General features: G+C 34.9%; 1 protein-coding gene, 1 long non-coding RNA gene and 1 pseudogene across 2 annotated transcripts; 1 reads left to right on the top strand and 2 right to left on the bottom strand.

Annotated features, from left to right (window-relative positions):
- Nucleotides 1-49,024: 49,024 nt before the first annotated feature.
- Nucleotides 49,025-52,550, top strand: LOC108481944 (actin-like; annotated as a pseudogene).
- Nucleotides 52,551-55,099: 2,549 nt separating this feature from the next.
- LOC108482302 (delta(12)-fatty-acid desaturase FAD2-like) lies at nucleotides 55,100-56,494 on the bottom strand. The gene has a single exon (XM_017785425.2). The coding sequence runs from the start codon at nucleotides 56,417-56,419 to the stop codon at nucleotides 55,268-55,270; it is 1,152 nt and encodes a 383-aa protein (XP_017640914.1). The 5' UTR covers nucleotides 56,420-56,494; the 3' UTR covers nucleotides 55,100-55,267.
- A 17,035-nt stretch (nucleotides 56,495-73,529) lies between these two features.
- On the bottom strand, nucleotides 73,530-137,728 carry LOC128280630 (uncharacterized). Its single transcript, XR_008270735.1, has 3 exons — nucleotides 137,644-137,728; nucleotides 135,916-136,432; nucleotides 73,530-73,544 (listed from the first exon to the last, which is right to left on the bottom strand). It is a non-coding gene; the product is annotated as an uncharacterized LOC128280630 (long non-coding RNA).
- Between the last annotated feature and the right edge of the window lie 6,451 nt (nucleotides 137,729-144,179).

Below are 144,179 nucleotides of genomic sequence, written 5' to 3'. Positions count from 1 at the left end.
TTTGAGCTTCAAAACCCCCACGTTTGCTGCCATTTTCGGAGGTTGAAGAAGAAGAAATGAAAAAGTTGACAACCTTTTTCCATATTTTATTTTATTACCAAAAAATTCACCTAATGCCACCAACCTTTGACTTTTCAAATTTTTTATCCCTATGGCCGGCCATCACTCTCTAAAAGGGCCAATTTGCAGTTTAAAGACCTCCAATTTTGTTCCCTAGCTATTTAACATATTTGGGTAGTAAAACAAAACTTTTTTCCTCTATGCGATTTAGTCCTTTTTCGCAATTAAGCTCACAAATGCTAAAATTAATTCACCAAAATTTTTATGCACTCATATAATCATGCTATAACACATAAAATAATATTAAAATAATTTATTAACCTGAGATTGTGGTTTCGAAACCACTATTTTGACTAGGCCCCAAATCTGGCTGTTACAACTCTCCCCCTCTTTAGGGATTTTCGTCCCCAAAAATCTTACTAGAAGAGTGGTTTGGTTTTCACATAAACTCTGCTATCTCATAATCATTGCTAAAGAACTTTTACTCAGGCTATGCTTAACTCTTAGCTCTTTAATTTCTCACACTAAAGTCATGAGCAATTCTTCGCCATATGACACATCAACTGAATCTTGATCTCTATCCGCTTATAGAGAACTAGCATACTAGGAATCTGACATTCTCGAAGATACATGATTCTATTGATCCGTTAAGCTAAAATTCAACACATACTGAAATGGTTTGCAGATTTCATCAAACATTTAGCAACAAACCACAAAACATTTTCTCTTTCAAGATAAGAATAATTCTGATAACAATCCATGTATTCAAATACAAAGATCAGAAATGTCGAGTTCCAAACTCGAGCACCAATACATCACTCCAGTGAGTTTTCTTGCAAACCTTCTGTATTGACTCTGGATTTTCTACCCAAGCACTTGCAACCACATTTTTCTTTACTCAAAGATCATACAATAACTAACTCAAGTCATCTACACTATCTCAAACTCAGATTCGGCTACAACATCGGATACTTTAAGCTATCACATTGCCTTTTTGTCTTATAAGACCTCGTAAACCATCCGACTACATATCACTGGAAACCCAAAAGTCTCTGCCCAATGCAGGCTGAACTAATTCAAAGGCTTCGATTAACAATGTTCTCATCCATTCAAAGCTTTACTAATATGCAATAGACCGTTTAACTTTCACAAGGCGATAACTTTATCATTCATAACAACTTTAAATCATACCAATTGAAATTCCCATTTTCACCGCTTATGTCCTTGCCGGTGTCAAATTTTTCACGAAGATTTAGAGAAATTCAGATATCAGAATCACCATGTTACTATAATCAACTAGGAGAATGATCATAATTAACATAGTCATCATAGGCGAAAGAACACATTTTAGATATGAGCCACAATCGACAATTTACAGAATAGAGGTGACATGAAAACCAAGACAAAGAAGCCCAAGACAAGGAAATCCTAGATAAAGAAATCCAAGATACGGAAATCCAAGATACAATATTATAATGAAAGACCCAGAACAACACTCATAAGAAAAATATGAAGGATCTCGATAATTCATCAGAGAAAAAAAGTCCGGAAGAATACATCTATCCAACCCACTAGAATTAAATGCAACAAAGATAATATACCTTCCCACATATGTATCGAATAGAACACCAATTAGAATAAACATAATTATAACATTATGTGTATTTTCTCATAAAGTCCCAATAGATGAAATGTAATAGAATGCCTGAGAGAAATAGAGCAATACAGGTTATATACCAATCGGACTATCAATACTTTCATCTATACATCATGATTAGAAAATATTCTCATAGAACAAGGATTTTATCAGAAGAGCAATAGCCATAGGAATAATCCCAATAACAATTAAACTTACAGAATACCTCAGAAGAAGCTGCCGAAATTTGTTCAGCCATAACTGTTACACTCAGATATCTTACCCTTCAACTATTATTCTCTCAACTATTTCTGTCATCACAAATCTCGTATTATTCCTTTCACTGAAGAAAATAAGTTCAGAAGGGATTCTGATTACTACATTCTTTCAACATCGTGTCTGAATAAGTCGATTTACCAAAGTTAAGTTCTTCTCTCATTGTGATGTTTCGTAAACTGAATAATCTTTAAATTAATCTGATACCTTTCTAGTTTTGTCTTTACTTATCAACTCATTTACAAATTCCGACCATATTTATAATCATTCTACATTTGAACTTTTTGGTTTCACACTTGCACGCTTATCCCACAGATCTCTTAAAATCCTTTATAAACACCACTCTGGTAAGGGGGTAGGGTTGTAAGGTCTCTAACTCGTCCCTTATACGCATATGCATATAACACTATTTCATCATCATAGCAACAATTTCACAAGCATACCATTCATTTCAGGAAAAATTATCATTCATATTTGTATTTCACAATTTTTCAATTGTCTTATTCACTCAAGTTCACTTATGCACACATTCTATGAATTCTGGATAACTTTTCTCATCACGTTCACTAAATTTAACATATCAAGCACATAATATCATATGAGAGTCACCAAACATGGATGAATACATTACAATCGAAACTTCAACCTCACACATCATCATATGCATGTCATTACACTCATATAAATCTATCCAAACAATTTAACACATTCACTCAAGCTATACGGGCTTGCCAATCATAATCATTCAATTAATTATACATGAACATTTGTTCTACCTGTATTTCGAGTAAGTTTTCTAAACACATGCATTCACTCGAACAAATCAATCATATACACTATGGGATTGTCAATCAATCACAGATAAGTTCATTATGCCATGTACACATTCTATTTCATGTTTCTCATATCACAAATATGTATATATACATTTCATGAATTCTTATTCATACCTTTCCGAGTTTCAACTCATCATAATTGCACTTTATTTGAATATCTTAATATCTTTATCTATGTGGTTGGGTGTAGCTCCGTTGGAGAGTACCTTGTCTACACAAGATGGTTCTCATTCACGTCGGGAGACATCACACTATCACAGATTGGTGGCATGTATAGCTAGACTCTCATGCAGGCCAGGTTAGTTCGAGAATCGACTAAACCATAGCTTTGATACCACTAAATGTAACACACTTTATCGTATCCGATGCTGAGACAGGGTTCGAGGTGTTATTAAACTTAAACGTACACAATTTCGTAAAATTGGGCCATAAAATTTCATTTAAATTAAAAACATTAAATCACATGCATAATATCCCTTACACGAGCTACCGAGGCTCTAAACATGCATTAAAGGCAATCTGGGACTAAACCAAGAACTTTGGAAAGTTTTGGGAAAACTTAGAAAAATTTTCAAGAAACAGGGTCACACGTTCGTGTGGACACAGGGAGACGCCCGTGTGTCTTCAACACGCCCGTGTCCTTAGGTCCTATAACTCTCTGTTTATGACGTCAGCAAAACGAATTGAACCACACGGCCAGGCCACACGCCCGTGTGCTAGGCCGTGTCCTCCACACGGCTAAGACACATGGTCGTGTCTCTGCCCATATGGCTAGCACTTAGGCTATTTTCCAAGCATTTTTATTACCATTAATACCTTACATACTTAAATATATTATAGACACATATAATGTAGCATCAAGTAAATGATTAAACATCCTCCATTAAGACTCAATTGTAATATTCATATGTCATCATACATGTGTTTTGCTTACTCATTTTATACCAAGTCTAAACACATCAATTCACAATCAATTGAACATGTCATTTTGATTATCACTTATACACTTATACCATGCTTGTCTAAGTCATTCCACACCAATTTCATGTTCAAGAATTATTGACTTATTGCCATATCACACTTTTATTCTCTGATTATAACCACTTTGTTTGGTCATAATACATTCATCAAACACACATACCGTAATACTAACCATTCATATCAAACAAATATAATCACATGACGACATCACAAGGCATTAATACTTAGCTCAGATAAATAGGCTTACAAGCCATGACCATCATAAGCCACATCTCATGGTTATATAAAATGTACTAATATAAGCCAACATCTTGGCCAAATCATAAGTACACATATCAATAACTAAGTCCCTATACATGCCACTCACTTGAAGACATTTAAGATACATCAATACCCCGAAAATGATGGCTTGATAGTGTGATGAGCTAACCTGAAAACACTAAAAGAAATGGAAAGGATAGGGGTAAGCTTTATAGCTTAGTAAGACCGTATGCGAATAATAAGTAATTTATTAACTTGCTTATCAAGGTAATACAACCCTATTTGTACTTTTATTTATGTTCAAGTCAAGCTGTTTTCTCAAGTCACAGTCACTAAATTATTTATATCTAGAGTTACGGAATTCCAAATTGAGATCCACTAATTTTCCTTGAAAATAGACTTACATATCTTCTTACCACAAAATTTTTAGAATTTTTGGTCTAGCCAATAAGTAAGTTTATTCTTCAAAGTTATCCCTATTCTACCGTTTGATAGCTTCGACCTTTCTTTACTAAAATTCATTTATCTCTTAGTACGGGATTCAGATGGTGTTCTCGTTTATTTTTCTTGAAATCAAGCTCAATAAGGATCTTTTCATATAAATTCTAAACCATAATTATTATTGTACAATTTTTAGTGATTTTCCAAAATCAAGATAGGGGATTTCAAAATCGTTCTAACTCTGTCACACACAAATTCAATTATTTTATATTATGAAATTCTTTTGCTTACACAGTTACCTTCATAAGAAAATAGATGCGATAAGCTGTAATTAAACATTTTATTCAATCTCTAACTCACTTTCTACTATTTTTTGTATATTTTCAAAGTCGAACTACTGCTGCTGTCCAAAACTATTTTAGTGCCACATGATGATAACTATCATAAGTTCATTTTCAACTAATCATGAACTCACCATTTCGTGGATTCCATGTTCAATTACCAAAACACATAATAACATAACCATAAAGATTATTCATCATTCAAGCCTTTTTGCATACTTATCATATGTTCATATATATACATATACATAATCTTTCTCACCATAAGTCATTCTTCATCAAGGCATTGCTCATGAGTTTAGCGTACATACCTGTACTCACTCATAGTATATCACATAACCATACCTTCTTTAACATGCCCTCCTTGGGTCTTTCATCATATTATCCATTGCATTATCCATTGAACACTCGAAATACTACTGGATACACGGGAATTTTGCACTTAAGTGCCATGTAAGAAGCCAAAGCTACCTCATACTATGTAATGCTCGCATTTTGAGCTACTCACGGGCCTATTCATCAGTTAGTACCCAGACCCCATAGCACTATCATGTAACACCCGCTCATTGAGCTACTCACGGGTCTGTACAAAAAGTCAACACCCGGACCAATATAGCGTTGACATGAAATGCTCGCTCAACGAGTTACTCATGGGTTTGGTCACGAAGTTAGTACCTGGACCCACATTACATATAACATTTTTCTCATGAACTCAGACACAACTCATGACTTTAGACCACATAGTTCCTCATGATATACCTTTTGTATCCAATACTATTCCTGAGGTTCAACGAGATTTCATATCTAACCAGATGTCGTCGTACTTGCTGATAATGTAGGTTACTTTTATATCACATTATTTATACTTTCGTGGTAACAAGTAAGATTATGATACATTATAACAATAAAACATTTAAACATATATATATCACCTATTTCCTATATCACTTGTCATATATCATCGTTTTCTTGCATTTCATGTAACATTCTTCCATGTCATATTTCCACATCATGTACACCATTCCATCAACTGTTCCAATTTATTCAATCATACAATTTATGCAATAATAGTAAAGAATTACAATTCAAACATAACATTTCATTATTATTATCATACGAACTTACTTCGAATCCGAGCACGGCTAATTATTTCATTTTAGTCCATAATCTTGTACTTTCCCGATTTAAGCCCGAATCTCGATTTTCTTGATCTAAAATAATAAAATCTACTACTTTAATCATCATATTAACCAATACATTCCATAATCTATACTTTGGCCAAATGACCATTTTGCCCCTAGATTTTCACAAAATTACGATTTTACCCCTAGGCTCGTAAATCAATTTTCATTGAATTTTCTCACTAATCAAGCCTAGCCGAATTCTTTTTACGCTAGAAGCAGCTCACAATTCCAATTATTTCACACATTTACAACCTATTTTATAAACTTCACAAAATGGTCCTTTTAGGTGTTTTCATGAAAATCCTTTCACAAAAGTTGTTTATTACACAACCAAGACTCATTTTCTTCCATAAAAATTTAGCAAACAACATAAATTCTCTCATGTAAAAACCCTAGGCTTTCAACCATTTTTCAAAATAATCCCCCCAGTAGCTAGATTAAGCTACAAGGGTTCAAAAAATACAAAAATTAACAAAAACAACCACAAATTTCACTTACAAGCAAAGGATTTAAGTTGCTAAAAATTTGAGCTTCAAAACTCCCATGTTTGCTACCATTTTCGGTGGTTGAAGAAGAAGAAATGAAAAAGATGACAACCTTTTTCCTTATTTTATTTTATTACCAAAAAAGTCACCTAATACCACCAACCTTTGACTTTTCAAATTTTTTGTCCCTATGGCCGGCCATCACTCCCCAAAATGGCCTATTTCCACTTTAAAGACCTCCAATTTTGGTTTCCTAGCTATTTAACATATTTGGGTAGTAAAACAAAACTTTTTCCCTTTATGTAATTTAGTCCTTTTTCGTAATTAAGCTCACAAACGCTAAAATTAATTCACCAAAATTTTCATGCACTCATATAATCATTCTATAACACATAAAATAATATTAAAATAATTTATTGACCTTGGATTTGTGGTTTCGAAACTACTATTCTGACTAGGCCCAAAATCGGACTGTTACGGAAGGATTTCTTCTTTTTCTTCAAAGTATTTACACATTGTAACTTAATGTGCCCATAACCTTCACACTCATGACATTGCATCACCTTTTTCTTCTCCTTTGATAAGCATAAATGAAAATGACCCTTCTCTTACCTTTGTTATCATTACTTTATGAAAACACTTTGTTAAAATTCTTTGCTAAGAAAGATAACTATTCTTGTAGCTCTTTGATAGCCCTTATTGTTTCATCTAATATGTCAACCTTTTTTGTCATAGTTAGAGCAATATTTTTATCTAAATTACCCTTGTTGCGCCTAAGTTCTTTAAGGTTCATTTCGAATGTTTGTAGAAATCTAATGAGTTCATCAATACGCATAGAATTGATTTTTTTGATTCATCAATGGTAACTACCTTAGTTGTAACAACCCGATTTTGGGCCTAGTTGAAAAACTGGTTTCAAGACCACAAATCCGACATAATAAGATTTATTTTTATTATATTTTTATGGTCTACAATTTCACAGAATGAATTTTTGAAAATTTCGTTTGAAAATTTTTACGTTTGAGCACTCACTTTAGTCAAAAGGACTAAATCGTAAAAAGTGCAAAACCTGAGTTCTAGAAGCTAAAGGTGTCTAATTACTATGAAATTTTAAATTGGAGGTCCTTAAATGGTAATTAGACCATTGGTTAATTTTTTGGACAAAAATGTTACGTTAGGGGCATTTTGGCCATTTGGTAATTAAAATGAGTTAAAAAAAATTAAAAGCCAGTTTTTGGCCATCTTCAACCCCATGGCCAAATTTCACAAGGGGAAACTATGGCTACGGTTTTTCAAGCTTTCAAGCTCAATTGTAAGTCTGTTTTAGCCCCGTTTTTAATGATTTTTACGTTTTTGAAATACTCGTAACAAGATCTACCTATCTTTACCATTTATTTGAGCTAAGGTTCATGTTCAAAAATTTACCCATGTGTGTCATGCATGTATTTTGATGTTTAATTGAGGAATATGTAAGTTTGATGTGTGATAAACATCTTTTACTAAGTGATTTTCGGTAAAAATACCGAAAAGGACTAATTTATAAAAGTTAGGAAATATGTCATAAAAGTGTGATAAAATGAAAAATGTGGGTTTCTATAGTTATTAAAAAGGTTCGGTTGGGCTTAAAGAACAAAGAAATTGAATGAAAATCATTTTACGAGCCTAGTGGAAAAAGTGTAAATATGACAAAGTTTAGGGGCAAAAACATAATTTTTCCATAATATGATTTTTGGGTCACAATGAATAATTTGACTAATAAATAAGCTAAATGTGATATTTTAGATCAAGAAAAACGAGGTTTGGACCTAGAATGGGGAAAAAACATGTATTTGACGATTAGGTCTTTTTCACCATTTTTGGTATCGAGGTAAGTTCGTATGTGAGTAATGCAATATGTACTTTATTTTAAATGCTTAATTATTTCATGTATGGTAAGTTCATATGTGATGTTATGTCATATTTCTATCGCTTTGATATCAAGTGAATTTTAATGCTTTATTACTATTATGAGTATGCATTGATCATTCCGTGAAAAAATGATGGATACTATGTACATTGAGATCGACATTAGGAACAAGTCCGACAGTGATGCGATAAGTATGGAAATCCTGTTTGAACCTTAGGAATATTTTAGGATACGAGTGACATGTCATTAGGAACTATGTGATCTGAGCTCATAAGATATGTGGTCTGAGCTCATGAGATATGTGATATATGTTTATATGGTTCCAGGTGCTAGTCTTGTACGTTCTACTAGTGGTTGGGTCATCCGGCATGTGTTGCAGATACCTGACAGCTTGTGTGAGCAGCTCGAGTAGTTACGTCCTGACTGACAGCTTGTTTGAGCAGACACGTGAGTAACTAGATCCCGTATAAGACCATATCTGGGATATGGCATTGGCATTGAAATAGGTTCTCCGAGTAAGACCATGTCTTGGACATTTGCATTGTATGAGATTTCTTATAAGGCCATATTTGAGATATGGCAATGGCAAGAGATTTTTTGTGTATCCAATAGTATTCGAAGTGTTCAACGGGTGAATTATCGAGTAACTTGACAGAAGACCTAAGGGGTAAGTCAATGAGAAGAATGAGTATAAGTTTTGTTACAAGTTGGTACAGGTATGTACGTAAAGTTTATAAGCTATGGCTTCGTGATATTATAAGTTCATGATGACTATGAAAGTAGCTTTGAGTTAACCTTGTGATTATTTGTTTATGTGTAAGATGTATAAATACATGGTTAAGTTGATTGATACTTATGAAAAATGCTTGTAGGCCAAATTGATTGGAGATATTATTATTGCTAGATTAAGTAAAGTTATGTGAAATTATGTTGGTAAATCAAAAGAATAAGCATTAGGAATTGATTTTATTACAATTTGAGATTTATAGCCACTTTATATTAACTTGTGTTTATATTGTTAGACATGGTATATGATTGGTACGAGTTGCTATTATTTTCATACGGGCTTACTAAGCTATGAAGCTTACCGCCCTTTCTTTCCCACCTCTTATAGGTTTATTCAACTAGCTCGGGTTGGAGATCGTAGGAGATTCTATCACACTATCAAGCTATCATTTGGGGTATGTATAGGGACTTAGCCATTTTGTGTATGTGTCATTATGATATGGCTAAATGTATTGACTTGTAATGAATAAGGATTTGATTTGGTATGTAGCCATATAAATTAGCTTATATTGGCTAATGGGTTGCAAGTATATTAATTTCTCAGATGCCTATGCCAATGTCATTGTGTGATGTGGTTTATAATGGTATGTTAATGAAAATTAGTACAAGGGAATCATGAAAGAGTAAAATTAGCATTAAAACAGTTTTGGACAACAGCAGTAGTATAACTTTGAAAAATCACCAACAATTGTGAAAATCAAATTAGAGGTTGAATAAAATATTAAATTAAATCCTATTGAGTCTAGTTGTACATAGAAGAAACGGTGTAAGTAAAAGAATTTCATTTTATGAGATATTTAAATTTTTTTGAGACAAAGTCTGAATGATTTCGAGTTCCCCTATTCTGACTTTGGAAAATCATTAAAAATTATATAAAAATACTTGGGGGTTTAAATTTATATTTTTATATTCTTAATGAGTCTATTTTCAATAGAACCAAATAGGAACATCATCTGAATCCCGTACTAAGAGATAATTAATTTTTAGTGAAGAAAGGTCAAAACTTTCAAACTGCAGAATAGGGATGAATTTGAAGAATTAAATGTATTATTTGCTAAACCATAAATTCTAAAAATTTTATGGTATGAAGATCTTTGAGTCTAGTTTCGGAAAAATCAAGCAGATCTTAATTTAGAGTTCTGTAGCTCAAGATATAAATAATTTAGTGACAATGACTCAAGTGGATAGTTTTGTTATGAATAGTAAATAATTGTTTTGATATGTTTAAGCCTTGATTCTGGTTGTGTTGGTAGCTTAATTGTGCCATGTTAAGTTCCATTGAAAGAGTGTATGTGAGTGCACAAATGAGGGTGGTAAATGGCTTGGTAAATAGCCATTATATTGGCCACACGGGCAGAGACACGACCGTGTGTCTCAGCCGTGTGAAGGACACAGCCCCGGACATGGGCATGTGACTTGGCCGTGTGACCCGAAATTGTGTATGACGTCATAAACAGAGAGTTACACAGGCTGAGGACATGGGTGTGTGTGACCACATGGCCTATCCACATGGGCGTGTCCCAAGCCACACGGGTATGTGATCCTTGTTTTGATGAATTTTTTTTAGTTTTCCAAAGTTCTTGGTTTAGTCCATGCTTGGCATATTTATGGATGATTTTTCCTTGGTTTTATTGAATTCGATGCTCATAATCTTTTAAATTCATATTTTATACCCAGGAGAGCTTAAAATGGCGAAAAGAGCAAGAAACGGGCCACAAACGGACAAATTGGGCCTAGTGTTTCACACGGCCTAGGCCCTTCCACACGGGTAGACCACATGCTCGTGTTTCATGATCATGTCGACATTAATCCAAGTCAGAATTCCACACGGCCTGAGCACCTTCACACGGGCATGGCACACGGTTGTGTCCCTGTCGAGCCCAAGTCTAGTTCTACTCGGAAAAGGGCACTTTTAAGGGTTTTTAAGCATTCTAAAGCCTATATAAACACTATAGAAGAGAATTAAAGGGGGACGAAGCATTAAAGATAGAAAACACTCAAGGACAGCCATCGAAATCACCTCGGAGACAGGATCTATATCAAGACTAAAGATTTCCATCCAATTTCCTAAAATTTCTTTGGGTGTCATTATGTTTTGTTGTTTTCTATACTTTGAGATGTTTTCCTTTATTATTATGAACTAAAATCCCTAAATACCTAAGGGAGATGAAACCTAAGACGAATCATATTACTCTTTGATTTATATGACAACTACTTGTTCTTATTCTTAATTGTGAGTTTTAATTCTTGCTTTAATATTCCAGGATATTAATTCAGGTTTTTGATGTGCTTATTCAGTGGAGTAAAAGTCCCTGTTTAAGAGTAGATCATTCATAATTAAGCAGAGTTGCATGCAATCCTAGAGATAGGACGACATAAATCTGTCAGGTCAGAGTCAAATCTAATAAGGGAATCCATAGATCAAGTTAATGCAACATTAGGGGTTTTAATTAGAAAGAGATTTTGATTAATCAACCTAGAGTCAGTTGTTTTTAGTCTCGAAAGGGATATTAACATAAATCAGGGATTTCTACGGAATTAGTTAAGTGAATAAATCATCTAATTCAAAGGTAATAAGTGAAGTTTAGGTGGATTATTTCTTAGGTATTGTCTTCTCAATCGGTTTTTCAAAAATATTTTTCAACTTTGATCTCTGTCGCTACTTTAGTTAATTAGATAATTTGTCTTAAATATTGCATTCCCTAAATTTTTAGGCTAGATAATAAAAAGATAGTAATTACTAGTACTTTTAGTCCTCGTGGATACAATATTTCCGGTCTCACCATAACTATACTACTGTTCGATAGGTGCGCTTACCTTAAGTCAAATTTTTAGTTAGTTTAGCAACCATCAGTCCTGAACCACCTCCAATGTATGTTTTGGGCCTCGTAAGCTCGTAATAGGGACGATATGCATCTCCATGAATGGTTTTAAATTGGAGGAAATTTTGTGGTCTGGTTTTGTATGATTGGTTATGTTTAAGTCCAGTAATGCCTCGTACCCTATCCTAGCGTCGGACACGGGTAAGGGGTGTCCTCAATCTCTTTGGTAATAAATTATATATATCTTTATTTTAACTTGTTTCTCTTAAGAATAAACTTCACCAAAAGCATAAATTTTATTAAAAATATCAAATAGATTACACTTAGAAATAGACTCAAAATTAGTCATTTTCAAGGTTTAAAACTTAGTCATAAGCATTTGAAGTTTTGACACTTTTATTCTAGTGGTTCCTTCAAGGGCAGTCTCTAAAATAGTCCATGCTTCTCGAGCTGACATGCATACAGGTATCCTCCTAAACTCCTTTTGATCAACTTCATAAAAGTTAACAATAGTGCTTTCGAGTAACTTTGTCTTCTTCTATTTTCCAAGAAGTTCCTATCCTATTAACACAACCTTTCAAGCTCAATTAACTTTATGAAAGTTCTCATCCAAGAGTAATTTAAACTATTTAGTAGTGATGGTTGTGTAATCAATCCTCATTCTTTTTTTGCCTCCATTTTGACTTACCAAACACAAGATATTCACCAATTAAATTAGGTGCTTGCTCTAATACCAAATGAAAGTACATTTAAAATTATATTATGGTAAAGGTAACAGTCTTTATAATTGGAATAACAAACGAAGAACTTGCATACCAAGATTGTTAACACAATTCGAGCTTAATGTACATGTATGAGGCCTTATAAAGAAAATCAAATCATTATGATAACCACCTTACAAAAGAACAATGGTTTATGCTCAACCCTAACACTTCCAAGTTATAACTTCACCTTTTGTAGGTCAGAGTGTAGTTCACTCAACCTACTATCCCTATCACCACTAAGTAAACATAATCATTCAAGGATGACAATAACTTTCAATGATAGTTCCAAGTTTGAACATATGTGTTTTCTACTTTCTCACTCAATAATCTAAGTAAGCAATCAATAATCAAATAAATAACTAGCTAAACAAGATATAAAACATCCTTCAAAATTATCTTTATCCTCAAAATATCCACTAAACCTTATCTTCAATCTTTATCATGATTAGCACAATCTTTTTGTAACACCCCATACCCGACCTGATTGTTAGGTCCGAGCTACAAGGTGTCACATGTCACACCTGGTTTTCACTAAAGTCCCAAAATTAAAGGAAACTAGGAGTTAAAATAGTAAGTTAGTAGGCTCTACTGGGAAACTTTGAAATTTTTTGGCTGATTGGTAATTAGTTGAGATCCAAATCTGGTTCAATTAAGCTGGAACCAACTAGTTCCTTAGTTGGAGACAAAATGATTAGTGATGGACGATTATTTTGGACTATGTAAGTCGTGCAAATAGCAGTATATTTATATGTGTGAGAAAGGATATTTCTGCAAAGGAATTCTTCTCAATTTTGTTTATGATTTTCTTCTCATTTACATTGTTTTCTTTAGTTGCTCTGAAAAAGAGAAAGTTAAGGAAAGCTCTGCATAGAGCAGTGAATGTGAGACTTGAGACTAGAAAGTAAAGAATCTAGTAAGCTGGTAAGCTCCTAAGTCTTTCTGTACTCGTGAATTAGAAGAAAAGAGAAGTAAGGACTCCTGAAAAGTTTTTTTGTATAATAATAGATTCTAGGTTTTTAAGGTTTGAATACCTTTGATTTAATTGATATATATATGGTTGTTGTGTTTAACTGCTGGGACAAATAAGGCTCTGGTGTTTAGACAAACTAAATTGATGAGGATAATGGATTAAAGGTGAGTTTTTGTACTCCACTCGAGTGTTTGTCTATGTTGTTGTGCTGGAATGTTCTGCTCATATGTTTACCATGATTCTGTTTGAATTCCATGGTTGTGTGATCACAATGAATCCATATGTTATGCATGCATAAAGTTGTGAAAATGTACGGGTGCTTGCAAGTATGTTTTCTGGGTGCAAAATGTGTTCATGTAATGATGTATTTAATATATGGCGTATTGTATGTTATAGTGATAAGTACAATGCCTTGCATGAAATGTATCTTTATAAAATACGGAGCTCGGAGGGAGTTACTTTAATGGGATAGTGAAGATAGGGAATTGGCTTAATGGAGAAATGGGCAGATTAAAAGGGAATGGAAGGGAGTTTGGCGGCATGACGAAATGGTTATCTACTGGTACTTCGAGGTGACACCAATGACGACAGTTATCTACTGGTCATTCAAAGCGACACTATGATGATGGTATATAGGTCTTTTAGGCCAACAACTTGAAAGAGGTTTATTTATTCTTCAAGATTAAAAGTCCATGGTTAGCCATGGCATGATCCAGTGATGAACATGTACATCTTATGGTGAAATGGAGTCTACCAAATTGGTAAAAAGAAATGTCATTGTAAGACTCACATAGAAAGCAGTTTGATATGATAAGCATGGCACATTTGAAAACACTGGTAAGCATATTGATAAGGGGATCCACCTAAATCTGTGAAGGTAAGAGGAATTGGAATATGTGTCTTAACGTGGGCTTATGTGTGAGGAAAGGGGTAATTCTGCCAAAGTATTAGCAATAAGTATCTGCCATTAAGAATCTGTCAGAGTTGGTGTAATTGTAAGTGTTCATGGGTAAGGAGGACGCCAGAAACGAGAAAGTTCGCCAATGATTTTCTTAGGAGGGAAGTCCACATGAAACTATTAGTTGTGGAAGTCCACCAAGGGAAATCTAAGAAAGAGATAGTTTTTCCGGAACTATTTGTTATTGGAAATGTCTTAGTAGACTATTATGAAGTAGGAAAATTCTACGGGACTATCTAGTGAGTACAAGCTTGCAAGGAATAGGCCGTTTATGCATCTGCCAAATCTCTTATTCAAGTTAGCAAATAAGAATGTTAGTAAATGAGTTTACCTTAGAAGAAGGGTTTAAACACAAACTAAGTCATAAGAAAATTTTTGGGGTAATATAGTAAGTCTATATAGAGTTCAGTAAAAATCCGTAGTTGTGACGAGACATTTGCCAGTTCGCCATTAAAAGTCACTAATCTGTATATTTCTACATATGGTTGACGCTATGGAAGTCTAAGATGATGTTAAACAGGGACAAGTCCCAGAAAAATGGTATTTGGAAGAATACCCCTACAACTAAATCGGTGGACGTGTCCATCAACGATTTGCTCAGAAAATGTAATGCATCAACTACACCAAAAAATCTGTAGAGCTCCCAACGATACACAAAAAGTTTAAACTCTGTGCTTTTAGTCTTATTGTGACACCCCATGCCTGACTTGATCCTCAAATTCGGGTATGGAGCATCAGAGGTTGACTCATTCTAAATCATGTCTATTTACTTTTCCTTTCTATAAGAGAATGTTAACCATTTCGGTGTATATCTTCTTTATCAAGGTGATATTCCCTTAGTCTAAATGGTGGTATCTAATAAAAGACCTAACACCCCCAACAATTACATGTTAACCCGGCTCATAAATAGCAGCAGATCTGATTGTGTCCCTTCAGTCACCATGCTTAACCTAAGAACTTGAAAGGAAGAATAAACTGGGTAAGTTTATAAGAACTAGTAAGTTCCTAGGAAAACAATCCCAACATCATTACTTTTAAATAAGAAGGAAAAAGAGATTTGATTAGTTCTGCATGCTTGGAGGATGCATTACTTTGATTACAAATCAACTAGTGGATGATATCTCAATTCAACTCAGTCGATTGGAGAACAACACTATGTTCTACCCTCAAATAAGACAATCACGGGCACATCTGCTTCGTAAATACCGCACTTTCATGGTTGACCCACTATAATGGATAAACTTACTGCTCATGTGCTCATGCAACATATAATATCACATGCACCCTTTTTCTACGTACTCACTTTCTTATGCTAGCTTCTAATCCCCGGTTCTCGAAGAACCAAATATTTCCTATATCTTCAAATCTACTCATCTACTCATCTAAGCTATGCAACCACATCACCTTCGTATCCTCCTAACTCCCATCCTTGTGTGAACATCTAAGCATTCTCCCGCAAGGTTGGATTTTCGTTAATCACAGTTTGTAACAAGTGTCATACTGAAGGCAAATCATATTATCCTATATCTTCTTTATCATTATATGCAATATCCTTCCGATACCTTATTACAACCATCTGGATACGGAGCTTGTGCACCAAAGAAGGAGTACTCATATTGTATATATATGTCTAGGTTTTCCTGGTTTGTTTAATTAAATTGTACATGCATGCATTGACTCTTTGAATGAGACTTCTCAAACATGAGCATCCGAAAAGGATGAAGAAGCCACTCACCTGGCTGTACAAAGTTTAGGAGTAAATGATTTAAAAAGGATAACAAACACAAGGTACAAATGAACTTATTAGAATACTTAGAGTTTTTTCTACTCTGCCAGTTCTTTTCCTTTAGCACTGGGATCGTCTCCTGTTTCTTTAGCTAAACAGTAAAACTACTTTTTTAATCATAAAAAAATCAAAAACTTAAGATACAACAAGAATCTATAAACATGCAAATGATTTTTGGTTAGGAGTTTCCTTCTTACCCAGTAGTCAAGGAAATCCTACCAATCTTCTTTTTAAGTTAGTCTCTATCTATCTGGTAAACTTAAAGGAAGATTTAAGAATTTACCAACAGATAATTAGCACCGAAGTTCTGCTAACTTTTATTGTTAATACCCTTTCTAGCAGTGAAAAACTCTTATGGTTTCTTCGATGATAACAAAGTTTGGTCGAGAAGATGAATTAGAAATATTCTTTCCATTACCAAGCTATTTTATTTATAGCTAACCAATGTCCAAATTCCAATTAGGATTATCTCTAATCATTACTTGTTCTTGCATGCTTCTACTAATTAATCACATCTTACGAGGCTCTACAAGTGTCCTAATTATTGACACATTGCCTCCACTAGGATGCCAGGTGACTTAAACGTATCCTATAAACCATTGTACTTACTTAAGTAATGGTAGTAAAACATAGGTGGTGATCTTATTAATAGGAAAGTTTGCTTAATAAGGTCTTCACCCTTCTATAGCCTTCCTATCACTAGGATTGGTACTTCACAAAATTGGAAAAGTTCTTTGTAACTCTCTACCACAAAGTTACCCTCACTTGTTCTAAGTTTCACAACTTAGATGGTCTCCATTGGCGTAGTCTCTCAAACCAATCCAATTCGCATAATCAGGGTGTGACACTTGTTCCTTTAAAATATAGTCTTTATGAGGCACTGCTGTACAAAATCTCACTAAGTTCATCTGAACTTACGATTGTACTGCTTTGTATGCAGGGTCAATGGATACTCGAGGATCGTGTAGAGGGATCAAGTCAAACATCGCCAAGTCTACGCGAATGGTGATAGTTCTTTCATGCATATAGAGGGGCACCCTTAGAGGCCACACCTTGGAGATTAATTAAGTGTAGTCGTAGTAAAATCTTAATTCTCAATAATTATTGTAATAATTATTCATGACTAATAAGGTGGAATGTTTGTAAGAACTTAGTACTTGTATGGCATAGAGTATAATTTAAATTTAAATTTTGAAATTTGTTATTATCTATAGAATTGAGTAAGGGTCGTTTAGTAGTAATGGATGTATAATTTAATATTGACTAAGTTTGTAAGTAACCAAATAGAAATGTTTTTAAGTAATTCGGGTTAATTGTGACACTTGGTACCCGAACCCAATGGTCAGGTCGAGTATAGGATGTTACACTATATTTGTTGCTAGAGAAACTACGATCAAATTAAATACAGTTCATATCGTTAGACATACAAATATGAGTAATATAAGCAAGTGATACGATAAATAATCATTCTCGAGTCTTATACGAGCTTATGAAAGCTCTAATGCTAACTCGAGATCAATTTAGGACTGAATTGTAAAGAATTCAAATTACAGGGTTGACGTTGCAACATGAGGGAGTTCCTATTCACGCTGTGACATACTGTTTTTGTAACACCCCTTATCCGTATTCAACGCCAAAATAGGATACGACGCATTACCATACTCACATCAAAAGCAAACATACAATTCTGAGTCAAATTTGAATCCAAATTAAAACCATTCGTATTCAATCATAGAGTCCTTACTACAGGCCTACGCCACCCAAAACATGCTTTGGAAGTGGTTCGAAACTAAACCGACAACTCGAGAAATTTTTACAAAACTTATAAATTTTTTTCTATGAACAGAGGTCACACGCCCATATGGTTTGGGACACACAAGTGCCCCTAACCCGTGTAACTCTCTAACTTGCAATGCATGTACAAATTGATGTCACACGGCCAAGTCACACGCCTGTGTGCTAGGCCGTGTGGGTAATTAAATTTTCATTAAATAAGTACAGACTTCACACGCTCGGGACACACGCCCTTAACGTCCATGTTTGAGGTTGTGTCCCTCACACGGCTGAGACACACGCTCGTGTCTCTGCTCGTGTGCTCAATTATGAGCATTCTGTTTCTCAAAATTTAGGTACAGGGGACACATGGCCAGAACACATGCCCATGAGGCAGACCATGTGTCACACACGGCCTAGACACACGCCCGTGTGCCTACCCGTATAGACAAAATAAAGGCTATTTACCAAGCTATTTGCCACCCTCATTTACATCTACACTTACACCAATTCAATGGCACAATTCATGGCATACTTACGCAACCAAAACATCCACAATCATGGCTAAAGCATATCATTTCATTGACAAGACTTAACATACTTACAAAATCATATTCCACCAAACCAAATCATACCAATTTCACAACCACAAGTATCAACACCAATACCTTCTTCGAGTAAAGTTTTGTTTGAGTTTTCTAACATTTCAAAATACCAACTTAACCATTCAACAACAAAACCAAATAGCCACATTCAACCATTTACCAAGCATTGAAAAACCATATCACCAACAAGACATTGGCACATACATGCATATATGTATATAACATATAAGCTTACAACCAATTCAACCAAAATGAACCAAGTTACATGGCCAAAGGCTATATCAAACCTTTAACAATTACCAGCCAGTACATTTGGCCAAATTCATAATGAAACATATAACAAAATGACCATATCCCTATACATGCCATATACTCAAAATGCTAAATTTCATCAATACCCAAAATGATGGTTTTGATAGTGTGAGGTGAACCTCTGACGATCCCCAATCCGAGCTAGCTTGGCGACACTATAAAACATGGAAAAATAAATGGAGTAAGCTATATAGTTTAGTAAGCTCATATGTAAGAAATAAGCAAAACTTACCATACATTCAACATTCAAATAATCTAATATAACACAATGTAATTTACCATAATATCATAATCATAATTCATTCCATCACTAACTTACCTCGGATTCATCATTTCACGAATTTAATAAACATAAGCTTTATGTACATACCTGTACCATCACGAAATGAACTTATACGTATTCTCATCTTTGACATACCCGTGAACCACTCAAAATAATAATGTCGGATACTCGAGAATTTTGCACACTAAGTGCCACATAGGCAGCCAATGCCACTTAAGTATCATATCTCATATTTGCTTGCTCTAGAGCTATCAACGGGTTTGCTCACACAAGCTGTCAGTCCAGACGTAACTATACGGTACTGCTCACACAAGTTATCGAGTAACCGTAACATATGCTAGTATACACAGCCACCAGTAGGACGTACAGGACCAGCACCCGGATCATATAATCACATAACACATGGTAACCCCAGTGACATGTCACTTGTATCCTACTCTATTCCTAACGTTCAAACAGGATTTCTTACTTGTCGAATCATCGTCGAACTCGTTTGTAGCATTAAACTCTTCCATATATTCAATCATATATTTCATGCAATATTAAAGCATTTAAACACAATTATATTAAAGCTTATTTAACATATGAACTTACCTCGGTTACAAAAACGACTATTAGTTCGATTTAGTCCACAACCTTGTTTTTTCCCCTGTCTAAACTTAAACTTCATTTTTCTTGATCCATAATATCAAATTTAACTTATTTAATCACCACATTATTCAATTCAGCCCAAAAACACATTATGACAAAAATTACATTTTTACCCCTAAATTTTTGACATTTTACATTTTAGTCCCTAGGCTCGTAAAATGATTTTCAACCAATTTCTTCATTATACAAGCCTAGTTGAACCTTTTTCATGCTCATGACAGCCCACGTTTTCCATTTATTCACATTTTACCACACATTTTACAACCTTTTACAATTAGGTCCTTTTTTTGACATTTTATCTAACCATGTCCATTTTTGTCCATTACAAAGTATAATGGTCTAATTACCATTTAAAGACCTCTAATTTAGAATTTCATAACAATTAGACACCTTTAACTTATAGAATTCAAGTTTTGCACCTATTGCAATTTAGTCCTTCTAGACAAATTGACCACTCAATCGATAAAATTTCTAAATGAAATTTTCACACAATTATTCTATCATGCTATAGACCATAAAGAAATAATAAAATAAATATTTCTACTTCAGATTTCTGGTTCCAAAACCACTGTTCTGATTTGACCCAAAAACGAACTGTTACAGTTTTGGCCTCGTTGAGATGACGGGGTCTCTCATCACACTGTAACATTATACGTTATTTCCCGTTGCAACAAAATACGTAACATCACATACTGTTTCTACAATTCCTAATTGAACTTCTACTTGCAAATTTCCAAATTAACTTATCTGCATAAACATACCATACTTCCAGTCAAATAATGTAATTTACCTTAAATCATAATATGTAACACCCCAAACCCGTGACCGTCACCGGATTTGAACACGTGGTGTTATCGGGCTTACTTCCCTTATTACTCTTTTTGAAACATTTGTTTTCTGTTCCAGGCAGGCTAGCTAACTGCGTCACCGTCGCCTTAAAAATCATATCTCGAGTTTCAAAACTAAGAAATTGATTCCGTAAATTTTCCCTGAATTTAGACTCATATATCCATCCATGGATTTATTTCTAGAATTTTTGGTTTGGCCAATTAGTACAGTTTATTAGTTAAAGTCACCCATGTTACAGGGGTCGACTACACTGACCTTCGTGCGTTACAACTTGAATATCTCTCTGTACAGGGCTCTAATACTGGTGCCGTTTGTTTCTAATGAAAATAGACTCAAAATGGAATCTTCACATATAAGGCATGACTTCTAATTCTTTCTGGATAATTTATAGTAAATTTTCAAAGTCGAGACAAGGGATCCAGAAAGCATTCTGGCCCTGTCTCACGAGAACTTTAATATCTCTCAGTATACTGTTCATATGGTCATTTCGTTTCATCCATATGAAAATAGATTCATCAAGGTTAAATTTCATAATTTATTAACTATTTAATTCTACTTCTACTATTTTTAGTGATTTTTCAATCTCATATCACTGCTGCTGTCCGCAACAGTTACTGCAGTAGACTATGCCAATTTCATGAATCTTTCCTTGACCTTACTAATCATCCATCATACATGACACAAATTATGGCCACCTTATCAAAATTAAAGTTTCTAAGACTCGTGGCTATAGGTTCTAGCATCCCACTCAACGACCACATAGGCCATTTTCACATGGCTTAAAGTTTACAACCCACAATTCAACAAAACATAATAGCCTATACATGCCAAATGTTCTCCTAGTTCAACTACGAAGACAATACCAAAAGATTTCCAGCCGGTGTGATGACTTCAACGACGGTTCCGAGCACGCAAACAATACGAGTCCAAGAGACCTAAAAGGGTGACAAGAAAACACCGAGTGAGTTTATAACTCAGAAGTCATAAGCATTCAACCACCATCCATTAATAAAGTTATCACAACATGAAACAATAAACGAGGCTAGGTACTCATCCATACCAAACTATACCATAATTCCTCGGACCTTTCGGTTCAATCTCATACCAAGTCATACATCCACATTTCATATTCTACACAATAAGATATTTGAGGCATTTTCACACAAGAACTCATTTTCACCACAATCACACAATTGCAATCATCACATAGATTTAAAGCTTACCAAGCTCAACCCCGAGCATGAACATATTGCCTATTCGTCATGAGCTCAAGGTACTTACCCGATCCGCTGTCCGGATTAACTCGATAATGTCGCACACTCAGTTCCAATTGTAATGCAAGAGCATATAGTGAATCCGCACACTTAGTGCTATATACATTCAGCTCGCACACTTAGTGCTATATAATCAAACTCGCACACTTAGTGCTGTACAATTTTAAACCCGCACACTTAGTGCCAATCTTGTCACCGTGTCCATTTATACCCGCACACTTAGTGCCGAGACCGATACCTTATGCATTTTGCTGCCTTTATACATTCAACAATGGCATATTCCATACACATACATTTGCATATATATTATGATCATTTAAATCAACACCAAATATATGCTTAATGACTTACCTCGTGTTGGGTAAAATAGTTCCAAGTAGGCTACTCGATGACCTTCGTCTTTCCCTTGCTTGATTCTCCTTCTTTGACTCCTTGAGCTTGATCAATAAATCAACTAGTTTAACCATCTTGCTAAACATTCATAATTCAACTACACATGCATATGTATGCTTGTATATTCGCAACCATTCTTACTAATCACCCATTTGGTCGATTATACACATAACTGAATATGCACCAAAACTTGATTCAACATCACCTACATACTCACCCTAATGGCCGAATATACTTGCAATTTTTACAAACATTCTCCAACAATTTATTCTTTAAACAAACACATTTATCATTTCCTTCATAACCAAAACATCATGTGCAACATATATACACACATAGGTGCAAGGCCAATTTCAAGGTGTCCATAACCATCCAAAACACAAATTTTAACTATCATGCAAGAAGCATAAACCATGCTCATGAGCATACCATGGCGAATACCTCACACACCATACCCTTTTAAATTTTTGGTCATGGTTAAACAAAGGACTCAATGCCCTACTCAAGAATACTAAAAAGAAATTTCAAGAGTAGTCAATCCATCATTACATGCATCATTAGCAAGCTTCACATTTAGCATGCAATGGCCTCAACACAATATCAACCTTGGCCAAAGACCATTTCCATGGCATAACAAGGATTTGAACCATGGCTAACATGAACATCAAGTTAGCAACTAAAACATGCATGAATCTCATGACACAACCTCATACATACCTTAATCTTGATGCAAGTATAGCCAAATCTCCTTCTAGATCTCTTCTAAACCAAGAAATGGAGCAAAAATCCTTCCTTTTTCCCTTAGTATTTTCGGCCAAAGAATTTAGAATGGATGAACAAAAATTTTTTTCTCCTTTCTTTTCCTCTACTCACGGCAACAAGGGGGCATCTATGCTCATTTTTTTGTTCATTTCTTTAATGCTAGTCTTTATTTTATGACTTCCTACATACACCACTAGCAAAACATGTTGGAAACATGTTCCTTGCCCATAACCTTGTCATGGCCGGCCACTCCTCCTTAGGAAGTGGATTATTTGACATGCAACTCCACCTTTTGTTAACATGCACTAATAAGCCATTTAAAATTAGCCTATCATATTTCCCCATGTTTCACATTGATCCCTATTTAATAATTTCTCATACAATTGGTAAAATTAGAGAATGAAACTTCCACATATGCATGCACACACATAGTAAGCATAGAATATAACAATTAATTGTTTTATGGCTCGGTTTAGTGGTCCCAAACCACTTTTCGACTAGGGTCAATTTAGGGCTGTCACAACTCTCCCCACTTAAGAAATTTTCGTCCAAAAATCTTACCGTAAATAGGCTCGGTATCGCTCTTTCATAGAGTCCTCAAGTTCCCAAGTGGCTTCTTCCATCCCGTGTTTATGCCACAACACCTTCACTAATGGGATTTTCTTGTTTCAGTAGCTCTTTTACTTCACGCATCGAATGCGAACCGGCTCTTCTTCATAGCTCAAGTTAGGTGAATCTCAATCTCGATGGAGTGATTACGTGCGACGGTCGACCTATATCATCGAAGCATCGAGACATGGAAAACGTTGTGAATATTTTCGAGCTCAGGGGGCAAAATTAATCGATATGCGACTGGCCCAACTCGTTCGGATACTTCATATGGCCCGATGAACCTCGGACTCAACTTGCCCTTACGACCAAATCTAAGCACCTTCTTCCAAGGTGAAACTTTGAGAAAGACCTTGTCTCCAACCTGATATTCAATGTCTTTTCTTTTCAAATCCGCATACGACTTTTGGCGATCCGGCGACTTTCAAACTTTCACGAATTACTCGAACTTTTGCTCGGCATCCTTAACCAAATCAACCCGAAGATTTTTCCTTCACTAAGTCCATCCGAATAATGGGATACGGCATTTACGATCGTGTAAAGCCTCGTAAGGCGCCATCTTAATACTTGATTGAAAGCTATTGTTGTGCGAATTCAACCAAAGGTAAATACCGTTCCCATGAACCACTAAACTCAAGGATGCAACATCTCAACATATCCTCGAGTATTTGAATTACCCGCTTCGATTGACCATCGGTTTGGGGTGAAAAGCGAGTGCTAAAATGCAGCTTGGTACCCAAAGCCTCTTGCAATTTCTTCCAAAATCGCGATGTAAATCTTGGGTCTCTATCCGACACGATAGAAATAGGTACCCCATGCAATCGAACAATTTGGGAGACGATAATTCGCCAATTTATCAAGCAAAAAATCCGTGCGGACAGAATAAAATGAGCGACTTGGTCATCTATCAACAATGACCTGCACCGAGTCTTTCTTATTCGAGTCAATGGTAACCCGCACACAAAGTCCATTGTTACTCGATCCCGTTTCCATTCGGGTATCGTGATCGGCTGAAGTAATCCTGAAGGCACTTGATGCTCCGCTTTCACTTGTTGACATATTAAACATCTCGAAACAAAGTCAGAGATGTGTCATTTCATACCATGCCACCAAAACCGACGTTTCAAATCGTTGTACATCTTCGTACTCCCCGGGTGGATTGCCATTTGGCTACAATGGGCTTCGTTCAGAATTATCGAAATAAGTTCCGAATTCTTTGGAACACACAGACGACTTCTGAACCTCAAACAATCGTCATCATCGATTTGAAATTCCAAGTCCTTGTTCGGAACACACTCAGCCCGTTTTGTAACCAACTCATCGTCGACTTTCTGAGCTTCACGAATTTGACGTATCAATAATGGTTTGGCTTTCAATTCAGCTACTAACACATTGTCGGGTAGAACAGACAAGTGTACATTATCGCTCACAAAGTAAATAGTGATTTACGACTTAAGGCGTCCGCAACCACATTAGCCTTTCCCGGGTGATAGTCAATGACCAGCTCATAATCCTTTAACAGCTCGAGCCAACGTCTTTGTCGCGGATTTAAGTCTCTTTGAGTCATCAAGTATTTGAGACTTTTGTGATCCGAATACACATGGCACTTCTCACCAAATAAGTAATGTCGCCATATCTTTAAGGCGAATACGATGGCACCAATTCGAGATCATGGGTCGGATAATTTTTCTCATGTGGCTTTAATTGTCTCGACGCGCAGGCCACAACTCGCCTTTCTTGCATCAATACGCAACCCAACCCAAGTAGGGATGCGTCACTATAAATGACAAACTCTTTGTCCGATTCGGGTTGCACTAGAATTGGGGCTTCAGTCAAATAAGTTTTCAGTTGATTGAAACTTTTCTGACATTTCTCCGTCCATTCGAACTTAACATCTTTTTGGAGTAGTTTCGTCATCGGTGCAACTATCATCGAAAAACCTTTTACAAATCGTCGGTAATAACCGGCAAGCCCCAAAAAGCTCCTAACTTCGGTAACATTCCGCTGAGGTTTCCAATCGACTATGGCCGAAATTTTGTTCGGTCCACCTCGACACCGATCACGGACACCACGTGCCTCAAAAAGCTAACCTCTTTCAACCAAAATTCACATTTACTGAACTTTGCGTGATAATCGCTTATCTCGTAAAATTTGCAACACTAGCCTCGGTGCTCAAAGATGTTCGGTTTCATCTCTCGAATAGACCAAAATGTCATCGATAAATACAACTACGAACCGATCTAAGTATGGCCTGAAAATTCTATTCATTAAATCCATAAATACCGCAAGGGCATTAGTAAGCCCAAACGGCATCACCAAGAATTCGTAGTGACCGTACCTCATTCTTAAAGCGGTTTTGGGTATGTCCGATTCTTAGACCCTCAACTGATAGTACCCGACCTCAAATCTATCTTTGAAAACACTGAGACTCCCTTTAATTGATCAAACAAATCGTCAATTCGTGGCAATGGATATTTATTCTTTATCGTCACTTTATTGAGTTGACGATAGTCGATGCACAACCTCATGGTTCCGTCCTTCTTTTTCACAAACAATACAGGTGCGCCCCATGGAGAAAAACTCAGTCGAGCGAAACCTCTATCCGTCAATTCTTGCAATTGAACCTTCAATTCCTTTAATTTCGTTAATGCCATACGATACGGGGCTATTGAAATCGGCGTAGTACCCGGTACAACTTCGATGCCGAATTCCACTTCTCGAACCGGTGGCAATCCCGGTAACTCCTCAGGAAAAACATCTGAATACTCACAAACCACTAGTACCGATTCAAGTTTCCTTTCCGTCTCTTTACTTTCAAACACATACGCAAGGTATGTTTCACACCCCTTTTTCACATACCTCCGAGCGGTCATAAAAGATATTATCGCCGCACCCTTTTAAATCAAGAGACTTGACTCGGACTACCTCATTATTTGCACTCCTCAAATCAATGGTTTTCCTTTTGCGATCCACCATTGCATCATGTACGGTCACCAATCCATACCAAGAATAACATCAATTCATCAAATGGTAGAAGCATCAGATTGGCGGAAAACAGATTCTCGAATTATTAGGGGCATCTCTTGCACACTTTATCAACGAGTACGTATTGACCCAAAGGGTTTGACACTGATTACGAACTCAAGAGACTCAACAGTAGAGTCTTCTTGGATGCTAAGGTTTCACATACATATGAATGAGTAGAGCCGGGTCAATCAATGCAATCACACTAGTATCAAAGAGAGTAAAAGTACCAAGTGATAACGTCGGGGAGGATGCCTCCTCTCGTGCGCGGATGGCATATGCTCTAGCAGGAGCACGGGTCTCGGATCGAACAGCCGTATTAGAGGCTCCTCTCTGATTACCACCCCTACCTCCAGAAATTCTCGGGGGCCTACCTCCAGCCGTCGTTCCACTAGGTCTTGCACCTTGCGTCTTATTCCTCTAATCTAGCTCCGTGCAATCTCTAATGAAGTGGTCATTCGAACCGCATCCATAACAGGCCCTATTAACAGACTTACCCCAACATTCACCTAGGTGTCGTCTTCCACATTGGGGGCATTTAGGTCTCTCTTGACGATTATTGCCTACACTAGCTACCGAAGTAGCTCGGGAGTCCGTCAATGGTCGGGCTCTAATAGAAATTCCCGCAGTCGTCCTCGACTTACTAGTGTCCTCCCTGAACCTCTTTACAGCCGAGAACGGAGCTTTACTCGTCGATCTTTTACGGTAATCTCTTGATTCAAATTCAGCCTTCTTCTTCTCCTTCCCAAGTTCTTCCGCCTTGCAGGCTCGTTCGACTAGTGTCACGAACTCCTTTATCTCCAAAATTCCCACTAGTAACTTTAACTCTTCATTCAATCCTTCTTCAAATCTTTTGCACATCGCAACCTCATCACCACACACTCCCGAGCATACCGACTAAGTCTTACGAACTCATGTTCAGATTCAGATCTGATCATCCGGCCTTGCTTGAGTTCCAAGAATTCCTTACGCTTCGATCGATGAACTGTTGACTAATGTATTTCTTTCAAATTGGATTGAAAGAAATCCCATGTAACTCATTCATTTGGGACTATGGAAATTAAAGTCCTCCACCAATAGTAAGCTGAGTCTCGCAACAAGGATATAGCACACTTAAGACATTCATCGGGTGTGCATGACAGTTCATCTGACACTCTAATGGTGTTATCGAGCCAGAACTCGGCCTCACAGGATTAGTAACTGGAGGCATTGTGGGCTCTTGGGGTGGGGTATTTGAATTCGGGAATGCTTGGACAGCCAGATTGGTTCGGGCATATTGCGCGACCCACTCATTCATCATGGTGAAGAAGGCTTGTTTCGCCCCTTCATTTTGATTATTCGCGGATGACCGAGGATCAACAGGGTGTCCCTTGCGCGGAGCAGATCGCTACACTTTCAACGTCATCCGCCAAGGGTCTCTCTACCGGGTTTCATTTGCTACCCAAGACAAAAATTTCAACCGTCAAGTCATCACATTATTAAGCACTAACAATTTGGCATGTATAGCTAGACTCACACGCGCTATGGTAGTCCTAGAACCGACTAAACCATAGCTCGATACCAATTAAATGTAACACCCCAAACCCGTGACCGTCACCGGATTTGAACACGTGGTGTTATCGGGCTTACTTCCTTTATTACTCTTTTGAAACATTTGTTTTCTGCTCCAGCAAAGCTAGCTAACTGCGTCACTCGTCTTAAAATCATATCTCGAGTTTCAAAACTCGGACATTGATTTCGTAAATTTTCCCTGAATTTAGACTCATATATCCATCCATGGATTTATTTCTAGAATTTTTGGTCAGGCCAATTAGTACAGTTTATTAGTTAAAGTCACCCATGTTACAGGGGTCGACTACACTGACCTTCGCGTGTTACAACTTGAATATCTCTCTGTACAGGGCTCTAATACTGGTGCCGTTTGTTTCTAATGAAACTAAACTCAAAATGGAATCTTCACATATAAGGCATGACTTCTAATTATTTCTGGATAATTTATAGTAAATTTTCAAAGTTGAGACAGGGGATCCAGAAAGTGTTCTGGCCCTGTCTCACGAGAACTTTAATATCTCTCAGTATACTGCTCATATGGTCGTTTCGTTTCGTCCATATGAAAATAGATTCATCAAGGTTAAATTTCATAATTTATTCACTATTTAATTCTACTTCTACTATTTTTAGTGATTTTCAATCTCATATCACTGCTGCTGTCCGCAACAGTTACTGCAGAGACTATGCCAATTTCATGAATCTTTCCTTGACCTTACTAATCATCCATCATACATGACACAAATTATGGCCACCTTATCAAAATTAAAGTTTCTAAGACTCGTGGCTATAGGTTCTAGCATCCCACTCAACGACCACATAGGCCATTTTCACATGGCTTAAAGTTTACAACCCACAATTCAACAAAACATAATAGCCTATACATGCCAAATGTTCTCCTAGTTCAACTACGAAGACAATACCAAAAGATTTCCAGCCGGTGTGGTGACTTCAACGACGGTTCAAGCACGCAAACAATACGAGTCCAAGAGACCTAAAAGGGTGACAAGAAAACACCGAGTGAGTTTATAACTCAAGAAGTCATAAGCATTCAACCACCATCCATTAATAAAGTTATCACAACATGAAACAATAAACGAGGCTAGGTACTCATCCATACCGAAACTATACCATAATTCCTCGGACCTTTCGGTTCAATCTCATACCAAGTCATACATCCACATTTCATATTCTACACAATAAGATATTTGAGGCATTTTCACACACTAACTCATTTTCACCACAATCACACAATTGCAATCATCACATAGATTTAAAGCTTACCAAGCTCAACCCCGAGCATGAACATATTGCCTATTCATCATGAGCTCAAGGTACTTACCCGATCCGCTGTCCGGGATTAACTCGATAATGTCGCACACTCAGTGCCAATTGTAATGCAAGAGCATATAGTGAATCCGCACACTTAGTGCTATATACATTCAGCTCGCACACTTAGTGCTATATAATCAAACTCGCACACTTAGTGCTGTACAATTTTAAACCCGCACACTTAGTGCCAATCTTGTCACCGTGTCCATTTATACCCGCACACTTAGTGCTGAGACCAATACCTTATGCATTTTGCTGCCTTTATACATTCAACAATGGCATCATTCCGTACACATACATTTTCATTTACACATCAACTCATTTAAACACATTTGCATATATATTATGATCATTTAAATCAACACCAAATATATGCTTAATGACTTACCTCGTGTTGGGTAAAATAGTTCCAAGTAGGCTACTCGATGACCTTCGTCTTTCCCTTGCTTGATTCTCCTTCTTTGACTCCTTGAGCTTGATCAATAAATCAACTAGTTTAACCATCTTGCTAAACATTCATAATTCAACTACACATGCATATGTATGCTTGTATATTCGGCAACCATTCTTACTAATCACCCATTTGGTCGATTATACACATAACCGAATATGCACCAAAAGTTGATTCAACATCACCTACATACTCACCCTAATGGCCGAATATACTTGCAATTTTACAAACATTCTCCAACAATTTATTCTTTAAACAAACACATTTATCATTTACTTCATAACCAAAACATCATGTGCAACATATATACACACATAGGTGCAAGGCCAATTTCAAGGTGTCCATAACCATCCAAAACACAAATTTTAACTATCATGCAAGAAGCATAAACCATGCTCATGAGCATACCATGGCCGAATACCTCACACACCATACCCTTTTTAAATTTTTGGTCATGGTTAAACAAAGGACTCAATGCCCTACTCAAGAATACTAAAAAGAAATTTCAAGAGTAGTCAATCCATCATTACAGGCATCATTAGCAAGCTTCACATTTAGCATGCAATGGCCTCAACACAATATCAACCTTGGCCAAAGACCATTTCCATGGCATAACAAGGATTTGAACCATGGCTAACATGAACATCAAGTTAGCAACTAAAACATGCATGAATCTCATGACACAACCTCATACATACCTTAATCTTGATGCAAGTATAGCCAAATCTCCTTCTAGATCTCTTCTAAACCAAGAAATGGAGCAAAATCCTTCCTTTTTCCCTTAGTATTTTCGGCCAAAGAATTTAGAATGGATGAACAAAATTTTTTTCTCCTTTCTTTTCCTCTACTCACGGCAACAAGGGGGCATCCATGCTCATTTTTTTGTTCATTTCTTTAATGCTAGTCTTTATTTTATGACTTCCTACATACACCACTAGCAAAACATGTTGGAAACATGTTCCTTGCCCATAACCTTGTCATGGCCGGCCACTCCTCCTTAGGAAGTGGATTATTTGACATGCAACTCCACCTTTTGTTAACATGCACTAATAAGCCATTTAAAATTAGCCTATCATATTTCCCCATGTTTCACATTGATCCCTATTTAATAATTTCTCATACAATTGGTAAAATTAGAGAATGAAACTTCCACATATGCATGCACACACATAGTAAGCATAGAATATAACAATTAATTGTTTTTATGGCTCGGTTTAGTGGTTCCGAAACCACTTTCTGACTAGGGTCAATTTAGGGCTGTCACATAATACCTTAATCAACTATACACTATTGCCAAATTACATATAAGTTCATCAACTAGCCTAATTCATTTGAGGTTTCAAACATACTTCATATCCACAAGTAGCATTTGCAAATATATCTTTTATACATACTAAACCACATAATAAACTTTATCCAATTTTTACTTATATGTAATTAAGTCCATTATATCAAAATTTCAAATTTAGTATCCTTAAAACATAGCAAAATATCAAAGCCAACTCAACCTAGGTACATGCCATATAACCAATAAATAGAATCTATACAAACATTGCTGAGTCCGGGACCCTAACTGAATGTTGAAGTTGGTGCTTGGGATCTCGATTGAGACTTAACTTGCACACGAAAAAACATACCAACGTTGAGAGATAAAGCTCAACAGTATTTTTATAATTCAAGTCAATGTAACATAAATGTTATTCAAATGCAAATAATCCATTCAAGTCTATTGTTCAACTAATTTGTATTACAAATTGTAATATAAATCTAATAATCAATTCATTTGGTTATTTAATATCTTACTTCCTAACCCCTATCCAACCATTTTCCACATATTGCACTTCAAACATATTTGACCATTTCATATCACTATTTATAAACATGTACCCATATATATATACACATTGATTAATTTACATATTCAATTGTATCTCATCAATTCAATCATTTTCGAGTCTATTGGCTTGTAAATACTCAATTGGCCTCTATGGCTTATTTTTAGCCAATTCGACAGTCTTTCACATGTTATCGAATATCACAATTCATATGTGAGCAATTATATCAAATCAATTTGTATTTCATTTCAATCTACTGTATAGCCTAGCCAAATCATGTTTATATAATCTTATTGACCTAACTCGAATTTTAAGATAGATACCAACACACGTAGTGCATCATCAGATATATCGAGAAATTATTTTGGCACATAAGTGCATCATTGGATGTGCTGAAGAAAATATACTTGACTCGTAAGTGTATCATCGACTAAATCGAAGTATATACCTGTACAATTAATAGGATAACCAGATTCAAATTTCATCAAATAGTTCAATTCACATCCCATCATTCTCAATTCAACATCAAATCATCATTTCATCATATCATATAACATAATTCAACTCAATTTCATACCAATTTCCTATATTAGTTATGTAACGCCCTCACGCCCAAGACCGTTGCCAGAGTCGAGCTTGAGGTGTTACTAAACTTAATTCATCAATTTAACAGCTCAAATAATTTATTTTTAAAATTTCCAGACAAGCTGGCCAACTGCATCACAGTCGTTTAAAAATTCATATCTCGAGTTACGAAACCCTAAATCCAATTCCGTAAATTTTTCCTAAAACTAGACTCATATATCTATTTAATAATTTTTTCTAGAATTTTTGGTGGAGCCAATTAGTATAGTTTATTAGTTAAAGTTTCCCCTGTTTCAGGGTTTAACTACTCTGACCCCTGTGTATTACGAATAGATATCTCCCTATACAGAATTTCAATAACTATTATGTTTGTTTCTTATAAAAATAGACTCAATAATGATTTCATAAATGTAAGATAAAACTCCTAATTATTTTTTTACAATTTATAGTGAATTTTTAAAATCAAAATAGGGGATACAGAGATCACTCTGACCCTATTCCACCAAAACTTAAATATCTCACAAAATATAACTCATATACCTGTTTTGTTCCATCCATATGAAAATAGATTCAATTTCATAACTTACTCATCATTTAATTCCATTTCTACTATTTTTAGTGATTTTTCAAATTTACATCACTGCTGCTATTAGATTCTGTTTTATGGCAAATTTTACTTTACTATAGATTTTCATGGACTAAATAGCATTTTAAACATACATAACATCAAATATGACTTAGATTGGCCATTCCAATGGCTAATCATTTACAAACCCTTTTCTTTCCAAACCATAGCCATATCATAAGATCATTTACACAAAGTGAGTATTTTGTCATACATGCCACATTCAAAACGCACAAGCCATTTTACCAATTTAGGCCTTCGGATAGTGTGAACGAGTCTTCGACCTATCTCGATTCTCAAGCCGGCTTGTCAACAACTACAATGAATGAAAAGAAGGGGGTAAGCATAAATGTTTAGTAAGTTCACATGCAAATAACGAGTAACATAATCATGAAATTCCACATAAAACATCATTTGCATAAACAACACTAAGACATTCATGTTTCATTTGCATTTAATATATTTCTACGATTTCATCATACCAAGTTCTCAACCCGAGGATTTAAGCACATACCTATCAAATTTTCTCATTCACCACACTTACCAATATTTCACCTTCGTTTTAGGCATTCTTCTCATTCACTTAAGATTCACCCGTTAAACACATCAGAATATAATTCGAATACGCGGATTTCATGAACGTAAGTGCCATACCCGCACTAGACAAACTCAATAGCTCATGGAACTTATGTAGCCAAGCTACCATGTAACCCGCCCATAAGTGAACTCGGACTCAACTCAACGAGCTCGGGCGTTCGCATCCATAAGTGAACTCGGACTCAACTCAATGAGTTCGAAACTCAAGTATCCTAGTGACATTTTTCGTCTTCCATGGAATATTGGAACCGATACTCGGTGATAGTTCATACTCATCAAGTAATTAACATAATTACATATTATTCAACAATAACCACAAAACATAACATTTCATGATAATAATAAGCATCATATCATATAAACAACATTAAATTGCTCAAAATGACAATTATGTTACTACATTTACACATGAACTTACCTCGATACAAAATTATTAGCAATCGAGCCTATTCTTCGTAAACTTTGTTTTTCCCTCGATCGCGACTTGAATCTCGTTTCTCTTGATCTATAATGCCAAATTAATCTTATTTAATACATACATTCATCAAAACAGCATTTAATACGAACTTTGGAAAAATTATATTTTTGCCCCTAAACTTTTGCATAATTACACTTTTTCCCCTAGGCTCGGGAATTAAACTTCATCCCTTATTCTTATGTTTTATGACATGTTGATCATTTTTCCCTTTTATGACAACATCAAATTCTCACTCTAACATGTACTTATGACTATTAGGTATTTTTACCGATTAAGCCCTTTTACTCGTTTTCGCTTAAAACCGAGTAGCACAAGTTGTCTAACATAATTTAAAACCTCATATTATATCATAAAACACCAAAATACACAAATTTCACCTATAGGTATTTTTCCAAATATGAACCCTAGGTTGAATTATTGTTAGCATAAGTTAATTCGAGTTACTCGGATTTCAAAAACATAAAAATCATTAAAAACGGGGCATGAAATCACTTACTATGAAGCTTGAAAGTTGAAAAAACCCTAGCTATGGGGAGAGGTAAAAATTTGGCAGCAACAATATGGAGAAGATGATGACTTCGTGTTATTTTTCCCATTTTATTTCATTTAATATACAAATGACCAAAATGCCCTTACTACTAAACTTTCCAAAAATTCCATCCATGTCCAATTTTTGTCCATAGACTTAAAAATTCGTCAAATTTCTATTTAAGACCTCCTCATTAATATTCCAAAGCAATTTCATACTAAAAACTCCTAGAATGCAAGTTTTGCAAATTATTCGATTTAGTCCCTAATTTCAATTTAAGCACTTTAGGCATAGGATTTCATCATGAAATTTTCACACAATCATGCAATCATATCATAAACATCAAAATAATTATAAAATAATTATTTCTATCTCAGATTTGTGGTCACGAAACCACTATTCCGATTAGGCCCTAATTTGGGATATTACAAGTTAAGTCATACAACTTTTTATTTTATTCAATTTAGTCTCTATCTCAATATTCAATTTCAACCATAGCATTTCAACTCAATAACCATTAATAACTAACCTCAACATTATGTAATGAAAAATGTCATGAATATACAATATTTAGATTAGTCTCGAGTCATAGAGATATAAATCGAGAGCTTGCGTCACTAGTCGTTAGCTTTCACCTTACCTCTCCCTTTCGATGGTCTTTAATCATTCTTAACTACAAGTAATAATTCAAAAATAATATAATATTAAATTCCATCAAAATCATATTCAATTACAAAGTCATACATATTTTGTAATTTATTTAATTTAGTCCCTAAAGTCGGGACTAACTTAATTTTCAATTTAAAGCTTTGAATTGAAATCTGATTTCAAAAATATCCATCAAGGACCTCGTATTCTTATTCCTACTATCAATTTTACATTTTATTCAATTTGGTCCCTAATATACAAAATTATCAATTAAGCTTTACAATTTAGTCATTTCCTTAAACTAAGCTTAATTTCTATCAATTTAACACCTAAAAATTTAAATTATCAGTAATAACAACTTTCAAACTTTAACAATTTTACAAATTGGTACATGGGCTAGCTAAATCAAGCTTCCATGACCTCAAATCTATAAAAATTACAAGAAAATGGCTTGATTGCACTAACCAATTTGTTGATTGAAAGCTTGAAAAATAATAACGTCGTCCATTCTTTAAGTTTCGGTGTTTAGGCCGTTTGGAAAAGATGGAAAACCCTCTCTCCATCCACCAATTTTGTTTTTATAGTTAGATTAAAATATAATTAGTTAAATAACTATGATTTATGTTAAATAAGTTAACATGTGTTTAATTAATTAGTTGTTAACTTAATATCCACTACTTCATAATTAAGCATGGTCTAATTGTTGTTTTCGACTTCTGGTTAATTGTAATTTAAGTTCTCAAGTTACTTTCTAATTAAAATTCTATAGTGATTAAACTTTACAATTTAGTCCCTAAACCCTAATTAACCATAACTTTGACTAAATTGACTATAAAAACTTCAATTCACCTATATTTTAACTCCATAAATATCTTTATTTAATATTTAAAGACTCGATTTATGAAAATGAGGTCCCAAAATAGCTTTTATTACACCATTGAAAACCGGGTCGTTACTATTTTTTTACTTAGAACTATTTTGTCACACCTCTTCTTTCCTTGGAAATGATAAATTTTTTAAATTTTATTTAAATATGTGATAACTACATGTTTTTGCTATATAATAATGAAAAAACTTAATATATTTTGTTGTGGATCTCTTGTGGTTGACTTTGTCAGCACAAGTCTAGCCACTTCTTTATAACTTAGTATCCTAACAAAACTATTGTTGTAAGGGGTATTTTAAGACACAAGAAAATAGAGGTTAATTGGAAAAGAAATTGTAAAGTGTCCTCTCACCATTCTTAAACACTAGCTATTTCATCATTTGGCTTGTCATTCAAGAGTTCCTACCAAAAAAAAGTAGACTTCTTTTCTATGGATATCAAGATTCACTAGATTGCATGTTATGTAAAATAGAAATTGAAATGAGGTATGTTATGATACTTACTATTACCGACCCACAACCCAAATAGGTCCGGGTCAGATTTTACATGGTTCACGCATTGAGCTTGCATATTGAGCTTGCACATTGGGCTCGCGTATCAAACTCGCATAACGCTAAGTGTTATTGCAAATGGGACCATGTGATGTAGGTTCACACGTCATTACATAGGTGAACCCCCATCGTATAAACAAATGTTAAGTCTAGAGTATGATACATATGATAATTGGTACAGATTAAGACTGGGCGACCTCTAGTGTAAATAGAAAGGCTCACTTTAGAAGTGTAATGTCAATCAGCCTGCCAAAAAGGCCGATCGGCAAGGAAAATGGAAGGTAGAATTTAATGATAAAGATGAAGAGTTGATTTGTGACGAAGAAGGAAATAATCCAATGGTTGTGTTAGCGACTATTGTAAGGTTCGAGGTGAAGAGAATATTGGTTGATAGTGGCAATGTTGTGAAGGTGTTAACTTGGAGGCTTACCAGAAAATAAGATTGAAGGAACAAGTTTTGAGAAGGGTGAGCCCATTGTATGGTTTCGTGAACCATCCTATCGATGTAAAGGGGTGCATTAATTTACCCGTGACCTTGGGAGATGGTGAGCACACCATAACGAAATATGTTTAGTTTTTTATGGTAGATCATCCAATGGCTTATAATGCCATTTTTGGGTGTCCTAACATGATAATGGCTAAGATGATGATTGCAACTTTCTCCATGAAGATTAAAATAAGGATAAGCTTTATAAAGTTTGATCAGTGAACAGCCAAACAATGTTACATGTTGTCAGTCAAGCAAACGTACAAACAAGTGCCGCAAAGACTATGCTTGCAGCATACAAGAATGGCTGGTCAAGTTTTGGATTTCAAAAATTTGGATGTCAGAGGTGAGGAAAGAATTAGGAAGCTAGAAGCAGTAGAGGTTACAGAAACTTTATAGTTGTTCTATGATAATGAGGATAAGGTGGTAAAAAATTTTTGGTGTTGGCAGAAAAGGGAAAAGAGGATTTGATTTAGTGTTTAAAGGCGAACTCCAATGTTTTTGTGTGGTCAACTGCAGACATACTCGAGATGGATCCTTAAGTAATTGTTCACAGGTTAAATGCATTTCTTGAGGTCAAATCAGTTAAATAAAAGAGAGGAAAGTTCACTCCGTAGGTCATAGAGGCAATAAGGTAAAAGGTAGGGAAATTGCTGTCAGTAAGATTTATCAGAGAAATAGCATACCTTGATTTGGTCTCAAATGTTGTGATGGTGAAGAAAGCTAATGAAAGTGACGAATGTGTATTGACTTCACCAACCTTAATAAAGCTTGCTTTAAGGATAATTTTTCTTTACCCTTGATTGATAGATTGGTGGATGTGTCCTCGGGGCATAAATTCATGAGTTTTATAGATGCATTTTCAGGTTACAACCAAGTATCCATAGCCACAGAAAATTAGGATAAGATAACCTTTGTTCCAAATGAAGGCTTATTTTGCTATTAGGTTATGCCCTTTGGTTTAAAGAAAGCGGGTGAGACTTACCAAAGGTTGGTTAACAATATTTTCAAAAAGAAAATCAGGCACAATGTCGAAGTTTATGTTGATGATATGTTGGTAAAGAGTTCTACCCTAAGGGGGCATGTTCAAGATTTGTCGAAGGCTTTCGCAGTTCTGCGAGCTCACAACATGAAGTTGAACCCAGGGAACTGTGTCTTTAGAGTAAGAACGAGTAAATTTCTAGGCTTCATGGTCTTAAAGAGAGGGATAGAAGCAAACCCGGAGAAGATTCGAGCAATTTTAAATATGTCTCCCTTGAGTACTATTAAGGATATTCAACGATTAATCGAAAGGATAGTGGCACTTAACAGGTTCGTTTCCAAAATGGCAAACAAGTGTTTATTCTTTTACTTGGTCAAAGGAGTGCCAAGTTGCTTTTGAGAAGCCCAAGCTATATCTTACCTCTCCACCACTCCTGGTGTCACCTCATGTGGGATAAACTTTTTACCTTTATTTGGTAACCTCAAATAAGTAGTAACAGAGGTTTTGATTAGGGTAGAAGGAACTTGCCAATTCTCAGTGTATTATGTTAACAAAATGTTGCAGAATGATGAACAATGGTATTCAAAAATAGAAAAAAAAAACTAATTTTTTCTATAATTGTGGCAGCTCGCAAGTTGTGTCCTTATTTTCAGGCTCATCCTGTAATTATCATGACAAACCAGCCTATCAAAGATATTCTATCTATAGTGGATATTTTAGGAAGAGTGACAATATGTGGAACTGAATTAGCTGAATTCAATATAGAGTATGCTCCAAGGACGACGATCAAGGGTTAGATCCTAGCTGATTTTATGGTAGAGTGTTGTTTTGATAAATCATCAAATCTCGCATATAACTTTTAAATTGAAATATTGTTATTCACATACTATTATTGGAATTGTACTTAATAGATACTTATTTTCTCCTACAATGTCTTATTATAAATACAGGTTAGCTCTAAAAAAAATTATTTTTTGTTCACCACACAAGATGTTGTAGTTAGTTCATCACAGGGGGAACCGAATTCAATTACGAAGCCATAGTTTGGGTAGTTTATGTTGATGGCTCCACAAAAAGGATAGGATCAGAAGCAGGTGTTCTTCTATTCAACCCCGAAAAAAATGAGTGGTTGTATGGACTATCTTTTGGCTTCCAAGCTTCCAACAACAGTGTGGAGTACGAGGCACTTATCTCAGGATTACAATAGTGGAGGAGTGAGAAAACTAGTTATACATACAGATACTCAGCTCATAGCAAACCAGATGATTGGGGAGTATGAAGTGAAAGAACCAATCTTGAAGAAATATTACTCCATAGTAGCTCAACTACTCACAAAGTTTGATAAAACACAAGTCAAGCAGCTTTCAAAGAAGGCAACCTTACCATATAAAGAGGATTGAGGAAAACACTCAACAAAGGTACCATATTTTTCCCCGCTACTATTACTTAAAGTTAATGATATAGAGATTCTCTCTTAATGACACTCAAGAATTTTGAAAATAATTATTCCCTAGGTTGTTCAGAACCTACAAGGAAAAAACTACTTGGTCAATATTATTGAGAATTTCGAAAATAATTACACCCTAAGTTGTTTCGAACCTACAAGGAAAAAACTACTTGGTCAATATTATTGAGATGGCGTTGAATGCATATGTTTATTTCCTTTGGTAAGAAAGAGATTGGAGAATCCATGAGGGTCGAGCTTGACAAATTCAAGAACTTAGCAAAGCTAATCAAAGGGATGAAACAACAATTAGCCTTTACATTTGAAAATTTTTCTCAACTTAATCCTTGAATTTTTTTTTTGGATCCATATTAGTCCCCAAACTTGATAACTATTTTTCCAATTTTAATCCTTTGTAATGATGTAATACTATAATATTGTGTCACATCATCACAAGGATCTAAATTAAGAAAAAAAAATGTCAAATTCAAAAGCTAAATGTTACCAATTCTTGGGCACACAATTTCTGCAAATCAAGACAACATTTTACTTTATAGATCATAGAGCTTATTATATGACTATAACTTGTAGGTTTTAGGTAAGGTTTTAGTGCATAGTTTGCTTCTGTTTGTAATAATAAGATTTTAATAACTTATAAAAAAAAATAAAAGATTTGAATGCAATTTAAAATTTTAAATAAACATGAATAAATAGTAAAGTAAATAGAGATAAATTCATTCAAAGTTGATTAATTTGCTATTTTAATAAAAAAATTAGTTACTTTATTTAATCTTGGAATTACAAAGTAGGATTGATCTAGATCACCTAGTCAACTTTGAGTTGAAGATCATTTTATGTTCGAATACTTCTGGATTTGAATTATTCAAATTTAAAGTTGAAGCTTTTCAAGTTGGATCGTAAATTTGGATTATTTAAAGTTATAATCATATTATTTCGATTCATGTAATTTCAATTTTAAATTATCTAATTTAAATCAATTTTATATTCATATTTATCAAAATTAAAATAAAATATTTCAAAATTTTATAATCAAATCTAATTTAATCCGGATTTATTTATTTAGGAAGGAATCGATCCGCCATTTTACCTAAAAAGGCCCTTTTCTAAATTTAATTACAGAAATGGTCTATTTTTTGGGTTATTTACCCGATTAGGCCATTTTTCAAGAAAACACGTCCACATCAGCATGTTTTCAAAGTACGTGTCAGCAAAACGCTTCCTTGGGGGAGCATTTTACTCGTGGTTTTTAGGGTTAGGGTTTTTTAAGGTTTAATTAATTTAGGGTTAAGGTTTTTTAGGATTTAGGGTTAGGGTTTTTTAGGATTTATAATTTAAAGGTTTTAAGAAAAAAATTAATTGAATTGGGGTTTAAATTAACTATTAATTTTAAATACTAAATACTAAATTAGAGTTTAGGTATTAAGGTTAATTGATTAAATTAGGGTTAATTGATTAATTTACGATTAATTGATACATAATCGTTTAAACATACTATTTTAATATTTATTTCTTATAATATTTTAGTAAAAACCCTTAAATAACTCTTAACATGTAAACAACAACTTGGTAATTCGATTACTTCAGTTTTTAGGTTTTTTTCCCTTATCAATGGCTTAGATCATTTTATTTTTGATCCACCGGCTAAGTTTCTTTTACCTTGTAACAAGCTCATTTCTGATTTTTTTTAATTATTAATTTACAATATACATACACGAAAAAGAAATTCTCAAAGATAACATGATTGTAGCATATATACATACTAGTGCTATGCTAAGTTTAGGGTTTCGAGAAAAAAAATTGAATTAAGGTTTAGGGTTTTAAGGTTAATTCATTAAATTAACTATTAATTTTAAATGCTAAATACTAAATTAGAGTTTAGGGTATTAGGGTTAATTGATTAAATTAGGTTTTAGTTTTTTTAAATAAATTTGTGTTTAGGGTATTAGAAAAAACATATAAGCAATATAATTTTTTTGTTTTAAGGTTTAGGGTTTTTGCAAGAATAATTTTGAGTAGACGTTTCTGAACAAATAATGTCGAAAACACTTCAGGCAGGATTCACTGTTAGCAAAATTTCTAAAAAAAGCTCCCACGTTAACGTTCTTTTGCTTCAGTAGTTCGTAGAAAAATAATTCTGAGTAGATGTTTCTGAACAAATAGTGTCAAAACGCTTCAAGCAAGATACACTGTCAGCAAAATTTCTGAAAAAAGCTCCCATGTGGACGCTCTTTTGCTACAGTAGTTCGTAGAAAAATGAGGCTATAAATAAGGCAAATTTTATTCTCAGGTTGACAGCAAAAAAAATTAGAGAGGCTAAGAAGAAAAGAAATTGAAGATGAGTGAATGTATTAGTGCTGTTATTTACTATGATGGTGAGGTCTGTAACACCGAGAACGGTGTTGTTTTTTTATCGGAGAACACAGCGAGACTGGTTTTTAACCAGAACATAGATTTGACAGAACTTCGTAAAAGAATTAGGCGCAAAATCTTCGGAATGATGCCAATGAAAGTTTTGTCTATTAAGTATCGATTTTGTGCTTCAGTTGATCGTGTGACATATGACTCATTCAACATCAAAGGTGCTCGTAGCTTGGAGGCAATGGTGCAGACTTATCTCGCTAGTGGATCACATTATCTTGAGTTATATGTACAATTTTCATCACCAAATGATGCATTTGCAGCTTCAACATTTACTGCTAGTCGAGAGGAATACACGACCCCTGCCTAACACTCCATTAATGGGTGGCAAAACACAGAAGCGCCCGTGTTTAGTAGCAGTATGGAATACCCAACCCCTGCACGACACTCCGTTAGTGGATGGGACATGCACCTCAGTGGATTGATGTTTGATGTTGGAAATACGTACTGGGGAATGATATCAACTTTTAGTGGTTGGCAATCCACATCTGATTGGAGACATTATGAAACATCCATAAGGACGGATGATGTACTCCCTATGATGTCTACTGGCGAGGGGACATTGTACGTTGTACATGATGATGGGTTAGATGATGACTCCGATACAGAAGTTGCATTAATTTCTAAACTAGAGCCTGTTCCAACCATACTTGAAGATGTCGAAGAAGGTTTAGATGATGAAGAAGAAGATTCGCAATTCAGGGCGTACTCGGCTCTAGCCCACATGTATAATGTCGATCTATCTCAAGATAATGCATTGGAGTTTCCAGATCTACCATACAGAAGGCGTGACCGTACAAGTTTCTCATTGGATTCGGGTGAATTGGAAATTGGTAAGGAGCTTTCCAATAAAAATAGTTTTCTTGGTGCATTAAAACAACATAGCATCATGATCACGGTTAACTAAAAAGTGGTTAAATCCAAATTCGATAAGTTTGAAGCCAAGTGTGCAGTGCAAGACGGTACATGTTCATGGAAAATCATGGCCTCGTTAAGGAAAAAGACAGGCTTGGGGAAGATAAAAAAGTACAAGGGTCCACATACATGTGTTGCCAGTACAATATCACTAACTGTTTAGAGTTTTTTAATAGTACCATTATTACGCACTGTTGTATTTTTTAACGTACTTCATTGACAGGTATTTCAGAAGATCATCCCAAGATGGATTTAGATATGTTAGCTACCTTAATCCTACCGGCGATGAAGGCGATCCCAGAACTTTAGTGTCGGTCTTAATTGCCAATATTCGTAGCCAGTTGAGGTACACGCCCTCTTATCGCAAGGTTTGGATAGCTTAGCAGAGGGCATTAGAAAAGATGCATGGTGGGTGGGACGCTTCATATAATAAAGTGTGGTAGTGGTGTCGGGTGCTGGAAAGATATGTCCCAGGTTGCGTAACAGACCTTGAAACGGAACATGCGTACTACAACGACTGATTGCTCCGTGGATGCCAAGTATTTAAGCGTTTGTTTTGGAGCTTTATGTAATGCCAAGACGCATTTCTATATTGAAAGCCATTGGTACAAATTGACGGTACCTTTATGTACGATAGATATACCCATCGGATATTGCTAGCTGTGACACAGGATGGCAGTGGGATAATCCTTCCAATTGCGTTTGCAATAACACTAGGAAAGCTAGATGATGGCTGGGATTTCTTTCTTTCTAGGTTAAGGAGGCATGTCTGCCCCCAACCTAATATCTGTGTCATATCAGATTGGGGCACCGGAATACTAGCCGTAATTGAACGACAGGGAAGCCTGTGGCATCGCACACACCACCAGTATTGCCTAAGGCACGTTGCGTTCAACTACTACAGGCAATTTCGATTTACAAGTGAAAAATGACAAGTGACCAACATGGTTATTTAATATCTATTAATATAATTTCGTTTGTAATATTGAATTTATTTTAAATGGAAAAGTGGTATGCAATTTTCGCTATCAACTTATATTGACAGGGGATGAGATAACTAAAGACCGTTTTCATGAGATGTTGGCGGTTTTGCATTCAGTTAACGAAGAAGGCGCAGATTACCTCTGTAACATACCTTTTGAATAGTGGACACAAACATACAACGACAGCCTACGATATGGTCATATGACCTCAAACCTGGCTGAATGCATAAATTCTGTTTTAAAAGGAACATGTTATTTGCAGATAACATCGGTTGTTCGAGACACATATTTTTGTTTAGCGATACTATTTTTGAAGCGAGCAGCGATTGTAAAGGCCAAATGCAATGAGGTGATGTATGGTGCGCAAAGGTATTGTAAGAAATTAACAAGACGAAGGCGCGGGCGAATACTATGCACACAGTCTGTCACAATCGAGACAACCTATGGTTTCGTGTGACGGAGTTTGAAAGACCTCATGAAGGTATTATTGGCAGGCAATATCATGTGCACTTGAGAAATAAGACTTGCTGTTGTGGGAGGTTTGATGCACTTCGTTATCCATGCGCTCATGTAATTGCAGCTTGTCAGAATCTCTGTCTAGATCCCATGAGCTACGTCGACGAAGTGTACAAACTAAAAACCATGTACAATGTGTGGAGACACGTATTCCCACCTGTCCCAGATGAACGTAAGTGGCTGCGTGTATCGCTTGCTCCATTTAAGCTGTTACCGGATAGAGAATTGCATCGCAAACCAAAGGGTTGACCTTGCTCGACTAGAATACGTACCAATATGGATATCCGAGAAACAACCAATCAATAGAAATTGTGCGGATGGTGTAGGAACCCAGGTTATACAAGTAGATCATGGTTATTGTAAAAAACCATGTTGTATTATTTATATTTTATTAAATGAATCTATGTTTTATTACAATTGTCTTATTCAAAAGAACTTTTATTTTATTAAATGAAATAATATAAAAAAGTTTGTACAAATATATTAAAAAAATCAATGTCCGTGGCGGTCGGAATCAGTGCCACATGGGGGTCGTCGATGGGTATTCCTCCTTGGATCAGCTTCTGGCGGAGGTTGTGATTCCTCCGGCAAAGGATCTAGTTGTGGGTGTTGGGAGGGTAACCCCCTTAATAGAATAATAACTGTGGCAATGTTTACATCAACTATGGCGGAGGTGTTTGAATCCCGTAAGGTGATGGGGATTGGTAAAAATAAGAGCTCCCCGATGGCGCCTCATGCGATCCCTCATGCGACGGCGGCCTATAGATCGGTAGATAACTCGGAGTAATCAGAAACGGAGATAAACCAGGCCATGAATTCCAACCTGCCATAAGACTAGGAAAAGGAAACATATAAGGGTTAGGATACATATAAGGGCTAGGATACGCACCTAGCATAATCTGAAAAGGCTATGATGTGGGTGTCACCGGTTGAACTGTTGGGCCTGTTGATTGTGTGGGCGCTGTTGATGGGCTTTCTTCGTCGTCCCTTCTTCTTGGATTTAAAGGGCCCCGCCATTCCCTTTGGACACGAATTTGTCGTCGCCTCTCCTCTTTCGATAGTAAATATGGCTTGCCGTAGATCCTAAATAATGGCATGTATTCTGTTGCGCACACTAACTCTAGAACGATGATTGGTTCCCAAGTAGGTATATAATCATACTGATTTTCCCATATTTCAATATAGTGTGACCAGAATTTCGGCCAATCTGTATGCAGTTACCGTAAGTCGACTTTGTGCTCATCATCAAACACCTCAGGTACCACGGGAATCGGTTGTCAGAATCCAAATTGCCGCAATACTCTATCTGACTGGTGCATCTCCACGATAACATCGTTCACCAATGGAACCTTCACATGCCAAACGTTTGGATTTTGAAGGAATTCATCCGGAATTACTACCCGAATTGCCGGATCCTCGTATGGTGTCCATTGAAACTATATGAACATGATAAAAATATTACTTATATACATAATACATAATACCAAATACTAAATACTAAATACGAAACGATTATTTTATTATGTATATATATTTTATTTAATACTTACTTGTGCTTCCGATCGTTGGTCTAATAGAAGTCATATATCTTCGAGAGAGGTAGGTATTTCAACATAACTCATCGAATGGTTTCACCTAATTAAATAAATTTTTAGCATACAATTATATTCTAAATCTACGTAATAATTGTAAAATCTAATATAAAATTTACTTCGTTATAAGTGAAAATGTATATGGGTGGTCCACTGGAGGACGTAAAAATAGAAAGCGAAACCATGCCCATGATTGCAGTAGTGATTGGCAAACTTTTATTTTGGCTTTGTGTGGTCGCATCACCCCGCACATTCCCTTGTACAATGTTGCCAACACGGCAGACCCCTAACTCAATTCGCCGACTGCTCTAAAATCTACGAGTTTCAGTAACCATCTCAAATGTAAGAGGTTATGTGACAAGTTCGGCATCAGATAACCTCCAATCATCTTAAGAATGTATACCCGAGCATATCATATTCTTTCGAGTTCAGTCGAATCATTATCCGGCGCCGAGAATGTGTTTCGTAATCAGCCCATCTCGATCCGACCTCTGTTAATATTATCCGGTATAGCACCCAAAAGCTCGTAACATACGGCACCCCAATCAGTAGATGATGTGGACCAGGTGACTGCGTACCCATCCATCGACAATCTCAATTGCAAATGCACATCTTCTAGAGTGATAGTACACTCTCCGCATGGAAGATGAAAAGTGTGCGTCTCAGGTCTCCATCTCTTTATCAACGCACTAATTACACTAATTAGTTTCAGGTCCAACTTGCACCCCCGCCTATCGTGGCCACGTGCCAAAATCCCGCTTCCCGCAAGTAACTCTCGATCAACGGCAATGGAGCACCAAAAAAATTACGGATGTAGCATTGCAACACCCGATCTATAGACTATTATAAAAATTTATAAAACAAAAATTAATTAAAATTGTATAAATTAATTAATGCAAACATCATAAATGAAAAAAAAATCAAGCAATATTGAAATTTTAATTATAATTGCATAAATGAATAAAATATCAAATAGTATTGCAAATTTAATTAAATTTGCATAAATTAAAAAAATATCGAATAGTATTGCAAATTTAAAATTATCACTTACCATTGTCATTTGATCAACGGAGATGTGCTTATTATCGAGACGGATTAATTCTCCGGCCATTGCTATCACGATCGGATTTTTTTACTTTAAAAAAATTAAATTCAAAAAAAAATTAAACAAAGAATTTTGATAGATTTTTGAGAAAATTTCAATAAAATTTGATAGATTTTTTAAGGGAATATTGAAAGAATGTTGAGAATTATGAGAGAATTGTGTGAAAAATAAATTAAGGGAAATGAATTTTGAGAGAATTATAGAAATTGTGAGAGATTTGTGTGAAAAAATGATTTGGGGGGCCTTTTTATATTTTTTTTGGACCGTTGAAAGTCAACGGTTAAATTTTTTACCGTTACACAGGCAAAACACTTCCTTGGAGGAGCGTTTTGCTGACGTGGACACTAAAGCATGCTGACGTCAGAACGTTTTCGGGAAAAACGACCTAATCCGATAAATAACTCAACCAACAGCTCAATTCTATTAGTAATGTTTAAAAACGTGCTTTTTGGGTAAAATGGCCAATCGATCCGTCAAACACAAATTTATAAACCCAAAGGGGCCAGCTGTTTCTACCATGAATGTGACGAAAAATAAGGTCTGTAGATTAGGGGTAGACAAGGGAAACGGACGGCCAAGATCTAACGATATCGTATTTGAGGTGAATTTACAAATAGCTTTCCTTAAAGCAAATAGCGCGGGTTCCTTTCACCGCATAATTCTACGAAACTCAACGGTCCATTAAAACTGCAAGAAAAAAAGAGAATCGACAAAAAAGAAAAGTATCCTTTTCTTTCTTCATCTTATTTTTTAATTCAACCTGTCTGTTTCATCCGATTTATCTTCTACCAATTTTTTGGTATTAATTTGATCGGATTTTGGTGCTTAGATCTTCAACTTCAGGCAGGATCTTTTTAATGTAGATCCTCATATTTTACCTAATTTTGCGTTCAATTATGAATGATCCACATTATAATAGTACAACATCTGAAATTTTATCCTCAGATTTTCTATTTCTTTAAGAAAAAGAAAACTGAAATTACAGTTGAATCACACATTTGCAAATTGAATTTCTTAGTTCAAGTTCATTTTCAATTCATGGCGGAGGGAACAATGCCAGTGTTCTACTTGTTTATGATTAATTATGATGTTATTTTCGACTTCGCGTTTTTTGCGTTTAATTACTAAATCTGCATTATCATGTTATGAAGTGTGAACTTTTATCCTTAAATTTTCTGGTTATTCAACAACAAAAAAACAAGAAAACTGAAATTACAGTTGAATCGAATATTTGCGCGTTGAATTTCTCAGTTGAAGTTCATTTTCAGTTCATGATGACAGTGTTATTCTTGTTTATGATTAATTATGCAGTCATTTAGGTTAGTCTCAGTAGATTAATTAATAACCACATGATCTTACAAATTGTTCCGGTGATGGGATGTGACAGATTCAGATATGAGATTATTTTTTGTATTGTATATGTTCACTGATGTTTGTATTGTATTTTGGTTGAATCAGGCGATAGAAAATGGCAGAATCCGAAGATATTCAGCTCTTGTTTGTGACAATGGGACTGGAATGGTGAAGGTAATCATGGGTGTGAAATCCGTGCAGCGATTCAGGTTCTGTCAACCTTTATTTTCGATAATGATTGATGTTTAAACTTTTCAGGCTGGATTTGCTGGAGACGATGCTCCAAGAGCAATGTTCCCCAGTATCGTTGGTCGCCCTCGGCACACCGGTATGATGGTCGGTATGGCCAAAAAGATGCTTATGTTGGAGACGAAGCTCAATCGAAAAGAGGTATTTTGACATTGAAGTACCCAATTGAACATGGTATTGTTAACAATTGGGATGATATGGAGAAAATCTGGCATCATACTTTTTATAACGAGCTTCGAGTTGCCCCTGAAGAACACCCAATTCTCCTTACTGAAGCTCCTCTTAACCCAAAGGCTATTCGTGAGAAAATGACCCAAATCATGTTTGAAACATTCAACGCCCCTGCAATGTACGTCGCTATCCAGGCTGTTCTTTCCTTGGATGTTAGTGGTCGTACAACAGGTTAGGCCTCTTTCACCATCTTCTTCTTTACTGTTCAACTTTATATTTATGATCATAAGTGATATATTGAAAATTGGCAAATAGGTTGAAAATGAGGGTCTGGATTTGAGTATTTGTGGATATTTGATTTTTTTTTAGTATTTGAGTATCCTATTAAATTTACTTTTAGAGATAATGAACTCGAATTTGTACATTTATTATTAAAATTCGTCATTTCTTGTAAAAATGTTATATTTTTAAAAAGTGATACCATCGTGTTAGAGGACGAGTTCACTATGTATGTGACATGTGTCACACTTTATCAAAACTTTTCATATTTCAATTTTTTGATGGTTTCATCGGAGGTTGACATGAAGTAATTCGATCTCACATATTGGATCTATTATGACATAATGGGATCACTTTGTGAGGAGAGAAAATTACTATATTTTTAAATAACTAAAACCACCATATTTTTCTAAATAATTTTAAAAATACAATATTTTTATAATTTTTATGAAAAAATTAAGATTTTAATATTCAAATTCATTATTTGTTACCTTTTAAATTTTTATTTCAATTCTTTAAATTTATGAAATTGAATATTTAATGCATGTGGGTATTTGATGGATAATTCAATTTAAATTGAAATAATAATTTGTTGGGTATCAAAATAATAAATAAATAATAAATATATTAAAATTTTAGAAATTTTTGGATTTGAAATGTAGAGGAAGGATGATATAAAATTGTGGTTTTACGCCATCTCTATTCCTATTCCTTTCTAACAGAAGAATGACAAATCAAATTTTTTCTCCTGATTTTTAGCCTTTTTCTCCTGTAAAAATTTAAATCCAACTAAAAATGGTAAAAATCAGGAGGAAAAAGTTGATTTATCATTCTCCTATTAAAAATGAATAATGACGTGAAATTACAGTTTCATACAATCCCTTTTCTTAAAATGTAGGTACCTAATCTAATATGAAATGTTGTTGCCTAGATATTGTTAAAAAAACATATGTGCTGAACTCCTCAATGATGAACAATAAATCAAGATCCTTGTAAGCCGGTTAAACATATCGCTTTACATTATGCGTAACGGTGTTTAATTGTTTGCTCTTGAATTTCCTGTTTTGATGTACCCAAATGAAAAATCTCTAGCTACTTTTTATTTCTTTTGTTAAATGTTATTTTGTTTGCCTCAAATATGCATTTGTTTAGGTATTGTTTTGGATTCTGGAGATGGTGTGAGCCACACAGTTCCTATCTATGAAGGCTATGCTCTCCCACATGCCATCTTGCGTCTCGACCTAGCTGGTCGTGATCTCACAGATGCCCTCATAAAAATCTTAACGAAACGTGGCTATTCCTTCACTACGACCGCCGAGCAGGAAATTGTAAGGGATGTGAAGGATAAGCTATCTTACATTGCTCTTGACTTTGAACAAGAGCTGGAGATAGCGAAAACCAACTCTTTTGTGGAGAAAAGCTATGAGCTACCCGATGGATAGGTTATTACCATTGGGTCTGAGCGATTTCCCTGCCCTGAAGTCCTCTTCCAACCATCAATGATTGGAATGGAAGCTGCTGCCATTCATGAAACCACATACAACTCAATCATGTAGTGCGACGTGGATATCTGTGTTGGTGTTTTGGGACACTTTATCCGGATGAAGTATGAACTTCAGTATGAACTTAAACAACAATGTAATATATCCGGATCAGGAATGAAGAAAAAACTGAGTCTTGAGCAACAAGGCTCGAAGCTTGTGGAAGAAACAAACAGAATTTGCAAGGGAAAACAAGAATAGAATTGAAAGCAAAGAAAAAATGGAGCATAAATTGAATGAAATTCTATATTTTTCATTAAAATGAACTTTGGCATGAAGCCATTACATATACCAGACATTGGCTGGTCAAAATCAACAAGTTTATCACCTAAACATTACCTAACTCCACTTAATTCATCGGAACTAGATAAATTTGACTTGCATACTAAAGCAAAGCTAGTAATTAGCTCTTTTACCATCAAGTTACATCAATTGTCATCCAAACATAGTTCAAAATGAACTAAATTACAAAAACATTGTTAAAAAATAACAAAATGAAACTGAGATGAAACAGTAGCATTAACATCTTCAGTTGCATGTGTTTCATCCGGAAGACTTATGTGCATGAATTCTTACGCGCATGAATTTCTCCTTGATTGCATGAGCTGCATGGAGGGCCATTTCTAACAATCCGAAAAGATCTCTATGGAAATATTGTCCTGAGTGGCGGCACCACTATGTTCCCTGGAATTGGCGATAGGATGAGCAAGGAAATCACAGCATTAGCTCCAGGCAACATGAAGATTAAAGTGGTTGCACCACCGGAGAGGAAGTATAGCGTTTGGATTGGAGGCTCCATTTTGGCATCCCTCAGCACCTTCCAGCAGGTATTATCTCCTTTTATCTTTGAAAAACTCATGGCATCTTTAGATTCCTTTATAGTCTTCTTTAGAATCTTGTGTTTAGCGTAAACATGCTTTGGACAGTTTTGTTTGATTCAGATACCTTTTAGGGTTAATTATATCAGATGTACTCAAACTACGATTATTAATATGGCATTAATAAGCTGAGACTCAATTAGAACATTTTAAAGCCTGTAATTTAGGTCATAATTTGAAGACATTTGATACAATTAATCCAATATTTTTACACAAATTTTGCATTCCTTGTTAAAATGAACATCTCTACCTGTATAGAAACTATGCTGCTTCGACTTTTTATTTTTCTTAAGGCAGTTGTGTTTGACACTTATGCCAATGCATACGCCAACATGAGAATAAAGATATAACCCTCCAAAACTCTTCTAAATACATGAAAAATTTGAAAAGAAAAAAAGAACACATATCTTGTACTCTCACACTCTATTTGAGTAAATTTTGATTGTTTTGTATGCAGATGTGGATCGCAAAAGGAGAGTATGATGAATCTGGGCCGACCATTGTCCACAGGAAATGCTTCTAGTTATGCAAAAAGCAAGATTTTGAGCAATGAAATACACAATGCCCATTTTTGTTATAAGGCAAGGCTGATAAACCAAGTGAGTTGCTAATTTTTTTCTTTTTCCACTGTTAATGTCCAGAAAATGAACATGGAGAGGTTCATTTTCGTTCTTTTTTTTATTACAATTTTGTTTGATTGTAGAAAAGTTCTTTCAGTTCTCATTGACTTAAAATGACTGATAGTTGCTTAGGCGTTATAACCAACCTCATATTAGAAACACTTAATTATTGTAATATTTTCTTATGAAATAAGAGGTTCTAGCTTAGAGATGAAGAAAATAGAATTGTATTTGCTAACATATGAATTTAAGATCTATATATATTACTAATTCAATGCGATTTCATGAATAAAATTTATTATTTTGATATATTAACAGTGAAATTTTGACGTGGAAATTTGATAATGTGCTCTGTTAAAATGTTTTTGAAATTTTAAACAGTGATATTTGTAGTAATAAATAGGGTTATGCTTGAGCCAACCCAAATAATGGCAAGTAGAAGCTTGAATTAGATTTTTTTTAGCTTGAATCTTGTCTCGTATTCGATTAAATTCAAGCACAACTCAATTAAACTTTGTTTATTTGGGTTTGACTTCTTACTCAAGGTCAAATTAGATATTTTCTTTAAATAAATTTTTATATTAATTTAACATAATAAATTAAATATTTTACTAATTAATCAATAAAAATTCCGACAATTTAAAAAAATTCTAATTAAACTGCACAATATATATAAATTCTTCACAATAAAATTATAAAAATAGTTAATACTTAATATTTTAAATAATTTAACTAAACGATGGAAATAATTTCAAGGAAAAATAATAATGTTTCTGGTAAATGTTATACAAATCTTATAAAGTTTTGACAATGTAGTGGAAATGAAGAGCTAGGTAAAAAAAAAAACATGAATTCCATGCATATGGCACTTGGGGGGCGAAATGGTGATGAGAGAGAGAAAAGGGTTATAAGATTTTAAAGTGTATATAAAATTAGGGTAAAAGAGTAAATTAATAATTATATCATAAATAAAAAGTTGGATTAAGTTTGTGAGCTTTTCAATATACAATCAACCTTTTTATAACAACTATCCGCTATAACAATATTTTACTATATCAATCAACTTTCTAGTAAAACTAATTTATTATGTTTTATTTTAATCTTTATAACAACTTTTCACTTATAACAACAACATTCATAGTTATAGAGTACATTCTTCATTAAATTAATTTTTATAATATCATATTGTCTAAATTTTTAAGTAAAATTATAGTTATTTCATATAAGTAAGTGTATTAATTATCATTTATTAAATGAAAACGATTTTAATTAAAATATTATTTCAATAAAATGATTAAATTTCATGTGAAAATTCTATTAATCATATTTCGTTAAATGAAAATAATATTCAATGAGTGGAATTAAAATATCAAATTATTAAACTATTAAGTTCCCTAATTATATATTCTATTATAAATTTGGAACATCATAAACTTATAAATTGATTACATGAATTTAGTAACTCATGATAAATTAATTAATTTAATTTGATAACTTATATTTATTAATTGAACTAATTAGATTTATAAACTTTATAATTAATTATATGAAAGAATGTAAAATAAAATGTACATACAAGAAATAATGCATGTACCTATCTTAGGTCTTTTAATTTTATTGATTTGATTCTCACTTTCTTTCTTTTTTAACATAATTCACATTTTCTTTATTTTATGAAAATTCACAATATAAATATTATGGTAAGTTCACAATGATTATATCTATATAACGACATGATGTCATGAGTGTATAATAGTCTCATCTTTATAATAGATAAATAAAACTGTTATAGAGAGGATTGACTATATTTAAATTTAGCTCATTATATGGTTTGAACTTAACTAAACAATAATCGAATTAAATTTAAATTTATTTTTTAATCAAATTTAAATAATTAATGAGAACATATATTTCTGGTTTAAATTTATAAATTGATAGTTAATATTCTAATTTGTTTCAGTTTGTAATAATAAGCGGTCTACAATCGTAATGTTGAACGATTTATGTTTATATTACAATTTCGAAAGTTTATATTTAAATAAATCCGAAGTTATTCATTTAAAAGTTGTTGGATATTATTTTGTATATTAAGGAAGTTATAGATTGTGATTATTAGCATAGTAATTTATGCACAAACAACATATCAAATAAAATTTAAAAATATTACATTTTAAAATAATGATTATTCAACTGTATATAATTTTATACGCCATTAGAAAATTAAATGATAACACATAATTTAAAAATAAATTTAAGTAAATTAATTTTTAAAATTTGATTAATTAATAAATCCCATTAAATAAAAATATTAAAGTAAATTACTACTTTTCAATCCAAATTGTCTTGGTATGTATTTATTTCTTCAACATTTGATAGTCAACAATACAGTTAAGAATCACAATTATACAAACATATATATTGGTAAGTGTTTAGTAAAATAGTGAAATACGAATTTAAATTTTAAAGATAATATTACTATCAAATATAGTTATAAATTCAAGCCGAACATATATCATGAAACAACCACCAATCTATCGGTCTACTATTACGTACGATGGGCTGCATAAAATATCCTCCAAACAACAAAAACGAACACATTCCTAAGGTAAAATGCAAATGTTTAAAGCTTGTTTCTAAACCATAAAACACCTTTATCATTATCACCCTCATCTGGTTCAACGTAAACACACTCCTTCAACTCCCTCCATATCGCCTCATAAACGGGTGTCCCATCGAACTGGTAGTATTCCCCCAAAACCGGCTTTATCACCTTGGTAGCCTCCATTGCATGATAGTGAGGTATTGTCGGAAACAAATGGTGAGCCACGTGTATGCGGGTTATGTCATGGAAAACCTTGTTTAAAATCCCATAATCTCTGTCCACGGTCGATAAAGCTCCCCTCAACCAGTCCCACTCCGAAGACTCATAGTGCGGCAAAGATGGGTGAGTGTGTTGCAAATACGTGATCATTACTAAGAAGGCATTAACCACCAATAATGGCACCCCGTAAACGCTAATAACCCAACCTACCCCTTTGGCCAACACGAGACGGTAAAGAGCATAGGTGACGGCGAGGACGCCGGCGTCGGAGACGTATATTTGGAGCCGTTGGCGGTCGGAAAAGATGGGGCCATAAGGGTCATAGTGGCAAGCTAACCTATCGTAAGGTGGACCAGTGATGTTGAACAGTAAGTAAAGCGGCCAGCCGAGGGTAAGTTGAATGGAGATTTCCAAAAACCGGCCTAGTGGATTATTGAAGTGTTTAGCCCACCATTTTAAAGCGGATTTTTTCTTTGGAACGAAGACTTCGTCCCTTTCGAGGGAACCAGTGTTGGAATGGTGACGGCGATAGCTATATTTCAACGAGAAATATGGAGTTAAGAGAAAAGTGTGGAGGATAAAGCTAATAGTGTCGTCAAGCCATTGATAATCACTGAAAGCTTGATGACCACATTCATGGGCAAGCGCCCAAAAGGCGGTGAAAATACAACCTTGCATGGCCCAGTAAAGAGGCCAAGCCACATACGGGAGAGGTTGAGGAAGGCTAGGGAAGTAATTGGTGGCCACATAGTAGAAAAGAGAGGCCAATACAAGGTCGTAAATAAGATAAGAGAATGAGCGTAAAACGGAGCGCTTGAAACAGTGACGTGGGATGGCTTTTTTTATTTGACTCAGAGTGAAGGGTGGCTTTGAGCATGGAACTCGCTTCAGTGGGTAGAATTCGGGTTTTTTGGGACTCGGTGGAACTGACGTTCTACCTCCAGCACCCATTGGACTAGGTTGAACCTTGTGAAAGCTATGTCACAAGCACACTTAACACTGGAGACTAGAGAAGAAGAATATATAAATATATATAGATAAAAGGAAAGGATTAAGGCCGAATCAAGGTTTTAATGTAAAACAAATAACTAACTAAATTTATTACTGTCAACTTTGGCTCCTTTGACTAACCATTAACTAACTAAACTTATTGCTGTATATTAATTACACGAGCAGCTACCTAAATGCAAATTATTGTTTTTATTTTTATATTATACTTAATCATAATTTCACCATTAAATTACATAAAGCAATCAAGTTCGGGTTGTTTTTGTTTTTAATTAACCGAAAATTTTAATAAGTTAATTATTTGAATTAAATATAACATCAGTGCATAAACTAAATCTTCAATTTAACAAACCAAAACTTAAAATAAAATTATAAATATAATAACTTAAAATAAAATTATTTTATTACATTTAATGAGACTAACACTGTCCTAAAAAGAAAGAAGACTAACTCTGAAATTTTATAATTATGGAGGCGAAGACTGCTCCTTTCACTCCCAGCGCCGCCGCTTACCATTCTTGTCACACGAATTTAATACCATTGTTATAGCCAAGGCTATCAGTAATCTGCTAAATTATTTTCTGTACTAGTCATAGAAAACTATTCTCCACATCTTATACGTTGTTATTCTCTATACTTTCACGGAATTTGAGATCTGTGATTTAAAAGTTTAAAATCCAATTTTCTTATTTTCTTCAGTTTTAAAATTAAGTTCAACTATTTAATATGCTTATTTTTCATATTTTTCTATCAAGTTATATAAGGGCAACTTAATTATTATGTCAAGTTGATCAATTTTGACAAAATAACAATCTTAATAATTGAACTAGAATTTTAAATTAGAAAAGTAGGACTTATTTTATAACTTTCCAAATATATAACTTAAATCTTAAATTTTATCAAAATATAAAGACTAATAGCATATTTTAACCTATCTTTTAATCACCTTATTTACAACTTAGGTGCAATAAGTGTATAAGTTAAAATTATTTTAATATTTTTGAATTGTGTTATTTAACTGCTTAATTATTTTATTGTTCATGACAAGGTAGATGAATTAGAGCAAAAGAAATTTCAATATTATTTTGGCAAGTTTTATGATCTGGATCCATTTAAAAATCTCAATTTGACCCTGTGATTATATCTTGAGCTACAATACTCTTATTTGGTTCCATAATTTATTGTTTCAGAGGGAATTGAAAGATTTAATCAAGCTATTTCAATGTTCAAAGCCTAAAAACATTTAGAAGATTCCAAAAATGAACTTGAAGTTTGCGCCACAAATGTGTCAAAAACCTCAAAAAAAAAATACTTTATTTCATTAAAGGCACTTTGATTTTTTTTTTTCTCTTATGCGAATTTTAACCTATAATTACATAGCTCTAGGATCAGGATTAGAGTTGGTTGCACTTAATATTATTTTGTTTTTGTGTTTTCTTCCCTACAAGATTTACTAAACTATATTTCTAGTCAAAAGAATTCCCAAGTTTTGATTATTCAAGTTTATGAGATCTAATTCGGTTTTATCTTTATCTTGTTGGTATTTATTTAATTACAAATATTCAAATTTATTAAATATAGTTATTGTATTTGATAGTTTGAAATATTTGTCTTATCGATTAGCATTTTTAGGTCCATAATTATTTAGTTATTCTAATACTTGTGACAAATAACATGATTGGGTATAAATTAGATGTACAATTCATATTGTTTGGATATGTGATCTAGTCTAAATAAACCCTGTTTATGTGTGCTTGTTGGCTAAAATTAGGACTCTTTAATTTTTCATAGTATTGATAAATTTAATCCTACACACTTCGTTATAGGGCTATCTATTAATAAGAAAAGTAATTTCAACGAGCTTCCTCTTAGTTGTCGAGAAGGTAAGGAAATATTGGTTACTAGGTGCGATGTTAGCAACTATAACTAATTTATTAAATAATATCAAAATTATTTTTGCATTGATGATCAAACACATGAATCAAAGTTGAAATTTTATCTTTGACTAGATTTCCATTCAGTTAATTCCTTAAATTTCTATTTGCGAATTTCCTTTGAAAGTTTTAAATTTTAAAAAATCCTATTTATTTTTATTTCACTTGTTTTTATTAAAGAAATAGAATTATCACTAATCTCTCTCTATTTGACCCTGCTCATTGTTCTATACAAATTTTATATTTTTCTTATTTGGAATTTTATTTTTGTTTAAAGTTGCTCGGGATTGGTGTGAATAATTTTATTCCTTTTCCTAACTCAATCTTCTCATGCAGGTGAACTCCAATACAATTCTGAGATTAAGAAAATTGCTCAAAAACTAAGAAAAGAAAATGAATTGCAATCCAACCAATCGTCTTCATCTACTAACCTAGACACCACTTAATTTAGTTGATTCATCTAACACATCTGAACCAGAAGAAAAGATGGTTAATCAAGAGAGAACCATGGGAGAATTAGCGACCCCAAGTCTGAATCAACAACTTGTTTGCATCCAATAACCTGCATTAGAGACATATTTTGAATTAAACAACTTGTTTGCATCCAGTACCCTACATTAGAGACATATTTTGAATTAAACTTAGGCTAATTTATTTGTTGCCTACTTTTCGTGGTTTAAAAACGAAGATCCATATAAGCACTTGAATGAATTACATGTGATATATTCTACTATAAAACCTTAAAGAGTATCTAAATAACAAATCAAGCTAAGAGTATTTCCTTTTTCATTTGTCGATAGAGCAAAGGGTTGACTATTTTATTTACCTTTCGAATCTATAACCACATAGACATACATGGTAAGGTTATCTTTAGATAAAATTTTCTTCCTTCAAGTGTTACTTCTATTAGGAAGAAGATTTGCAACATAAAGCAAAATGACATAGAGATTCGTCATGATATTAGGAGAGGTTCAAGCAATTATATGTTAGTTGTTCACAACATGGAATTTGAGCAATTGCTTATCCAATATTTTTACAAAGACTCTTACTCATGGAAAGAAAGATGATGGATGCTGCTAAAAGTAGTTCCATAGTGAACAAAACTCCTCTATGAAGCTAGATAATTGATTTCGATCATGGCCTCCTATTCACAATAGTCCTGATTTATACAAGACGTATCCGGAAGAGTTATCAAGGTAAATTTATCTTCTCTTGAAAATTGAATTTTTGAACTAACTTCTCTTCTTTAACAAATTGTTGTAGGACATACTTACTAGATGAAGGCTTGTGAGATTTGTGCTAGTTTTAGTCACACAAATGGATTTGTGTAGGTAGTCATGTTGACAGCATTGGTTCAAATTAAAAAAAAATGGTATTTTTTTTTTGTGTCGATGTTCTCATTGCCGGAACTGGTGTGCTTTTTGATTTTTTCTTTTTTTGTCGGCATGCTCTGGTTGCTATCAGTGGTGGAACGCCAGCCTTGAGAACATCAGACTTGTTCTTGAAGCGACAGGCATCGGCTTATTTAACATTGTAGCTTAATTCGAAAAAGCTAAAGAAAAAATGAAAAAGAAGAGAAAGAGAAGAAGAGAGCAAGATAGACTTGAGAAATATAACAATTAATAATAACAATAACACCATTAATTAATCGTAAAATAACTAAAAGACTAATAGGGTCAAACGAAATGACAAATTAGAAACAAAAAGAGATAGTAAAATAATTATTCGAAAAAATTAATTGATAAATTTAATTTTCAAATTTATGATTTCAGTGTACTTTACTTAAAATAAAAAATATTTTTATTCTCTTAAAAAATTGTATATAGGATTAAAAGTTTTAGGAATTGAAGAGTATGAAATGAATTATTTATTATAATTAAATCTTATGTTAAAAAAAGGGTTGTATATGAGGCTTTTCCATGCAATTAAAACGTTTATTTAACTAATCAAAAGAAACCATTAATTTCCATTCTGTCTTTCCAATTCTAAAACAGCAATTTCCTTTATTAGCTTCGTGCCAACTCTAAAGAGTCAAGAGGGAGACATGAAGACACATACTCATCTTTCCTCTTTAATGGTTTCTTTTGATTAATTAAATTCCATTAATGCAATTTAAACCATTGTAGCTGATTCATTGACTTTTTGTTGTTGATTGTTCACTATTCTTTTACCAATACTAAACCTAGAAACGGTGGTTCTTTTATTTGAGATTTTTTATCAATAAAAATTCCATTAATGCTATTAAAACCATTGCAGGTGATTCATTGACTTCTTTTATTGATTGTTCATTTTTCTTTTATCAATACTAAAGCTAGAAATGGTGGTTTTTTATTTCAGATTTTTTATCAATAAAAATTTCATTCCAGTCATTTCAGTTCCTTAAATTTTATATTCCAAATAATTCCTTTCAAAAACCACATAGGTGTCAGCAACGAGAATGTCAATATCAAAAAAATAAAAAAAAAATTAATTTGAATCGGTATCAACAACGTGAACACAGTGTATTGATTAAAATATTATCATTTTTTATTTTTTAAAATAAATCTCGAAATATAAGTCTTTTAAAATGTATTTGAAAAAAATACATATCGATGCTGGTGAACACAGTGCTGGCACAAAAAAAAATATTTTTTATAGATTGAGCAATCATTAGGTGATGATGAGGGTGATGCTGGCGGTGAGATGGCTGACACCTACAATATAGAAAACAGATCATTGTTATACAAAATTTTGTACTTGAATCATTTTCATAAATAATCAATTTATTTGAGTCTACTTTGAAAAAAATGTCGAAATAAATATTTAAATTTAGATATTTGAATGCATTATTTTTTAAAAAATTTTAAATCTTCTATTTTAAGAATTGTACAGATTAATTCAAATGTTTAGTAATTCAAGTAGCAACCTATTTTTATCAGTGTTGAAAAAATTGATTTCGAGGTGGAATTGAGTAAATCGAATCAATCTAAAATGTTTTAGTTGGGCAACTACGGGTCGAATAGCATTAGAAAATAGAATTATTTAGCAATTAATTGTATAAGTCATTAAGAATAATACAGAGACTGAATTAAAGTGAACTAAACTAGAGAGATTTGGTCAAAACATTGAGTAATTTCTTAATGTGAAATTAAGCTACGGCATTAATAAGCAATTGACCAAAAAAATAAATTAAACTTGGGAGATTTTATATATGTTATGTAAATACTTTATTATTTTTATTTCTATATCTATTTAGATTCGATTTCGTTCTATATTTATGTATATATAGTATTTATATCTATCCATTTATACATTTTCCTATATATATATATATTTGTATTTCTGTTGAGCAATCCCAATTTTTTTAATGCATATTTTATAAACTCGTTGCACTGCACTTGCATAAAAAAACTACTACTATTAGGGATATAAATTACCTTGTGTGTTCTTTTTCCGGGTTTCTTTATTCCCATACCACTTAGATACCTTTTACCTTTATCCTTTCATGCCTTCCCGAACCATGTTCAAGAGAGCCAACATCAAATGTGCTAGAGCTAGTGGATCCGGTTTTAAGCTTGCTGTTAATTCTTCTCCTCCATCCTTTTAGATTGTTTCGGTAACACCCCTTTCCCAGTCCGATCGTTGGACTTGAGCTATAAGATTGCATTAAATTATAAAAATGATATAATCCAAGCAAAATATGATTTATAAACATATTCGAGTCTCAAACGAGCTTACGAAACTCTTAAACCAACTCGGAAATAAGTTAGGACTAATTTGAAACTTTTATGAAAAGATAGGTAAAAAGCGTGTAACCAAGCCGTGTGATAGGTTGAGGCCGTGTGAGATTAAAACACATAGTTGTATAGCCCAACCATCTATGGGAACTAAGGCCGAATATGCAGAGTCACATGGTTGTGTCAACAGGTTGTGTAACTAGCTATGGTCGAGTTAGACCTAATTATAAAACTTTGTAAATATTCATACGACCATGCCATATGCACGTGTATGGCGCACAGTGTGTGTCAGACTGTGTGTGCCTAAATGGTACCCTACAAGGCAAGTTACCACACCAAACATGCAAATATACCACAACCATGCAATATATCATTTCTTAGCATGTTAAAATACATTAAAAGCATGCCAAAACAATAATTATAACATTCATTCACGCCTCAATATTCATACTTAACATTCACATATGTTCATCATTTCAAATTCCAAGATTTCATCAACAAAATTCATCCTTTCTAAGTGTCAAAACTATCAAGTAAAATAAACCATATTGACCAAAACATATATGCAACTCATGTTGCAAATCAACCAAAATAAGATCACCACTTCCAAACATTACACTTATATCCACATCAAAATGAACTGATACATAAGTTTCAATCTCATTCACATATGCATATCCATTAGATTTAGTAAATCACATTTCAAGTTGGCTATTCACTTGCCATTTCATTTATCATAATAATACCAAATCATCCAACATCATCAACATCATTAGACTACACTGACCTTCATGCATTACGACTTGGATATCTCCCTGTACAGGGCTTAAATACTGATGTATTTTGTTTCTATAGAAACTAGACTCAAAAAGGAATCTATACATATATGGAATGACTTCTAAATGTCTCTGGTTAATTTATAATGAATTTCCAAAGTCGGAACAGGGAATCCAGAAACCTTTCTGGCCCTATTTAGCGAAAACCTAAATATCTCTTAACATACAACTCATATGATTGTTTCGTTTCTTCCATGTGAAAGTAGATTCATCAAGGTTAATTTACATAATTTATTCACTATTTAATTCCATTCCTACTATTTTTAGTGATTTTTCAAATCTACATCACTGCTGCTGTCAGCATCTGCCTTTAAGGTAGATTTTACCTATTTCATAGTTTCCATGATTCAACTAGCCCTTTTGCATATACAGCCCAAAAATATAATCATGATGAACCATTCTAATGGCTAATCGTTGCCAAACATTTCCATGCCTCTTAATGAACATATACATTCAAGATGATTATAACATTATGCTCAAAATATATATAAGCCATTTTCGCATGGCTATCCAAATATATACAACACCAAAATACTTGACTAATAACAAAAAAAAGGGGTGTCCTATACATGCCATTTCAAAGTTCTACCAAAAGTGTACCAAAAAGGAGCTTTGATAGTGTGGGCGACTTCGACTTCAAAATCCCGAGTCCGATAGCTGAAGAACCAAAATCTATAAAAGCAGATTTACTGAGCGGAGTAAGCATTTAATGCTTAGTAAGTTTTGAGCCATACAATTTGACACAACTAAAATGTAGCATTCATATGGCTAAATGGATAATTTGACATGTACAAATTCTCAATATCATACTTACTTCACATTACCAACCCTTATATTCATACACAAAAGATCAACATAGCCAAAGGCGGTAGCTCATTTATCGATTGAGCGAATACTTATTTGTAAGGGATCAACTAATTCAAAGCACATACTGAAACATACCTCATCACTGGATTTTACGAGCGTATTAATTGAAACTATTCCAGCAAGGTAGCTCATTCCCAAGCCAAGTACCTTGAAATTAACCGGATATAGCTACTCGCTCGAATGCCTTCGGACATAGCCGGATATAGTAACTCGCATACGAATGCCTTCGGGACTTAGCCCGGATATAGTAACTTGCACGAATGCCTTCGGGACTTAGCCCGGATATAGTAACTCGCACAAATGCCTTCGGGACTTAGCTCGGAACTAGTCACTAGCGCAAATGCCTTCGGGACTTAGCCCGGTTATCATCCAAACATTCATGCACATATCAACAAATCATGACACATTTATATTCCATTTTCATAATCAGAGTTCAAACACTAGTCACGTATTAAGCAATCCCATTTTCGGCTCACTAGCCACATACAAACAGCATGGTTTAGTTTGCTTTATGACACGATCTCTATGCACATACGGCTACCTGTCACACGTATAGACAAATTAACTCAACATAAAATTCAAGTAGAATCATCATATCACCGTATATTTGTTACGCTCATACGTCATGACTTAATCAAATCGTAAACTAAGTCTCGTTACTTGAAAACTTACCTCGGATGTTGTCGAACGATTTCGATGGCTATTCGACCACTTTTTCCTTCCCTTTATCGGATTTAGATCCCCTTTGCTCTTGAGCTTAATTTAAACAAATAAATTCATTTAATTATTTTTCACTTGGGCAATTCCATTCAATACATGTATGTCATACAATTTAAGTACAATGACCTTGCTCAATACTATTTAAACATCATGCATTACCGAATTTCATCAACACCATCTAACTTCATATAGAAACACATATCGTCCTAGGTCGGTACACAAGTCAAATGCATCATTTAAATTGTCAAAGTCCACAATTTAGTCATATTTCTCTATCATAGTTTCTTCACTTAAACCGAATTAGCAAGCCCATATAGTCCTTGGCCGAATGCTATTTAACCCAAGTCATCAAGAATTTCATTATTTAACACCTTAGATATCCATAGCTAAATAGGTTATTTGTACATACATATATATACATAAGTGCATAGATACTATGTTACTAACAATTATTTCCTTGCTTAGCAATCGAACCAATATACACATTACTTCATATCTACCCGTCACGTTTTCTCTACTTAAACCGAATAAACTTGCACATAAGGTCCTTGGCCGAACCTCACTAAAAACAAGTCAACCAAAATCTTAGTATTTATCTTGTGTATAACCTTATTTACCTTCCAAAAATCACAAAACATCAAACTCTTAATGTTTATGTACAAGGCGAATCTTAACATGATCCAACCTCCAACTCATTCCTTTCAACAACCAAAACCGAATGTTCAAGCCATCACCGAGATTTCAAATTTTGCCATGGTTTGTGTAAGAAATTAGCTAATTAACTAGAAACAAGTTTAAAACTTAAGAATTTAACACAACATACTAACCTCCCTTAAGCTCAAGGTGACCAAACCTCTCTTCTTCCTCCTTTCAAACCGGCTAAGAAGAACCAAAGGATGAAGCCTTTCCTTTTCTTTTTTTTTTTCTAGTTTCGCAAAATGGGGAACAACCATACACTTTTTTTTTCTTTGTTTTCATCATATTCCTTTCATTATTTTATTCCCATGCTCCTTATTTTATCATACCTCCCATGAAACACTAACTTAACATGTTTATGACATGTTTTTGCCCATCACACTTGGTCCACCATACTTGTCATGGCCGGCCACTACTAATTGGGGGGGGGGAATTGACATGCAAGTCCCCCCCTTTTTATTTCATGCACTAAAAGATCCTTATGTTTTGACCTATCACATTTCAAAATTTTCTCACATAAGTCCTATTTACTAAAATTCACCTACAATTAAACAAAATTCAAATATGAAATTTTTCACACATGCATATATACATATAATAAGCATCAAATATAACAGCTAATTATTTTTATGACTCGGTTTTGTGGCCCCGAAACCACTTCCCGACTAGGGTCACATTAGGGCTGTCATAACTCTCCCCTACTTAAGAAATTTTCGTCCCGAAAATCTTACCCAGAATAGGTTTGGGTATCGTTCTTTCATGGCATTCTCGGTTTCCCAAGTAGCTTCTTCGATCCCGTGTTTGAGCCATAACACTTTCACTAATGGAACCCTTTTGTTTCGCAACTCTTTCACTTCTCGAGCTAGGATACGAATCGGTTCTTCTTCATAACTCATATCGGCTTGAATTTCGACCTCGGAGGGGTTTATTACGTGCGTAAGATCGGATCAGTAACGTCGAAGCATCGAAACATGAAAATGTTGTGGATCCTTTCGAGTTCGGGGTAAAAGCAACCTATATACAATGGGCCAACTCGTTCGGAGATCTCATACGCCCAATGAATCTCGGACTCAATTTGCCCTTACGGCCAAATCGAGTATCTTTTCCAAGCGATACCTTAAGAAACACTTTGTCTCCCACGATACTCAATATCTCTTCGTTTTAAATCCGATACGATTTACGACGATCTGTGGATCGCCTTCGACTTTCACGGATTACTTTTACTTTCATTCAAAGATCTCTAATCAAATCAACTCAAAAAATTTTACTTTCACCGAGCTCGGTCCAAAACAATGGTGTATGGCATTTTCGACCATACAAAGCCTCGTAAGGCGCCATCTTAATGCTTGATGAAAACTATTGTTGTGCGAACTCAATCAAAGGTAGATACCGTTCCCATGAACCATCGAACTCGAGGATGCAACATCTCAACATATCCTCAAGTATCCGAATTATCCGCCGGATTGACCATCGGTTTGGGGATGAAAAGCGGTGCTAAAATGCAACTTGGTACCCAAAGCTTCTTGTAATTTCTTCCAAAATCGCGAGGTGAATCTCGGATCTCTATCCGACACGATAGAAATAGGTACCCCGTGTAATCTCACAATCTGAGAAACATACAATTCAGCTAGTTTATCCAATGAAAAATCCGTGCGTCTGAGGGGATAAAGTGAGCCGACTTAGTCAGTCTATCAACAACGACCCAAATCGCATCCTTCTTACTTGCTGACACTGGCAACCCAGATACAAAATCCATCGTGACTCAATCCCATTTCCATTCAGGTATCATGATCGGCTGAAGTAAACCAGTAGGCACTTGATGTTCCGCCTTCACTTGCTGACATACTAAGCACTTCGAGACAAAATCAAAAATGTCTCGTTTCATACCATGCCACCAAAACTGACGTCTTAGGTCGTTGTACATTTTCGTACTCCCCGAGTGAATTGACATTCGGCTACAATGAGCTTCGTTCAGAATCATCGAAATAAGTTCAATTCCTTGGAACACACAAACGACTTCAACCTCAAACAATCGTCGTCATCAATTGAAACTCGATTCCATGTTCAAACACATTCACTGTTTTGCAACCAATTCGTCATCGACTTTCCGAGCCTCACGAATTTGATGAATCAATAATGGTTTGGCCTTTAATTCACTACTAACACGTTGTCGGGTAGAAACAGCACAAGTGTACATTCATCGTCAGAAAGCAAACAAAGGATTTCGGCTTAAGGCATCCGCAACCACATTAGCCTTTCCGGGTGATAATCAATGACAAGCTCATAATCTTTCAACAACTCAAGCCAACGTCTTTGTCGCAGATTTAAGTCTCTTTGAGTCATCAAATATTTGAGACTTTTGTGATCCGAAAATACATGGCACTTCTCACCAAATAAGTAATGTCACCATATTTTCGTAGGCGAATACGATGGCAGCTAATTCGAGATCATGGGTCGGATAAATTTTCTCATGTGGCTTTAATTGTCTCGACGCATAGGCCACAACTCGACCTTCTTGCATCAATACGCAACCTAACCCAAGTAGGGAGGCGTCACTATAGATGACAAACTCTTTGCCCGATTCGGCCGCACTAAAATTGAGCTTCATCAAATAAGTTTTCAGTTGATCAAAACTTTTCTGACATTTTTCCGTCCATTCGAACTTAACATCTTTTTGAAGTAGCTTCGTTATGGGTGTGGCTATCATCGAGAAACCTTTTACAAACCGTCGGTAGTAACCGGAAAGTCCCAAAAAGCTCCGAACCTCAGTAATATTTCTCGGAGACTTCCAGTTAAGTATGGCGAAATCTTGTTCGGTCAATTCGAATACCGATCGCGGATACCACATGGCCCAAGAAGCTAACCTCTCTTAACCAGAACTCACACTTACTGAACTTAGCATATAACTGCTTATCCCGTAAAATTTGCAACACTAATCCCAGGTGTTTAGCATGATCGGTTTCATTTCTCGAATAGACCAAAATATCATCGATAAACACAACTACAAACCGATCCAAATACGGTCTAAAGATCCGATTCATCAAATCCATAAATACCGCAGGGGCATTAGTGAGCCCAAACGGCATCACTAAGAATTCGTAGTGACCGTATCTCGCTTACGAAGCGGTTTGGGTATATCCGAATCTCGAATTACAAGAATGGTAATAACCCGATCTCAAATCTATCTTTGAAAACACTGAGGCTCCCTTTAGTTGATCAAACAAATCATCAATACGCGGTAACGGATATTTATTCTTTATTGTCACTTTATTCAGCTGACGATAGTCGATGCACAACCTCATGGTTCCGTCCTTCTTTTTCACAAACAATACTGGTGCACCCCAAGGTGAGAAACTTGGTTGAGCGAAACCCCTATCCGTCAACTCTTGCAACTGAGCCTTCAACTCCTTTAACTCGGTTGGTGCCATACGATACGGAGCTATCGAAATCGACGTAGTCCCAGGTACAAGCTCAATACCAAACCCTACCTCCCGAACAGGTGGAAAACCCGGTAATTCTTCAGGAAAAACATCCGGGTACTCACAAACCACTAGAACAGATTCAGGCTTCTTTTCTAACTCTTTGTCATCAAGTACATACGTAAGGTATGCTTCACACCCTTTCTTACATATTTCTGAGCCAACATCGACGATATTATAGCTGGCAACCTATTCAAGTCAGTAGACTCGACTCGGATTATCTCGTTATTTACACACCTCAAATCGATGGTTTTTCTATTGAAATTTACAATTGCATCATGTACGGTCAACCAATCCATACCGAGGATAACATCAAATTCGTCAAACGGTAAAAGCATCAAATTGGTCGGAAAACAGGAACCTCGGATTACTAGGGGACATTTCTTGCACACTTTGTCGACAAGCACGTAATGACCCAAAGGATTTGACACCCGAATTACAAACTCAGTAGACTCAACAGGTAGAGTCTTACTGGATGCTAAGGTTTCACATATATAAGAATAAGTAGAACCAGGGTCAATCAAAGCAATCACATTAGTATCAAAGAAAGTAAAAGTACCGGTAATAACATCTGGCGAGGAAGCATCCTCGCGTGTGCGTATGGCGTAAGCTCTAGCAGGAGCACGAGCCTCGGATCTGGTTGTAGCATCTCTAGATCCTCTCTGACCTCCACTAGCATTGGCCGTATTCCTAGATGGTCTACCCCGGGTAGTAGTAGCACCGTGTTTCCCACTCGATTTACGCCTGCTCGGACAATCTCGGGCAATCTTTGATAAAGTGGTCGGTGACCAAGACTTGTAACAGAGCGGTCATGGAATCTACAACTCCCAAGTGCCATTTACCGCAATACCGACACTCGCTTCGTCTCGACGATCATTTCCAACACTGGCGACCGAAGTGACTCGTGTACTCACAGGGGGTCGATCACGGTCTCGTCTAGAAAAACCCAATGTGTCTCTAGATCGGCCCAAATCATCTCTAAATTTCTTCAATTACTGTTGAAAGGGCCTCCCCGAAGACCTCTTACGAAACTTCTTTGCTCCGATATCAGCTTTTCTTTTCTCCATACTTAGCTCCTCGGCTTTGCAAGCTCGCTCGACAAGTACCACAAATGCTCGGATTTCCAATATGCCAACATACAACTTTATATCATCATTCAATCCATCCTCGAAACATTTACACATTATGGCTTCTGAGGAAATGCATTCTCGTCATGTCTCGGCTAAGCCTTACAAACTTTCGTTCATAGTCGAGAACCGACATGGAACCTTGTTTAAGTTCAAGAAATTCCTTCCATTTTGATCCATAAATCTCGATCGATATACTTTTTTCAAACTCGGTTTGGAAAAACTCTCAAGTTACTTGCTCTCTAGGCACTGTGAAGTCAACGTATTCCACCAATAGTAGGCGTAATCACGTAGCAAGGAGATAGTACACTTTAGGCACTCATCGGTGTGCAAGATAGCTCATCAAGTACCGAATAGTGTTGTCCAACCAAAATTCAGCTTGCTCGGCATCATCACTATCCGTAGCCTTAAATTCAAGAGCCGTGTTTTCAATTACATCAACTGGGGCTTATTTGACCTTATTTGGTCGATTCTGGGAGGTATGGTAGGTCTTGGGTGGTATTTGTCGAATAGAGGTTGTGGAACAGTAGATTAGTTCGAATGTATTGGTTGAACCAATCATTCATCACGCTATAGAAAGCTTGTCTAGCTTCATCATTCGGATTACTAGCAATAGGTTGAGAGTCCGCCGGAGCTGTTCCTTGTGTGGGAGCAGGCGCTACACTCTCAAGATCATCAGCTACCGCTCGGTCGGGATCGAGATCCATTACTATAATAAACACATTTTCAATGGTCAGAAATCACCACACTATCAAATAATCACATAATGGCATGTATAGCTAGACCCAAACGTATTACGGTAGTCCTAGAATCGACTAAACCGTAGCTCTGATACCAATAAAATTGTAACACCCGTGCAGAGACCGCTGTCGAGTCGACACGAGGGTTTGCGGACTTAACTCGCTTATTTGCACAGTCCATTTTAAATTTCCAGACGAGCTGGCTAACTGCATCACTGTCACCTTAAAAATCATATCTCGAGTTCCAAAACTCGAAAACCAGTTCTGTAAATTTTTCCTGAAACTAGACTCATATATCCATCTACAAATTTTTTTCTAGAATTTTTTGGTCGAGCCAATTAGTACAGTTTGTTAGTTAAATTCTCCCCTGTTTCAGGGTTCGACTACACTGACCTTCATGCATTACGACTTCGATATCTCCCTGTACAGGGCTTCAATACTGATGTCGTTTATTTCTATAGAAACTAGACTCAAAAAGGAATCTATACATATATGGCATGACTTCTAAATGTCTCTGGTTAATTTATAATGAATTTCCAAAGTCGGAACAGGGAATCCAGAAACCGTTCTGGCCCTATTTCGCGAAAACCTAAATACCTCTTAACATACAACTCATATGATCATTTCGTTTCTTCCATGTGAATTTAGATTCATCAAGGTTTGATTACATAATTTATTCACTATTTAATTCCATTCCTACTATTTTTAGTGATTTTTCAAATCTACATCACTGCTGCTGTTAGCATCTGCCTTTAAGGTAGACTTTACCTATTTCATAGTTTCCATGATTCAACTAGCCCTTTTGCATATATAGCCCAAAAATATAATCATGATGAACCATTCTAATGGCTAATCGTTGCCAAACATTTCCATGCCTCTTAATGAACATATACATTCAAGATGATTATAACATTATGCTCAAAATATATATAAGCCATTTTCGCATGGCTATCCAAATATATACAACACCAAAATACTTGACTAATAACAAAAAAAATGGGTATCCTATACATGCCATTTCAAAGTTCTACCAAAAGTGTACCAAAAAGGAGCTTTGATAGTGTGGGCGACTTCGACTTCAAAAATCCCGAGTCCGATAGCTGAAGAACCAAAATCTATAAAACAGAGATTTACAGAAGCGGAGTAAGCATTTAATGCTTAGTAAGTTTTGAGCCATACAATTTGACACAACTAAAATGTAGCATTCATATGGCTAAATGGATAATTTGACATGCACAAATTCTCAATATCATACTTACTTCACATTACCAACCCTTATATTCATACACAAAAGATCAACATAGCCAAAGGCCGGTAGCTCATTTATCGATTGAGCGAATACTTATTTGTAAGGGATCAACTAATTCAAAGCACATACGAAACATACCTCATCACTGGGATTTTACGAGCGTATTAATTGAAACTATTCCAGCAAGGTCGCTCATTCCCAAGCCAAGTACCTTCGGGATTTAACCGGATATAGCTACTCGCTCGAATGCCTTCGGGACATAGCCCGGATATAGTAACTCATACGAATGCCTTCGGGACTTAGCCCGGATATAGTAACTCACAAAAATGCCTTCGGGCTTAGCCTGATATAGTAACTCACACAAATGCCTTCGGGACTTAGCCCTAACTAGTCACTAGCATAAATGCCTTGGGACTTAGCCCGGTTATCATCCAAACATTCATGCACATATCAACAAATCATGACACATTTATATTCCATTTTCATAATCAGAGTTCAAACACAAGTCACGTATTAAGCAATCCCATTTTCGGCTCAATAGCCACATACAAACAGCATGGTTTAGTTTGCTTTATGACACGATCTCTATGCACATACGGCTACCCGTCACACGTATAGACAAATTAACTCAACATAAAATTCAAGTAGAATCATCATATCATCGTATATTTGTTATGCTCATACGTCATGACTTAATCAAATCGTAAACTAAGTCTCGTTACTATCAAAACTTACCTCGGATGTTGTCGAACGATTTCGATGGCTATTCGACCACTTTTCCTTCCCTTTATCGGATGTAGATCCCCTTTGCTATTGAGCTTAATTTAAACAAATAAATTCATTTAATTATTTTTCTCTTGGGCAATTCCATTCAATACATGTATGTCATACAATTTAAGTACAATGACCTTGCTCAATACTATTTAAACATCATGCATTACCAATTTCATCAACACCATCTAACTTCATATAGAAACACATATCGTCCTAGGTCGGTACACAAGTCAAATGCATCATTTAAATTGTCAAAGTCCACAATTTAGTCATATTTCTCTATCATAGTTTCTTCACTTAAACCGAATTAGCAAGCCCATATAGTCCTTGGCCGAATGCTATTTAACCCAAGTCATCAAGAATTTCATTATTTAACACCTTAGATATCCATAGCTAAATCGGTTATTTGTACATACATATATATACATAAGTGCATAGATACTATGTTACTAACAATTATTTCCTTGCTTAGCAGCCGAACCAATATACACATTACTTCATATCTACCCGTCACGTTTTCTCTACTTAAACCGAATAAACTTGCACATAAGGTCCTTGGCCGAACCTCACTAAAAACAAGTCAACCAAAATCTTAGTATTTATCTTGTGTATAACCTTATTTACCTTCCAAAATCACAAAACATCAAACTCTTAATGTTTATGTACAAGGCCAATCTTAACATGATCCAACCTCCAACTCATTCCTTTCAACAACCAAAACCGAATGTTCAAGCCATCACCGAGATTTGAAATTTTGCCATGGTTTGTGTAAGAAATTAGCTAATTAACTAGAAACAAGTTTAAAACTTAAGAATTTAACACAACATACTAACCTCCCTTAAGCTCAAGGTGACCAAACCTCTCTTCTTCCTCTTTTCAAACCGCCAAGAAGAACCAAAGGATGAAGCCTTTCCTTTTCTTTTTTTTTTTCTAGTTTCGTAAAATGGGGAACAACCATACACTTTTTTTTCTTTGTTTTCATCATATTCCATTTCATTATTTTATTCCCATGCTCCTTATTTTATCATACCTCCCATGAAACACTAACTTAACATGTTTATGACATGTTTTTGCCCATCACACTTGGTCCACCATACTTGTCATGGCAGCCACTACTAATTGGGGCGAATTGACATGCAAGTCCCCCTTTTATTTCATGCACTAATAGATCCTTATGTTTTGACCTATCACATTTCAAAATTTTCTCACATAAGTCCTATTTACTAAAATTCACCTACAATTAAACAAAATTCAAATATGAAATTTTTCACACATGCATATATACATATAATAAGCATTAAATATGACAGCTAATTATTTTTATGACTCGGTTTTGTGGCCCCGGAACCACTTCCCGACTAGGGTCACATTAGGGCTGTCACACTAATATCATGAACATTCAAAATAACTTTCATGCAAATAAAACCATATATACATGCCACATAACCGAATTTAGAATAAATAAAAATTACTGAATCAGAGACTGGATAGTGTGAGCTTCGAGTTGATCCAACTGACGCGTTCTACAAAATAATCTATTTAGAAATAGAACAGTAAACAAGATAAAAATTGTGAATGCTTAGTAAGCTCGTATGAAATTCATTTAACCTACCTCAATAAATTTACAATTATATTTTGAAAACCTAATGTAACAAGTACGAATATTATTTGGCATCATGTAACATCCACAAGTACATCACTTAATACTTCCAAAGGTTAATACATTATATTGCACAGGCTTATAATATAATCATTTATCTTTAATACTATCAAACACACATTTGACCAATTATAACTCAAATCATTTTGTTATTTATCATACGCAACTTAAAACAATATAACTCGCCTTAATTCACATTTAATTAAATGGACTAGATACTATATAGTTCCATGTTATCACAATTTAACAACAACAAGTGAGATTATCACACACGAATCAAATAACATTTCCATTGATACCATTTAATCTATATAAAAAATGTTTAGCAAATAGAACATTTATGTCATTCCATCCTCATGTATCCATTTTAGATTCAGTATTGAAATTATTTAAACAATTTCATTTCATATTATGTTTATTTTCATCGCCCGGAGAACTATAGAGAATATAGCTCGAATAAACAAGATAATCATGCTCACATAAGATAACAATAGGGATATTAACCATTACTCAATGCTGCTCACACAAGCTATCGATAATTTGCAACAAATGTTATATTCCAGCCATTGGTATAGTATCCACCATTGGTACATAGTACTTGATAAATATAACACCGGCATAGAGTGCCTGGTAACCGTAACACTGGTACAAAGTACCTGATAACTGTAATCACTGGCACATAGTGCTTGATAAACCCTAATGGCACGTCATTTGTATCCTAGCTATTCAATAAGTTCACATGGGCCATGTATCACGTATTCAATCTTTTCTATTCTTTTAAACATTTTTTACACATATCAATTAACCATGTACTTATTCATTTTCGTTCACATATCAAATTACAATATACTTGTAATTTAAACCAATTAATATTTCATAATCATTCCATATCATATAACCATTCATATTAGCCACTGATAGCAAGATAAATTTGTATTTTTAATATATTTATTTTTGGCTAATTATTGGATAAAATGCTATTAAATTTGGGTTTTTCTTATCAAGAATGATGTTGGTGTACTGAATTCAAACTCTTACAAAGAGGGGCTAAATTGGAATAAAAAGCAAAGAGGAGGGCTTGATTGAAAGATTGAAGATTCAAAGATGACTGGATAAAGATTGAAGGATTGAAGATTTTTTTTTTTAAAAGTGGCTGGATAAAGATTAGATGATTTTTTATATTGTTAAAATTCTGTAATTAGTTTGAATTTAATCTCTAGTTTAAATTTGATTTTTAAATTTTTGATTTATGTAATGATAATATTTAGAAAAAATATATCTAAATATTAGCACTAGAAGTGTGTATAAATACCTAGTGGCTACAACCAATTAAACACACACTTGGCTTTTGGAATCAAGCAAATTCCTTAATTTCTTTCCCTTCCTGTGTCACTTTTGTGTTATGCTGTTTTATTCTTTTTTTTTCTTTACTTTCAACTTTTTGGTTTAATTACCTTCCAAGGCCCTTTCCCTTCCCACTTTCTACAATTCCATTTGAACCATTTATTTTTAAGCATGATTCTTTTCATGATTAACTAAACCATTTTTAGCTTTAGCCTGGTTATCGCTTCGACAAAGTAATCGTGAGATATGAGCCCACACTAAATACATTGCAATTCAATATTTGTTATTTCTCCGGTATATGGGATAGTACAAATTCATCCATTAAAGTTGATTCGATTTCAATTCAAAAAGCGCGCATTGGGTTGGAATCGTTTGGCGTACAGTTGGGAAGTTGATTTGGCGATGCTGTATTCAAAATCCCGCGAACAAATTGGCGTGTTTTATTGGAAAATGCTAGTTGGATTCTGTCAAGGGAGATAGTGATCAGATTTAAACGACCCACACAGTTGAGGCTATTAATTTGAGTTGGGCTTTTCAAATTGCAAGGTTGTCGAAGTCTTAAATTACGGGTACGTGCCACATGGTTGGAAATTCGACAAGGGTTGATTTAGAGGTGATACTGGGATTGACTATGAGAGAAAGAGTTGGCTATTTGATGGATCCTTGATTGTTATAACCAGCTTATCGCTTGGAAGGGAAAACCTATTTTAAGGATCAACTCAAGATTGGAGTACACCAAGGCTAAGGCTAAGCTTAAAAATATTTTATTTAACCATTTATTTTATTTTCTTAAATTTATCTTTTTGCCATTTTGAATTTGTTTTTATTTTATTTTATTACACTTTGCATTTCCTTATTTTATTATCTTAATCAATTTAAATGCCCCATTTTTTTTTTTTTTTAGCATTGCTACGCATAGGTGGTGGGCACAACTGTGACCGTGACATCGATTCTGGTAACTGAAAAAGGCAAAATTAGATAGCTAGTCCCTATGGATTCGACCTTACTGCTCTATTCTGCTATTATTGTTATTTTGTTATAGGTATTTATATTTGGTGGTTTTGACGCCCATCAAATTTTGGCGTCGTTGCCGGGGACTGGTGAAAATTCCTAATTTTTATTTTTTTTATGACCAGATCAGAATTGGGGACTCTAGCATTTGAACCGAAGATAGAAAAGTTGGCTAGAACACTTCGAGGAGAAGCTATTCGGTGCGATAAACACCACAACCCGACTTTGAATAAGGATCTTACACTGAAGATATTTACTCATCCGAAGATTAAGACGAAATGGTAGGTCAAACTATACGCCAACTTGCAGCTGCACTAAATGGACAACAATCGCTATGCATAACTTATCCGATGGGTGAAACACCATTTGAGTTAAAGTCGGGATTAATACATTTATTGCCTATTTTCTGCAGTTTAAAAAATGAGAACCCTATACTCTTCTGAAAGAGTTCCACATGGTTTGTCTAAGCATGAAACCAGAAGGAGTAACTGAGGATCAAATAAAACTACAAGCTTTTCCTTTTTCATTAGCCGACTCTACTAGAGAATGACTGTTTTATTTACCTCCGGGATCTGTTAATACTTGGACTGATATGTCTCGATTGTTTCTTGATAGGTTTTTGCCAGCAATTGAGTAGTCCAATTAAGGAGAAGTATAGTTGGAATACAACAAAAAGAAGCATAATCACTTTTTGGATATTGAGAGCAATACAAGAAGTTGTGCACAAGTTGCCCATAATATGGCCTGACTAAACAATCACATTTACAGTACTTTTATGAGGGGTTACTCCCAATGGAAATGAAGATGATTGATGCCGCTAGTAGAGGGGCTCTTGTGAACATGACTCCTTAAAGAGCTAGGGAATTAATTTTGACCATGGCTGCAAATTCTCAACAGTATTGACCACCTATGGAACCTACTAGAAGGGTTCATGAGCTAAGTACTCATTCCATAGTAAATAAGATTAATGAACTTACTAAAATGGTTAAAAATATGCTTGCAGGATAGACGAACCCATCTCAGTTGTGCGGGATTTGTACTAAACTTAATCATCTTACAGATTCGTGCCCAATTTAACTTGAGGACACAAGTGCACAAGTATATGCCGTTGGGAACTTTCCAAAGCCACCTCAAAGGCATTACAATCCATATTCAAGCATGTACAATACAGAGTGGAGAGACCATCCAAATCTAAACTATGGATCGAACCCTCGATACAGTCAACCATATCAACCAAGACCACCTCTGCCTCAATAGTATCAACCTCCAAAATCATCTCTTGAAACCATAATAGAGAGGTTAGCCATTAGCACCAAAAAGTTCCAACAAAAGAGTGAAGCACATATCTAAGAAATAGATCAAAAAATAAGTAAACTAGCGCTCACGGTTAGTCGTTTTGAGAACCAAGGAAAACTATCGTTTCAAACTAAGCCAAACCCATGTCAAAATGCAAGTTCTATGACTGTAAAAGATGGAATAATGTCAGAACCAGTGCCTGCACGAGTCATGACCACGGTGTTGAACTGGAAGCTGAACTAGCAGCTCCCACTAAGCCGACACCACAAAAACCATTTTTTGTACCTCCCCCATTTCCTAGAAGGCTCGCTCAAGTTTAAAAGGAACGAGAGGAAAAAGAAATCCTTGAGAAATTTTAGAAGGTAGAAATCAATATTCCTTTACTTGATCTAATTAAACAGGTTCCATGCAATGAAAATTTTTGAAAGAACTGTGCACCGACAAAAAAAAAATCCAAGGGAACAAATAGGTGAATGTAGGAGAAAACGTTTCTATAGTGTTACAAAGGAAAATCCCGCCTAAGTGTAAAGACCAAGGTATGTTTTCTATATCTTGCAAAATAGGTAATATTGGCATAAAGGAATCCATCTGTGATTTGGGAGCATCTATTAATATAATGCATTTATCTATTTTTAAATTGCTAAACATAGGTCCTTTGAAACAAATTGGGGTGATTATTCAATTGGTAGATATATCATGCGTATATCCAGAAGAGGTGTTACAAGATGTCCTTATTAAGGCAAATGAACTAATTTTTCCTGTCGACTTTTACATCATCGATATGGAGGACGACCACTCAAGAAATACTTCTGATATTCAACTCGGGAGACCATTCCTAAGTACTGCATGTACAAATATTGATGTTTGAAGTGGAGCCCTCACTATGGAATTTGACGGTGAGGTGGTAAAATATAATGTTTATGAGGCGATGGGCCAACCCAACACAATGTAGAATATTTAAGTGTTGATATTATTGAACCACTAACGAAATTTCATTTTGAGTATCATGAAGAGGATAGGTTACAAATGATACTTTGCAAGAGTTTTAGGCCTCAATACAATGGATAAATTGGAGGAGATAATGACATTCAGAGAACCGATTCGTGAAGTTGTTATTCTACTAGAGACTCCACAAATTCCTAGAAGTCAAGGTAAATATTTTGAGCTGTCTCATTCTAAAACTAAACTCTTGCCATCTATTTTGTAGGCTCTAAAACTGGAACTCAAACCATTATCGGTATATTTAAGGATTCCGATTGAGAAAAAGGCAAACTCAAACGGAAAAGTTCAAAAACGCCTCAATCCACCAATAATAGAGAAATCTAGGAAATACTTTAAGGACAATGAGAAAAGTTTGAGATCTTTATACTAGAACTTTCAAGTGCACATAATAGAAGAATTAATTCTCGAGAAACCAAACAAATAACACTCAGGTCATTGAGCTAACGTCGTTAAACAAAAGCGCTTTATGGAAGGCGACCCATATTTATCTTTTTTTATTTAATTTAATTTTGAATTCTAGTTTAATTAGAGAAATAAATAAAATATTGTTTAATATATTTTCTCGCATTATATTAGGTACACAAACTGCTCATAGCAATAAAGTCTTACGACAAAGACGCGATCCGACTACTAGAAAATAATAAGAGCAATCACCTTATACTGTAGATGAATGACTTTATTGCATTAAAGCTTGCTTCGAAACAATGGAAACCAACATCTTAAGCATCCTCAACTCCGTCCTCCAATCCATTGAATATACACGGGGAGTACACTTTGCCTCAACTTTTATTATTCTTTTTGTACATTGTGGGAGATGTGGGCTAAGTAGGGGGATCATGCCATACTTTTTTCTTTGCATGTGTTTTGCTAAGAATAATTTCTTAATATGTTTTGGAAATAAATTTTTAATTCTTATGTTTAGTTTATTTAAATAAGTGGGTGAATCATAAATAAATATTGCTTGCTTGATCAATGAATATTTTGTAGAATTGAAAATGTTATGGCTTAGTCAATGTTTCATGAAAATTGTTGGCTCTTTTGAACTTGCCTAATGAAAGAACTCATTTAAATAAATAAATAAATTTTCTAATAGCTTGGTTAAGAGTGAAGATTTAAAAATGTGACCAAATTGAGTAACCGGGATGAGGTGCTTGAGTTGTCATCTCATTTTGCATCAAAAGACTTGACTATGTTTGAAAATAAAATAAAATAAAATAAAATAAAAATATAAATAAAAGTATAAATTGGGTATGATCATTTCGCATGTTTGATTAAGTCATTTCGCATGTTTGATTAAGCCTAAATTTAGTGAAATACTTGAATTTGACATATTGTTCGAGATTTTATAAAATGATTATCGATTGAGTTTAACAATTATTTATTTTTTATTCACCTAATTGTTTGAATTATGCTTGACTAGGAAAGAGGGTTTTAATTTTGAAAAGGATTAATAAGTTATTTTTAGTAGATACCATGCTAAAGGACAAGCATCGACTAAGTAGGGGGAATTTGATAGCAAGATAAATTCGTATTTTTAATATATATATTTTTGGCTAATTATTGGATAAAATGCTATTAAATTTAAGTTTTTCTTATCAGAAATGAAGTTGGTTTGCTGAATTCAAACTCTTACAAAGAGGGGCTAAATTGGAACAAAAAGCAAAGAGGAGGGCTTGATTGAAAGATTGAAGATTCAAAGATGACTGGATAAAGATTGAAAGGTTGAAGATTTTTTTTAAAAGTAGCTGGATAAAGATTGGAGGATTTTTTATATTGTTAAAATTCTGTAATTAGTTTGAATTTAATCTCTAGTTTAAATTTGATTTTAAAATTTTTGATTTATTTAGTGATAATATTTAGGAAAAATCTAGCTAAATTTTAGCACTAGAAGTATGTATAAAATACCTAGTGGCTACAACCAATTAAACATACACTTGGCTTTTGGAATCAATCAAATTCCTTAATTTCTTTCCCTTCGTGCGTCACTTTTCTATTTTACTGTTTCATTCTTTTTTTTCTTTACTTTCAAATTTTTGGTTTAATTACCTTCCAAGGCCCTTTCCTTTCCCACTTTCCACAATTCCATTTGAGCCATTTATTTTCAAGCATGATTCTTTCCATGATTAACTAAACCCTTTTTAGCCTTAGTTCGGTTATTGCTTCGACAAAGTAATCGTGAGATATGAACCCATACTAAGTACTTTGTAATTCGATATTTGCCATCTCTTCGGTATATGGGATAGTACAAATTCGTCCTTTAAAGTTGATTCGATTTCAATTTGAAATGTGTACGTTAGGTTGGAATCATTTGGCGTATAGTTGGGAAGTTGAGTTGGTGATGCTGTATTCAAAATCATGCGACCAAATTGGTGTGTTCAAATAAAAAAGTTAATTGGATTCCGTCAAGGGAGGTAGTGATCTGATTCACGGCTAAGGCCATTAATTCGAGTTGGACTTTTCAAATTGCATGGTTGTCGAAGTCTTAAATTACGGGTACGCACCACGTGGTTGGAAATTCAACAAGGGTCGATTTGCAAGTGATACCAGGATTGACTACTAGAGGAAATGTTGGCAGGTTGGGGGATCCCCGTTTGCAATAATTAGCTTATCGCTTGGAAGGAAAAACCTATTTCAATGACCGATTCAAGATTCGAGTATACAGAGGCTAAGGCTAAGCTTAAAAGTATTTTATTTATCACATATATTAGACTTTGCACTATAGTTGTTTCGATGCCAATAATTATTGTATTACAACAATTAAACCATCAAAAAATTAAATAACACAATAATAAAAAATCATTAACAAATTAAATCTCATATGAAACTTACCTAATCAAAATCGATAATGAATACGACACCAAGGACTTTTAGGCAATTTTTTTTTCGTTTATTGACCGGTTGATTCATTTCTTGATCTATATAATAAATCAACTCACTTAACCATTTTAAATACCTTAAAATATCTAAATACTTAATCATATTTTACATTATTATCCTAAATTTTTACCTTTTATTCAATTTAGTCCCTAAAATTGAAACTTATACATTTATCACAATTAAGCCCAAAAAATGTAAGCTGAATTTACCCTTATTCAATTAAGTCCATAATTAATGAAATTTTACAAGAATTTTGGTAAATTCATTATTTTATCATTTTAGTCCCTAAACTCAAAATTAACCAATTCCACTTTACAAGTCCTATTTCATTTCTAAGCTTCAAATTCTACCATTTAATATAAAAAAAAATCAAGATTCATCAAATGGAAACACGTCAAAATTTTAACAGTTTTGAAAATGGAGGTACATGTTAACTAGATTAAGTTACAAAGATCTCAAAAACATATAATTCAGTAAAAACAGGGATAGATAATACCCACATGCAAGAAGAACAATTAGTCAAAACTTTCTTAGCTTAAAAATAAAGGAAACAATTTTGGGAGCTTGAAGAGGATGACACATTTTCTTTCTTTTCACTACATTTTGTTTTTATTTCATGTATGCCTTTTATGAAAAAAATCCATAGCGATTAACTTTTATGGTTTTTACGATTTAATCCTTTTTTTCCTTAATTAATATCGGCAAAACTACTTATCCAAAATCTAATTCACTTATACAATAACTCCGTAAACATTTGATAAAAATATGTACAACCTTGATTCTAAAGCCACTAACTTTTGGTACGCACCACCTGTACCTTAACTAATGACCTCTTATCAACGAGTTATCATTCATAGAATAAATATAGCATCAAAATATCATAATTAAGAACGATTGTGTTCACAAGTGCACGAGTCAAATTGTAATATATAATACAACGAAATACCTTGAAAGTACTCTAAGGATCGTGCCTAAGGGAGGATGGAATAAATAATGAAAATAATTTTTACAATAATAAGTCTAAGTAGTAGTAATTATTTCCTATATTATGATGGATCATAAAAAAATTTAGAGGAATAAAAATAAATAAATAAAAAAAGTAAATAAAGAAAGAAAAATGAGCAAATGAACTAAATTGGTAGACCAATCAGGAAGATTAACTCGCTTCACAATTTGCAACTAACTCCGGATTAGGGGTTTAGAGTGGATTAATCATCAATTAAACAATTATTACCTTCCATATCTAATTAACTTAATCGATTGGTTGATAGTTGATTATCTTTCGACCTCACTTTCTTAACCAGGATAAATTATGATTTACTCTATTCGAATTATCTCCCAAACTTGTTTAGCCTATGATAACTTATTGAGGTTGTCAAGCCTAACAATTTAGGAACACATAATTTATACAAACTAATCCATCTCCAGAAGTCCCAAATCATTTATTAATCACATCCCCCGTCCACTCGTTAATCTGCCCTAAGGGATTTAGTCACTCATGTTATTCATAACATCAACTTTTATTGAATAAACCATGTAAGAAACATGATCAATTCGGAGAAGAAAATATATGTCAATAATTGTGGATTGAGTATCGAATGGAAAGTAGAGTAGCAAATCTCTTGATTAGAAAAACAAAATAAAACAAATGCAAAGGAAAATATAAATTGAATATTTATTTAAATAAGCAAATCCTGTGACAGCCCAAAATTGACCCTAGTCGGAAGGTGGTCTCGGGACCACAAAACCGAGGCATAAAAATAATTAAAAATTTATTTTGATGCCTATAATATGTGTGTGCTCATGTATGACATTTTATGATGATTGATTTAGTGTTATAAGGGTGAATTCCACAAGAAAGGACTTAGTAATGAACTTTGAAAGTATGATAGGAAATGTGTGATGACTAATTAAAGCATGCATGCAAAATAATGGACTTGCATGTCAAATTCCCCTTTTATAGGTGGTGGCGGCCATGACAAGGAGGATGGGCTAAACATGTCATGGAACATGTTTTGTTGGTGCATTAGGGTGAAATAATAAACAAAGTTGTATGGGTGATAAAAAATGAAAAAAATGTGTGTGAGTGTGGTAATCCCCCTATTGCCGTGAGTTGTAGAGAAGGAAAGAAAAAATTTTGTTCATCCTTTCTTTGAGCCAAAACTAAGGAAGAAGGAGGATTTTTGCTTCATGCTTGGTTTGGAAGAGATCTAGAAGGAGATTTGGCTAAGTTTGCATCAAGATTAAGGTATGTATGAGGTTGTGTTAGGAGTTTCATGCATGTTTTGGTTGCTAACTTGATGTGCATGTTAGCCATGGCTCAAATCTTTGTTAAGCCATGGAAATGGTATTTGGCCAAAGTTGTTATGGTAGTAAAGCCATTGCATGCTAAGTGTGAAGCTTGATGATGATGCATGCAATGATGGATTGTCTACTCTTGAGTAAGATTTTGAGCTTTCTTTTGTTTTATCATGATTGAAGTTGAAAAGGAGCATGATTGTCATATTCGCCATGATGCATTCATGAGCATGGTTCATGCTTCTTGCATGTTAGTTAAAATTTGTGTTTTGGATGGCTATGGACACCTTGAAATTCGCCATGCTCATATATGTATATATATGTTTGCACATGATGTTTTGGTTATGAAGGAAGTGATGAATAAGTTTGTTTAAAGAAGAAGATGTTGAAGAATAATTGTGAAATTGTAAGCACATTCTGCCTAGCACACATATGAGTGCTTGATGCTATATTGTAAGTTTTGAGCTACAATATGCAAAGCATTAACTAGTAAAATGCATGCTGTTTTGTGTGGTATTAAGTGCATAATTGGCCTCAACATGGACAAGTATATTCGGCCTTGGGTAGCCTATTGAAGGCCTTAGCTTTTCCTTGATGCTCGAATAAATTGTATTGAATTGCTTGATGTAGTATAAAATGTGCATGACCATTGTGTATTCAAGCTAAAGGGTGGCCATATGACCATTTAAATTCCTTGTCATATTCGCCATAAGCTAGCACAATGAGGTTTTGATAAATTGAATTTGTTTGAATTAGCTCAAGAGCTAAGAGGGCCACAATTGGACAAGGGAAGGAAAAGTGATCGAATAGCCGTAAAAGCCGTTCGACAACATCCGAGGTAAGTCCTCAAGAAGTGACCTTACTTGAATTATGTGGAATGAAATATGGATGTATTGATTATTGATTTATGTGTGTATGAGTATTGAATGATACCCGGGCTAAGTCCCGGCGATTATGTTAGTGATTATAATTGTGTTTGAGCCTTAGTAACGAAAATAAATATGTATGTCCAATGATTATTGATGTATGTGTGCATGAGAAATTGATTGATATCCGGCTAAGCCCCAAGACAATTATGCTGGAAATTATAACCGGTTAAGACCAAGGCAATTGTGCTAGTGGCTACATCCGGCTAAGACCAAGGCATTCGTGCGAAGTCATTCTATCCGGCTAAGACCAAGGCATTTGTGCAAATCGTGATATCCGGGTTAAGTCCCGTAGGCCTTGGTGCGGGTTACCATAACCGGCTATGTCCCAAGGCGATTGATCGAGTAGCGACATCCGGTTAAACTCCGAAGGTATGTGATTTGAAAATTATAAGCTTGCTGGAAAATTTCAGCTAATGCACTTGTGAAATTTCCCAATGACAAGGTAAGTGCGGTGTGTGCTTTGCGCGCTAGGAGTAAGAGCGTGTGAATATCCGCTCCTATGATGGAACGAGTTATCGGCCTTAATGAAGCCGTTATTTGTGTATGAACATAAGAGTTGGGATGGTGAAGTAAGTATGATTATGTGAATGTGCATTAATGAAATGATGCATTTAACTATGTGAATGTATTGCTGTAATTAGAGTTGATTATATTCCTTGAGACTTACTAAGCATAAAATGCTTACTCCGCTGCTTTGGCTCTCAGTTTTCTAGATTTCGCTCGATAGCAATCGGATTCGGGATCGTTGAAGTCGAAGTCATCCACACTATCAAGCCCCCATTTTGGTATAAATTCTTGGTTGAACTTGAAATGGCATGTATAGGACTACCCCTTGTTGGTTTAAATATGTTATGATGTATATGTGTACGGCCATGCGAAAATGGCTCGTAATAGTGAAGTATCAACTTAAACTATTTGCGGTTTGTATATATATATATGGTGTCATGATGTGACTATGAATTGGAAATGGGAATGTTGGTCACATGATCAGCCATTGGCATGGTTAAAATGATCATATGTGGACCTATGTAAGGCAAGACTAGTTGGTTCATGGAGACTACAAAATAGGTAAGACCTACCTTAAAAACAGATGCTGCCAGCTGCAGTAACGTGAATGTGAAAAATCACCAAAATTTGTAGGAATGGTATTAAATAGTGAATCAGCTATGTAAATTAACATTGATGAGTCTATTTTCATATGGAAGAAACGAAATGGTCATAGGAGTTACATGTTAAGAGATATTAAAGCTATTGTGAGACAGGGCCAGAACGGTTTCTGGGTTCCCTGTCGCAACTTTAAAATTTACTATAAATTATCCAGAAATAATTAGGAGACATACCTTATATGTACAGATTCCATTTTGAGTATAGTTTCATTAGAAACAAACGGCACCAGCATTAAAGCCCTGTACAGAGAGATATTCAAGTTATACCGCGCGAAGGTCAGAGCAGTCGATCCCTGTAACATGGGTGACTTTAACTAATAAACTGTACCAATTGGCCCGACCAAAATTCTAGAAATAAATTCATGGATGGATATATGAGTCTAAATTCAGGAAAATTTACGAAACCAGTTTTCGAGTTTTGAAACTCGAGATATGATTTTAAAGACGACAGTGACGCAGTTTTTCCAGCCTGACTGAAATGTCCAATGAATGGGCAAAACAAGTGAACTTGGCTTGCTAACCCTCGTGTCCGACACGGCGATGGTCTCGGGTTCGGGTGTTACAATTTTATTGGTATCGAGCCACGGTTTAGTCGATTCTAGGACTACCGTGAGGTGTTTGGGGTCTAGCTATACATGCCATTAAATGATGAATCGATAGTGTGGTGATTTCGACAATTTGACTTTGAGTTTGTTTATAGCAATGGATCCCGATCCCAACCGAGCAATAGCTGATGATGTGGAGAGTGTGGCGCTGCTCCCGCACAAGGGACAGCGCCGCGGACTCTCAACCTATGGCCAGCAATCCGAATGATGAGGCTAGGCAAGCCTTTTATAGTGTGATGAACGAATGGTTTAATCAATACATTCGAACTAACACGGTACCGTCCCACAACCTCCATTCCCGACAAATGCAACCCCTGACCTACAATACCTCCGAATCGACCAAATAAGGTCAAGTAAGCCCCAATCGATAGGATTCAAAACATGGGGCCACTGAATTTAAAGCTACGGATGATGATGATGCCGAACGAGCTGAATTTTGGTTGGACAACACTATCCGGTGCTCGATGAGCTATCTTGTACACCGATGAGTGCTTAAAGTGTACCATCTCCTTGCTACGTGATTCCACCTACTATTGGTGGAGTACTCGACTTCGTGGTACCTAGAGAGCAAGTGACTTGGGAATTCTTTCAAACCAAGTTCAAAAAAAAAAAAAGTATATCATCGAGATTCATCGACCAAAAGCGAAGGAATTTCTTGATCTTAAGCAAGGTTCTATGTCGGTTATCGACTATGAACGAAAATTTGTGAGGCTTAGCCGATACGCGAGAATGCATTTCGTCCAAGCTATTATGTAAACGCTTGAGGATGGGCTGAATGATGATATAAGGATGTTCGTTGGCATTCTCGAAATACGAGAGATCGTAGTACTTGTTGAGCGAGCTTGTAAAGTCGAAGAGCTTAGAAAGGAGAAACAAAAGCTGATGTGGGACCGAAGAATTCGAAAGAGGTCCTCGGAAAGTCTCTTCAACAGCAATCAAGAGATTTCGAGATGATGTGAACCGGTCTAGAGGCGCTTTGGGCTTTTCTAGACGAGGACGCGATCGACCCTGTGACCACACGAGTCACTTCGATCGCCATGGTGGAAATGATCGCCGAGAGAGGGCGGAGTGTTAACATTGTGGCAAATGGCATTCGGGAGCTGTTGGTTTCGTGATCGCTCCTGCTATAAGTGTGGATCGGCCGACCACTTTAGGAAGGATTGCCCGAGGATGCTTGAATGTAATGTGAGTCGAGTGGAAACTCGGGTGCTACCACTTGCCGAGGTAGGCCACCTAGAAATATGGGCAATGTCGGTGGTGGTCGAGAGGATCTAGAGATGCTACCATCGATCCGAGGCTCGTGCTCCTGCGAGGACTTATGCCATCGCCAGCCGCGAGGATGCTGCCTCTCCGGATGTCATTACGGTGCTTTCACTCTTTTCAATACTAATGTGATTGCTTTGATTGACCTGGTTCTACTCAATCTTATATATGTGAAACCTTAGCATCCAAGAAGACTTTGCCTATTGAGTCTCTTGAGTTTGTAATTCGGTGTCAAACCCTTGGGTCATTACGTGCTTGTCAACAAAGTGTGCAAGAAAAGTCCCCTAGTGTTCGAGGTTCTTGTTTCCGCGGACTTGATGCTTTTGCCGTTCGATGAATTCGACGTTATTCTTGGTTTGGATGGGTTGACCATGCACGATGCGGTCGTAAATTGCAAAAGCAAGACTATCGATTTGAGGTGCGAATAACGAGATAATTCGGGTTAAGTCTACGGACTTAAAGGGGTTGCCACCGTAATATCGCAATGTTGGCCCGAAAATATGTAAGAAAAGAGTGCGAAGCGTACCTTGCGTATGTGCTCGATGACAAGGAATCGAAAAGAAACCGAATCATGCGTGGTTTGTGAATACCGGATGTTTTCCACGAAGAATTGCTGGGTTTACCACTGTTCGGAAATAGAATTTGGCATCGAATTGGTACCGGTACCACTCAATTTCGATAGCTCCGTATCGTATGGCACCAACGGAATTAAAGGAGTTGGAAGCTCGGTTGCAAGAATTGGTGGATAGAGGTTTTGCTCGCCGAGTTTTTCGCCTTAGGGTGCGCCGGTGTTGTTCGTGAAAAGAAGGATGGAACCATGCGGTACATGCATCGATTATCGTCATCTTAATAAAGCGACAATAAAGAACAAATATCCGTTGCCACGTATCGATGACTTGTTCGATCAACTAAAGGGAGCCTCAGTGTTCTCGAAAATAGATTTGAGATCGGGCTATTATCAATTGCAAATCCGAGATTCGGACGTACCCAAGACTGCCTTCAGAACGAGATATGGTCACTATGAGTTCCTAGTGATGCCGTTTGGGCTCACTAATGCCCCTGCGGTATTTATGGATTTAATGAATCGGATTTTTGGACCATATTGGATCGATTCGTAGTCGGGTTCATTGATGACATCTTGGTCTATTCAAGAAATGAGACCGAAAATGCTGAACACCGCGGTTAGTCTTTGCAAATTTTACGGATAAGCAATTATATGCTAAGTTCAAAAAGTGTGAGTTACGGTTAAGAGGTTAGCTTCTTGGGTCATGTGGTATCTGCATCGGTATTCGAGTCGAATCGAATAAAATTTCAGCCATACTTAATTGGAAGCCTCAGAAATATTATGAGGTTCGAGCTTTTTGGGCTTGCTTAGTTATTACCGACGATTTGTAAAAGGCTTCTCAACGATAGCCACGATGATGACGGCTTCTCCAAAAGGATGTTAAGTTCGAATGGACGAGAAATGCCAAAAAGTTTCGATCAATGAAAACTTATTTGATGAAGCCCCAATTCTAGTGCAACCCGAGTCCGCAAAGAGTTTGTCATCTATAGCGACGCCTCTCTACTTGGGTTAGGTTGCGTATTAATGCAAGAAGGTCGAGTTGTGGCCTATGCGTCGAGGCAATTAAAGCCACATGAGAAAAATTATCCGACTCATGATCTCGAATTGGCGCCATCGTATTCGCCTTAAAGATTTGGCGACATTACTTATTTGGTGAAAGGTGCCATGTATACTCGGATCACAAAAGTCTCAAATATTTGATGATCCAAAGAGACTTAAATCTGCGACAAAGACGTTGGCTCAAGTCATTAAAGGATTACGAGCTGGTCATTGACTATCACCCGGGAAAGGCGAATGTGGTTGCGGATGCCTTGAGTCGTAAATCATTATTCGCTTCTGACGATGAGCGTGCACTTGTCTGCTTGATCCGATAGTGTGTTAGTAGCTGAATTGAAAGCCAAACCACTATTGATACATCAAATTCGAGAAGCTCGAAAGTCGACGACGAGTTGGTCGCAAAACGGCCGAGTGTGTTCGAACAAGGATTCGAGTTTCAAATCGATGATGACGATTGTTTGAGGTTCAAAAGTCGTCTGTGTTCCAAAGAATTGAACTCATTTCGATAATTCAATGAAGCCCATTGTAGCCGAATGGCAATCCACCCGGGAGTACGAAGATGTACAATGATTTGAAACGTTGGTTTTGGTGGTATGGTATGAAGCGAGACATCTCCGACTTTGTTTGAGATGTTTAATATGTCAACAAGTGAAAGCGGAACATCGGTGCCTTCGAGGATTACTTGACCAATCACGATACCCGAGTGGAAATGGGATCGAGTCACAATGGACTTTGTATCCGGACCGCCATTGTCGCAAGTAAGAAGGATGTGGTTTGGGTCGTGGTAGATCGATTGACTAAGTCGGCCCACTTTGTCCCCATACGTCACGGATTTTCAATGGACAAATTAGCTAAATTGTACGTTTCTCGATTGTGAGATTACACGGGTGCCTATTTCCATCGTGTTTGATAGAGATCCGAGATTTACCTCGCGATTTTGGAAAAAGTTGCAAGAAGCTTTGGGTACCAAGTTGCATTTCAGCACCGCTTTCACCCCCAAACCGATGGTCAATCCGGCGGATAATTCAGATACTTGAGGATATGTTAAGATGTTGCGTCCTCGAGTTTAGTGGTTCATGGGAGCGGTATTTGCCGTTGATTGAATTCGCTTACAACAACAACTTTCAATCAAGTATTAAGATGGCACCCTACGAGGCCTTGTACGGTCGTAAATGCCGTACACCATTGTTTTGGACCGAGCTCGGTGAAAGCAAGATTTTCGGGTGGATTTGATTAGGGATGCTGAATGAAAGTGAAAGTAATCCGTGAAAGTCTCAAGATAGCCTCCGATCGTCGAAGTCGTGACGCGGACTGAAGCGTAAGGATATCGAGTATCGGTGGGTGATAAAGTGTTTCTCAAGGTATCGCCTTGGAAAAAGATACTCGATTCGGTACCGTAAGGGCAAGTTGAGCCCGAGGTTCGTTGGGCCATATGAGATATCCGAGCGAGTCGATCCAGTGGCATATCGTTTGATTTTGCCCCCTGAACTCGAAAAGGTTCACGATGTCTTTCACGTTTCGATGCTTGACGCTATAGATTCGATCCATCGCACGTGATTAGTCCATCGAAATTGAAATTCAAGCTAATATGAGTTATGAGGAAGAACCGATTCGTATCCTATCACGAGAAGTGAAAGAGTTGTGAAACAAGCGGGTTCCGCTAGTAAAAGTGTTATGGCTCAAGCACGGGATAGAAGAAGCTACTTGGGAGACCGAGAACTCTATGAAAGAGCGATATCCAAACCTATTTACGGTAAGATTTTCGGGACGAAAATTTCTTAAGTGGGGAGAGTTGTGACAGCCAAAATTGACCCTAGTCGGAAGGTGGTCTCGGGACCACAAAACCGAGGCATAAAAATAATTAAAATTTATTTTGATGCCTATAATATGTGTGTGCTCATGTATGACATTTTATGATGATTGATTTAGTGTTATAAGGGTGAATTCCACAAGAAAGGACTTAGTAATGAACTTTGAAAGTATGATAGGAAATGTGTGATGACTAATTAAAGCATGCATGCAAAATAATGGACTTGCATGTCAAATTCCCCTTTATAGGTGGTGGCGGCCATGACAAGGGAGGATGGGCTAAACATGTCATGGAACATGTTTTGTTGGTGCATTAGGGTGAAATAATAAACAAAGGTGTATGGGTGATAAAAAATGAAAAAAATGTGTGTGAGTGTGGTAATCCCCCCATTGCCGTGAGTTGTAGAGAAGGAAAGAAAAAATTTTGTTCATCCTTTCTTTGAGCCAAAACTAAGGAAGAAGGAGGATTTTTGCTTCATGCTTGGTTTGGAAGAGATCTAGAAGGAGATTTGGCTAAGTTTGCATCAAGATTAAGGTATGTATGAGGTTGTGTTAGGAGTTTCATGCATGTTTTGGTTGCTAACTTGATGTGCATGTTAGCCATGGCTCAAATCTTTGTTAAGCCATGGAAATGGTATTTGGCCAAAGTTGTTATGGTGATAAAGCCATTGCATGCTAAGTGTGAAGCTTGATGATGATGCATGCAATGATGGATTGTCTACTCTTGAGTAAGATTTTGAGCTTTCTTTTGTTTTATCATGATTGAAGTTGAAAAGGAGCATGATTGTCATATTCGCCATGATGCATTCATGAGCATGGTTCATGCTTCTTGCATGTTAGTTAAAATTTGTGTTTTGGATGGCTATGGACACCTTGAAATTCGCCATGCTCATATATGTATATATATGTTTGCACATGATGTTTTGGTTATGAAGGAAGTGATGAATAAGTTTGTTTAAAGAAGAAGATGTTGAAGAATAATTGTGAAATTGTAAGCACATTCTACCTAGCACACATATGAGTGCTTGATGCTATATTGTAAGTTTTGAGCTACAATATGCAAAGCATTAACTAGTAAAATGCATGCTGTTTTGTGTGGTATTAAGTGCATAATTGGCCTCAACATGGACAAGTATATTCGGCCTTGGGTAGCCTATTGAAGGCCTTAGCTTTTCCTTGATGCTCGAATAAATTGTATTGAATTGCTTGATGTAGTATAAAATGTGCATGACCATTGTGTATTCAAGCTAAAGGGTGGCCATATGACCATTTAAATTCCTTGTCATATTCGGCCATAAGCTAGCACAATGAGGTTTTGATAAATTGAATTTGTTTGAATTAGCTCAAGAGCTAAGAGGGCCACAATTGGACAAGGGGAAGGAAAAAGTGATCGAATAGCCGTAAAAGCCGTAAAAGCCGTTCGACAACATCCGAGGTAAGTCCTCAAGAAGTGACCTTACTTGAATTATGTGGAATGAAATATGGATGTATTGATTATTGATTTATGTGTGTATGAGTATTTGAATGATACCCGGCTAAGTCCCGGCGATTATGTTAGTGATTATAATTGTGTTTGAGCCTTAGTAACGAAAATAAATATGTATGTCCAATGATTATTGATGTATGTGTGCATGAGAAATTGATTGATATCCGGCTAAGCCCAAGACAATTATGCTGGAAATTATAACCGGGTTAAGACCGAAGGCAATTGTGCTAGTGGCTACATCCGGGCTAAGACCAAGGCATTCGTGCGAGTCATTCTATCCGGCTAAGACCAAGGCATTTGTGCAAATCGTGATATCCGGGTTAAGTCCGTAGGCCTTGGTGCGGGTTACCATAACCGGCTATGTCCCAAGGCGATTGATCGAGTAGCGACATCCGGTTAAACTCGAAGGTATGTGATTTGAAAATTATAAGCTTGCTGGAAAATTTCAGCTAATGCACTTGTGAAATTTCCCAATGACAAGGTAAGTGCGGTGTGTGCTTTGCGCTAGGAGTAAGAGCGTGTGAATATCCGCTCCTATGATGGAACGAGTTATCGGCCTTAATGAAGCCGTTATTTGTGTATGAACATAAGAGTTGGGATGGTGAAGTAAGTATGATTATGTGAATGTGCATTAATGAAATGATGCATTTAACTATGTGAATGTATTGCTGTAATTAGAGTTGATTATATTCCTTGAGACTTACTAAGCATAAAAATGCTTACTCCGCCGCTTTGGCTCTCGGTTTTCTAGATTTCGCTCGATAGCAATCGGATTCGGGATCGTTGAAGTCGAAGTCATCCACACTATCAAGCCCCCATTTTGGTATAAATTCTTGGTTGAACTTGAAATGGCATGTATAGGACTACCCTTGTTGGTTTAAATATGTTATGATGTATATGTGTACGGCCATGCGAAAATGGCTCGTAATAGTGAAGTATCAACTTAAACTATTTGCGGTTTGTATATATATATATGGTGTCATGATGTGACTATGAATTGGAAATGGGAATGTTGGTCACATGATCAGCCATTGGCATGGTTAAAATGATCATATGTGGACCTATGTAAGGCAAGACTAGTTGGTTCATGGAGACTACAAAATAGGTAAGACCTACCTTAAAACAGATGCTGCCAGCTGCAGTAACGTGAATGTGAAAAATCACCAAAATTTGTAGGAATGGTATTAAATAGTGAATCAGCTATGTAAATGAACATTGATGAGTCTATTTTCATATGGAAGAAACGAAATGGTCATAGGAGTTACATGTTAAGAGATATTAAAGCTATTGTGAGACAGGGCCAGAACGGTTTCTGGGTTCCCTGTCGCAACTTTAAAATTTACTATAAATTATCCAGAAATAATTAGGAGACATACCTTATATGTACAGATTCCATTTTGAGTCTAGTTTCATTATAAACAAACGGCACCAGCATTAAAGCCCTGTACAGAGAGATATTCAAGTTATACCGCGCGAAGGTCAGAGCAGTCGATCCCTGTAACATGGGTGACTTTAACTAATAAACTGTACCAATTGGCCCGACCAACAATTCTAGAAATAAATCCATGGATGGATATATGAGTCTAAATTTAGGGAAAATTTACGAAACCAGTTTCCGAGCTTTGAAACTCGAGATATGATTTTTAAGGCGACAGTGACGCAGTTTTTCCAGCCTGACTGGAAATGTCCAATGAATGGGCAAAACAAGTGAACTTGGCTTGCTAACCCCTCGTGTCCGACACCGGCGATGGTCTCGGGTTCGGGGTGTTACAAATCCTTGAATTAAAACTGATTCAGAAGGGAAAAAAAATTATTTAAAAAGCTAAAAAGAAAAATAAACTAAAGCTAATTCTAAACTACGAAGGTTTTTGAAGGCGTTAGGATAACTTGATTACATTCAACCCATAATGTCTTATTCATAGAGGTGTTGGCAGCCCAAATTGGGTCTTTGGCATGTCCTAGATCTTTGTATAAGTCTGATTGTGTAGACAAAAAATAACCCCAAAATACTTGGGCGGTACAACGGCCTTGTGTCGCGCCACACCCTGTGGGTGGCATGACCTGACACTCAATTACTGCCTTGTGTCATTCCTTTGGTGCTTTGACATCCCGGGAAGCTTGTGCATCACTCAGCCTTTGCTTCCACGTCAATTGGCCTTTTATATCTCCATCCTACACACTCAATTAAACCAATTAGCACAACCAAGGGCCCGTGTTGGCATATTGGGTCACAACACCTATAAAATGTGTTAAAAACACTTATATTTATCAACTTTCTATCCTAAGACCTAAATACTGAAAACGTATATTAAAATCACAAATTTCTTAGAAAACTATCTCCTTCAGTGTGGAATTGACCTGAATTAACTACTACATTTGACGGTAGGTCAACTAACTAACCAATTAACAAAAATTATCATATCAAAATCCAATAAAACACTATAATAAACTCATAAATATTATTAAATCATATTTACTAACTTGATCATCGGAATATGGAGTTTCAAAACTTTCATTTCTGGTACCATTGAAAAATGAACTATTACAACTCTCCCCATTAGAAAATTCCGTCCTTGAAATTTTTACCTCTGAATGGATTTGAATACTAGATTTCATCAATTCTTCCAGTTCTTACATAACTTGACAATGCAACAAAACTTTTCCAAAGGGTACTCGTTTATTCCGTAGGTCTTTTACTTCCTAAGTTAACACTTTCATTGAACTATAGAATCTTTTTCTCAAGTCGAGACTTTTAGGAACAGAATGTCATCATTCTAAGATTCGATGTCCATTCTTTTTAGATCAATTTACAATTTCGGATGATCTAAGGCGATTTCCAAATAGTTTCGGATAATGCGGACTTTACCTTATGTCTCTATAATCAAATTTGTCTCAACTAGTTTTCTTTCGCACAATTCTAACCAGTATATTTGAGTGTTGCAATTCAAATTGTATAAAACTTTATATAACACCAATTAATACTTAAATGAAATATGTAGACTTAGTGAGTCTGCCAAGTGATGGAGATAAACTTGATACAAAGTCCATAGTGAATTGACCATATTTCCATTTCAAAATCATCCTAGGCTATAACAAACTTGATGCAACTCGATACTCGGCTTTAACTTGCTAACGAAATAGACTTCTAGTCATATATTCTGGAGTTCCTCTTCTTAGTATTTACTACCAATACAATTATTTTATAAAATTGTATACTCTAATACTACCTTAATAATACAAATAGATACTACTGTGAGATTCATGAAAGTAATATCATTTTAGTTCTGAATCTTTTGGCATACTCAAATAGTTATGAAGACGTAGATTTTCTTTGTCATCAATATTGAACTCGGAAGTACACGTCTTCATTTAACTAGGAAACTTTAAATTGTCTTTGTGAAATTCTTGAATCTTTGAAGATATACTAATTTAATTCTCAAGTCTGTTGAGAATAGAATTATCTTAACTCCAAGTTAAACGATTATCCACAATAAGTTCTAACAACCACTTCCTGACCCTGTGAAGCTAGTAGTTATTTGTAACAGTTTCATTATCGGTAATCCACCTTGAAGCCTTAATTAACCATTTACAACACTTACCCATTCTCAAAAATTGTGATCTTCTATACATTTTTTAGAGGTTTCCAAATCAAATCCATTGACTTTTGGTTTGGTTAACACGGATACTTTTAGCTGAAATTTCATGTTTCAAGAATATTATCTCTAGAAGTTAGATTTCACACCTGATAAATATTTTTGCATACTATACTCTTCTCGTAAAGTCTATAACATCATCCTAAGATACTGAGTACGTTCAAATTCATTCTTCGAGTAACTTAACATATCATTAGTGCGACAAGAAATATCTATATTTCACACTCAATTGAATAAACTCTCAATGTAATGGTTCTTACAACTACATCTTCAATTCTTTCAATGCTGCCAGTGCCATTCCATACGATGAAATAGATATTAAAGTAATTTACATTGCTAATTTAATAACAAATTCAACTTTTCTTTTTAAGCGACAACTTTGACAAATCTTCTGCAAACATACTAAAGAATCTATTAACCAACGAACTTGTTTCATCTTCATTCTTTGTATTCTGATATTTAGAATGCAAGACCTTTTCTGATCAATATTTGAGAACATAAGATATCTAGAACGCAAGACCTTCTCTGATTGATATTTGAGCACATAACATTACCATGATATTGGTGGAATATTTAGATTTGTGATCTCAATCATTAATTGATTTACTCACTTGTTCACAATATAATCCATTTCTGTTTACAGTGTCTACCATTTCATATCAATTCAACCAATCTATATTTGGAATAATATCAGATTTTAAGGAAAAACACCGGTAATGACATCAGGAACAACAATCTTCCCATGAACTCGAATAACAAAAGCCCTGAAAATAACTTAAAATTATGATCTGACAGTCGTATCTTTAATCTTCACTTTACTGTCCCTCACGCTACCATTATATTCTCGTTTGTCTACTTTTTTAAGGAATGGTCATAGATTTCATATTTTTTTTTTCTCATTTCAGTCTGTCCAGTTTGGACAATCTCATTTTCAATGTTCCTAAGAACCATATAAATACTAGCCTTGTTATTTAATCAACACTCACTTCAATGAATTTTTCACCGTGAATACAAATCGATCTGTTTATTCTATGAACACTACCAACACTGGCTGTTGATTTAGTCGAGGATATCAAGTTACTCGATTTTGGCTTAGCTTTTTCGAAAATCTTAACGAAGAACTGAGACAACTATAAACATCTTTTAATTTCTTCAATGGAGGAATCAGAAAAGATATAATCGTACTTTGTTTATCAGAATCTCGGAGTCTCAACTTGGTATGTTCCTTTTCATTACATACATCTTCTATTTACTATGATCGTTTAGATAAAATCACAAACTCTTTCAATTTCAAAGCTCTCACTAACATCTGTATGTTTTCGTTTAAATCACATTCGAAGCAACTATACATTCCAACTTCTGCCGATACAATATCTCTAGTATATTTATTAAGTTTGATAAATTATCATTCATTCTCTACCATAGACATAATTCTTTGTTTCAGTTCTAGGAATTCTCTATACTTCTTATCTAGGTACAATTTCCTAGTGTATTTCTTTTTAAATTTTGATTGGAAAAATTACAATTTACTCGATCTTTAAAGATAACTACTGCCAAAGTTATTCATCTCCAATAAGCTTTATTGTTCAAAGTGACATAGCACTTCAGGCTATCTTTAGAAGAACATACTATTTCATCAAAACTCACTGAGTTTTTTCTAGTAATATTCAGTTCTGATAGGAGCATCATCATTTTTATCCTTGAATCATTTAGTTCCACATTTTCGAATCTTATCAATTTGAAGTCTGTGAACACTTACAGGATTTTGAGGACAAGAGAGTGTTGTTGAAGGCATCATCAAGGGTAGGGGTTGTAGAGCCACAAAATTAACTCGCATAACTCTAATAATATTATGTCAACTTTTAAAAGAAAACAACTCTTGTTTCACTATCTAACGTTTGTAAAATGACACATTATGACTAACTCCCTAATTGGAAGCGGAAACATTACCATTTACCTTATCTGATATGACACAATTAGACTCAACCAATATAGAAAATTTGTAAGAAAAAAGAGTCAGATCGGATCATATTGCATTACACTATCCCAAACTAATGTAACATGTGTTTCTAGACCCAACACACACTACATTCAGTCCTAGAATTGAGTAAATCGTAACTCTGATACCACTAAATATAACACCCATCACTTGGTCCGGTCGTCAGACCCAAACTATAGGATGCTACCACAATTAACCAAACATATCACAAATAAATTCAACTTTAAACATTCTATTGAATAATAAACATGATATAATCCAAGCAAAATATGATTTATAAATATATTCGAGTCCCAAACGAGCTTACGAATCTCTTAAACCAACTTAGAAATAAGTCAAGACTAATTTGAGTCTTTTATAAAAAAAATACGTAAAAAGCAAAAACAGGGGTCGTGTGAATGTTGAGACTGTGTGGGATTAAAACAAAAAGTCATGTATCCCAACAGTTTATTGAAACTAAGACAATGTATGCAAAATAACACAGCCGTATCGACAAGCCGTACAACTAACTGTGGTCGTATTGGACCTAATCCTAAAACTTTGTAAATATTCACAGTCGTGCCGTCGGGCCGTGTGACAGACTCTTACCGTGTGCATCATTTGTTACCCAAAACATTTAGACCACACAGTCGTGTCATATGCCTGTGCTTAGCACATGATCGTGTGTCAGACCATGTCTGCCTAAATGGTACCCTACAAGGCAAGTTACCATACCAAACATCCAAGTATACCACAACCATGCAATATACCATTTCTCAACCTATTAAAACAATACTTATATCATTCATCCTATGTGCCTAACTAAGGCCACAATTGGCACCTCAATTCATATATTACCGTTCATCATCATTAATGCCTCAGTATTCATACTTAACATTCACATATGTTCATCATTTCAAATGCCAAATTTTCATCAATAAAATTCATCCTTTCTAAGTGTCAAAACTATCAAGTAAAATAAACCATATTGACCAAAACATATATGCAACTCATGTTGCAAATCAACCAAAATGATATCATCCTTTACAAGCATTACACTTATATCCACATCAAAGTGAACTGATACATAAGTTTCAATCTCATTCACATATGCATATCCAGTAGCTTGAGTAAATCACATTTCAAGTTGGCTATTCACTTGCCACTTCATTTATCATAATAATACCAAATCATCCAACATCATCAACATCATTAGACCAATATCATAAACATTCAAAGTAACTTAAATGTAGATAAAACCATATATACTTGCCACATAACCGAATCTAGAATAAATAAAAATTAATGAATTAGAAACTGGATAGTGTGAGCTTCAAGTTGATCAAACTAACGCGTTTTGCAAAATAATCTATTTAGAGATAAAAAAGTAAACAAGATAACCATTGCGAATGCTTAGTAAGCTCGTATGAAATTCATTTAAAAGTACCTCAATAAATTTACAATTATATTTTGAAAACCTAATGTAATAAGTATAGATATTATTTGGCATCCTGTAACATCCATAAGTACATCACTTAACACTTCCAAAGGTTAATACATTATATTACACAGGCTTATAATATAACCATTTATCTTTAATACTATCCAAAACAAATTTGACCAATTATAACTCAAATCATTTTGTTTATTTATCATACGCAACTTAAAACAATATAACTCACCTCAAATCACATTTAATTAGATGAACTAGATACTATACAGTTCCATGTTATCACAATTTAACTTTGTTGTTCAGCATCTTGGACTAGCCATCCCTTAGAAGGTATCGTTAAAAGATCATCAATTCCTAATGAAATGGATGTAGCGGGGCTTCTTTGGAAACCCAGAGCTTTTACATGATCGAGGATGTGTGATGTATATGCCATTCAAGTGATCTATTAATCTGCTAATAAGCCGTTTAATGGCGGTTCCATCTATCACTTTATTGTGAAATACCAGATTGGCCCGTTCGCCATAAATACCCCTTATTCCGCGAGTGGACTTCGCCAATGGGTTTGAGTCAATGATTGGAAAACTTCCTTTTCTCGATCTTGATTTTGGTAAAAAGTCGGTCAGAACTGGGGTCCTAGTTGAACCGGAGAGACCAATTCATATTGGTGTCATAGAATTTTTAGCTTAGATACCATATGATTGGGTATCATATGAGTAGGCTGAAAAAACCCTTGTATAGCTTCTTGATTTCTCGGTAAAGAGAAATATGACCAACAATGGTTCAATGTATATACAAAGAAATTTTTTAAACTTCTTACTATTAGATAATGTCCATAAATCTCATGATAGGTACCCGGAGATTCATAGTGAACTTCGATGGGAGCTTCTCTTGAAGCAATAATGCATTGCTCTAGTCGCCACCGAGCCACAAAGGACTATCTAAATTGATTCTTTTCGCCTATAAGCTCCAATCGCATCATAGGAATTACAAAAAAAGGCTCCCTTGTAGACTTATAGTTATTATCGTCAATTCTTTCATTTTGATAGCTTTTTCGATTCCATAGATTATACCTATTCGCACAAATACCTCGACGATTCCCACTCGTTAATACATAGAGCCCAATAAGCATATCTTGAGTAGGTACGAAAATGGGATCCCCAATAGTTGGAGACAAGAGATTCATATGAGAAAACATAAGTAAGCGAGCCTCCGCTTGCGCCTCTAAAGATAAAGGTACATGAACGCCATTTGATCCCCATCAAAGTCGCATTGAATCCCTTACAAACTAATGGATGTAAACAAATAGCGCGTCCTTCCACTAAAATAGGTTGGAATGCTGTATACCTAATCTATGCAGAGTAGGCGCTCTATTCAAGAATACAGATGTCCCCGCATAACTTCTTGCAAGATTTCCCATACAATCGGCCCTTTTTCCCGAATTTTACTCTTAGCAACTCCTATGTTCGAGCAAGATGTTGTCTAATTAGACCGCGAATTACAAATGTCCGGAAAAGCTCTATTGCTATTTCATGAGGCAATCCACAATGATGTAATGAAAGTGAGGGCCAACAACAATGATAGAATGTCCGAATAATCGACTCGTTTGCCAAGCAACGTCTCGCGAAATCTTCCCTCTTTGCCTTCAATTACATCTTCATGTGAGATTATCACACACGAATCAAATAACATTTCCATCGATACCCTTTAATCTATATAAAAAATGTTCAGCATGTACATATATTGTTATTCCATTTTTGATATCCTTTAATCAAATAACATTTTCATCGATACCATTTAATCTATAACATTATATTCTATTCTCATGTATCCATTTTAGATTTAGTATTCACATTATTTAAACAATTTCATTCCATATCATGCTTTATTTCATCGTCTAGAGAACTATACCGAATATACATCAGATACACAAGATAATAATGCTCACACAAGCTGACAATAGGGACATTAAACATCACTAGATGTTGCTCACACAAGCTGTTGAGAATCTACAACGAATGCTAGTTTCTAGCCATCGATATGGTATCCACCACTAATACATAGTACCTGATAACTGTAACATCAGTACAGAGTACCTGATAAATGTAATACCAATTCAAAGTACCTAAACTGTAATCACTGGCACATAGTTCCTGATAAACCCTAATTACATATAATTTGTATCCTAGCTGTCCACTGAGTTCACATGGGGCTTGTATCACGTATCAAATCTTTTCTATTCTTTTGAATATTTTCGTACACATATCAAATAACCATATACTTCTAATATAAACTAATTTATATTTCATTATCATATAACCATTCGTATTAGCCACATATATTAGACTTTGTACTATAGTTCTTTCGATGCCAATAATTATTGTATTATAACAATTAAACTATAAAGCAATTAAATAACACAATAATAAACAATCATTAACAAATTAAATCTCATATGAAACTTACCTAATCTATAATAGCCCGATTTTGGGCCTAGTCGGAATAGTGGTTTTGGGACCACAAATCTGACGAGAAAAAAATTATTTTTATTATATTTTTATGGTCTATAATTTCATAGAATAATTTCATGAAAATATCGTTCGAAAATTTTCCTGTTTGGGTACTCAATTTAGTCAAAAGGACTAAATTTTAAAAAGTGCAAAACTTGAGTTCTAGAAGCTAGAGTTGTCTAATTGCTATGGAATTTTAAGTTGGAGGTCCTTAAATGGTAATTAGACCATTGGTTAATTTTTTGGAAAAAATGGACATGAGATAGGTGAAATAGAATATTTTTAAGTTAGGGGCATTGTGGTCATTTAGTAATTAAATGATTAAATAAACAAAATAAAAGCCAAATGTTGGTCATCTTCAATCCCTTGTCTGAAATTTTGAAGACCACCATGGCTAGGGTTTTGTTCAAGCTTTCCAAGCTCCATGGTAATTTTGTTCTTGCCCCGTTTTTAATGATTTTCACGTTTTTGAAATCTTCGTAACAAGATTTACCTATTTCTACCCCTGATTTGAAGTAGGGTTCATGTTTAAAAATTTAACCACGTGTGACCTGTGTGTATTTTGATGTTTAATGGAGGAATATGAATTTTTGTTGTGTGTTAAACGGCTTTTACTAAGTAATTTTCGGTAAAAATGCCTAAAAAGACTCATTTGTAAAAGTTATAAAATTTGTCATAAAAGTATGATTTAGCAAAAATTGTGGGCTGCTATAGTTATGAAAATGATTCGACTAGGCTTGTATGTTAATGAAATTGAAAATAATTTTACGAGCCTAGGGGCAAAAGTGTAAATATGACAAAGTTTAAGGGCAAAAATGTAATTTTGCCATAGTATGATTTTTAGATCACATTGACTAATGTGACTAATAAATAGTCTAAATGTGATATTATAGATCAAATAAAATGAGGTTCGGACCTAGAACAGGGAAAAAAATGAGAAATTAACGATTAGGTCCCTTTTTTCCATTTTGGTGTCGAGGTAGGTTCATTTGCAAATAATGAAACATGTACCATAATTTAAATGCTTTAATATTGCATGTATGATAAGTACTTCCATATTTGATATGTTGTTGTATCATGTGTTATTACCTAAATTTTATCATGAATTATACTTTGATCATCCCATGAATATGTGATTGGTACTATAAGTATTGAAATTGAAATTACAAGCAAGTTCGATAGAAATATGGTATCGAAGAGTCCTATTTGAACCTTAGGAATAGTTTAGGATACAAGTAACATGTCACTAGGAATTATGTGATCTGTACTCATTGAGTTGTGGTCTGAGTTCATGATATATGTGACATCTGAACTCATTGAGTTGCGATCTGAGTTCTTGATGTATGTGACACATGTTTTTGCGTTCTGGGCACTGGTCTCATATATTCTACCCATGGCTGGGTAGTTTGGCATGTGTTGCGGATACCCGATAGCCTAGGTGAGTAGACCCGTGAGTAGCTCAAAAGCTAGCAACATGTGATATGTGATATGAGGTAGCATTGGCTACATATGAGGCACTTAGGTGCGAGATTTCAATGTATCTGATAGTATTTTGAGTGTTCAACGGGTGGTCCAAAGAGAAGTTAAATGGTAATCTTGATGAATACGTCAAAGATGAGAAAGTAAGTTGTTATGTGCAAGTGGGCACAGGTATGTATATCGAACTCATGAGAACATCATGAGATGTGATGAACTTGTGGTAAGAATATATATATATATATATATATGAAGAATAAGTTTAAGTGATTTGATAATAAGGTGCAAGTTTATGTTCATTAAGTTAATGTATGATTACTGCTTGTTTAAATTGCATTCTATTTGCATGTGAACTTACTAAGCTATGAAGCTTACCCCCCTTTCTTCCCCATCTCTTATAGGTTTATTTAGCTAGCTCGGGTTGAAGAGCGTCGGAGATTCTATCACACTATTAAGCTATCATTTGGGGTATAAGTGAATGTAAGTATGTTAAGTCTATGGAATGTATAGGGACTTAGTCATTTTATGTATGTTTCATCATGATATTGCCAAATGTATTGGCTTGTAATGAATAAGGATTTGATTTGGTATGTAGCCATACAAATTGGCTTATATTGGGTAATGGGTTGCAAGTATCTTAATTACTCATATGCCTATACCAATATCATTGTCTGATGTGGTTTATAATGGTATGTTAATGAAAGTTAGTACAAGGGAATCATGAAAGAGTAAAATTAGCATTAAAACAGTTTTGGACAACAACAGTAGTATAACTTTGAAAAATCACCAAAAAATGTGGAAATAAAATTAGAGGTTGAATAAAATATGAAATTAAAGCCTATTGAGTCTAGTTTTACATAGAAGAAATGATGTAAACAAAATAATTTCATTTTTTGAGATATTTTAATTTTTATAGGATTAGGTTAGAATGATTTCGGGTTTCCCTGTTTTGACTTTGTAAAATCATTAAAAATTGTATAAAAATACTTGGGGGGTTTAAATTTATATGTTTAATTTCTTAATAAGTCTAATTTCAAGAGAAACAAACGGGAATATCATCCGAATCCCGTACTAGGAGATAATTAATCTTTAGTGAAGAAAGGTCGAAACTGTCAAACATCAGGATAGGGACGAATTTGAAGAATTAACTATATTTGAGTCTAGTTTCAGAAAAATCAAGCTGATCTTAATTTAGAGTTCTGTAGCTCAAGATATAAATAATTTAGTGACTATGATTCAAGTGGACAGTTTTGTTATGAACAGAAAATAATTGTTTTGATATGTTTAAGCCTTGATTATGGTTGTGTTGGTAGCTTAATTGTGTCATGTTAAGTTCCATTGAAAGTGTGTATGTGAGTGTGCAAATAAGGGTGACAAGTGGCTTGGTTAATAGTCATTTCTTTGGCCACACAGGCAGAGACATAGCCGTGTGTCTCAACCATGTGAAGGATACAGCCCTGAGACACGCGCGTGTGACTTGGCCGTTGACCCCAAATTGTGCATGACGTCATAAATAGAGAGTTACATGGGCTGAGGACAAGGGTGTGTCCCAAGCCTGTAACACCCCGTACCCGAGACCGTTGCCGGAGTCGGACGCGAGGGGTTAACGGGCTTAATCCACTCATTTTCACAGTCCATTTGAAAATTTTCCAGACAACTGGCTAACTGCATTACTGTCACCTTAAAAATCATAACTTGAGTTCCACAACTCGAAAATCAGTTTCATAATTTTTTCATGAAACTAGACTCATATATCCATCTACATATTTTTTTCTAGAATTTTTGGTCGGGCCAATTAGTACAGTTTATTAGTTAAAGTCTCCCCTGTTACAGGGTTCGACTACACTGACCTTCTTGCATTGCGACTTAAATAACTCCCTGTACAGGGCTTCAATACTGATGCCGTTTCTTTCTATAGAAACTACACTCAAAAAGGAATCTATACATATATGGCATGACTTCTAAATCTCTCTGGTTAATTTATAATGAATTTCCAAAGTCAGATCAGGGGATCCAGAAACCGTTCTGGCCCTGTCTCACAAAAACTTTAACATCTCATAATATACTGTTTATATGAATGTTTCGTTACTTTCCTATGAAAATAGATTCATCAAGGTTCGATTATTATTCACTATTTAATTCCATTCCTACTATTTTTAGTGATTTTTCACATCCACATCACTGCTTGTTCCAGCATCTGTTTTTAAGGTAAACTTTACCTATTTCATGATCCTCCATGGATCAACTAGAGTTTGTCATTCATATACCAAAAGTGATCATGAATAACCATTCCCATGGCTAACCGTTACCAACATTTCCATACCTCTCGACGGACAACATACAAAACGATTATAATGCTAAGATCGAAGTATATTTAAGCCATTTTCGCATGGCTATCCAAATTTACACAAAACCGAAAGGTTCATGACCAACAACAAAAGGGTGGTCCTATACATGCCATTTCAAAGTTCAACCAAAAGTATACCAAAAGGAGCTTTGATAGTGTGGGCGACTTCGACTTCAAAATCCCGAGTCCGATAGTTGAAGAACCAAAATCTATAAAACAGAGAATCAAAGAAACGGAGTAAGCATTAAATGCTTAGTAAGTTTTGAGCAAAGAATTTAAGCACATCTGAAGTATAGCATTCATATAACTAAACGGATAATTCCATATATACATATTCTCGAATCATTCCTACTTCACATTCCAACCCCTATATTCATACATAAGGGATCATCTTAGCCAAATACGGAAGCTCATTACTCGATTGGCGAATATTATTCAAGGAATCAACTATTCCAATGCACATACTGAAACATACCTCATTGTTGGGATGTTACAAGCGTATTAACTGAAATTTTTACAGCAAGATCGTTCATTCCTGAATCACGTACCTTCGGAATTTAACCGGATATAGCTACTCGTTCAAATGCCTTCGGGACATAGCCCGGTTATAGTAACTCGTACAAATGCCTTCGGGAGTTAACCCGGATTTAGTAACTCGCACCAATGCCTCCGGCTTAGCCCTAATTAGTAACTTCAGCGCAAATGCCTTGGATCTTAGTCCGGATATAGTCACTTAGCACAAAGCCTTCGGGACTTAGCCCGGACATCATTCGAATAATCATGCACATTTATCAATAAATCATGACACATCCGTATTTCATTTTCATTAGCAAAACTCAAACACAAGACACTTATCACACTTGCAATTTCGGCTCAATAGCCACATACAAAGAGCATGATTTTGATTTGCTTAAAACATGATCTAATCAAATCATAATCTAAGTTCCATTACTTGAAAACTTACCTCGGATGTTGTCGAACGGCTTCAACGGCTATTCAATCACTTTTTCCTTCCCTTTATCCAACTTTGTTCCTCTAGGCTCTTGAGCTAGTTCACACAAGTTTAACTTATTAAAGTCTCATTATGCTAGCTTATGGTCGAATATGACAAGAAATTTAATAGGTCATATAGCCACCTTCTAGCTCAAATACACAATGGTCATACGCATTTTTAATCACCTTAAGCAATTTAATACAATTCATTCAAACATCAAAAGAGAAGCTCAAGGTACTTAGCCCATATATACATTAGACATTAAAGTCCCATATGTACGAAATCACGAATCGAATTTAACATAGTAGCTAATATTCCCCTTAGCCGAATTTTCTAAGTCAAGATAAAGCCATCAATATGCTTACCTATGGCCGAACATACACATTTACTCATGTACTCATTCATGTGGCTGAACATACACATCTATGCTAAGGCCGATTGCAAAACTTAATACGTTCTACAAGTATGGTCACTTGTATTGGCTAAACACCATTTTGTTTCAAGTTCAAAACTTGGCTAATACACATATATACACTATTAAAGCATCCTCTCCCTTTCCATCAATTCAACACATGCATTACTCATTAATATACAAAATTATATTCGGCCTTGGCACACAACTTGCTAGCCGATTCTTCTCCATCTAGCAACTAATGCACATATGTGCTCATTTGTTAGACTCTACTTCATCTAACAACAACCATATTTCCCTTCTACTTCCTACCATGGCCGAATGCATCACAACACCATACCATTTCGATTTTTGGTCATGGTTAAACAAAGAACTTAATGTCTCACTCAAAAATGCTAAAAAGAAGATTCAAGAGTCATCAATCCACCATCACATGCATCATTACAAATCTTCACTTTTAGCATGCACATGACATCAACACAAATCCACCTTAGCCGAATATCATCTCCATGACATGGTAAAGATTTGAACCATGGGCTAGTTAGAACTCAAACTAACAACTAGAAACATGCATGAATCTCATGGACAACATCAAACATACCTTAGTCTAGCAACCCACCATAGCCGATTTTCTCAAAGCTCTTCCCCCTTCTTTTCCTTTCTCCTATTCGGCCAAGAACAACATGAGAGCTTTTCTCTTCTTTTTTTTTTCTTTTTCTTTCTTCTATTCACGGCAATGGAGGGGGGGGCAACCACACATATTTTTTTTTTGTCATCACTTACCTTCCCATTATTATTTTATCCTTTCTCACATAAACCATTAGCACAACATGTTTTATGACATGTTTTGCCCATCACCCTTTGTCATGGCCGGCCACTAGTAATTAGGGGGGGAAATTGACATGCAAGTCTTCTCTTTTGATTACATGCACTATTAGATCCTTATAGATTAGCCTATCACATTTCAAAAGTGTCATTTGATTTCATTTGAAACTAGACTCATTAAGGAGTCTAAGCATATAAATTTTATCTTATAACCATTTTTGTACAAATTATAATGATTTTCCAAAAATGAGCAGGGATTTTGAGTCATTCGACCTTTGTCCCACACAACTTTAAATATCTCTTTATAGGAAATTTCTTTGCTTCCACGGTCTCTTTTTAAGAAACCAGACCAACTAAGCTTTGATTACATATTTTATTCAGCCTATAATTCCACACCAACAATTTATAGTGATTTTCTAAAATCACATTATCACATCTTGTCCAAGCAAATTATTACAATTTGCTCTTAAATTTCAAGTCCAAACACTTAAGAACTTACCATTTGAGTTTAAGACATATCATGGCCACATCATATCTAATTAAATCGACTCATTATGTCCTACTATGATTGAATTTACTCAACGTTTAATCGCTTATAACTTTCCTCGGAAGTGGTCGACGATTAGATGTCCACGGCTATTCGTTTACTTTCTCTTTTCCCCTATCCGACTTTGATCCTCTTTACTCTTAAGCTTAAGTAAAACAATAGATTGCTTAAGTACTTAACTAATATTATTCACTTAACAATCACATTTGGCAATCACATATCATTTAATCTTTGATTAACCAATTTAACACATACCAAAATCCAATCATACACCTAACCTTTATCTCAATACCAAACCGAGTTATAAGATCATACATTATACTAAGCATATCATTAAACATACCCATTCAATTTAGCTAATTTCATAGCCGATTAATCACCTTACCCCACATTACTCAATGCCGAATATTAGCCCAACATCACAAGCATAATCACCATGAAACTTACCTTAATACACATTTTATCCCATTGTCGAATACATATATATATATCATCAAACAAATATTTATTCACATAACAACAATTCAAGCACATCAAAGCATAGTCGAATGTATCATTCTTCTTAAATTCAAAAATAAATACATGGGCTAACTTCAAAATCTATTCAACAACTCAACTTTATAAACACGTATTCGGCTAAGAAGAAAGATTGATAATTTAACAGCCTTAGCTTAACATATATATATATATACAACCTAAATCCCTTTCTTAACTCGTGATTCACTAACTTGGGAGTTATTTTCTAACAAATTTTAACTTACTCTAATACCGAATGCTACTCAAGCTTTAAGCTCATGTCCTTTCATTATTAAGCAAATGTTATAACATAACTAACATCCCTTTTTCAATTTGAGCATCAACACATAAAGAAATTAAACACAAAGATTCTTAGCCGAAACCTATACATAACATCATTCAAGGTTTAATCCCCTAAATTCATGCACAAAGCCGAACCTATTGAGAGATGTATATAAAACAATATCTAGTTAGTACATTCAAACACCTACGGCATTCCCTTCAATTTAATACAAAGACAAACCAAAAGATTTATTCATGTAAATTCAAAAATTTCAAGTTCATCTCTTTCACATATAAATACCAAAAATTAAGTATTTACTAGCTTAAACTCTATTAGACCTTAAAACATCAATCTATCCCCTACCATTTTCCCCATGGCCGAATGCTCAAGACACCATAAAACTAAAAATTTTGTCATGGGCTATGTAATGAACTAACATCTAACTCAAAATATGCTAAAAAAATCCATAAGCTAACATGAATTTCTCACCTTATTTGACTTAGAATCACCGAATGGTTGCTCCCTCTCTCCCTCTTAGAATCGGCCAAGAAGAAACAAGAATAAAGACTTGTTTCTTTCACCCCTTTTCTTCTTTTCTTTACTCTATTCGGCTAACTTGAGCAACATGATAACCTTTTTTTTATTTTTTATTTTTTTATTTTATTGTTTCCTACATACCACATCAACAGAAAGTGTTTATAATATGGTTAATCCCATAGCATGGCCGGCCACTAGTTCATCTTTTGGGTATTTTGACATGCAAGGACAACATTTTCTAAGATGCATCAATAGGCCACTTTAACATTTGCCTAGCACATTTCTAATTTTTCTCACACAAATCCTATTTAGCAAAATTCACTTACAATTAACAAAATTCAAACATGAAATTTTCACACATGCCTATATACATATAAGAAGCATCAAATATAATGGTTAATTATTTTTTTATGACTCGGTTTTGTGGTCCCGAAACCACTTTCCGACTAGGGTCACTTTAGGGGTGTCACAACTCTCCCCCCCTTTAGGGATTTTCGTCCCAGAAAACTTCTACCGATGCATAGTTTAGGATAACGCCCTCTTATTGAATTATATTCATATAAACATTAGATCATCGATAGCAATTGTAATTCATTATTGATTTCGCATCGATCTATAAAATCATTTTCTTATCTTAAAACAAATACATAAACATTTCTATAAGTATGCACATATATCCCATTTTCTTGATTTCATAAGCAATAATCACTTAATTTAATTCACAAATGCATTTCAAACACATATTAAGCACATATTAACACGTATAATTCACATCATCAACCCACATATTTGTAACCCACATTTTCATCCATGTATAAGTCAGTAACTAACCGAAAGTACACATATACTCAAACATCCCATAGACTAAATCCGTAACACATTTATAACATGAATTCATTTCTTAACAACATATCCACCATCTTTTACGTATTCACTTACTTAGTATACATAACATAATATAATATGAACTCACAAATTTTTATTTTCATTTGATTTTCACATACCTTCCGTACATACCCGTATCACTTATTCTGATCTTACTTTATTTATCATCTTAAATATACCCGTTGAATCATTCGAAATCATTACGGGTACTCATTAAGCACATATAGCTCTTACAATGCCATATCCTAGATATGGTCTTACATATTCTCACATATCGAGCCAATGCCATGTCCCAGACATGGTCTTACACACTATCTCAAATCAATGCCTTCGTCCCTGCACGAGGTCTTACATGAATTCCACTTCACACACTTAGTGCCCATCGACCGATCTCGCACTCATAGTGCTCGGTTAAAGGAATTCGCACACACACAGTGCCTCTAATCATTTACACACATAGTGCTCTTATTCATTCGTTATTACACAATGAAATGGCTTAACCAAGTCGATAAACATCATGTATGTACACTTTTAAACATATCATCTCATTTAAATTTGAATTTGTATAGTAATGAACACTTAAACTTTGCTCAAATTACCGGCACGAAGCCTACTAGGCACGAAGGCCCGAATACACGTCACCAGCATGATTGCTCTTCGGGACCTAGCCCGGATACATCACTAGCACGAATGCTCTTTGAGACTTAGTCCGGTTACATCACTAGCACGAATGCTCTTCGGGACTTAGTCCGGTTACATCACTAGCACGAATGCTCTTCGGAACTTAGTCCGGATACATCACTAGCACGAATGCTCTTCGGAACTTAGTCTGGATACATCACTAGCACGAATGCTCTTCGGAACTTAGTCCGGATACATCACTAGCACGAATGCTCTTCGGAACTTAGTCCGGATACATCACTAGCACGAATGCTCTTCGGGATTTAGTCCGGTTACATCACTAGCATGAATGCTCTTCGGAACTTAGTCCGGATACACCACTCTCAATTCTCATGTACATCATTTACATTTCTTGAATACAACACAACATGCTTATCGACCATTCAACTTCCAGTTCCATAGCCACGTACAAAAATCACATTTATAGTCATAACACTATTTCAAAATTGCATCACTTATACCCTTATAATTCAATCCAAATCGAAATTCAAATACGAGTACATGATACATACCTGATCAACTTAATAATTTAGGCATATCTAAGTGAAGTTATATCGCAAACTCTCATAGTCAGAAGCTTGCTACAGCTCGATCGGGATCAAGATTCATTACAATATAGCAACCACATTTTAATAGTAAAAAATCATCACACTATCATTTTATCACTTTATGGCATGTATAAATAGACTTACGCGTGCTACGTTAGTCCTAGAATCGACTAAACCGTAGCTCTGATACCAATAAATGTAACACCCCTATCCCGTAATCGTCATTTAATAGGTAAGGGCATTACTGGACTTGTAACTCATGTCGAACAAGAAAATTTTAAACTTTTTCTTGAAATAAAGACCATTCATTTAAATAAGTACTAAGCACAGCCAAAGGTAAAATTTAAACTTCACTAAGTAAACATTCAAAAGATGCCATCTTCGCATGGCTTATATACATTAACCAAAAATATTCTTCCGCCACTAGTCTATTCTACACATGCCATAAAATAGTTCTAAACATAGCAGTAACAAGCGGTGGATAGTGATAGTGTGACTAGTTGTCAAGATCCCCGAGCACAGTAGCCGCAATGAGATCTATAAAATAGAGAAAACAAAGTAAACGGAGTAAGCATTACAATGCTTAGTAAGTTTTAAGCAGGTCAACAGATAACAATCAAATTATAACATAGTTGTTCGTATTTTATTTCACTCTTCCTTCTGCATACCATCCCTTTACCGAATATGCACAACTCATCACATACAATAGTCGATAAACTTTCACATAAAAGTGAGCTCATGTGACATAGATATATTGTATGATTTCACATAACCTCTCACACTGATCCGATGTCACATAATCATAGGAATAGTCTCATAGATCGCTCTCGTATGCATCACATAACTACCTTATGATTTAGTTCAAATCAAGCTCACATATAAACTTGGAGTACATACCTGTTTAACCTTTCGCATTGAATATATTTATAAGCAATTCTTATTACGAAGTCTTATAGCTTTAACCTCTACTCGGATTATCGGCGAGACCTTTAGCTCAGACGAAATCTCCACACGAAGTTATCAGGTGTTACCCGGACAAAATCTCCACACGTAGTCATTGGGTCTTACCCGGACAAAATCTCCACACGTAGTCATCGGGTCTTACCCGGAATACATTTCCAAGTTTCATGTACATTTAATCACATGTTACAACATTCACATTAGCCATTCGGCTTTACCACATATACATATCACACATATATTGCACATTAGCCATTCGGCTTTACCACATATACATCTCACACATATATTTCACATCAGCCATTCGGCTTTACCACATATACATATCACACATATATTTCATATTAGCCATTCGACTTTACCACATATACATATCACACATATATTTCACATTAGCCATTCGGCTTTACCACATATACATATCACACATATATTTCACATTCGCCATTCGGCTTTACCACATATACATATCACACATATATTTCACATTAGCCATTCGGCTTTACCACATATACATATCACACATATATTTCACATTAGCCATTCGGCTTTACCACATATACATATCACATACATATTTCACATTAGCCATTCGGCTTTACCACATATACATATGACATACATATTTCACATTAGCCATTCGGCTTTACCACATATACATATCTCATATATATTTATCTTGTACATCAATTTCAGCCATAGCTTATAAGCAACTCAAATAGTTTCATCAATGTTTACAACAAATTCACATATTCACACAAGCTATTTTCCTGAGTAATAGTCACTAAATTATTTATAACTGGAGCTAAAAAACTCAAAATCAATTGCTGTCAATTTTCCCTGAATATAGACTCATATATCTTCCATCTATAAAATTTTCAGAATTTTAGGTTTGGCCAATCAATACCAGATTTTTCTTAAAGTTTCCCCTGTTTCACTGTTTGACTAATCTGACCACTCTTCACTACGAATCAAATTTTTCATTGTACGGAATTCAAAATGTGTTCTATTTGATTTCATTTGAAACTAGACTCATTAAGGAGTCTAAGCATATAAATTTTATCTTATAACCATTTTTGTACAAATTATAATGATTTTCCAAAAACAAAATAGGGGATTTCAGAGTCATTCTGACATTGTCCCACACAACTTTAAATATCTCTTTATAGGAAATTTCTTTGCTTCCACGGTCTCTTTTATAAGAAACCAGACCAACTAAGCTTTGATTACATATTTTATTCAGCCTATAATTCCACACCAACAATTTATAGTGATTTTCTAAAATCACATTACTGCTACTGTCCAAGCAAATTATTACAATTTGCTCTTAAATTTCCAAGTCCAAACACTTATGAACTTACCATTTGAGTTTAAGACATATCATGGCCACATCATATCTTATTAAATCGACTCATTATGTCCTAATATGATTGAATTTACTCAACCTTTAATCGCTTATAACTTACCTCGAAAGTGGTCGACGATTAGATGTCCACGGCTATTCGTTTACTTTCTCTTTTCCCCTATCCGACTTTGATCCTCTTTGCTCTTAAGCTTAAGTAAAACAATAGATTGCTTAAGTAATTAACTAATATTATTCACTTAACAATCACATTTGGCAATCACATATAATTTAATCTTTGATTAACCAATTTAACACATACCAAAATCCAATCATACACCTAACCTTTATCTCAATACCAAACCGAGTTATAAGATCATACATTATACTAAGCATATCATTAAACATACCCATTCAATTTAGCTAATTTCATAGCCGATTAATCACCTTACCCCACATTACTCAATGCCGAATATTAGCCCAACATCACAAGCATAATCACCATGAAACTTACCTTAATACACATTTTATCCCATTGTCGAATACATATATATATATATCATCACACAAATATTTATTCACATAACAACAATTCAAGCACATCAAAGCATAGTCGAATGTATCATTCTTCTTAAATTCAAAAATAAATACATGGGCTAACTTCAAAATCTATTCAACAACTCAACTTTATAAACACATATTCGGCTAAGAAGAAAGATTGATAATTTAACAGCCTTAGCTTAACATATATATATATACAACCTAAATCCCTTTCTTAACTCGTGATTCACTAACTTGGGAGTTATTTTCTAACAAATTTTAACTTACTCTAATACCGAATGCTACTCAAGCTTTAAGCTCATGTCCTTTCATTATTAAGCAAATGTTATAACATAACTAACATTCCTTTTTCAATTTGAGCATCAACACATAAAGAAATTAAACACAAAGATTCATAGCCGAAACCTATACATAACATCATTCAAGGTTTAATCCCCTAAATTCATGCACAAAGCCGAACATATTGAGAGATGTATATAAAACAATATCTAGTTAGTACATTCAAACACCTACGGCATTCCCTTCAATTTAATACAAAGACAAACCAAAAGATTTATTCATGTAAATTCAAAAATTTCAAGTTCATCTCTTTCACATATAAATACCAAAAATTAAGTATTTACTAGCTTAAACTCTATTAGACCTTAAAACATCAATCTATCCCCTACCATTTTCCCCATGGCCGAATGCTCAAGACACCATAAAACTAAAAATTTTGTCATGGCTATGTAATGAACTAACATCTAACTCAAAATATGCTAAAAAAAATCCATAAGCTAACATGAATTTCTCACTTTATTTGACTTAGAATCACCGAATGGTTGCTCCCTCTCTCCCTCTTAGAATCGGCCAAGAAGAAACAAGAATAAAGACTTGTTTCTTTCACCCCTTTTCTTCTTTTCTTTACTCTATTCGGCCAACTTGAGCAACATGATAACCTTTTTTTTTTTTATTGTTTCCTACATACCACATCAACACAAAGTGTTTATAATATGGTTAATCCCATAGCATGGCCGGCCACTAGTTCATCTTTTGGGTATTTTGACATGTAAGGACAACATTTTCTAAGATGCATCAATAGGCCACTTTAACATTTGCCTAGCACATTTCTAATTTTTCTCACACAAATCCTATTTAGCAAAATTCACTTACAATTACCAAAATTCAAACATGAAATTTTCACACATGCCTATATACATATAATAAGCATCAAATATAATGGTTAATTATTTTTTTATGACTCGGTTTTGTGGTCCCGAAACCACTTTCCGACTAGGGTCACTTTAAGGGTGTCACATATTCGGCCTTGGCACACAACTTGCTAGCCGATTCTTCTCCATCTAGCAACTAATGCACATATGTGCTCATTTGTTAGACTCTACTTCATCTAACAACAACCATATTTCCCTTCTACTTCCTACCATGGCCGAATGCATCACAACACCATACCATTTCGATTTTTGGTCATGGTTAAACAAAGAACTTAATGTCTCACTCAAAAATGCTAAAAAGAAGATTCAAGAGTCATCAATCCACCATCACATGCATCATTACAAAGCTTCACTTTTAGCATGCACATGACATCAACACAAATCCACCTTAGCCGAATATCATCTCCATGACATGGTAAAGATTTGAACCATGGGCTAGTTAGAACTCAAACTAACAACTAGAAACATGCATGAATCTCATGGACAACATCAAACATACCTTAGTCTAGCAACCCACCATAGCCGATTTTCTCAAAGCTCTTCCCCCTTCTTTTCCTTTCTCCTATTCGGCCAAGAACAACATGAGAGCTTTTCTCTTCTTTTTTTTTTTTCTTTCTTCTATTCACGGCAATGGAGGGGGGCAACCACACACATTTTTTTTTTGTCATCACTTACCTTCCCATTATTATTTTATCCTTTCTCACATAAACCATTAGCACAACATGTTTTATGACATGTTTTACCCATCACCCTTTGTCATGGCCGGCCACTAGTAATTAGGGGGGAAATTGACATGCAAGTCCTCTCTTTTGATTACATGCACTATTAGATCCTTATAGATTAGCCTATCACATTTCAAAAGTGTCACACAAGTCCTATGTACTCCATTCATATGCAATTAACTAAATCGAAGCTTAAAAATTTTCGCACATTCATATTCACATATTTTAGACAATAAATATCACATTCGAATAATTTGGTGACTCAGTTTAGCGGTCCCAAAACCGCTTTCCGACTAGGGTCACTTTAGGGCTGTCACAACTCTCCCCCACTTAAGAAATTTTCGTCCCTGAAAATCTTACCGGTAAATAGGTTTGGGTCTCGCTCTTTCATAGAGTTCTCGGGTTCCCAAGTAGCTTCTTCGATCCCGTGTTTGAGCCATAACACTTTCACTAATGGAACCCTTTTGTTTCGTAACTCTTTCACTGCACGAGCTAGGATACGAATCAGTTCTTCTTCATAACTCATATCGGCTTGAATTTCGACCTCGGAGGGGTTTATTACGTGCGAAGGATCGGATCTGTAACGTCGAAGCATCGAAACATGAAAAACGTTGTGGATTCTTTCGAGTTCATGGGGTAAAACCAACCTATATGCAACTGGGCCAACTCGTTTGGAGATCTCATACGGCCCAATGAATCTCGGACTCAATTTGCCCTTAAGGCCAAATCTGAGTATCTTTTTCCAAGGCGATACCTTAAGAAACACTTTGTCTCCCACCTGATACTCAATATCTCTTCGTTTTAAATCCACATACGACTTCTGACGATCTGATGCTGCCTTCAGACTTTCACAAATTATTCTTACTTTCTGTTCAGCATCTTTAATCAAATCCACTCCGAAAATTTTACTTTCACCGAGCTCGGTCCAGAACAATGGTGTACGGCATTTACGCCCGTACAAGGCCTCGTAAGGTGCCATCTTAATACTTGATTGAAAACTATTGTTGTAAGCGAATTCAATCAAAGGTAAATACCGTTCCCATGAACCACTAAACTCGATGATGCAACATCTCAACATATCCTCAAGTATCTGAATTATCCGCTCAGATTGACCATCGGTTTGTGGATGAAAAGCGGTGCTAAAATGCAGCTTGGTACCCAAAGCTTCTTGCAATTTCTTCCAAAATCGCGAGGTGAATCTCGGATCTCTATCCGATACGATAGAAATAGGTACCCCGTGTAATCTCACAATCTGAGAAATATACAATTCAGCTAGTTTATCCAATGAAAAATCCGTACGTACGGGGATAAAGTGAGCCGACTTAGTCAGTCTATCCACAACAACCCAAATCGCATCTTTCTTACTTGCCGATACTGGCAACCCAGATACGAAATCCATCGTGACTCGATCCCATTTCCATTCAGGTACCATGATTGGCTGGAGTAAACCCGTAGGCACTTGATGTTCCGCCTTTACTTGCTGACATATTAAACACTTCGAAACAAAATCGAAAATGTCTCGTTTCATACCATGCCACCAAAACTGGCGTCTCAGATCGTTGTACATTTTCGTACTCCCCGGGTGAATTGACATTCGGCTACAATGAGCTTCGTTCAGAATCATCGAAATGAGTTCTGAATTTCTTGGAACACACAACCGACTTCTGAACCTCAAACAATCGTCATCATCAATTTGAAATTGGATTCCATATTCGAACACATTCACCCGCTTTTGCAACCAATTCATTGTCGACTTTACGAGCTTCACGAATTTGATGAATCAATAATGGTATGGCCTTTAATTGACTACTAACACATTGTCGGGTAGAATGACAAGTGTACATTCATTACTAAATAAAGTAAATGCGATGATTTTCGCTTAAGGCGTCCGCAACCACATTAGCCTTTCCCGGTGATAATAAATGACAAGCTCATAATCTTTCAACAACTCAAGCCAACGCCTTTGTCGCAGATTCAAGTCTCTTTGAGTCATCAAATATTTGAGACTTTTGTGATCCGAAAATACATGGCACTTCTCACCAAATAAGTAATGTCGCCATATTTTCGTATGAATACAATGGCGACTAATTCGAGATCATGGGTCGGATAATTTTTCTCATGTGGCTTTAATTATCTCGACGCATAGGCCACAACTCGACCTTCTTGCATCAATACGCAACCTAACCCAAGTAGGAGGCGTCACTATAGATGACAAACTCTTTGCCCGATTCGGCCGCACTAAAATTGGGGCTTCATCAAATAAGTTTTCAGTTGATCAAAACTTTTCTGACATTTTTCCGTCCATTCGAACTTAACATCTTTTTGAAGTAGCTTCGTCATGGGTGTGGCTATCATCGAGAAACCTTTTACAAACCGTCGGTAGTAACCGGCGAGTCCCAAAAAGCTCGAACCTCGAATATTTCTCAAGGCTTTCGCCAAGTATGGCTGAAATTTTGCTCGAGTCAACTCGAATACCCGATGCGGATACCACATGGCCCAAGAAGCCAACCTCTCTTAACCAGAACTCACACTTACTGAACTTAGCATATAACTGCTTATCCCGTAAAATTTGCAACACTAATCCTGTGTACTCAAAGATGTTCGGTCTCATCTCTTGAATAGACCAAGATGTCGTCAATGAACACAACTACGAACCGGTCCAAATACTATCTGAAGATCCGATTCATCAAATCCATAAATACCGCAAGGGCATTAGTGAGCCCAAATGGCATCACTAAGAACTCGTAGTGGTCGTATCTCGCTCGAAAGCGCTTTTGGGTATATCCGAATCTCGAATTCATGAATCGTAATAACCCGATCTCAAATCTATCTTTGAAAACACCGAGGCTCCCTTTAGTTGATCAAAAAATCATCAATACGCTGTAACGGATATTTATTCTTTATCGTCACTTTATTCACCGACGATAGTCAATGCACAACCTCATGGTTCCGTCCTTCTTTTCACAAACAATACTGTGCACCCCAAGGTGAGAAACTTGGTCGAGCAAAACCTCTATCCGTCAACTCTTGCAACCGAGCTTTCAATTCTTTTAACTCGATTGGTGCCATACGATCACGGCTATCGAAATTGGCGTAGTCCTGTACAAGCTCAATACCAAACTCTACCTCCCGAACAGTGGTAAACCGGTAATTCTTCAGAAAAACATCCGGTAATCACAAACCACCCAAGCATGATTCGGGTTTCTTTTCTAACTCTTTTCATCAAGTATATACGCAAGGTATGCTTTGCACCCTTTCTTACATATTTCTAGGCCAACATTGCTGATATTACAGCTGGCAACCCCTTTAAGTCCGTAGACTCAACTCGGATTATCTCGTTATTTGCACACCTCAAATCAATAGTCTTGCTTTTGCAATTCACAACCGCATCATGCACGGTCAACCAATCCAAACCAAGAATAACATCAAATTCATCAAACGACAAAAGCATCAAGTTCGCCGGAAAACAGGAACCTCGAATTACTAGGGGGCATTTCTTACATACTTTGTCGACAAGCGCGTAACGACCCAAGGGACTTGACACTCGAATTATGAACTCAGTAGACTCAATAGGTAAAGTCTTACTAGATGCTAAGGTTTCACATATATAAGAATGGGTAGAACCAGGGTCAATCAAAGCAATCACATTAGTATCAAAGAGAGTAAAAGTACCGGTAATAACATCTGGCGAGGAAGCATCCTCGCGTGCGCGTATAGCATAAGCCCTAGCAGGAGCACGAGCCTCAGATCTGGTCGCAGCATCTCTAGATCCTCTCTGACCACCACTAGCATTGCCCGTATTTCTAGATGGTCTACCCCGAGCAGTGGTAGCACCCGGTTTCCCACTCTGATTTGCATTCTGTTTAGACCACCTCGGGCAATCTTTGATAAAGTGGTCGACTGACCCGCACTTGTAACAGGAGCGGTCATGGAATCTACAACTCCCCGAGTGCCATTTACCACAATGCTGACACTCCGTTCTGTCTCGACGGTCATTTCCAACACTAGTGACCGAAGTGACTCGTGCACTCACAGGGGGTCGATCACGGTCTCGTCTAGAAAAACCCGAAGTGTCTCTAGACCGGCCCGAATCATCTCTAAACTTTTTCGATGATTGTTGAAAGGGCCTCACCGAAGGCCTCTTACGAAACTCCTTTGCTCCCATATCAACTTTTCTTTTCTCCATACTGAGCTCCTCGGCTTTGCAAGCTCACTCGACAAGTACCACAAATTCTCAGATTTCCAAGATGCCAACATACGCCTTTATATCATCATTCAGGTCCATCCTCAAACGCTTACACATCACGGCTTCTGAGGAAATGCATTCTCGCGTGTACCGGCTAAGCCTCACAAATTTTCGTTCATAGTCGGTAACCGACATGGAACCTTGTTTAAGTTCAAGAAATTCCTTCCGTTTTTGATCCATAAATCTCTGACTGATATACTTTTTCCGAAACTCGGTTTGGAAAACTCCCAAGTTACTTGCTCTCTAGGCACAATGAAGTCAACGTATTCCACCAATAGTAGGCGTAATCACGTAGCAAGGAGATGGTACACTTTAGACACTCATCGGATGTGCAAGATAGCTCATCGACTACCGGATAGTGTTGTCCAACCAAAATTCAGCTTGCTCGGCATCATCATTGTCCGTAGCCTTAAATTGGTAGCCCCATATTTTCGGATTCATCAACTGGGGCTTATTTGACCTTATTTGGTCGATTCTGGAGGTATTGTAGGTGCGGGGTGGTATTTGTCGGGAATGGAGGTTGTGGAACAGTAGATTAGTTCGAATGTATTGGTTGAACCAATCATTCATCACGCTATAGAAAGCTTGTCTAGCTTCATCATTCGGATTACTAGCATTAGGTTGAGAGTCCGCCAGTGCTGTCCCTTGTGCGGGAGCAGGCGCTACACTCTCAAGATCATCAGCTACCGCTTGGTCGGGATCAGGATCCATTACTATAAATACACACATTTGCAAATGTCAGAAATCACCACACTATCAAATAATCACATAATGGCATGTATAGCTAGACCCAAACGTATTACGGTAGTCCTAGAATCGACTAAACCGTAGCTCTGATACCAATTTAATTGTAACACCCCGTACCCAAGACCGTTGCCAGAGTCGGACGCGAGGGGTTAACGGGCTTAATCCACTCATTTTCACAGTCCATTTGAAAATTTTCCAGACAACTGGCTAACTGCGTCACTGTCACCTTAAAAATCATAACTTGAGTTCCACAACTCTAAAATCAGTTTCGTAATTTTTCCCTGAAACTAGACTCATATATCCATCTACGTATTTTTTTCTAGAATTTTTGGTCGGGCCAATTAGTACAGTTTATTAGTTAAATTCTCCCCTGTTACAGGGTTCGACTACACTGACCTTCTTGCATTGCGACTTAAATAACTCCCTGTACAGGGCTTCAATACTGATGCCGTTTCTTTCTATAGAAACTAGACTCAACAATGAATCTATACATATATGGCATGACTTTTAAATGTCTCTGGTTAATTTATAATGAATTTCCAAAGTCAGATCAGGGGATCCAGAAACCGTTCTGGCCCTGTCTCACGAAAACTTTAACATCTCATAATATACTATTCATATGAACATTTTGTTACTTTCCTATGAAAATAGATTCATCAAGGTTCGATTACATAATTTATTCACTATTTAATTCCATTCCTATTATTTTTAGTGATTTTTCACATCCATATCACTGCTACTGCCAGCATCTATTTTTACGGTAAACTTTACCTATTTCATGATCCTCCATGGATCAACTAGAGTTTGTCATGCATATACCAAAAGTGATCATGAATAACCATTCCCATGGCTAACTGTTACCAACATTTCCATACCTCTCGACGGACAACATACAAAACGATTATAATGCTAAGATCGAAGTATATTTAAGCCATTTTCGCATGGCTATCCAAATTTACACAAAATCGAAAGGTTCATGACCAACAACAAAAGGGTGGTCCTATACATGCCATTTCAAAGTTCAACCAAAAGTATACCAAAAGGAGCTTTGATAGTGTGGGCGACTTCAACTTCAAAATCCCGAGTCCGATAGCTGAAGAACCAAAATCTACAAAATAGAGAATCAAAGAAACGGAGTAAGCATTAAATGCTTAGTAAGTTTTGAGCAAAGAATTTAAGCACATCTGAAGTATAGCATTCATATAACTAAACGGATAATTCCATATATACATATTCTCGAATCATTCCTACTTCACATTCCAACCCCTATATTCATACATAAGGGATCATCTTAGCCAAATACCGGAAGCTCATTACTCGACTGAGCGAATATTATTCGAAGGGAATCAACTATTCCAATGCACATACGAAACATACCTCATTGTTGGGATGTTACAAGCGTATTAACTGAAATTTTTACAGCAAGATCGTTCATTCCTGAATCACGTACCTTCGGAATTTAACCGGATATAGCTACTCGTTCAAATGCCTTCGGGACATAGCCCGGTTATAGTAACTCGTACAAATGCCTTCGGGAGTTAACCCGGATTTAGTAACTCGCACCAATGCCTTCGGGCTTAGCCCGGAATTAGTAACTCGCGCAAATGCCTTTGGATCTTAGTCCGGATATAGTCACTTAGCACAAAGCCTTCGGGACTTAGCCCGGACATCATTCGAATAATCATGCACATTTATCAATAAATCATGACACATCCGTATTTCATTTTCATTAGCAAAACTCAAACACAAGATACTTATCACACTTGCAATTTCGGCTCAATAGCCACATACAAAGAGCATGATTTTGATTTGCTTAAAACATGATCTAATCAAATCATAATCTAAGTTCCATTACTCGAAAACTTACCTCGGATGTTGTCGAACGGCTTCAACGGCTATTCAATCACTTTTTCCTTCCCTTTATCCAACTTTGTTCCTCTAGGCTCTTGAGCTAGTTCACACAAGTTTAACTTATTAAAGTCTCATTATGCTAGCTTATGGTCGAATATGACAAGAAATTTAATAGGTCATATAGCCACCTTCTAGCTCAAATACACAATGGTCATACGCATTTTTAATCACCTTAAGCAATTTAATACAATTCATTCAAACATCAAAAGAGAAGCTCAAGGTACTTAGCCCATATATACATTAGACATTAAAGTCCCATATGTACGAAATCACGAATCGAATTTAACATATTAGCTAATATTCCCCTTAGCCGAATTTTCTAAGTCAAGATAAAGCCATCAATATGCTTACCTATGGCCGAACATACACATTAACTCATGTACTCATTCATGTGGCCGAACATACACATCTATGCTAAGGCCGATTGCAACACTTAATACGTTCTACAAGTAGGGTCACTTGTATTGGCTAAACACCATTTTGTTTCAAGTTCAAAACTTGGCTAATACACATATATACACTATTAAAGCATCCTCTCCCTTTCCATCAATTCAACACATGCATTACTCATTAATATACAAAATTATATTAGGCCTTGGCACACAACTTGCTAGCCGATTCTTCTCCATCTAGCAACTAATGCACATATGTGCTCATTTGTTAGACTCTACTTCATCTAACAACAACCATATTTCCCTTCTACTTCCTACCATGGCCGAATGCATCACAACACCATACCATTTCGATTTTTGGTCATGGTTAAACAAAGAACTTAATGTCTCACTCAAAAATGCTAAAAAGAAGATTCAAGAGTCATCAATCCACCATCACATGCATCATTACAAAGCTTCACTTTTAGCATGCACATGACATCAACACAAATCCACCTTAGCCGAATATCATCTCCATGACATGGTAAAGATTTGAACCATGGGCTAGTTAGAACTCAAACTAACAACTAGAAACATGCATGAATCTCATGGACAACATCAAACATACCTTAGTCTAGCAACCCACCATAGCCGATTTTCTCAAAGCTTTTCCCCCTTCTTTTCCTTTCTCCTATTCGGCCAAGAACAACATGAGAACTTTTCTCTTCTTTTTTTTTTCTTTTTCTTTCTTCTATTCACGGCAATGGAGGGGGGGCAACCACACACATTTTTTTTTTGTCATCACTTACCTTCCCATTATTATTTTATCCTTTCTCACATAAACCATTAGCACAACATGTTTTATGACATGTTTTGCCCATCACCCTTGTCATGGCCGCCACTAGTAATTAGGGGAAACCGACATGCAAGTCCTCTCTTTGATTACATGCACTATTAGATCCTTATAGATTAGCCTATCACATTTCAAAAGTGTCACACAAGTCCTATGTACTCCATTCACATGAAATTAACTAAATCGAAGCTTAAAAATTTTCGCACATTCATATTCACATATTTTAGACAATAAATATCACATTCGAATAATTTGGTGACTCGGTTTAGCGGTCACGAAACCGCTTTCCGACTTGGGTCACTTTAGGGCTGTCACAAAGCCAATGACGTGTGTATGAACACACGGCCTACCCACACGGGCATGTGACTCTCCAAAGTATGAAAATTTTCTACGTGTAGTAAAAGTTCCAAAAGTTTTTGGTTTAGTCCCGAAGCACTTCCAACGTATGTTTTGGGCCTCGTGGGCCTGTATAAGGGACGATATGCATGTGATTAGATGATTTTGATTTGGACCAAATTTTATAGTGTTTATGTTTAATTTCGGTAACGCCTCGAACCCTGTCCCAACGTCGGATACGGGTAAGGAGTGTTACATTTAGTGGTATCAGAGCTATGATTTAGTTGATTCTCAAACTAAAATAGCGTATGTGAGTCTAGCTATACATGCGATATTACTACTCGTGATAGTGTGATATCTCCTGACTCTGACGAAATTGTTTTCTTAAGATAGATATGACTTCCAACCGAGCTATTTTTTGATAATGTTGATAATGATATTGAATTGATTGAAATGTGCTTATATGTGTCGAAATTTAGAAAGGTATGAATAGAAATTGACTATATGTATGTGTTAATGTACGGAATGAGATAACCACAAGTTGGGAAATGTGAAAAGTGGAACGAAATGAAAGTTTATATGCCGATAAGCACATCCTTGTTTGTTTGGCATACCTATGATGTTATGTGCACAACATATTTGATTAAGTGAATACGATAAGTAAATTTATTCAAATTGACAGAATGTGTGTTTATGCACACTTGTTTGAATAAGATAATCGAAAAAGTTCATGTAACATGACTATGTATGTTAATTAGCTTGAAGTGAATTATGTAATTGTGATGATATGATGTTGGTGATGAATGCTAAGTCATATATGTGTACTTATGAGAGTCAAATTAGAGGCTTTACGACCTCACCCCCTTACCAGTGTTGCTTTATAACAAAAATTCACAAGAATCATATGGAATAAGTCCATAAATGTGAAACTAAAGAGTTTAGTGGTGAAACAATTAGTAATGCATACAAAGATAAGAATAGTTTAGAAAGTGAAAACAATTTTGGAAGGATATCAGAATTTTTTAAAGATTATACAAATTATGCAATGTCACGGATAAAGGAGAAGTTAGTCTTGGCTAATCGACTCAATTAGGTATGAAGTCTAAAGATACGTTTGCTGAAATTTCTCCCGAATTAGTTTTCGTTAGTAAGTGGAATAATAAGGGGTTCATGATGACAGAATTAGTCAGAGAAATGATAATTGAGTAGTAAAGATGTTTGTGTGTGTGACAGTTACAGTTGAAATGATTATGATGATCTTTTATGGGTATTCTATATATTCTTTTATCCTTGGAAATATGTGTGTGATTGTTCAATTTCTGATGGAGTTCTTATGTTACGAGAATGCTAGCTAACTATGATGTTAGATGAAATCCCTGTTGGTCTGGTCGGTTTATGATTGGTATTTCTTTATCTCTTCGGAATCCTATTCTAATATGTTGGAATGAAGTCGATGGTAAAAAAAAATTATGTGAGACTATTCTTATGTTTCTACTAATTATGGTTTTGTTTTATATATACAGAAAATATATAATCTCTATTATGATGGAAGTCTGGAGCCGATAAGTATTGTTTTTCTACTAGTTTCCTCTGAAGAATTATCAAGATCTTTATTATCTTCTTGTGAGTTATGTTCTCGGGCTTCTGGTATGGTATCGTATCTTGGGTTTCTTTATCTCAATTTTTCTATCATTCTTATTTCGTGAATTATCAACCATGTCTTATCTTTAAAGTGTGTTCTTCAGCTTATGATAACTATGTCTATTATGATTATACTTCAGGTTCGATCATAGAAACGTGCCGATTTTGGTATCTGGATTTCTCTAATTTTTGTGTAAGGAATTGACATTGGCAAAGGTATAAGTGGTGAAATCACAAGCTTCAATTTGTATAATGGATTTCTTTTCTCAGGTAAGTTAATTAAATTCAATGTATTCAATCGGGATGTCTTTGTTTCTTTGAGCTAATGCAATTGTAAAGGTCTTGATTAGCATGATAAGAGAATTTTGAAAGATTGTGTGTTTGAGTTGTTTTAATAGCATTTAAAAAGGAGCATTTTGTTATGTTATTATTTGATATTCGAAATCGACTCGGTTGTTTTTATCAGAGTGAGTTGGTCAGTTGAAATGTGATTTGAGTTACATGTTGTTAAAGTATCCTCAGTTATTGTAATAAATTTGTGCATCCACGAATATATCATTGGACAGTTTGAATGAAGAATTGATATTCTAGAGAGTATGATACCGAGATATACCTATTAGATTTGTTCTAATCTGATGATGTTATTATGAGTTAAAGCTTTTCTGAATGATATGGTTATCACATTTATGAAAATTTTGATGGTTTGTGCATGTTAGCAACGTTGAAAATAGTTGAAGGTACTATTAACCAAACTCTGGTTCTAAGTTCAGTTTGAATTGAGTAATGAATTTATGATTTTTCAGTGATGCACTATTGAATGGATTAGAATGTGTTTTATTGCTAGAATATAAAGTGATGATTCATGTTTTCAGACAGTTAATGTCACATTAAAAAGAACTATTCGACTAGTGAATTAGAGATGGTCACTATTATGTCTGCAATGAGAATTTGATGACATTGTTTGTTCGATGAAGATTGCCATATGTTGCCTGATTTCAAGATTTAAAGTATCAAATGCCATAGAAAGATCAAAAGTTAAGATAGTGTTAAAGACTTGAGCTATTGAAAGATTACGAGTAGTTATTGATTAATCTCTGGGAAAGCAGATGTAGTCATAGATGCTGAATGGAAAAATCTTTTTTTTATTTTGTGAGTGGGTTACATGATTGATCTTAATTGATAATGATCTGATTTTAGCTAGATTAAAAGCTAAGGCGATGTTTTCATTGCAAGATTGAGAATCTCAGAAAGAATGGTAAGCTAAACGAGTTTAGTATGTGTCGATTTTTGATTCTAAATTTCAGGTCTGACCTGATGATTGATGTTATGGTTCTGAGATAAAGTTATTATAGATTCTATATCTAAATTATCTTTATCTCTAAACAGGAAGATGCTATCGGATTGTGATTAATCGTTCGTATACAAATTTCTTGCTTAACAAACCAGCCGAGGAAGATGTTTCTAGGATTATTCAATTATGCGAAGTATCAGTCTCCATTATTTCAGATTGAGATTCGAGGGCTATATCCCAATTATGGAAAAAAAGCTACAAGAAATTATGAGTAGCAATGCATCTTGGCGCTGTAATACACCTGTAAATCGGAGGTAAGTTTGATAGAGTAATTCAAAACTTTGACGATATGCTCCGACACTGTGTGTTAAAGTTCAAAGGTTGATTTGATTTGTGATTCTGAGAAATTAGTGGAAGTAATTCATGAGAGTTGAAAGCAATTTCTTCTGGTAAGATTTTTGGGGACGAAAATCCCTAAAGGGGGAGAGTTGTAACGGCCCGATTGTGGGCCTAGTCGGAACAGTGGTTTCAGGACCACAAATATGACAAGAAAAAATGTATTTTTATTATATTTTTATGGTCTACCAATTCACGGAATGATTTTGTGAAAAATTCGTTCGAAAATTTTGATGTTTGGGCACACAATTTAGGGTATGAAATTTTAAATTAGAGGTCCTTAAATGGTAATTAGACCATTTTTTAATTTCTTGGACAAAAATGGACATGAAATAGGTGAAATTGAATATTTTTAATTTAGGGGCATTTTGGTTATTTAGTAATTAAATGATTAAATAAACAAAATAAAAGCCAAATTTTGGTCATCTTTAACCCCTTGGCCGAAATTTTGAAGACCACCATGTCTATGGTTTTGTTCAAGCTTTCCAAGCTCCATAGTAAGTCCGTTCTTGCTCCGTTTTTAATCATTTTCATGTTTATGAAATTCTTGTAACAAGATTTACCTATTACTACCCTTGATTTGAAGTAGGGTTCATGTTTAGAAATTTACCCATGTGTGATATGTGTGTATTTTGATGTTTAATAGAGGAATATGAATGCTTGTTGTGTGTTAAACGACTTTTACTAAGTAGTTTTCGGTAAAAATGCCTAAAAAGACTAATTTATAAAAGTTATAAAATTTGTCATAAAAGTGTGATTTAGTGGAAATCGTGGGCTACTATAGTTATGAAAATGATTCGACTAGGCTTTTATGTTAATGAAATTGAATGAAAATCATTTTACGAGCCTAGGGGCAAAAGTGTAAATATGATAAAGTTTAGGGGTAAAAATGTAATTTTTCCATAGTATGATTTTTTGATCACATTGACTAATGTGATAATAAATAGACTAAATGTGATATTATAGATTAAGGAAAACAAGGTTCAGACCTAGAACGGGGGAAAAATTGAGAAATTAACGGTTAGGTCCCTTTTTTCCATTTTGGTGTCGAGGTAAGTTCATTTGTAAATAATGAAACATGTACCATACTTCAAATGCTTTAATATTGCATGTATGATAAGCACTTACATATTTGATATGTTTTTGTATCATGTGTTATTTCCTAAATTTTATCATGAATTATACTTTGATCATCCCATGAATATGTGATTAGTACTATGAGTATTGAAATCAATGTTATGAGCAAGTTCGACAAAAATGTGGTATCGAAGAATCCGATTTGAACCTTAGGAATAGTTTAGGATACAAGTGACATGTCACTAGGAATTATGTGATCTGAACTCATTAAGTTGTGGTCTGAGTTCATGATATACGTGACATCTAAACTCATTGAGTTGTGGTCTGAGTTCATGATGTATGTGACACATGTTTTGGCATTTCAGGTACTAGTCTCGTATATTCTACTGGTGGCTGAGTAGTCCGGCATGTGTTGCGGATACCCAATAGCCTAGGTGAGCAGACCCGTGGGTAGCTCGAAAGTGAGCAACATGTGATATGTGATATGAGGTAGCATTGGCTACATATGAGGCACTTAGGTGCGAGATTTCAATGTATCTGATAGTATTCTGAGTGTTCAATGGGCAGTCCAAAGAGAAGTTCAATGGTAATCTTGATGAATACATCAAAGATGAGAAAGTAAGTTGTTATGTGCAAGTGGGCACAAGTATGTATATCAAACTCATGAGAACATCATGGGATGTGATGAACTTGTGGTAAGAATATATATATATGAAGAATAAGTTTAAGTGATTTGATAATAAGGTGCAAGTTTATGTTCATTAAGTTAATGTATGATTATTGCTTGTTTAAATTGCATTCTATTTGCATGTGAACTTACTAAGCTATGAAGCTTACCCGCCTTTCTTTCCCATCTCTTATAGGTTTATTTAGCTAGCTCGGGTTGGAGATCGTCGGAGATTCTATAACACTTTCAGGCTATCATTTGGGGTATAAGTGAATGTAAGTATGTTAAGTCTATGGCATGTATAGGGACATAGTAATTTTGTGTATGTGTCATTATGATATTGCCAAATGTATTGGCTTGTAATGAATAAGGATTTGATTTGGTATGTAGCCATATAAATTGGCTTATACTGCCTAATAGGTTGTAAGTATATTAATTGCTCATATGCCTATGCCAATGTCATTGTGTGATGTGGTTTATAATGGTATGTTAATGAAAGTTAGTACAAAGGAATCATGAAAGAGTAAAATTAGCATTAAAATAGTTTTGGACAGCAGTAGTATTATAACTTTGAAAAATCATCAAAAATTGTGGAAATCAAATCAGAGGTTGAATAAAATATGAAATTAAAGTTTATTGAGTCTAGTTTTACATAGAAGAAATAGTGTAAGAAAAATAATTTCATTTTATGAGATATTTGAATTTTTATGAGACAATGTTAGAATGATTTCGGGTTCCCCTGTTTTGACTTTGGAAACATCATCCGAATCTCGTACTAAGAGATAATTAATCTGTAGTGAAGAAAGGTCAAAACTGTCAACAGTAGAACAGAGACGAATTTGAAGAATTAACTGTACTTATTGGCTAAACCATAAAATTTGAAAATTTTTATGGTAGGAAGATATTTGATTCTAGTTTCGAAAAAATCAAGCGGATCTTAATTTAGAGTTCTGTAGCTCAAGATATAAATAATTTAGTAACTATGACTCAAGTGGATAATTTTGTTATGTACAGTAAATAATTGTTTTGATATGTTTAAGCCTTGATTATGGTTGTGTTGGTACTTTAATTGTGCCATGTTAAGTTCCATTGAAAGTGCGTTTGTGAGTGTGCAAATAAGGGTGGCAAGTGGCTTGGTAAATAGCCATTTCCTTGGCCACACGAGCAGAGACATGGCTGTGTGTCTCAGCTATGTGAAAGATACGGCCCTGAGACACGCGCGTGTGATTTGGCCTTGTGACCCAAAATTGTACATGACGTCATAAATAAAGAGTTACACGGGCTGAGGACACGGGCATGTCCCAAGCCACACGGGCGTATGTATGACCACACGGCCTACCCACACAGGCGTGTGACTCTCCAAAATATGAAAATTTTCTAAGTTTAGTAAACGTTCCAAAAGTTTCGGTTTAATCCCGAACCACTCCCAAAGTATGTTTTGGGCCTCTGGGCCTGTATAATGGACGATATTCATGTGATTGGATGAATTTGATTTGGACCAAATTTTATGGCCTGGTTTGTATGAATGTTTATGTTTAAGTCCGGTAATGCCTCGAGCCTTGTCCCAGCGTCAGATACGGGTAAGGGGTGTTACATAATCAAAATCGGCAATGAATATGACACCAAGAAATTTTAGGCAAATTTTCCTTCTTCCATATTTATTGACCAGTTGATCTATTTCTTGATCTATATAATAATTTCACTCAGTTGACCATTTTAAACACCTTAAAACATCTAAATTCGTGCATTTGTGTCTTTAATAACATTTTTACATTATTACCTTTAACTTTTATCTTTTATTCAATTTAGTCCCTTAAATTGAAACTTACACATTTATCACAACTAAACCAAAACTTGTTAGCCAAATTTAACCTTATTAAATTACAACACATAATTAATAATTTTATAAAAATTTCATGTTAAATTCATTATTTTATCAAATTAACAAATTTCACATTACAAATTAGTCCTATTTCATTTCTAAGCTTCAAAGTTACCATTTAATATAAAAAATTGAAATTTATCAATGGCAACATTTCAATACTTTAACAGTTTTGAAAATGAAGTTACGAGTTAACTAGATTAAGCTACAACAACCTCAAAAACATAAAATTTATTAAAAATGAGACTAGATAATACTCACATGCTAAAAAAAACATAGCCAAAACTTTCTTAGCTTAAAAATGGAGGAAATGATTTTGGAAGCTTGAAGAGGATGACACATTGTCTTTCTTTTCACTGCCTTTTGTTTTTATTTCATATTTATTTCCATTACCAATATTTTAATCATAATTTTTCTAATAAAATTAATGCCATCTTAAGCTTAAATCGTCCACCTAAATGCAGTAAGGCTTAATTACCTTGCAATTCCTTAAATGTTTCCCATATATGCCTTTTATCAAATAAAAATCTATAGAGATTAACTTTAATGGTTTTTACGATTTAGTCCTTTTTCTTTAACTAATCACTAAATCGGGAAAACTACTTATCCAAAATCTAATTCACTTATACAATAACTTCCTAAACATTTAATAACAATATTAAAGTTTAATTTATAGAAATGAGGTCTCGGTATCTCAATTTTCAAAACCATTACCTTTTGTACGCACCACTTGTAACTTGACTAATTGGTCAATTAACAAAAATTATCATATCAAAAATCAATAAAACACTATAATAAAGTCGTAAATATTATTAAATAATATTAACTAACTCAATCATTAGAATACAGAGATCCGAAACTGCCATTTTTGGTTCCACTGAAAAATGAGCTTTTATAGATTCCTCACCTCGGTCGAACTTTCTCATTATAATCACTACTTTTCCACTAGGAAAGTCCTTACATCTCGTCCGATCGGCTATGATATTTTGAAAAAATGACCTCAATTTTTGCTATCTTAACACTTTTGATGAGTAGGGATGGATAAAGTTCTTGTAGTATAATGACCTTTGCCATGACATCTTGTCCATGCTTTCTACTGCCAAACTGGTTCATGATCCCACGATTGTAAAGTCCTATATATTATGTCTTATCTTATGGGTACTGAGAAGGAGATCGATATTGAAACCATTTCCATCCATTTAGATACTCCTAATATTGATGCTAAAGAGATCAATGGTGATTTCCTTCAATCTATTCGACCTTATGGGGATAGTGTTGATTGGTTCCCTTGAGCTTCACGGCCATTTTCTTTAGTTAATAAACTTTTGGCAAATCAAACCACCCATAAACATGCCACAATTTGTCTTACAGATTATTGGATCATCCATTGCGTCAAATCCAAACATAGGTTGAACTTAACGTCCATAATTTCTGTTTATATGATAAGAGTTATCAAGAAACTTTGCAAGAGCATCTTTTCTCTCAAGTATGGTACTCTCCTATCCATTATTTTTCGTATGCTAGGTATCAATTTTGATGTTAATCCGAGACATCTTGTGTCAAATTATACTAATATCACATCTCATCAAAATTGTGGTTACTCTTTTTTTTTATAGTCAATAGATCATACGGTGATCCAAAGTCAATACTTTTCAATGAGGACAATACATTCTTGCTCTACAAGATTAAGAAGAAAAAGAGGATGATGAGGCTACCGACAATGATTCCCCTTACCAAGTTGCTTCTACTTCTCCTAGAACATCCACAATTTTAGAGTCTCTTCGGCCTACTTCCAATAACATTTGTGCTCATTTGGATGCCCTATTTGATTTTTTTTGTTACTTCCTTTGAAGGGTGGATATCTACTCTTCAAGAGAACAAAACAATATTTATAACTCATTTCCCTCCTCCTCCTATGAATGATTAGGTTGTTTGAACTTTTACTTCTTTTTTCACTATCTATCACTCTTTTGTTATGGATTTTTTTTGTGTTTTGCTTGATATACTTTTTGCTCTCTTTTGGTTGCTTTATCACTAGAATTATAACACCCTTAATATCGTTAAGCTATAAAAGTAATATTAAGTGAGAATTGAGTGCCATGGATTTCCCAGTAAAGTAAAATAAAGAAATGAAAGTGATAATAGAGAAATTTGAGGAGTATCAAAGAAAGTTTAATTGAGAAGTATGTTGTGGTATATTAAATTAAAGTAAGGACTAAATTGTAAAAGTGTTAAAATTTTGAGGTTGAAGCATAATTATTCAAAATTTAAGGGGTTGAAGCATAAATATAAGAAAATTGAAAGACCAAATGTGAAAATAACCCAATTTCTTATGACATGAAATTGGTGTAAGGGACCAAATTGAATAAGTGAAGAAATACGAGGGACTAAATTGTAATTTTATAAAATAAAGGATTTAAGGGTGGAATTTTGAAGAAACATGAAGGGTAAAATGGTCATTACCCAAATTAGATAATTATATGGTGTAATAATTAAGGATGAAAAGTGTTGAAACATGATTGGTTGATTATTTTATTATTATTTTATTATAAGATATTTATTAATATTTTATTTAATTAAAATTAGTATTAAAAGAAAGAAAGATGAAGAACATTTTTCACCAAAGCTTCCAGCGTCTATGAAAGAGAGATGAAAGAAAGTTTTGCTTTCTTCCCCATTTAGTCTTTTCATCAAAATCCATTATTTTAAACCTAGAAATCAAAGGAATTTCCATAATCACCAAGAGAGAAAAATGTAACACCCCTCGCCCTCATCCGACGCCGGGACGGGGTTCGAGGTGCTACCTGACTTTTACTAACACTTCCATACTAAACAGGGCCATGAAATCTCAAATAATTAAAAACTTTTCTTTTCACATGCAATCTGTCCCTTATGCGAGCTTACGAGGCCCAATACATGCATTCGGGGCGGTTCGGGACCCACTCGAGAACTCATGAAAAACTTAGAAAAATCTCTTGCGTTAAGGCTTCACACGCCCATGTGCTCAGGCCGTGTGGCCAGAAATAGGCTAATTATCAAGCCTTTTGTCACTCTCACACCACATGCATAGATACATACTTATCCAATAACATACAACGTGGCATAAATGAGCTCTTAAACATCTACAAACATGTTATGCTCAAGTTATTTTCTTATGCAATAAATATTATAGAATTTGCCCATATCATTACCACATACTAGACATAACTATCATTACATCACAAACCATTCATGAAGCATTATTAACTATTTACCAATCACTTAATCCTGCATTAGTTCTTGGCTCATCAATGAATCTCAATTCAATCTCTAGGCATACATGTTGTAAGCCACATCACAAGAGATAATAACATACATGCATAAGAATAATCATATGGGCCCATAATGTCATTAGCCGACATAGGCCAATTTACATGACTAATACTACCTTAATAACAAGCCAATGCCTTTGGCTAAATCATAATATTACATACTCACATTAAAACCCTATACATGCCATAGACTCGAATCACTTGAGTTTACTTACTCCGATAATGTTAACTCGATAGGGTGATAATATCTCTGACAGCCTCCAACCCGAGCTAACCTGGAAACTCTAGAAAACATGGGAAAGAAGGGGGGGTAAGCTTTCGCTTAGTAAGTTCATATGAAAACAATAAGCAACTCATTAACTTGTTTTATCAATGTTTACAACATATTTTCAAGTTCACTACAAGCTGTCTTTCTGAGCAACGGTCACTAAATTATTTATATCTGGAGCTACGAAACTCCGAATTAAGTTCCGTTAATTTTCGCTGAAACTAGACTTATTTTCCTTTCTTCCATAAAATTTCCAGAATTTGTGGTTAAGCCAAATAGTACAGTTTATTAGTTAAAGTCTCTCCTGTTTCAGGGTATGACCACTCTGACCCCTGTGCACTACAAACTGAATTTCTCCCTGTAAAAAATTCCAACGACCATGCCGTTTATTTCCCATAAAAATAGACTCAATAAGGAATCCATTCATGTAAGGTATAACTCTTAATAATTTTTTTACAATTTTTGGTGAATTTATAAAGTTAGAACAGGGGATCTCGAATTCATTCAGACCCTGTTTCACAAGAATTCAAATATCAAACAGTATGGAATTCTTTTTCTTCCTCTGTTTCTTTCATGTGAAAATAGACTCATTAAGCTTTAATCCCATATTTTATTCTGCCTCTAACTCATTTTCCACTATTTTTAGTGTATTTTCAAAGTTACACTACTGCAGTAACTCAAATCTGTCAAGGCTAAATTACTCATTCATGATCATTGTTCATAATATTAATACAACACCATTTTATCCATCATGGTAAGAACACATATTATGCATCATAGATCATCACATATCAAGGCATTCTCATAGGATTAGTATACATACTTGCACAACTCGTAACATAACTCGAGTGCATACTCACCAATGACTTACCTCATTGAGACCATCATTAACTCTTTCCTTGGATTGCCCGTTGAACACTTGGAATACTAATTAGATACTCGGAAAAGCCTTTGCACATAAGTGCCTCAATTGTAGCTAAAGCTACCTCATATCTCATGACATTTCAATGCTCACTCTCGAGCTAGTCATCTAGACTCATAATTCCTAGTGACATGTCACTCGTATCCTATTCTATTCCTAAGGTTCGAACGGGATTTTTCCTCGTCTATTAAGGCTTTGTCTTATCATATTTCTATTAATTACATACACATTAATATCTGTACAATTCATGTAATGATAACATTTAAATACATGTATAGCATGGTATTGTTTACATACGAACTTACCTCGATACCACAAATGTGAAAAGGACATATTCGTCCATAAATCGATTTCTTTCCGTTCTAGGTCCAAGTCTCAATTTTCATCATCTATAACATCACATTTAGCCTACCAATCAGTCACAATATTCATATGGGTCTAAAAATCATATTTTTACAAATTTTCATTTTGACCTCTAAACTTTTGCATATTGCACTTTTGCCCCAATGCTCGTAAATTAATTTTTATTCAATTTCTATAAGGTTTAAGACATGCTGAACATTTTTCTCTTCTATGGCAACTCCAAATTTTCACTAATTCACACACTTATGACGAATTTGTAACTTTCACAATTTAACCCCTTTTTGACATTTTTACCGAAATTCATTGAATAAAACTCATATTTAACACATCAAACATTCATTATCCACTATAAATCATCAACACACAACCATATCATGAATGGGTAAATTTTAAACTCTAATTTCTCTTCAATCAATTGGTAGAAATAGAAAATTTAAGCTTCCTAATCTCAAAATACGAAAATCATTAAAAACGGACAAAACCGTACCTATATAAGCCATAAAAGCTTGGCGAATGGAGCTCATCCATGGCTGCTATTTTCTGTTCTTTCCACGGTTGAAGAAGAAAGAATGAAAAAATGATAGCTTTTATCATTTGTCTTATTAGGTTATTTTAATTAATATACAAAATTACCCTTTTATTTCAACCAAATTTCAAAATACCAAACAAATATCCATTCACTAACTTATTAAAGGAATAATTGTCACATAAGGACTTTCAATTTAAAACTCATAACAATTAGGCACCTTATATATAAAGAACTCAACTTTTGCACTTTTTACAATTTAGTCCTTTTGACTAAATTGAGTGCTCAAACGTCAAAATTTTTGAATGAAATTTTTACGAAATATTTTCATAAATTTATAGACTATAAAAATATAATAAAAATATATTTTTTTTTCTCGTCGGGTTTGTGGTCCCGAAACCACTGTTCCGACTAGACCCAAAATCGGGCTATTACAAAAAATGATAAAAGAGACTATGGAGAGTAAAATAGAAGTTGAGGAGAGAGGAAAGCAAGTTAAAGTTTGATTCCAAGAGAACAAGGCATGAATTGTGACAGTCCTAAGTAGACCCTAGTCGAAAAGTGGTTTCGGGACCACGAAACTGAGTTTTATAAATAATTGAAAGTTATATTCTATGTTCATGATGTGAGTAAATGCATGTGTAAAAATTTCAAGCATTAATTTTGCCATTTGTATGTGAAATTTTGAAACAGGACTTATGTGAAACATTGGTAAAATAGGTTAGGTAAATATATAAAGTGATCTAATAGAGCATGTATTCAAAATGTGGGCTTGCATGTCAAATTACCCACTTTTGAGATGGTGGCAGTCATGATATGGTGTTATATATATAATATGTATTGTGATTTAAGATATTATATTACAAATGAATTAATAAAAGAAAAAAAAAAGAGAGATTAGATAATAGTTAGTGGGAGGAGAAACCAAAGTTGGTTCATCCTTGTCCTCCATTGCCGTAGCCTAAAGGGAGGGAGAAGAAAGTTTGGTTGCTTTAATTTTTGGCTTAGAAGATGGCTAGAATGAGGTATGTATTGAATGATTCTTGAAAATCTATGCATGTTTGAGATGATTAGTTCAAACTCTACTTATCACATGGATTAAACTTAGAATTTTGAGGTTTGAGATTCGGTCAATAAGCTTGAAACTCATAGTAGTTTGTTTTGGTAAGCTTGGTATACGGATGATAGATGTGTTTTGGTTTTGGTTTGATAATGATGTTAATGATGGTGATTTTCGGTCATGTATTAACTTAAATTGTAAGTATGATCTATGGTATAATTTGTGTGATGGAATGGTCTTGAGATTTGGCTTGATTAAATGGGTAAAATGCTAAGTGTATTAAAGATGATGTAATGGTTATTTCGGGTTATGTGAAGTAAATATAGATGATGGTTATAAGCTGTTTTATGATTTGATAATGGTGATTAAATCTTGTAGTTAAGTGTTTAGATATATATATATATATATATTAATAATGAATTTAGTGTACTTGCTATGTGAGAAATATGCAATGCTATAGGTATTTGATTATTAGATATGGTTATTCTATGTTGATTTGTAATGGTATGATTGCATTGATGAATTGGTTTGGAAATGGTGGATAATATGTACATGAATATTAGGATAGGGCTTTAAGTTCATATTGATAAGTATGCAATATAGGTATTTGGTATGTATATATATTGTTGATGTCGTATGCATTGGTCATTTTTTTTTATGATTTGTAATGGTAAAAATAAATTTGCATCACTTTGTGTTATTTATATAAGTGGCTGTATGTTCGGCCGTGGTAATTGGCTATCTAGGTTCCATTTAAAATGGCAAGTAATGTGAATTCTTGTTTGTGCATGTGAATTAGGTATTAGTGAAATAAACATAAAAGTTAGTCATGGTATATTTCATAAATACATTATGCACTGAAGTTATACGATTATCAATTGTGACTATTAAAGAAGTAATGTTGAATAAGTAATGAAACAAATTCATTTGTTTTAATTAAGCTCATGAGCAAAGAGGATCTAAATCAAATAGGGGGAAAGAGAAAGCCGTCAAGTAGCCTATCCGCAGTTGCTCAAATAAATAAAGTAAGTTCTTAAGTAATTGAGTTTGATTCCTTTGTAAGTTTTAAGTTTTAAAACGGGATGAATATGAATTATGTATATACGTTAAGGTCAATGACTTTTCTAAATGAAGGCATATATGATATTATGTTTTAAATATGTGAATGAGAACTTTACAGAGTAAATTGTATAAATCTGCTAGGGACAGCAGCAGTAGCGTGTATTGGAAAAATTACCATAAATTGTGGGAGTTGAGTTAAAGGCTGAATAAATTATGTAATTAAAGGTCGATGCGTCTAGTTTCGTATAAAAGAAATCGTGTAAGTAAAGGGGTTGCCGATAATGAGATTTTCAAAGTTGTGTGAGACAGAGTCAGAACGGCTCCGAAATCCCCTGTTCAGTATTTGGAAAATCATTATAAATCGTACAAAAATGATTATAAGATAAAATTATATGTTTAGATTCCTGAATGAGTCTAGTTTCAAACAAAATAAACAAAAACATATTTTGAATTCTGTACATTGAGAAATTAAATTCTTAGTGAAGAGTAGTCATAGTAGTCAAGCAGTAAAATAGGGGAAACTTTAAGAAAAATCTGGTATTGATTGGCCAAACCAAAAATTCTGAAAATTTTTTGTATAGAGGATATACGAGTCTATTTTCATGGAAAATTAACGGCACATAATTTGGAATTTCATAGCGCCAGTTACAAATAATTTAACGACTGTTGCTCAGGAAAATAGCTTGTAGAGAAATTATGGTTATGTTGTAAACATGGATAAAACTTGTTTTAGTTGCTCATAAGCTATTGATTAAACCCATACGTGAATTCTAAATTGTGATATTATAAAATGATATATGAGTGTTAGATGGATCTTTGATATTAAAATTTGTGAAATTGTAAGTTTATAAGTATTCGAATATGAAATGATAGTATGGCTTGAAATTGAATTATTCATTGGAAAATGATAGATGTAGATTCAGCCAAGACAAAGTGTATACATGAAAGTATATGTGGTATGTGAAGTATATTTGGATAATTGTGATGTGAATACATGAAAATTTATATTTTGATTTAGGATTTTATGTGATAAATGTGAATGTGTATATATGAGATAAGGCCGAATGGCCAATGTGATGAATGTGAACATGCATATATGAGATAAGGCCGAATGGCCAATGTGATCAATGTGAACATGCATATGTGTGATAAGGCCGAATGGCCAATGTGATGAATGTGAACATGCATATGTGTGATAAGGCCGAATGGCCAATGTGATGAATGTGAACATGCATATGTGTGATAAGGCCGAATGGCCAATGTGATGAATGTGAACATGCATATATGTGATAAGGCCGAATGGCCAATGTGATGAATGTGAACATGCATATATGTGATAAGGCAGAATGGCCAATGTGATGAACGTGGAAGTGTATATATGTGGTAAAGCCGAATGGCTAATGCGAAATGTGTATGAGATGGATATGAGGTAAAGCCGAATGGCTAATGCGAAACGTGTATGAGATGGATATGAGGTAAAGCCGAATGGCTAATGTGAAATGTGTATGAGATGGATATGTGGTAAAGCCAAATGGCTAATGTGAGATATGTATGAGATGTGTATATATATATATTGTGGCCAAATGACAAACGGCGAAAGGTGTGTTTTATTAGATATTTGATGAGGTAAATGAATTACAAATATGATAGTCGATGTGAATGTTGTAACATGTGAATAAATATGCATGAAACTCTATGATGTAAACCCAGGATTAAAGACCAGATGACCATATGTGGTGACTATGTCTGGGTTAAGACCCGCTGACTCATGTGGAGATTTCATCTGAGCTAAAGGTCTCGCCGGTAATCCGAGTAGAGTTTAAAGTTATAAGACTTCGCAATAAGAATTGCTTATAAATATATTCAATGCGAAAGGTTAAACAGGTATGTACTCCAAGTTTATATGTGAGCTTGATTTGAACTAAATCATAAGGTAATTATGTGATGCATACGTGAGCAATCTATGAGACTATTCCTATGATTATGTGACATCGGATCAGTGTGAGAGGTTATGTGAAATTATACAATATATCTATGTCACATGAGCTCACTTTTATGTGAAAGTTTATCTGCCTATCGTATATGATGAGATGTGCATATTCGGTAAAGGGATGGTATGCCCGAAGGAAGAGTGAAATAAAAATATGAATAACTATGTTATAATTTGATTGTTATCTGTTGACACTGCTTAAAACTTGCTAAGCATTGTAATGCTTACTCCGCTTACTTTGTTTCCTCTGCTTTATAGATCTCATTTGGAAGCTACAGGACTGGGATCATCAAGAACTAGTCACACTATCACTATCCACCGCTTGTTATCTGTTATGTTTTGAATTATTTTATGGCATGTATAGAATAGACCAAAGGGTCAAGAATATTTTGGTTAATGTATATAAGCCATGCGAAAATGGCATCTTTTGAATGTGTACTTATAGAAGTTTAAATTTGTATCCCTGGCTGTCTTTAGTATTTATCTAAAGGAATATTCTCAAAAATAAAATAAAATAAAAAATTACAGTTCTGATATGAGTTTCAAGTCAGGTAATGCCCCTTCACCTATTCTGGCGACGGATACGGGATAGGGGTGTTACATGAATGTTCATGTTTCATTTTGTTTTCAAGTTTAATCTTGATAGAAAAGTATAGAAAAGATGTTAAAGTGAATAGTACTTATGAAATGTTTTATGTTTTGATATGATGTTGAAGAAAAAGATTGAGAAAATGAATCAAGTGATGTGGAAAAAGGAATAGCAAGTGATTTGAGCTTGGAAAAGGTAAGCACCCATGAATTCTCTTGTTATTTAAGGATTAATATGCAGATTTGGTGAAGTTTTGTGGTAAATTAGTAAATAATGTGTGAAACAATTTAATATGTGAATAAGGAAAATATGATAAAATTTTAATGAATGTGTTATGAGATGATGAAATATGTATATATAATATTGTAAAAGTGAAATTGTGGGAAAATATGAAATTTTATCATTTCAAGGACTAAATTATAAAATTTGTAAAATTTAAAATTGAAATAAGAGAAGTGAAGTGCATAAAAAGTGAAATTTTCATGTGAAATAATATATTATAATAAATTGTTTGGTTGAAGTGATTATGTAGTAAAATAAATAAATAAATAAATAAATTTCATATTAAAAGGGACAATTTTATAAAATATACAAAAGTGATTAAGTGTATTAAGATTTAAATAACATATTCAAGTGTAATGATGTATAGAAGTGAAGTGAATACTAATTAAGAGGATGGTGATTAATGAAAATACCTGTTAGTAGGGACTAAATAGGAAAGATTGTAAAGTAAGTGAAGTGAAATTTATGCAAAGAAGACTTTGAGGTGTAATAAAGTATTAATGGAGAATTTAGGGAAGTGTTTATGATATTGAATTTAATTCTACTGAAAAATAGGTTATTACATTTGTTGCATTTTGCTCCCTATGTTGCGACATCAAACTTCTCGTGTTACAACACAACAATCAATATTGAGTTTATATGCCCTCAGATAGTCTCCTATACACTCACTAAGTATGTTAGCTCACCTTTAGGCCTCATTTGGTCCCTAAGGTAAATAACAGACTCAAAATACACTTTTTATTGAATTTAAACTAAACTATGAAAACTTAACTAAAGCATAATAAAAATGCTTGTATTCAAGCTCCTTAAGTGTGAAAACTAGTTTCATCTGCTACACCATATTACTGTAGATCAAACTCCATCACACTTAAGTCATTGCTTGTCTTCAAACAAATAACAAAAACAACAAATTAAAAGATGACCCTTGAGCAAGTATAGTATAAACATTATTTTCGAAGTACATAACTA

This window comes from Gossypium arboreum, chromosome 1, assembly GCF_025698485.1.
Source record: "Gossypium arboreum isolate Shixiya-1 chromosome 1, ASM2569848v2, whole genome shotgun sequence".
Classification (NCBI taxonomy): domain Eukaryota; kingdom Viridiplantae; phylum Streptophyta; class Magnoliopsida; order Malvales; family Malvaceae; genus Gossypium; species Gossypium arboreum.
The sequence above is the reverse complement of the archived record's forward strand: the minus strand, read 5'-3'. Positions and strand labels throughout refer to the sequence as shown.

Bases quoted from the DNA above. Each gene is read 5' to 3' on its own strand.
- LOC108482302 (XM_017785425.2), bottom strand. From the start codon at position 56,419: ATGGGTGCTGGAGGTAGAACGTCAGTTCCACCGAGTCCCAAAAAACCC.